The sequence below is a fragment of the Jaculus jaculus genome, chromosome 1 (genome assembly GCF_020740685.1).
Source record: "Jaculus jaculus isolate mJacJac1 chromosome 1, mJacJac1.mat.Y.cur, whole genome shotgun sequence".
NCBI classification, from domain to species: Eukaryota; Metazoa; Chordata; class Mammalia; order Rodentia; family Dipodidae; genus Jaculus; species Jaculus jaculus.
In genome coordinates, this window is record NC_059102.1 from 173,226,831 (window position 1) to 173,339,762 (window position 112,932).

Here is a 112,932-nt window from a genome sequence, read left to right on the forward strand (position 1 = left end):
GGGAAATATCATTGGATTGAAATGTATTTCTTAAGACTTTCAATTTGTGGATAACAAAATAAGACCTGGGTGGTGGCACATGACTTTAATCCAAGCACCCAGGAGGCAGAGGTAGGAAGATCACTGTGAGTTGTAGGCCACCCTGAGACTATATAGTGAATTCCAGGTCAGCCTGGGCTAGAGTGAAACTCTACCTCATAAAACAATAAATAAATAAATACATAAGGACCCTTTCACACACTGGGAGTGGGTCTTGACTGTTTATAGTTTGCTGGTGCTACCCTGCTTATTCCTGCTGCCTTCTCCCTGATGATATGTGACGATGTGAGCCAGCTTTGTGCTCTTGCTACTTTTTCCCTGCCATAAAAAAGCTTCCCTTTTGAGGAATTATGGGGTGGCGCTCTCCTTAGGATCTGTATCTATCTGAAAAAGAGAAGCAGATTCTCCAACGGAGGAGAGTAAGTTAGCATCAGGACAAATGAGATAGCCCTTACTTTTTTTATAGAGAGTTTAATAGGTGTAGGCCCTCTTGTAGTCCATGATTGATGGTAGCTTGATATTGGAGAGTAGGCTAATGTTTGGATATGGTTCTGACCTGTTTCCCAGCTCCAGCTATGGGTCCTGTACCACTGAGGGGATCAGTTAGCCAAATCAAGAGCAGTTGGTTCCCCACCATGGCTGTGTGCCACTATTGCACATGTGTGGGCATCACAACAGGTTATTTGTTGCTAAGTAGGTTAGAACATGAGTTGCTTGGACAGATATTGGTTATTTCCCCCAGTCACCCATGGAGCACATTCTGGCACTAGGCACACTGACTGTCTGGGGACTGACTCTCTCCTGGCTTCCAGCCATGCTGTTCCATTTTACACGTCAGCTGCAAATGGTGTCTTCAGCAATAGGGTCTTAACACTAACCTTTCGTGGGTCATCAAGTAGTCTGATAGAAATCTGTCATTCTTTTAGGAAACCTTGTAGGTTTCTCTCATCAAAAGCTCAATGTGGATGATAGCCCCCAGCTGGTACTGGGAGTTACAGGTCAGTGCCCACTAAGAAAATGAGAAAAAAGTAACTAATATACAAGAGTTAGAGAGATGAGAGAAAGAGGGAGAAGGAGAGGAAGGGAGGGAACATGTAGAAGATTTTGGTTAGACTTGATCCTACCCTCTCCAGTGTCTTGTGCTTCAGGTGTTTCCTGTAAGGGCCTAGTGAAGGTTTTGCCATTTGGTCTACCTTTTAGGAAGTAGAATTATATGGTACCCTTGCTGTTTTGGTCTAGATTAGTGTTTCCCACCCCTTCGATGGCTTCCCCTCCCTTTCATCCATCCTAGTGTCTAGTCCATTAGATGCTTGCTGGGTATATAATGTATCTTGGGTAGATTCATGTTAGGTGCTGTAGATGACTGAGACTATAATGATTTTTTTTTTTTTTTGTGATTGGGTAAGTTCACTGAGAAGGATCTGTTCTAGGTTCAACCATTTTTCCTCAAATTTCTTTGTGTCATTTTTTCTTACTGCTGTATAGAATTCCATTGTGTAGATATACCACTTCTTAGTTATCCATTCTTCTAGTGATGGACATCTGGGTTGATTCCAGCTCTTAGCTATTACGAATTGAGCTGCAACAAACATGGTTGAGCAAATCTCTCTGGCCTGTGGTTTGAAGGTTTTAGGGTAGATGCCCATTAATGGAATAACTGGCTTTGTTGGTATCTCTGTAATCAGCTTTTTCAGGATTCTCCATATTGTTTTCCAAAGTGGTTGTACCATCCTACATTCCCACCAACAGTGAATGAATGTGCCTACTTTTCCACAGCCTCATCATCATTTATTTACATTTGATTTTTTGATTTTTGTATTCTTATTGTGGTAAAGTGGAATCTCATAGTTGTTTTAATTTGCATTTCTCTAATGATTAGGGATGATGAACAATTTTTTAAGTTGGGTTTCCCATTTTTATTTCTTCCTCTGTGAATTGCCTGTTCAGCTCTTTGCCCCATTTTATGACTGGGGTGTTTGACTTCTTACTGTTTAGATTTTTGAGTTCTTTGTAGATTCTAGAGATTAAGCCTCTATCAGTTGGATACCCTGCAAATATTTTCTGTGGGTATCTATTGGGTTCACTTATTGTATGCTTGTCTATAAAGAAACTCTTCAGCTTCATATGATCCCATTGGTTGAGTGACTGTTTAAGATCGTGAGCTACTGGGGTTTTGTTCAGGAAGTCTTTTTCCATTTTTATATCATGGAAAGTGCTTCCCAACTTTTCTCCCAGGAGTATTCAAGTTTCTGGTGTTATATTGAGGTCTTTGATACATTTGGATTTGAGTGTAGTGCATGGTGGAATGTGTGGATCAAGTTTCAGTTTCCTGCATGTGGTTATCCAGTTTGTCCAGCACTATTTGTTGAAAATGCTGTCTTTTTTCCAGCTTATTTTGTTTGGGCCTTTGTCAAATATCAAGTAGCTATAGTTGCTTGACCCAAAGTCCTGGTCCTCAAGCCTATTCCATTGGTGTACACTCCTGTTTTTATTCCAGTACCATGCTGTTTTTATTACTAAGGTTTTGTAATATAGCTTTAGATCAGGTATTGTAATGCCTCCAGAGGTATTTCTTCTGCTGAGGATATGTTTGGATATGCAAAGCCTTCTGCCTTTCCATATGAAATTTGAGATCATATTTTCTATCTCTGTGAAGAACACTGTAGGGATTTTAATTGGAATTGCATTAAATCTGTATATTGCATTTGGTAGGATTGTCATCTTCACAATGTTAATTCTGCCTATCCAGTAGCATGGGAGGTTTTTACATTTTCTCAACTCCTCCTCAATTTCTTTTTTGAGTGTTTTTATGTTTCCATTGTATAGATCTTTCACTTCCTTGGTTAACGTTATTCCAAGGCATCTTTTTTTTTTTGTTGTTGTTGCTATTGAAAATGGGACAATGTCCCTTATTTCTTTCTCTGTATCTTTTTCATTTTCATATAGAAATGCTACTGATTTTTGTGCATTGATTTTGTATCCTTCTACTTTGCTATAGGAGTTAATCACCTTCAGGAGTTTTGGGATTGTGTCTCTTGGGTCTCTTACATATATAATCATGTCATCAGTGAATAGAGCTAACTTCTTCCTTTCCAAGTTGTATACCTTTTATTTCCTTCTACTGTGTTATTGCTTGAGCTAGGACTTCCAGTACTGTATTGAAAAGTAGAGGTGAAAGAGGACAACCCTGTTTTGTTCCTTATCTTAATGGGAATTCCTCCAGTCTATATCCATTAAATATTATTTGGGCCTTTGGAACTTTGACAAGACAATCCAGAAAACCCTTAATGTCTTGCCTGTCTTTCCATGGGATTTGCAGTGCAGCTAGGCGGTCATCATCTTGGCTGGAAGTCCTATTTTAAATATAAGTAACAAAAAATATGAAAATTCTTAGGAAAACTTACTAACACAGACTATCCTGGAGACATCTGAAACATGTATGTGGTTACATTACCAATCACTACACTCAGTAGTGACATAAAATAGCCCAAATCATGGTATTAATTACATTTGCTTCCTCTCAATTGGCTTATCAAATCAGTGCAGTCAAATAAATAATTGAATGAAAGATAATGCACTATCTGTGAACCAATTATGAGGAAAGTCATCCTTAAACAAAAAGCAATAGGTATATTTTATCAGATTATGAAGTCTTATAAAATTGTATTCAGCCTAAAAGCAAAAAATTGTAATTCCATAAAACATCATATATATATATATATATATATATATATATATATATATATGAATTAAGGCTTATTGTAGTTAATGGAAAATATCACGGAAAACTTTTTAAGTCCTCTTTTATACATGCTATAGTTTCTCATTCCTATACAGCATTCAGCTCTGCAGGTCTGCAGACCTTTAATCTGCTCATATTTTGCATTAGGCTTATTTCCTTATTGTGTTGACTACATACATGGTCTCCTTCAAGGAAATTCCTCTTGGCTAATGCAGTTGTGATTTGGCAGTTTGATTGGTTCCTAGAGCTAAGATAATGGAACATGTTGAATAGCTTTATGTTTGCTACATATTCTGGATGAAAATAAATTGGTTTACATTCAAAGCTGGTTTAAAGGATTTTATTACATATATAATTTTAAGAAAATATATTACATATTTTTTGCCATATCCTTGGTAGGGCATCTTTTACATCTTTATTTCTCAGGCTATAGATCAATGGGTTTATCATGGGAATAATGAGAGTATAAAATACAGAAGATATTTTATCAGTGTCAATGGAGTGACTGGACTCAGGCTGCACATACATGAATATCAAAGTCCCATAGAAGACTGTAACCACTGTCAAGTGGGACCCACAGGTGGAGAAAGCCTTGCGCCTTCCCTCAGCAGAGTTCATCCTGAGAATGGCTATAAGAATGAGCAGGTAGGAGACAAGAACTATTAGAAGAGAGGAAATTAAATCAAAAGCTGCAAACATCATAATTATCAATTCAATGTCATGTGTATTTGAACAGAGCAAAGATATCAGGGGAATACAGTCACAGAAGAAATGGTTGATAATGTTGTTGCCACAGAAGGATAAAGAAAAAATATTTATGGTCACTACAAAGGACATAAAGGTGCAGTAGAGATAAGTAATTGTTACAAGTGCCCAACATACTCTATGTGACACGATGACAGTGTAGAGTAGTGGGTTGCAAATGGCTACATAGCGGTCATATGACATTGCAGACAAAATGAAAAGTTCACTGCCGATGAACAGAAGAAAAAAAGCCAGCTGTGTAGCACAAAGATAGTAAGAGATTGTGTTTTGATCCACAATAAAGTTTGCTAACATTTTTGGTCCCACAGTGGTTGAATAAACAAAATCAGTGAAAGCCAAGTGTCTGAGGAAGAAGTACATAGGTGTTTGTAGCCTGACATCCATGTTGGTAAGGATGATGATACCCAAGTTGCCCATGACAGAGATCACATAGATGACAAGGAACAACCCAAACAAGGGGGCCTGCAGCTCAGGACGGTTTGTGATGCCCATCAGGACGAATTCAGTCACCACTGTGAGGTTGTGTTGCTTCATGCTGCTGTATCAGAATCCTGGTCTAGATGGGGAGAACAGCACAACTGAGGAAGTAAGTTACATGTAGCTATTGAAAATAAGATGCATCCAAATCTTCCAATTTAGTGTGCCTGGAAAGAAGCGCATGTTTATTAACATGATCATACTGAAACAGAATACCCTGTGGTTTTCATTTATGGTGATTTTATTTACAAAAATCTATTCAACATTAAGAGATGTTTTGGTTGATCCAACTTCAATATGGATTTTTACTGTTATCTAATAGTTTGAGACTGGTTACTCTGGTAAACATTCGACTTGATCTAATGCCCAATCCCAAGCAACATACACATCAGAAGCCATATTATAATGTTACAAAATTAGGGTGGATATGTAATTAAATAGAAATAATAGACAGATGATAAAGGTAGATAGATGTATGCATTTACATATCGATACATGAAACAAAAACAAAATTTTGAAGTGTTAAGTTTTTTGTTTTAAAATGGATAATTGATGATTACTTACTATTATTTAAGATTTCTATTTGTTAATAATGAGAACCAGTGGAAATTAAAATCATTAATATCAATAATGTATACTCTAACTATGTAATAATATTTAATGACATTACAAATATGCACATAAATCCTTACTTGAAATTATAGTCATAAAGTCCTTATAACTCCAGGTGGTATGGTGAAAATTATTAATGAACTTAATACATATTGGGCAGATGTATGAATGAAAATCTTATAATAACTTACATGAGATATTGTCCTTGTATGATTAAACAAACTAACAAAATATTGATATGGCACACATACTTAATATACATATTTTCATCATATTTGGAAATCTTTATTAAATGTAATGAACATCTTAAACAATTTTTTGTAGTACTGGGAAGTAAACTCAGAGCTTTGCCCATGATAGCCAAGCATCTTAACTCTGAGTTGCAACACCATCCCTTGTATTTGGAGGCAGGGTCATGTACAGTAGCACAGGCAGGATGGGAATTTGTGATCTTCCTGCCTCATTTCTGTACTGTGTGTATTTTCACTTTTTAATTAGGTATAGTACCTATCTGAATGATCTAATCATATGTGTGTGTGTGTGTGTGTATTTACATTAAAAACTTTCCCAAGGCTGGGGAAATGGCTTAGCAGTTAAGGCATTTGCCTGTGAAGCCTAGGGATCCCGGTTCAATTCCCCCAGATCTGCGTAAACCAGATGCTTGAGGGGAGCATGCATCTGGAGTTGTTTTCAGTTGCTAGAGGCCCTTCTGTGCCCACCCTTTCTCTCTATCTGCCTTTCTATCTCTCTCTCTCTCTCACTTTAATAAACAAATGAAATATTTAAAAAAATTCCCAATCTCTCTCTACCTTCATTGCATGACTAACATTAGTCAATTACTATAAGCAGTATGCTTGTTTTTTGCATTGCTTCTCTTCTGATATTTATAGTTTCAATATATTTAGGTATTTGTTTTCATAGAGAGAATAGAGAATAAAGAGGGAATGGGAGTGCCAGGACCTCTTTCTATTGCCCATGAATTTCAGATGCATTCACTATTTTGTGCATATAATTTTACATGGGTATTGGGGAATTGATCTCAATTTAGGATTAGCCGGCTTTGCCAGCAAATGTCTTTAAATGCTGACCAATCTCCCCAGCACAATTTTATATTTTAATGCAATTTATTTTTATAAGAATTATCCAAAATATCCTTAAGATGCACTTGAACTGAAATATACTTACTTGTGTGGAATTTGTTGTGAAAGGACCTTGAAGACTAATGAAAAATCAGAGCAAATTAGGAATTAAAATAGCCATTAGAATTTGTTTTACAAAATGAAGACTCAAAGTTCCACTTGAAAAAATTTTGAATATTGTGAAGAAAAAAAATTGAAGTCAAGTTGGGTGCACACACATTTATGTTCCTAGAACTGAGAAAATGAGAACAGGAGGATCATGACTTCAAGGTCCTTCTTGGCTACATAGCAAAGCCATGGTCAGCTTTTTCTTCTGTCTCAAGAAGACAAAAATGAGAAGGAAAGACTAAAGGAAAGAATGAAAGGATTAAGAAAAAAAGGAAGGAGAGAGGGAAAAGAGAAAAAGAAAGAAAAAAATTAATGACTTTATCAAGTTATACATTACATGAAAATTTATTTTCCTATACAACACCACAAAGCCAAAAGAAGAAACAGTGAATATAATATGTTCATGGATTTTTGGATACATAATAGAATTGTATGTGCAATATTGATGGTACAAGAAATTCTTCTAAGTATGATATAGCACATTATGCTAATGAATAATATAAAAACAAAGTATATGATTATCTCTAATAGCCTATGTATCAAAATGGCATACTATTTTAAGTGGTAATTATTATTTATGCAATATATTTTAACAACAATTTTCCTGAAATAAATTTAAAAACAGTAGTAGGAGACTGCACAGTAGGTATCATGATGACAGCTATCTGTGCAAGTGCTACAGGGATCCAAATAAAGCCATACCAAATTATATGTGAAATTTATTACATGTAATTTTCACTTCATAAAAGGTTTCTTATATAATATTCTACACCATCTCATACAAAAAGTTTTGATTTATAAACATAGCCAAAATTTACTATTACAAAATTAGAGAGATGTCCACAATAAATGCCGTGTGAACTGGTTTGTCTTATTTATTATTGTTTTGCATTCTTTGGGCTCCTAATGATAAAACTATAATATAAAGGGCAGGTGAGAAATAAGTACCCTGCAAGGTAAATGAACACAAAGCTGTTTTGTCTTTCTAGGGTTTGAAGTTAGTGGACCTTATTATATTACTTTTTTATATTTTACCAAATACTAAAATTTAATTTTCATACTTATGCTTCTAAAAAAATATTGACAGATCCCACTATAAAATAAACAATATTTTACCATTGCCATAAACTTGGATACTGAAAAGTCTCCTGAATTGGAGAATTGCTTTCTTGTTTCAATGTGAATTAGAAACTCACTTTTTCCATAGATAAGGTATGAATCTAATTTGCATATTTACTTACCTGTCTTAAGTTTCAAAATACTTTTGATAAAATCAAAAATGTAGACTCACTAGGTGCTGAAATATCTGGAAATACTTTAATATGACATATGAAATTCCCACTGACAATTCCTGCCTTAAACATTCTCCATTCACCTAATCTTTGTCTCTTCTCATATATGTGGTGCGAAAGTACATGTACAATAGATGAAATACTATCTGACGCACACCAAATATTTGTGTTTAGAAATGTTTAATCATCTCAGTTAACAGAAATATTGAAACTTGAGCCAGACGTAGTAAGGAGAGTGTCCTGCTGCTGTTTAGTTTTCATGACACTGGAGAAAATACCAAAACTAAATCAAAAGTGAACACTTACATTTGATGGCCAAGCCAGAGCAAAATGTAACCATTACTTTAGATAGGGATAGCCTACAACCTCTTGTTCTCTGATTACCTGTAACCAAGCCTCCTTAATCATCCATGTGCTTCTTAAATTGGGCTGTTGGATGATGACTTATGGATTGTTCTTTAAACAGTAGAGACTCTCCCTGAGGAGATGCTAGACAGTTCATTAGTTCACAGCATCGGAATGGCTAATGAAATGTCTGGAGATTGTCCATTAATTGTCTAGGAAAATTTCTGTTTCACTTGTAATTTATTTATTTATTATATGAACCAATAAACCTGTTTATGGGTTTTATCCCAAAATGTTGGTATTTAAATCTCAAAGAGATAATTGTAGTGTTGTGCTTATTGCATGAGAATTCTAAACAGACAAGAAGTGGACACAAATATCCACTGGTTTGTAAGTTAATTAATAAAGTATGCTCTATGTAAGCATTGTAATAAATGTCAAAATTAAATATATCTTGCATTATATAATAACATGAATGAACCTGAACCAGAGGTTAAATTAAATAAACCAGTCATAGATGAAAATGCTATAAAGTATCACTTCCACCAGGAATACAAAAACAAATTTATTTTATGCTACACTTTAAAGAGGAGGTTGCAAAAGTCACAGATTAGTAGAAACCAGAAAACAGAATGAGCGGACACAAACCTCAAATATACAGAGTAGGAAAGCCCCTGAGGTCAGCTTTGGACAATCGTGTCTGTGCATAACAACATTCTACGTTACATGTGCTGTATTGGAGTTGAAGTTAGAACAGGCACCATAGCACGAGTTGTTAAACACTTGGGATGGGGAGGAAGGTAGGTCAGGAATTCATCTTGAACTATGTGAGACCCTGTATCAAAAAATAAATCAACGGCAATGGTACCATAAAATTCTACTTCCTAAAAGGCAGACCAAATGGCTGAACCTTCACTAGACCCTTACAGGCAACACCTGAACCACAAGACACTGGAGAGGGTAGGATCAAGACTAACCTAAATCTTCTACATCTTCCCTCGCTCCCTCTCTCCCTCTCCCCTCTATCTCTCTCCTCTCTAACTCTTGTATATTAGTTATGTTTTTCCTCAATTTCTTAGTGGACACTGACCTGTAACCCCCACTTCCAGCTTGGGCCTACCATCCACAATGAGCTTTTGATCAGAGAAACCTACAAGGTTTCCCAAAACAATGACAGACTTCTGTCAGAGTACTTGATGACCCACCAAAGGCCAGTGGTAAGACCCTTTTGCTGAAAACTCCATACGCAGCTGACACGTAAAATGGAATGACATGGCTGGAAGCCAGGAGAGAGTCAGTTCCCAGACAGTCAGAGTGTCTAGTGCCAGAAGGCGCTACATGGGCGACTGGGGGAAATGACCAAGATCTATCCAAGCAACTCATTGTCTAACCTAATTAGCAACAAATAACCTGATGTGATGCCCACACAAATGCAGTAGTGGCACACAGCCATGGTGAGGAACCAACTGCTCTTGATTTGGCTAACTGATCCACTCAGTGGTCCTAGACCGATAGCTGGAGCTGGGAAACAAGTCAGAACCATACCCAAACACAAGCCCACTCTACAATATCAAGCTACCATCAATCATGGGGTATAAGAGGGCCTACACCTATCAAACTGTCTATCAAAAAAGTAAGTGTTATCTCAGTTTTCTGGGTGCTAACTTACTCTCCGTTGGAGAATCTGCTTCACTTTTTCAGATAGATGCAGATCCTAAGGAGATAGCTGCCCCAACATACCTCAAAAGGGGCCCAACTGAAACTAAGGACAATTGGCAAAACAAGCAAGGGTTATGTTTTCCAGTGAACTGGATACCAGCCCAAAGGGGAAGGAGACGAATGCAGAGAAAAATCAACTCCTACCAAATCAGAGAGCCAGAGCCTCAGAGGCCCCCAACACCTCAGCACTGAAGCAGACCAAAAATGAAACCAACATGGCTCAGGGAAATTTTGCGGAAGAGGGGTCGGAAAGAATGTCAGAATCACATGTTGGGTCATGATTTGCAGAGACATTTATCATACCAATAACTGGGGGCTAACTCCACAATGCACGACCCATTTACATCAACAAGGAGGGTCCAATGGGAGTGGGTAGATCACAGATGAGCCTAAACAATGGTACCAAACTGCCTGTATTTGATGAAAAGAAAACTAATAAATTAAATTAAAAAAAATAAATCACAGCATATGTTTTCAGTATAAATTTATTATTTATTATGTCAAATATTAAAACATGGAACCAAATCCAATTATATGCTGTATCAAGCAGGAATCTTAAAAACAGTAAGTCAAAAGAGCTATGGCACCATTATTGACAGCCCTTTATATCCAGAATATATAGAAAGAAAATATAAAATCAGATGAAAGTTAGGGAGAGATTATTAAATGGTACTTCATGGTGAAAGAATAGTTTCAGAAAATTTTACTTTTATACGTTTTTTAAAAAATTAATTTATTTTTCAATATTCAAGTGTATGAGATATGTGCATATATGCATGTATTTAAGTGAGCACAGGTATGTAAGTCCCACAGCACACATGTGGAAGTCAGAGGACAGCTTTGGTGTTGCTCCTCACCTTCCATCCCAGGCAAGGTCTCTTCCAGTAATTGAAAACCTGTGTCACATTCTGAGCCCATTCATGACCAGCTCAGCACTGTGGTAGAATCAAGGGATATACTGCTATGGGCTGCATGTTCCTTGATTATGGACCAAGATGATGCCAATTATTCTCAGGTGATGCTTGGCTGGACATACAACCTATTTAATCTGTGTCTCTTCAGGATATATTCCACAAACTCCACAATTTTCTAGGTATAGGAATAGAGCCTGTTAAGATCTCAGTTTTGAGAATAATCAAACCAACTGAGTTTCAGTACAAAGTCCTCCACCAAATATGTTGTTATGCCATCAGAAAATGAAGTCTTGTTTCATACTATGTTACCAAGAGTGGTGAAGTGTTGTGTTCACAGCACTTTGGCCACCAAGGCTGAGCCAGCTGAGCCATGCCTAAGTCTGGAAAGACCACAGTCATAGAAGGACATTGGATCCCCTGTCTCAGTTTCAGTGATGTAAGACCAAACATGAATTCTTTCATTCAGGCATCAATCACTTCCTTGTGCCAGAATACATGTATGGGTCTGCTATAAACAATATTCCAGGAACAGTTATGTTGCTCAAGACTGGATGGCAGGAAGTATGGAGACAATGAATGGACACAAAATCTGAAATTGTGATGCAAAGTTATGTGACAATTTATCTTCACAATGGATTCATACATGCAGAATGATCACTCCAGGTCAACTCTACATCTGCCTGTTATCTGAAACAAATATGACTGCCTTATATCCACCTAGTCTAGAGGTAGCAGGAGGCATTCTGTTTTGGATATTGGCCCTTTTAATGTTGCATTTATTTATTTATTTATTTATGAATGAATGACAGAAAGAAAGAGAGAAAGAGAGCATGAAGGCCTCCAGTCCCTGTAAACAAACTCCAGATGCATATGCCACCTTGGGTATCTGGCTTATATGGGCACTGGAGAATCAAACCTCAGTCTTTAGTCTTCTAAAGCAATCACCTCAACTGTTAAGCCATCTATCCAGTCAAATATTGTCCCTTTTGTAGTAGTGTTCCTTATGGTGAATTTCCCTGCAGTGGGCCTGGTCCTAAACAGGCAGACAATATGTTGCAGCTTTCCTACCTTGCTCATCAAATAGATAGTCTTCCTATCATAAGATTGGTGCCAGGAAGTGGAGGCAGCTCCTTGGCAAAGTGGAGATGATAAAATTCCAGTAGCTCAGTGTGCAATCACCAGCCTTCTGGTGGGGACTCCAGGGTTTTTCCCTGGCCCTGTGATTCACTTAATACTAGGTATCAAGTGTAAGGCTTGATTTCATTTTCCATTTCCTCTCCCAAGCAAGTGGCTTCTCTGTCCATGACATTTAGGCTTAGATTGAGGGGAGTGTCATGCAGGCTACTTTTACTGTGCTGTCTTCTCTTAATATCCACTTTTTAATATAAAATCCCTGTGGTTTTTGCTGCATGTCCTATCTCAAGTGAAAGTATTTGGTGCTTGAATAGTTGTTCTACTTGGAGCCTATGAGAAGAGGATGACAGGATCATCCTCTTGCCTTTATGCTACATCTTCCGAAGTTTTAAAATACAACTCAATAAGTAAAGCAGATTCCACTAACTGTGTCTGCTCCTGGCAATTTCTCACTATGCAACTGCACATTCCCTATAATAATTCATACTGGATGTCTATGATGGGTATTACATTAAATTAAAATGTATTCCATGTGTTCACATTAGCCTTTGATTTGTATTTATCATAAAATTATATTTTATAAAATTGAAGCACTATACTCACCTTGTAAATTTTTCACCTCAGCAAATCCCACTGGTAATATTTATGTGATCACTAACAAAATATAGGAATTTAAAAAAATATTTTAAAATTAATATCAAAAGCTCAATGCCTTCATATAAAAAACATTTTCATTCATATGTTTGTTATTTAACTTATACATGGGGAGGCATGCACTAATATATATTTATCCCATATACAGGATCTCCCAAAGATCAAAGTCATGAGTCTAGCATGGGAATAACTAACCACTAATGTTATTGGGCTACCTATAAGATCAGGGGTGGCTTAAAGGTAATAGAACCATTTAAAGACCTATCCCAGTGTAGGTGAAGACTCAAAAGAGTTGTATCCCAGGAGCTCCCTGCCCAACTTGCAGACAATTCTACCACAGCTATCTCTTCCCCAGTTGTTGATTGTTTTTGAGATATTGGGGAAGGAATTTTTGACTCTTGCAAACTTCATGAGATTCCTGAGCCTTATAAACTTCATTTTTCATTTTTTCATTTTTTTCAATTTTTGAGTCTCGTGATCCTTCCCTCTTTCTTCTGAGGGAATGTTTCAATAAGGAGAAAATATAAGTCCATACAACATGATCATATATAAGCAGCCTCTTGATGTTATAATACAAACTAACTCATTATATACTTCCAAATTGTTTGACAATGTAGACACAACTTTTATTGTCCAAGGGAAATAGAACAGAACTGTCTCCTAGATTCCATTTTCTCAGCATGAAAGAGTGGCCTTATACTTTTAAATTTTTGATAATTTTATGAGTTGATAGGAGGATTATGATTTTATATTCACATTAACAAATTTCATATAATAATTTACTTTATGTATAGGACACCAGATCTTTCTAATGTATTATTTTGTATGCTATACTTTGCTCATTTTTTCCATGTAGATGTCATCACTACTACTTCCTTTAAAAAATTCACATTGCCAGGCATGGTGGCACATGCCTTTAATCCCAGCACTCGAGAGGCATAGGTAGGAAGATCACCGTAAGTTTGAGGACACCCTAAGACTACATAGTGAATTCCAGGTCAGCCTGAGCTAGAGTGAAACCCTACCACAAAAAACCACACATAAATAAATAAATAAACTCCCTTTGTATTGTATCTTTATCAACCATTTGTGGCTTGTTCCTTCAATTGTATTCGTCACTGTGCAGAAGTCAACATTTTTTATTGAGAATTTTAATATATTAACATACTACAAATGGGTCATACTCCCACCACAGAACTCCAAATCTTTAAAGCACAGATTTATGGACATATTACAGATACATTCCAGCCTTCAGTTGTGCACAAGGATCTTTCCTATAGTGAATCATATGCATTTGTATACCAAATAAACTCACACATGCAATCACAGGAGAAGTCATTGTTTTTGAGTCTAGGGAAAATTGGCATAATGTGGTTTAATGTCATGACACTGTTGACCTGTGAAGTAGCAACCATGTGAGTAGAAGTGAAGTGAGTTTTCTTATTTTAAAAGAAAGAATGTTATGCATGGTGAGAAAAGTGGGTCTTATTTCATTTTCTTTTTTTACAGGTAATTGCCCAACTTGTCTATCTCCATTTTTTGAAGGTGCTGTCTTTTCTCCAGTGAATGTTGTTGGCTTCTTTGTCAAAGATCTAGTAGCCAGTTACTTGAAGTAAGGGCTGGAACTTCAATTCTGTTTCACCAGTTTATGTGTCTGTTCTTAGGCCAGTGTCATACTGTTTTTGTTCTTGGGGCTGTGTTGTATAGCTTTAAATTAGGTATGGTGATAACTCCATAGATGTTTCTTTTGCTAAGGATAGTTTTGTATATCCAAGTCCTTTTGCCATTACATATAACTTTTGAGATTATTTTCACATATCTATGAAGAATTATTCTGGGATTTTTATTGCTTTTGTGTTGGTACAATTACCATTTTCACAACATTAATTCTACATATCCAGGAGCATGGGAGGGCTTTCTATCTTCTCAGAGCCTCCTCAAGTTTTTTTTCACAAGTGTTTTTATGTTTTAATTTTATGGGTTTTCACATCCTTGGTTAGTGTTATGACAACATATTTTATTTTTGTGGCTAGTTGAAATAGGAAAGCCTTACTGAATTCTTTAAATATTTGCCTTTGGTTTATAGGAAGGATATGGGTTTTGTGTGTTGACTTTATATCCTGTCACTTTGATGAAGGAATTTATCACATTTAGAAGTTTTATGATACAGTATTTCAGGTCACATATGTATAGGATCATCTCATCTGCAAGTAGCACTACCTGGACTTCTTTCTTCCCAATCCATATCCATTTTATATCTTTCTCCAGTCAAACTTCTTGGGCTATGACTTTTAGCACTATGTTGAAGAGTAGTGGTGAGAGTGGGCAACCCTGTCTTGTTCTTGATCTTAATGGGGACTCCTTGAGTCTTTCCCCATTAAGTATGATTTGGGATTTAGGTGCATTATATATAGCTTGATTCTGCTGAGGTATAAACCCTCCATGCTTAGTCTCCCCAGCCTTTTTATCATGAAGTAATGTTATATTTCATCAAAAGACTTCTGTGTATCTATGGTTTTAATGACTGTGTGGTTCTTGTGTTTAGGTTTGGTGAGGAAGGGAGGAAAGAGGAACTCTCAAGCACTGCTGGTGGGAGTACAAACTCGTATAACAACTATGGAAATCAGTGTGAAAAAGATGAAAATAAAGCTGCCAACTGACCCACTTATACCTCTCCTGGGCATCTACCCTAAAGGCTCCACTCTTCATTACAGAGATATTTTCTCATCCATCTTTATAGCTGCTTTATTCACAATATGTAAGAGTTGGAATCAACTCAGGTGCCCATCATTGGATGAATGAATAATGAAGATGTGGTACATGTACACAATGGAATTCTACTCAGCAGTAAGGAAAACTGATATAATGATATTTTTAGGAAAATGAAAGGACTTTGAACAGATCATACTAAGTGATCTCACATAAGCACAGAAAGACAAACACTGCATGTCCTCCCTCATCTGTGGTTCCTAAGCTGGAGTAGTTTGAATTGCAGGCCTACTCAGAAAGCAACTCAAGGTACAGATAAGAGGGATGGAAGAGTTTGAAGGGAGGGAAACTAGAAGGTAGGAGGAGATATACACAAAACCAAATCCAAAATGAACTGGTGCCTTAGAAAGCTTACTGTGTAGCAGATTAAAAGATATAACCTTTAAAAGAAGCATGGAGGGGTAGATTGGTAAGAAGGCCCCTGGAGGGCTGGAGAGATGACGTAGTGGTTAAATCATTTGCCTTCAAAGTGTAAGGACCCTGGTTTGATCATCTAATACCCCCATAAGCCAGATGCACAAGAGGGTATATGCATCTTTAATTCATTTGCAGTGGCTAGAGGCCCTGGTGTGGCCATTCTATCAGCCTCTCTCTTTCTTTCTCAAAATAATTAAATAAATAAGTAAATAAATAAATAAATATATAAATAAATAAAACCTCTAGAAAAAGAAGGACCCTGGAAAGGATGGGATGAAGTATAATCCTCAAATATTCAACCCTGGCTTGTAAGTCCCGGTACCATACATTGGTTACAACTCATTTTGAGCTATTGTTCAGAGAGATCTATGAGGCCCACAAAACAAGACAGGCTTCTCTCATAGCACTTGATTACCCACCTGAGGTGAAAGAAGTTCTTATTGATGAAGACATGACATTGTGCCAACACAAAACATTAAGAGATCTTGCTGGAATCTACATGGAAGTGTGTTTCCAGATGGTACATCTGTATAGTGATGGGAAGTGCTACATTTGTAGCTGGTGGTGGGAGAGGAGGGGAGGGGTGGGTTGTGGTGGTGGCCAACAATGTTGTCAGTAAGCAGGGGTCACTGCTTTATAAAAGCAACCAGACTGACGAGATGCACACATCTGTGCAATAGTGGCACCAAGCGTAGATGGGTAACCAATGGCTTTTGATTGGCTAAGAGAGTTCTCAGTAGAAAGTAATCCATAGCTGGAACTGAGAACCAAGTCAGGATCATGGACTCCAACTAGAAATTTCCACTTGTCTTTTGCCTACAGAGAGGATATACCAATCAAAATTTCTCTAAATTAACGATGTTTATCACTTTTAACCTATGCTGATCTCACTCTCCATAGGAGAATCTGTTTGTCTTTTACAGAAGACAGGGAGAACCTAGGAAAATAAAAATCTATCAACAATATAAGAAAAGGTAGCTGACTCCCTATCAAAAGAGCCACCCCATGCATATCAGCTAGGGCCCATGTGATACCACAGAGGAAATGAAGAGATGTGCAACAGTGCTGCTTCCAGGGCAAGCTTGACAAGCTGTCAGGGTGATGGTGATAGACACTGAAGATACACAAAACTCACTAAAGCAGAAATCCAGAAGTTGCTGACAGCTCAACAGTAAAGTAGACTTAAAGCTTACCACCATGGATCATAGAATTTTGCAGAAGAGGAAGTAGATTGATTGTAAGAGTCACAAGGTGGAAAGGAGCATCCAGAGGCAGCATCCATCCCCCCATTGACTGACTTCTGTTTTCACAATTCATTTCCCACAACCCCTTGTTGAACACCAGCAATCCCACTGAGGAGAGTCCTCAGTTTAATGGAAGCAGAGAGATGAATGACTACACCAACATGTGTTGTGTACATACAAAGTTTCAACCTAATAAGAGAGGGGGGAAAGAGAGATTGCAGTAGAATAAATATTAGGAAAAGATCTTCTAGATGTAGATACCTTTAAATAATTGTTTAAAATTAATACTATCAACTTAGGAAATTTCTTTTCCTTAAACCTATTTATAGGTAATGAGTTAAAGAGCATACAGTGATGAAAATACAGCATGCTGTCTCTGGACAAAATATGACATGTCAGTTTGAAGAAAGAAGAGCAACAGGTCCTGTTCATTACAGAAAGGTTACTTACATCAGTGTCAACAAATACACTGTGGCATTGAACAAAAATCTTTCTTGGCATTGCCTGGCAAGGAAGAGGTCCCATTTGACAAAACCAGCAGTAAGGAACCACACTCAACTCGAGGGTATTAAGGGGAGAGGGGGCAAAATCATGGAAGTTTCTAAGGTGCAATTTGATATAATTATCTCAATTGTTGAATTCATTAATATATGCATAAAGAATAATAAAATACATGCTGAAAGGCCAGATATTCTGAGTTAAGGGTTTCATTTATGAAAAGAATGGCACTGATGAGAAAAAAGAAAATTAAAATTGTTATGAAAAATAGAGATACTATGACACATTCACCCTAGTGATTCTTCAAACCATCTTACAGAAATTAGATTCCTGATACCACAACTAATTTTAACAGGACTCAATGAACCCAAAAACAGAAAGTCTACATTTTCATAAAAAAAGAAACACACAAAACATACACACACATTTATGGTTCATTTGATATACTACTATTTATCTCTTTATTATTTCCATGTAAAATACAGCTCTACAATATATGTGTCTGGTCCATCAACCCTAACTCCAGTGTACCGTGTAATAGACTGTACTCAAATGACATGATCACAATTCTTTTCTTTCCTGGAAGGAGAGCAGATTTTGGTCTTCACTAATATATTTGTAGCAAACGTAATTACATTAATACTATTAATACTAAGTTTTCAACTAATTAAATATATAGAAAGCCTATTTGTGTTTGCTATATATAATATGTTTCAGGAAATCAAAGTAGGTTCATATTCAAACAGATTTGTATGATTCATATTTAATTTCACTTTTGGGAGGGCTGCAAAGTAGGGTCTCATTCTATCCCAGAATGACCTGGAATTCACTCTGTCATCCCAGGCTGGCCTTGAACTCACAGCAATCATCCTAACCTCTGCTTCCAGATTGCTGGGATTAAAGGAGTGCACCACTATGCCCAACAATATTTAACGTAACTTTTAAGAAAAGATGTTGTATATCTTTTTCCAAGTCCGCTGAAGGGCATCTTTTACATCTTTGTTTCTTAGACTATAGATCAAAGGATTTAGCATGGGTATAATAAGGGTGTAAAATATGGAAGACACTTTGTCAGTATCAAAAGACTTACTGGACTTGGGCTGCACATACATGAATATCAAAGTCCCATAAAAGATGATGACCACTGTCAGGTGGGAACCACAGGTGGAAAAGGCCTTGTGCCTGCCCTCAGCAGAGTTCATCTTGAAAATGGCTCTGAGGATGAGCAAGTAAGACACCAGGACCACCAAAAGAGAGGAAATCAAATCAAATGTTGCAAAAAATCTAATTATCAATTCAACTTCATGAGTATTTGAACAAAGCAAGGACATCAAGGGGATACAGTCACAGAAGAAATGGTTGATAATGTTGTAGCCACAAAATGATAAAGTAAAAATCTTTATAGTGACTACAAGAGAGACGAATATGCTGTATACATAGGGGACTGCCACTAGTACCCAGCATGCCCTTTGGGACATAATGACAGTGTAGAGCAGAGGCTTACAGATGGCCACATAGCGGTCATAGGACATGGCAGAAAGAACAAAAAGTTCACAAGTAATGAATAGAAGAAAGAAAGTCAGCTGTGCAGCACAAAGATAAAAGGGTATTGTGTTTAGTTCCACAACAAAGTTTACTAGCATTTTGGGTCCCACAGATGTAGAATAACCAAGATCAGTGACAGCCAAATGTCTCAGAAAAAAGTACATGGGGATTTGTAGCTTGGAGTCCACATGGGTGAGGATGATGATGCCCAAGTTGCCCACTGCTGAGCTGATGTAAATGATGAGGAGCATCCCAAACAAAGGGCCCTGCAGCTCAGGACTTTCTGTGACACCTTTCAGAATGAACATACTCATCATGGTGAAGTTCTGTTTCTCCATTGAGATGTGTTATGAAGTCAGTTCTGGAGAGGGACAATTGCATGTCAATAGATTCACAATATTGTCACCTGATAGACATTTACTCAGCAATGTTTTATAAATAAGATATGCTGAAACTTTCTAACATTAGATACCTCAAATTGTATTCAGTTACAAGCATAAAAACCACAGACAGTTATGGAGCCAGAAGGCTGTATGACTGCCATGTGGCCATCTGTAAGACACTACTCTACACTTTTCTCATATAAGGTGATTTTACTCAAAAATGAATATTATTCAATTTTAAGAGAAATTACATTTTTTTCAAACTTGGAGGTGAAATGCAATTAGAGAGAAATGATTAAAAGCCAATTTTAAGTTTGTATACAGCCTAATATATACAATGCTAAATGGCAAACGATATCCATGCCACTAACTTTTGCCTTAAGTAAGAAAAACAGAAAGTGCAAGTAAAAAATAAAGACAGGAAGAAAAGAAATACAGAAAAGAAGGATGGAAGAAAGAGAGAGAAGATTAGTATATAAATTGAAAGGTGTGATAGGTAGATTAGATGCAGGTGATAGAGGATAATTGTACTAAATATATATATATATGTATATACTGAATATATATGCATATATATACACATATATGTAAACAAAGATCATTGCTAGAATTAGTTTAAACTAAGAGGTATTGAATAATGATTGTAATAATTATTAAGTTTATTTGTCTTAAATCATCATGATCCAGTACTGACAATTATATTCAATATCACTTAATACATACTACTTTCCTCAAATGCCTACCAAACCATTTCTACAAAATATAGTTCTATGAAGACCTTATACTTATAGATCATTCAGCTGAAAGTGTTATCCCACTTGGTATATTTTGTGTAGGTTTTTGAATAAAAATTAGTACAGATCACAAAGTATGTTATGTTTACATGAATAAACAATCAAGTAAATATATTTCAAAATATATTGGCTCTTTATTCATGTGTTTGGTATACATATTTAATGTATGCAAAGGATACTTTGAACAAATAATGTTTAAATCTCAAAGCACTGAAGGGCTTACAGTGTTGACTGATATCATGAAGGATGAGTAAATTTTCCATGGTATTTAGAAATACTCCTTAGAGGTTATTCATTCATATTCTCTTTCTCTCTCCATCTCTCTATTTCTCTCTCTCATGTGTGTGTTGTTGGAATTTGTACTCATGACCTTGCATGCAAAAGTTTTTCTACTGCACTACATTCTCAACAACATTGGCCCATGAGTTTTTGAGTATTGCTATGTAGCCACAGCTCACTTGGGTCTGCTGCCTCTGGACTACTGAAATATTTACTGTTTAATTATAAGTGCACTTAGATCCAAAAGAACTTTTCATTGCATGTGTGTATACATATTTTTGCACCAGAAATTAGTTTATTTTTCAGTGATGAAATGACAAATAAATGAAGAATACATCAAATAGGATATAACACATGTAGATTTTCCTATTCTTGACTTCATTCTAGTTCCATTTCATCACTGAAAGTAGGCAAGTAATGTGCTATTGTTTTATATTGTTTCTATTATTTATCTTTTAATCCCATTTCAATGCATTACATTCACATAAAGGTATTTAAAACATATTTGTATTATGTACATTTTCATTAAAAGTGAAATATACTTACTTTGATATGTCAAATTAGATTCACTTAGGAAAACTCTGGAAGCACGTGAGAACATTTAGAAAATAGTGAGAAACATGAGTTATTGACATTGTTTTTATACAATGAAGTTTCATTCAATTCCCCTTTGTAAATTGATGCTATATTTTAGAAGAAAACATTTGATATATTTCAAAGCACATGTGATATAATAACATCATGTAAAACTTGTACAACACCATTCTCTGGGGACAAAGCAAAATATACAAAGATATAATATAGATGCATTATTTGTTATAGTATGGAATCCTATATACAGCATGTCACAATACATTCTCCTAAATATTATTTATTACATCATGCAGATAAACATTTGTAAAATCAAATGAAAATATTCACATATTTAGAAATAGTCCAGAGAATTGCAAAGCATAGCATAGCATCAGGTGAGTGAAACCTTAGGGTAAAATAACTAATTTGAGAAACTATGGTCAACAATTGTCTAAGGTTTTAAAAAGAAGTATAAAATGCTTTATAACGAGAATTCTAGCAACAGGAATCTGTGTGTGAGCTACAAGAAAATAAATAAAATTGTATAATGTTATAGAGTTATATATACAGTTTATTACAGTCATGTTACATTTTCTCCACACCAGCTTTTTAAAATATGTAATGGCAGTTTCCTGAAACTTGACCTGGGCCCCATTAAACATTTTAAATATCAGGAAAAATAAAATATCAGCTTTTTTGTTTGTTTGTTTGTTTGTCAAGGTAGGGTTTTACTTTAGATCAGACTGACCTATGATACACTATGTAGTCTCAAGGCCACCTAGAACTTGTGGCGATCCTCCTACCTCTGCCTCCTGAGTGCTGGGATTAAAGGCGTACACCACATGTCCAGAACTATCTTTAATAAATGCAATTAAGCAATTAAAATCTTATGGATTATTCTTTTATTTTGCAATCTAGAAATACTACAAAATAAAGTGTACATGATTAGTTAGCACAAATATTCTTCTAGGATAAGTATAGGTATTTTTATTTCCTCTCACCAGTTTTGTAGTTCCATGTTTAGAAACACCCTGTTTTTTCATACTTTACTAACGCTCATACTTGTTTATGGTTTTAATCATATGTTGGAAAAATTCCAACAGAATCTACTGCAAATGAGTGTTTTATCATTATGATAAAACTGACTGTTTTAAGCCTTCTGAGACACAAAAGACTTAGTAAGAATTCTAAATTTTCTTTGCCTTATTAGAAGATGAAGAATAAATACTGCTCACATACTTATTAACATAAATATCACCAATAACTCAGATTCTGTAAATACGTAAACATATGGGAGAATGTCAAGACAAGAGAGTGCATTCTTCCCATTGAAGCTTCTGCTTCTAAAACACATCATCTTCCTATTTATATATTATCTGTAATCAAACGTGAACCCTATTAGATAAATTTTATGTATAAAAACATTTTCTAAGCACAAAACAATGTATGTTATATATATGCATATATATAAAATTTCAAAATTGAGAAAAATATTCAAAAGTAAAAATTAAACAGGTGAGGTCCTTTTTATTCACAGGATTCCTAGTACAATACAAATCACAGGAAGTGGATAAGAAATGGTCTCTTACATTACATGGCAAAGCCAGAGCAGTGTGACCGTTCCTGAAGGTAATGGTACAATGGGGTATCTTCGATAACCTTCTCTCTTACTACCTATAAGGAAAAAAAAAAATCTGTTTATTCTCCAATGTGTTGCTTAATATTGCATTTTCTAGCACACAACTTCCAGACTTAGCCTTAACTTCAGATACTCTCTCTGGGGAATTATAAGTGATCTTTTGAGTATCCCTAAGGCATTTGAATGCCTAATGACTTGTCAGGAGGTTGTCCATTAATTATAAGGGATATTTTGTATTTAACTTATTTATTTAACCAGAATACTCAGTTGAGGTTTTAATTTCAACTGTTGGTACTAATGATTCTATTAACTTTGAGTTGTGTTATTTATTAACATGTTTCTCCGTATTTTCTTTTTAAAAATATTTTATTTATTTATTTGCAACCAGATAGGGATAGAGAGAAGATACTGACAGAAAAAATGGGCACGCCAGGGCCTCCTGCCACTCACTGTAAATGAACTCCAGATGAATGTGCCACTTTGTGCATTTAGCTTTACGTGGGTACTGGGGAATTAAACTTGGGTTGTTAAATATTGCAGGCCAGGGCCTTAAATGCTTAGCCAGCTCTCCAGCTCTGTATTTTCTTAAATTAAAACATAGCTATTGTTCTCATGAAATCCCTATTTATTTTTACCATTCAATTGATTTATTTCCTTTTTAATTTTTATTAATTAGTTTTGTACTCAGTAAATACAGTCAAGTTGGTACCTTTGTTAGCCTCCTCCCTGTCTTTCCCCCTCCTCCTGACCCCTCTTTGTTGAGGTACATGGGTTATGCATTGTGGGGTCAGCCCTCAGTTGTGGGTAGGAAGAAATGTCCCATCTGATTTGGTAAAAGTTGATTGTTCTCTGGTGTCAATCTGGTGTTAGGACCCTTTTGCTGGTACCAGATTCACCAAGAAAACAGCATTCTTGCTTGTTTTGCCAATTATTCTTAGTTTCAGCTGGGGCCATTTTAGGTATGGTGGGGTGGTTCTTTCCTTATGATCTGCGTCTATCTGAAAAAGAGAAGCAGATTCTCCAATAGAGAGTAAAGTTAGCACCAGACAAATGAGATAAACCTTATTTTTTTTTATAGAGAATTTAATAGGTATAGGCTGTCTGATTTCATTGTGTCGTATTTTTTTACTGCTGTATAGAATTCCATTGTGTAGATATACTAATAATGGACATCTGGGTTGATTCCAGCTCTTAGCTACTATGAATTGAGCTGCTATAAACATAGTTTAGCAAATCTCTCTGGATTGAGGCTTGAAGGTTTTAGGGTATGTGCCCAGTAAAGGAATAACTGGGTCTATTGGTAACTCTATAGTTAGGTTTTTTAGGAGTTTCCATAATGCTTTCCAAAGAGGTTGACCATTGTACATTCCCACCAACAGAGGATGAGGGTTCCTATTTCTCCACATTTATTTTCATTTGATTTTTTGATATTTTCTATCATTACTGGGGTAAGGTGGAATCTCATAGTTGTTTTAATTTGCATTTCCCTGATAATTAGGAATGATGAACATTTTCTTAAGTGTGTGTTTTCCATTTGTATTTCTTCTTCTGTGAACTGTCTGTCCTGCTCTTTGCCCCATTTTGTGAGTGGGTTGTCTTTTTATTGTTTAGGTTTTTGAGTTCAGCAAATATTTTCTCCCACTCTGAGAGAGGGGGGGGGGGACACTGAGTTATTTACTGGAGCAAGTGGGACAATTTATCAGTGACTACACAAGAGAAGAATCTAGCTACCTCTGCACCAGCAACCATTAATTCCATTAGCTCCTCTGGCAGAGGTGGTCTCATGAGTCCCTCCCCATTTATAATGGGATGCTGATGGACTCAATACTATGCAAGAAACCATAGCTGCTGTAAATTTATGTGTATAATGGCCATGACCATGGGGAGTCCAAAATATAGCATTTCAATGCACTCTTTCCCATCCTCTGTCTTTTAAGATTCTCTTTCCCCCCTTGGAAGGGGTGAGTAACAGCATAAGTGTCTCATCTTGTGTTAAGCATACAGTAGTGCCTTAGTCTTAGCTCTGCACTAGATATGTATTCCTGCATTATCCTTTGCTTTCTGCACAAAAAAGGAAATTACTTCACTAAATGCAATAAGATGAGAATAATACTGTTTTGTTGTTGTTTTAGTTTCATATAATTAGTAATAATAAGTTAAAAGTAAAAACGAATATGAAAATTATCAACATCCTTATAAAGTAAGAATAGATTATTATCTCACTGGGTGTCACAGAAACCTGTCTCCTGGGGTAATGTGAACATATATCTTATCCCCAGATAGGTCACAAACAGATCAAAGGATGAGTACACCAAAATCCACTTTAGTAAAACAATAAGTTTATTGGGGTTACATAGAAGTCTAACAGAGAAGGATGAAGGGTTGCTTACAGGGGTAATAGATGACTCAAATTGAGCCACACTATAAGAAATCTCATCTCACCCTGCATTACAACCTCCCCAAAAGCAATTGCATCACTAGAAAGCTCTCCTCAGCATAGGTGAGGACGAACAGAAGCTCCACCTCTGGAGCACACTACAACAGTGGCAGGAAGCTCAACCAGGGAGTCTCCGGTAGCTCATTTGGACAGTCTACTTCAAGCAGTTGTTTCCCCTTTATATAGCCTTAGGACAGGGGTCTTGCAACACTTTTCCAGACTTGTTGACTTTCCCAGTCTCTGGAACTTTCTTGAACTTCCAGGAAAGAATTTTTCAGTTTATAATTAATAACTTTTGGGAGTGATTGAGTGACCTTCCAGACTTGACTTCCCAAGTCAGAGCCTCTTTCCTCTCTTCAGTTTTGAGGAATCTGCTACACAACACCAGGTTTGGAGTTCAATATTATGAAATAAATTGCTGTATCATAAATTACTATCTGTACTGAGAACTTGAGGAAAAAAATTACTCACATTCCATTATAAAATGAATATTTTCCATTACTATGGAACTAGGTATTTAAAAATGTCCTTACCTTCAAATACTGTTATTTTCTTCTCAACTCAATACAAACTAGAAACACATTTTAAAATATTTTTAAAATATTTTTTTATTTATTTGCAAGCAGAGAGAGATAGAAGAGAGACAAACAGAATGGGTGTGCTAGGGACTCCAGCCACTGCAAATGAAGTCCAGATAAGTGCATCACTTTGTGCATCTAGATTTACATGGTTACTGGGGACTCAAGCTTGGGTTGTTAGGTGTTACAGACAAGTGCCTTAACAACTAAGCCTTGTCTCCAGCCCTTAATATTTATTTATTTACTTATTTAATTTATTTATTACAGAGAGAGAGAGAGAGAGAGAGAGAGAGAGAGAGAGAGAGAGAGAGAGAGAGAGAGATAGCATGCCATGTCACGTCCGCCTCGACCAGCAAGGAAGACACAACCACCAGTTCTTCTTACAGCAGTTTATTCAGGCAACTTCAAGCTTCATCTCCCCTGAGCCTCGGGCGGGGCTTCCTTATGAGCGCACTCACTCCGCCCAATCACCCCAGGCTACGCAACCTCTCCAGGCAAGCATCAGAAGCAAATGAGCAGCGGTGAGGGTGAGCTCCTCCAAATATGGACTTGTTTGTTCCAAGCATAGAACTTCCGTCAGGCGCCATCTTTAGGGCTTGGCCCGAGGGGCTCTCCACAATGCCAGGGCCCCTAGCCACTGAAAACAAACTGCAGATGTATGTGCCCCCTTGTGTATTTGGCTTATGTAGGTTCTGGGAAATTCAACATGGTTCCTTGGGCTTTGCAGGCAAACACCTTAACTGCTGAGCAATCTCTCCAGTCAAGAAACAAATTTTTGTATTTAAATGATTTGTTGTTTGTGTGCAAGCAGAGACAGAAAGAAAAAGAGAGAAGGGGATGAAGGGAGAAAGGGAGAAAGGGAGGGAGGAAGGGAGGGAGAGAGAGAGACAGAGAGAGAAAGAGAGAGACAGAGAGGCAAGCCAAAAGAAGGGCAAGAGAAGTCCTGCAAGCCAGGACTTCCTGCACTGCAACCACACTCCAGATGCATGTGCTATTCTGTGCATCTGGTTTCATCTGGGTATTGGGGAATAAAACCTAGGTTGTCAGACCTTGCAAGCAGTGTCCTTAAATGTTGAGCCATCTCTCCAGCCTGAATAAACATGTTTTTTTGGATGAAAAGCTATGAAATGAGTCACATTAGATACTTACATTACAGGATCACTTAATTTTAACTTGTATGTGAAAATGTGAAAAGCTCTCAGATTTCAGAGTCACTCAACTGAGTATTGGAAACATATCAATATAAGACAGCATCACTGATAATCCATATTGGGTCTTTCAAAAAAATTCTGTATCCCTTCGTTTCATCATTTAGCTTTTGTTTTCACTGGATGTAATTCATAGATAATTATACTGCACACAAGCCTTCTTATTTATTTATTTATTTTTATTTATTTATTTATTTATTTATTTATTTATTTATTTATTTATTTTTGTGGCCTCCAACTCACATTGTTCCTTCTGTCTCTGGCTCCCAAATGCTGGGATTAAAGGCGTGCACCACCACGCCAAGCTTAGTTGTTATTTTGTTTCTTTTTTTTCTTTTTTCTTTTCTGTACTCAGTGAATATAGTCAAGTTGGTACCAATGTTAGCCTCCTCCCTGTCCTCTCCCCTCCATAGGGACCCTCATTGTTGGGGTATATGGGTCATGCATTGTGGGATTAGTCTTTAGTTTTGGGTAGGAAGAAATGTCTCTGGGTGTCATGACACAATTTGTGGCTCTGAGATTCTTTTTCCCCCTCTTCCACAAATTTCTCTGAGCCATTTTGGCTTCATTTTAGGTCTGCTTCAGTGTTGAGATCTTGGGAGCCTCTATGTTTCTGGATACATGGTTTTGTAGGGGGTGATTGTTCTCTGTGTTGATCTCCTTCACCGTTCTGCTGGTTCCCGGTTCGCCAAGAAAACAGCATTCTTGCATGTTTCCCCAATTATTCTTAGTTTCAGCTGGGGCCCTTTTGAAATATGATGGGGTGATGGGGTGGTTATCTCCTTAGAATATGCCCCTATCTGAAAAAGAGAAGCAGATTCTCTGATAAAGAGTAAAATTAGCACAAAATTAATGTGATAGCTACTATTTCTTTCTGAGAGAGAGTTTAATAGATGTCTACTTATAGCCCACAATTGGTAGGAGCTTGATAATGGAGAGCAGGTTCATTTTTGGACATGGTTTTGATTTGTTTCCCAGCTCCAGCTACGGGTTCCATTCCACTAAGAAGATCAGTTAGCCAAATGGAGAACAGTTGGTTTCCCACCATGGCTCTGCACCACTACTGAACTTGTGAGCATCACATCAAATTGTTTGCTGCTAAGTAGGTTAGACCATATGTTGCTTGGACAGATATTGGTCATTTTCCCCCACTCATATAGCATCTTTTGGTACAAGACACACTGTCTGGGGACTGACTTTCGTCCAGCTTCCAGCCATTTTACTCCATGTTACATGCCAACAGTGTATGGTGTTTCAGCAGTAAGGTCTTACCATTAACCTATGGTGGGTCATCAAGCACTCGGACAAAAATCGATCTTCTTCTGCGAGACCTTGTAGGTATCTCTGATCAAAAGTTCATTGTGGATTATATCCACCTGCTGATATCTGAAGTTACAGGTCAGCACCCAAGAAGAGAAGGAAAGAAAAGATAAGTGATATAAAAGAGATAGAGAGATGAGAGAGAAGCAGGAGAGAGAGAAAAAGAAACAGAAACAGGAGAAGATAAAGGTCAGTTTTCGTCTTGCCCTTTCCAGGTCCTTGTGAATTAGGTGTTCCCTCTAAGGGCCTGGTGAAGGAAGGTTCAACCATTTGGTCTGTCTTTTAGGGTGTAGCATTTTATGGCACCATTGCAGTTTGGGTCCAGTTTTGTGTCCCCCACTCCCTCCTTTACCATAAACAAGGTTAAAAACAAAAAATACATGATCATTTTGACAGATGCAGAAAATGCCTTTGACAAAATACAGCCATACTTCATGATCAAAACATTGGAGATAGCCAGGTGTGGTGGTGCATGCCTTATTCCCAGCACTCGGGAGGCAGAAGTAGGGGGATTACAGTGAGTTTGAGGCCAACTTGAGACTACATAGTGAATTCTAGGTCAGCCTGAGATGGACTGAAACCCTACCTTGAAAAACAAAACAAACAAAAAAAAAAATGGAGATAATTGTCATGGACAGTTTATATCGTTTTTTAAAAAATTTTTATTAACATTTTCCATGATTATAAAATATATCCCATGGTAATTCCCTCCCTCCCCAACCCCGCACTTTCCCATTTGAAATTCCATTCTCCATCATATTACCTCCCCATTACAATCATTGTAATTACATATATACAATATCAAACTATTAAGTATCCTCCTCCCTTTCTTTCTCTACTCTTTATATCTCCTTTTTAACTTACTGGCCTCTGCTACTAAGTATTTTCATTCTGACGCAGAAAACCAATTATCTGTAGCTAGGATCCACATATGAGAGAGAACATGTGGCGCTTGGCTTTCTGGGCCTGGGTTACCTCACTTAGTATAATCTTTCCAGGTCCACCCATTTTTCTGCAAATTTCATAACTTCATTTTTCTTTACCGCTGAGTAGAACTCCATTGTATAAATGTGCCACATCTTCATTATCCACTCATCTGTTGAGGGACATCTAGGCTGGTTCCATTTCCAGCTATTATAAATTGAGCAGCAATAAACATGGTTGAGCACGCACTTCTAAGGCAATGAGATGAGTCATTTGGATATATGCCTAGGAGTGCTATAGCTGGGTCATATGGTAGATCAATCTGTAGCTGTTTTAGGAACCTCCACACTGTTCTCCACAATGGCTGGACCAGATTGCATTCCCACCAGCAGTTTAGAAGGGTTCCTCTTTTTGCACATCCCCGCCAACATTTATGATCATTTGTTTTCATGATGGTGGCCAATCTGACAGGAGTGAGATGGTATCTCAATGTAGTTTTAATCTGCATTGCACTGATGACTAGTGACATAGAACATTTTTTTAGATGCTTATATGCCATTCGTATTTCTTCCTTTGAGAACTCTCTATTTAGCTCCATAGCCCATTTTTGATTGGCTTATTTGATTCTTTATTATTTAACTTTTTGAGTTCTTTGTATATCCTAGATATTAAACCTCTATCAGATATATAGCTGGCGAAGATTTTTTACCATTCTGTAAGTTGCCTCTGTTTTTTTCACTGTGTCCTTTGCAGTGCAAAATCTTTGTAATTTCATGAGGTCCCAGGGATTAATCTGTGGTTTTATTGCCTGAGCAATTGGGGTTGTATTCAGAAAGTCTTTGCCAAGACCAAGATGTTGAAGGGTTTCCCCTACTTTTTCCTCTAGCAGTTTTAGAGTTTCAGGTCTGATTTTAAGGTCTTTAATCCATTTGGACTTAATTCTTGTGCATGGCGAGAGAGAAGAGTCTATTTTCATCCTTCTGCAGATATATATCCAGTTTTCAAAACACCATTTGCTGAAGAGGCTGTCTCTTCTCCAATGAGTATTTTTGGCATTTTTATCGAATATCAGGTGGCTATGGCTACTTGGGCTTACATCAGGGTCCTCTATTCTATTCCACTGATCTGCACGTCTGATTTTGTGCCAGTACCATGCTGTTTTTGTTACTATGGCTCTGTAGTATAGGTTAAAATCAGGTATGGAGATACCACCAGCCTCATTTTTGTTGCTCAGTATTATTTTAGATAATTGAGGTTTTTTGTGATTCCAAATGAATGTTTGGATTGTTTCTTTCTATTTCCATGAAAAAAGCCTTTGGAATTTTGATAGGGATTGCATTAAATGTGTAGATTGCTTTAGATAAGATTGCCATTTTCACAATATTGATTCTTCCAATCCAGGAACAAGGGATGTTTCTCCACTTTCTAGTGTCTTCTTCAATTTCTCACTTGAGTGTTTTAAAGTTCACATTGTAGAGATTCTTTACTGCCTTGGTTAGGTTTATTCCAAGGTACGTTATTTATTTATTTATTTTTGTTTGATGCAACTGTGAATAGGAGTGATTCTCTTATTTCATCCTCTGTGTGTTTGTTGTTAGCATATATGAAGGCTACTGATTTCTGTGTATTTATTTTGTATCCTGCTACATGGCTGTAGGTTTTGATCAGCTCTAACAGTTTGCTAGTAGAGTCTTTAGGGTCCTTTATGTACAGAATCATGTCATCTGCAAATAATGATAACTTGATCTCTTCCTTTCCAATTTGTATCCCTTTTATGTGTGTCTCTTGCCTTATTGCTATGGCTAAGACTTCCAAAACTATATTAAATAAAAGTGGGGACAGTGGACACCCTTGTCTTGTTCCTGATTTTAGTGGAAAAGCTTCCAGTTTTTCCCCATTTAGTAATATGTTGGCTGTAGGCTTGTCATAAATAGCCTTTATTATATTGAGATATGTTCCTTCTATTCCCAGTCTCTGTAGGACTTTAATCATGAAGGGATGTTGGATTTTGTCAAATGCTTTCTCTGTGTCTAATGAGATGCTCATGTGATTTTTGTCCTTCAACCCATTTATGTAAGGTATTACATTTATAGATTTGCGTATGTTGAACCATCCCTGCATCTCTGGGATAAAGCCTACTTGGTCAGGGTGAATGATCTTTTTGATATTCTCTTGTATTCTGTTTGCCAATATTTTGTTGAGAATTTTTGCATCTATGTTCATGAGGGAGATTGGTCAGTAATTTTCTTTTTTTGTTCTATCTGTGCCTGGTTTTGGTATCAGGGTGATGCTCGCCTCATAGAAGGAGTTTGGTAGAATTCCTTCTTTTTCTATTTCCTGGAAAAGCTTAAGAAGCAATGGAGTTAGCTCTTCCTTAAAAGTCTGGTAAAATTCAGCAGTGAATCCATCCGGGCCTGGGATTTTTTTAGTTTGGAGATTATTGATAACTGTTCGGATCTCCATGTTTGTTATAGGTCTATTTAAGTGATTAATCTCATTTTGATTTAATTTAGGTAGGTCATATAGATGAAGGATATCATCCATTTCTTTCAGATTTTCATACTTTGTGGAGTATATGCTTTTATAGTATGTCCCTATGATTTTTTGAATTTCTCTGGAATCTGTTGTGATGTTGCCGTGTTCATCTCTGATTTTATTAATTTGTGTCTCTTCTCTGTTTCTTTTGGTCAGATTTGCTAAGGGTTTATCAATCTTGTTTATCCTTTCAAAGAACCAACTCTTTGTTTCATTAATTCTTTGGATTGTTCTTTTTGTTTCTATTTCGTTAATTTCTGCCCTAATCTTTATAATTTCTCCCCATCTACTGATTTTTGCTTTGCCTTGTTCTTCTTTTGGCAAAGCATTAGGTCGTTTACTTGCAAGCTTTCTAATTTCTTAATATAGGCACTAAGGCTATAAATTTACCTCTTAGAACTGCCTTCATTGTGTCCCAGAGATTTTGATATGTTGCGTTCTCATTATCGTGTGACTCTATACAGTTTTTAATTTCCTTCTTGATTTCTTCATTGACCCATTCATCATTTAGTAGCATATTGTTTAGTTTCCATGATTTTGTGTATGCTCTATAGCCTTTCTTGCTACTGATTTGTAGTTTAATTCCATTATGGTCAGAGAGAATGCAAGGAATTATTTCAATTTTTCCTGAATTTGTTAAGATTTGCTTTGTATCCATATATATGGTCTATTTTAGAGAATGTTCCATGTGCTGTTGAAAAGAATGTATATTCTGCAGCCTTTGGATGAAATGTCCTGTATATATCTATTAAGTCCATTCCTTCTATGACCTCATTTAGTCCAGATGCCTCTCTGTTTATTTTTCCCAGGATGACCTGTCAATTGATGAGAGTGGGGTGTTAAAGTCACCCACCACTACTGTGTTTGGTGTTATCTGTGACCTTAGTTCTAATAGTGTTTGTTTGATGAATTTGGGAGCCCCCATGTTAGGTGCATATATGTTTAGGGTTGTAACGTCCTCCTGTGGGAGTGTGCCCTTAATCAATATAAAGTGACCTTCCTTATCTTTCGTGACTAATGTTGGACAAAAGTCTACCCTGTCCGATGTTAGGATAGCAACCCCTGCTTGTTTTCTAGGCCCATTTGCTTGAAACACCGTCTTCCAACCTTTCACCCTAAGATAATATCTATCCTTTGTAGAAAGGTGAGTTTCTTGGAGACAACACATTGTAGGAACCTGCTTTTTAACCCAGTCTGCAAATCTATGTCTTTTCGTTGGGGCATTGAGGCCGTTGATATTAAGAGATATTATTGAAAGGTGTGTATTTATGTTTGCCTTTTTGTGTGTGTGTGTGTGTGTGGGGGGTTCTGGTTCTACCTGTGCTCTCTTCTGTTAACTAGTATTTGAGTATTGCTTGATTTTTCTAGGTTCCTTATATGTGTGCTTTTCCTTTTCTTCAGCATGGAGGATTCTATCAAGTATTTTCTGTAGAGCTGGTTTTGTCTTCAAATACTCCTTTATCCTGCTTTTGTCATGGAATTTCCTTATTTCTCCGTCTATTTGAATGGATAACTTTGCAGGATAAAGTAACCTTGGTTGACAGTTGTTATCTTTCAGAACTTGGAATATATCACTCCTAGCCCTTTTGGCTTTAAAAGTTTGTGTTGAATAGTCTGCTGTAATCCTGATGGGCTTGCTTTTGTAGGTAACTTGATTTTTCTCTCTAACTGCTTTTAATATTTTTTCTTTGGGGTGTGTGTTTGGAATTTTGATTATAATATGGTGAGGAGAGGTTCTTTCCAGGTTTTGTCTGGCTGGGATTGTAAACGCTACCTGTATCTGCACTGGCACTTCTTTCCCAATTTTGGGAAATTTTCTTCTATGATTTTACTGAAGATGCCTACTATGCCTTTGGAGTGGAATTCTTCTCCTTCTACTATGCCCTGAATTCTTATATTGGATCTTTTCATAGTGTCCTGAATATCTTGAAATTCCCACTCATACTTTTCTATAAATTTGTCTTTCTCTTTGTTGGACTGTATTAGGTCTGCCACCTGGTCTTCTAGCTTAGATATTCTGTCCTCTCCCTCATCTATCCTACTGGTGAGATTTTCTACAGAGTTTTTCATTTCACTAACTGTGTTCTTCATTGCTAGTAATTCTGACTGGTTGTTCTTTATTATTTCCATTTCCTTATTTATGTCTTGTATTGCCTTCTTTATTTCATTAAATTGGTGTCCTGCGTCTTCTTTGATTCCTTTGATTTCCTCTTTGATTTCCTCTTTGATTCTTTTGATGTGTTCTTTGACCTCTTTGATCATATTTATAATCATTCTTTTGAACTCTTTCTCAGGCATTTCTTCTAACTCTTTCTCACTGGAGGACATTTCTGATGCATTAATATGTTTAGGTGGATTTATATCGTCTTGCTTTTTAGTGTTTCTTGTGTCATAATGTATATTTTTGCATCTTGGATTAAGTTAATGCTTGGATTTTCTAGCTAGCTGGGTATTCTTAGCTGTATCAATTGATTTGATGTAATATATTTTCAGGGTAGGAGCTTAAGGTGTTAGGTGTGGCTCTTAAGACTCTCAGAGTATCTACAAAGATGTTCTTAATGTTGAGTTTCCCTGCTATAGGAGTATTCAAGCAGGCTGAGTGGAATAAAATACAGGTAGATTCTAAAATTTAACTAAACACTGTACACATTCAATGAAAAACAGCCCCGAGTATGTATGCAAGAGTAGTTATTATAACGACCAGATCCTTTATCAACAAAGAAGTTAAGATTTCTGGTCTGTTGAGGGATCCAAGTCAGCTTGCGACCAAGTGAGACCCTTCCCTGGTGCAATTCCAGTTACCTTGGATGATTTTGGTCTTAGTCAAGTTGCTGCCTGGGTCGTCAGGCTGCTGTTCTGATTTCTGGAGCTGGGCACTTGCTTTTCCTGTGGGGAAAACCGAGCCTGGCAAGTGTGGCCCTGCAGATCAGCACCCCTGCTGCTGGAACTGCTGCTGCTGAAGCTGCCACTGTTCAGTCTGTAGCCGCTGCTGCTGAAGGTGGTGCTGCTGGACCCACCACTGCTGCTGCCTCTGCTGCTGCTGCAGCTTCCACTGCTAGAGCCACCACTGCTCCTGATGCTGCTGCTGCTGGGTCCACTGTCGCTGCTCTTACTGAAGCTGCTGCTGCTGAGTCTGCCGCTGCTGCCGCTCCTGGGTCTGCTGCTGCTGTGTCTGCCGCTGCTGCCATGACTTGAGCTGCTACTGCTGGGTCCACTGTTACCGGTGCCAGAGCCACTGATGTTGCTGCTGAACTCTGCTCCTGCTTGGGTCCCGCTGTTGGCCCAAGTTGGCATGGCCGGGTCCCAGGACCGCTGCTCTGTTCGCCAGAGCTGGGCTCAGGCAGTGGGGGAGGGGAGGGAGCTGCAGCTGCTCTGCTCTACGTGTTCTTCTACCTCGCGGTCTGCTCCTCCATTGATCACTGCCGCTCTCCCCTCATGTTTCCCGAGTTGTGGAGAGCATGGTGTGAGGGGAAGCTCCCGCACCTGGCTTGTCCTGCAGCTGGAGCCAATCCTGGCGGCTTTCTGGTGCGCTGCCACCGCGGTGGTTTGCCGAGCTGCCGGAGCCGCTTTTGCCAGCCTGTGTACGCTCTGGATGCTCTGGATCTCTTCTACTTCACTGCTGCTGCTTCAATTTCCTATACACCTCATTTTTTAGTAAAAGTTTGTATTTTGCTGAGTTTTTTTTTTTTTTTTGGTGTTTTTCCCCCCTAGGCTGCTTTGGCGTGGTACCTACGCTGTCATCTTAACCAGAAGTCATTGTTGACAGTTTATATCTTAACACAATACAAGCTATATACAAAGCTCCTGAAGCCCAAATAATACTTAATGGAGAGAGACTAAAGGAATTCCCATTGAGATCAGAAACAAGACAGGGGTGTCCACCTCTACCTCTGCTCTTCAATATAGCTCTTGTTTTTTGAGAAAGCATTTCTCACTACATAGCCCAAGCTTCACTTGAATTAAAATTCTTTTGCATCAGCCTCTTGGGTGTTGTTATTACAGGTCTACACACTCATGCACAATTACATAATACAAACTGTTCATTATCCCACTTACCTGGGATATCAAAAATGCCTACAGTTACAGAATCAAAAAGTACATTGAAAAGGGGAGGAATTTAGAGCAAAAAATGTTGAAAGCAGGCAGGCATGATGGTGCATGCCTTTAATCCTAGCACTTAGGAGGCAGAGATAGAAGGCACATTGTGAGTTCAAGTCATTATAAGAACTACATAGTTAATTCCAGGTCAGCCTGGAATTTATCCTCAGCTAAAGCAAGACCATATCTCAAAAAACCAAAGGGGTTGGGGGAGAGAAAAAGAAATATTGAAAGCAACAGGTGAGCTTACAGCAATAATATCAGTAAATGATAATGGTATATATATGTGTTTCGGATGACAAAAATTCAGCTGATATTTTACTTTGAGAAAAAATTTAAAGAATTATTTGGAGGGCTGGAGAGATGGCTTAGCATTTCAGATCTTTGCCTACATAGCCTAAGGACCCCAGTTTGACTCCCCAGGACCCATGTAAACCGGATGCCCAAGGGGGCTTAAACATCTGGAGTTCATTTGTAGTGGCTGGAGGCTCTGGCATGCCCATATTCTCTCTCTCTCTCTCTCTCTCTCTCTCTCTCTCTCTCTCTCTCTCTGTCTCTCTCCCTCCCTCCCATAAATTAAGAACTAAAAATTTTAAAAATATATATTAAATAATTATTTAGGGTCAAAATTCATTGTTCCTCACTCACATATTGCTGATTCTTTGTTCAAGTATTGCTGCTTTGGGTGTTCAGTTGAAAACATGAGATGGGTGCCAACCTCTGAAGCAGAGAGAAGCAGCCTGAAGCCAAAGAAGAGGTCAGAAGCTCACCTCTGGGTAACTGACTCCAGGGAGTAGTGGCTTCTCTTTCATGGCACCACCACAATTGGTGGTGTTATTCAAAGTGCATGGGTTCAGGAGACCTCCTAAAAACAAACTATGCCTATAAGTGAACAGTACTATGCTGAAGAGATGAAACTGTTAAGAGAACAAATCTCATATTCTGCATAGTCAAATATTTAAAAAAAATATATAAAAGGAATCAGTATCAACATATAATGGGGTGTTCATGATCCAGGACTATCCATTGACCCAAAATCCTAAGTTTGTGTCTAATTTTAATCAAAATATTGAATAAAAAAGACTGGCAAGAGAATTTATTAAATAATTATGTTTATTGATAGAATCCAAAGGATAGTCCAAAGGAAAGGCACCCACTTGACTAAAGATCTCACATGGAAGGCCTGTAAAAGCCATGATAAGAAGAGAGAGAAGAAAGTTCAAGGAGCTCCTGTCATGTGGGGCGCTGGAGCACATGAAAGAGCTCATATGAAGGGTAAGGGCCAGGGGCTCTACCTTCAGGTCAACCTGGCAATATTTGTAACCTTATAGAGGTGGACTGTCTTCTGGCTCAGGTGAACCAAAGGGCCATCTGGTTGGTTAGGGCTAGGGGTTATCTCAGGAAAAAGTTAGCCCTTGTACCAAGTTGTGGGGGCTGAACTTGACAAACTATAATGCTTAAATCCTAGTAAAGACCTCCTTCCCAGGTGGAGTCCTAGATGTTTGTAGATATACAGGTCTAGGGAAGTGGGCAAGAGATAAGAAATCAGGTCATCTTTGATTTTTAGCAAATGCAAGATTTCCTGTCATTTTCTTACTTCCAGGGTTTCAGTCACTCTAACTGTACTCTTCTCAAACACATGGTACAATAACTGTGAATCCAGAAAATGTTATATAAATTTGAATAATCTAAGGAACAAAGACCAGCTTGGCTATGAACAATTTATGAAATATTCAGAAAATTACAATATGTAAAATGAAAATTAGAGGGGTGAGGGATGCAAGAAGTGGGAGAAATTATTTAAAGGCTATTTTATCCAGAGATACTTGTTCAACCATGTTTATAGTGGCTCAATTCATAATAGCCAAAAGCTGGAATCAACCCAGATGTCCGTCATTAGATGAATGGATAACTAAGATGTGGTATATCTACACTATGGAATTCTACATAGCGGAGTGGAAAAATGAAATTTGAATAAAAATGCTTGAACCTGGAACAGCTTATTCTCAGTGCACTCACCCAATCACAGAAAGATAAATCCACATAGTATCACTCATCTACAGCTCCTAACCTGAATCTACACAAGTTGTTGACATATCTACCAAGCATCTCAAGTACTGGGCAATAGGGAGGGTGGGGAGGGAGAGGAAAGTAAAAGAGGGAGGTGGTACACAAGACTGGACCCAAATGGCAATGGCACCACAAAAGTCTACATCCTAAAAGACAGAACAAATTGTTGAAACACCACCAGACCCTTAGAGGGTACACCAGATTCATGATGCCTTGGAAAGGGTATGATGAAAACTGTCCATCATCATCTCCTCCTATTACTGCTTCTCTCCCTCTCTCTCTCTCTCTCTCTCTCTCTCTCTTTCTCTCTGTCTCTCCCTCTTCTCTCTCATCCTTCTATCTCTTTTATATCACTTATCACGTTCTTCCTTCTCTTCTTGGGTGCTGACCTGTAACTCCTGGTACCAGTGGGTGGCTATTTATCATCCACAATGAGCTTTTGATCAGAGTCACCCACAAGGTCTCCCAAAAGAAGACAAATTTATATCAGAGTGCTTGTGGACCCACATAGGTTAGTGAAAAGACCCTACTGCTGAAGACACTATACACTGTTGGTATGTATCATGAAGCAATATGGCTGAAATCTGGAAGAGAGTTAGTCCCCAGACAGTGTGTTTAGTACTGGAAGGTGCTACTTGAGCAACTGTGGGATAAAGATCAATATCTTCCCAAGCAATGCATGGTCTAACCTACTTAGCAACAAACAACCTGACATGATGCTTCTATAAGTCTAATAGTGGCACATAGCCATGGTGGGAAACCAACTGATCTCAAGTTGGCTAACTGATCTGCTCAGTGGAATGGAACCCATAGATGGGGCTGGGAAACAAGTCAGAATCATATCCAAAAAAACGAACCAGCTCTCCATTAAACTCTCTCTAAAAAACAATGATTATCACATTTACATGGTGCTAACTTTACTTTCAGTTGGAGAATCTGCTTCTCTTTTTCAGATAGAGGCAGATCCTAAGGAAGGAACCACCCCATCATACCATAAAAGGGCCCCAGCTGAAAATAAGAATAATTGGGAAAACAAGCAAGAATGCTGTTTTCTTGGTGAATGGGGAACCAGCACAACAGTGAAGTCACAGAGAGCAATCAAGCCCTACCAAACAAGATATTCAGAGACACAGAGGCCCCAAGATCTCAACATGGAAGCAGACCTATTATGAACCCAACATGGCTCAGGGAAATTTGTGGAAGAGGGGGTGGAAAGAATGTCAGAGCCACAGGTTGGTTCATGACAAGCAGAGACAATTCCTCCTGCGCAACACTAAAGGCTAACCCCACAATTCACGGCCCATATGCCCCAAAAAGTAGGGTACCTGTGGAGGGGGGAGGACAGGGAGGAGGCTAACAATGCTACCAACTTGACTGTATTCATTGACTGAAAAAAATGTTTACTAAAATATTTTGCTTATTTTGAGGGCTGGAGAGATTGTTTAATGGTTAAGACACTTGCCTGTGAAACCTAAGGACCCATGTTAATTCCCCAGTACCCGTGTAAGCCAGATGCACAAGGTGGTGCATGTGTTTGGATTTTGTTTACAGTGGCTAGAGGCCCATGATCTCTTTCTCTCTTTTGCTCTTTCTCTCCCTCATTCCATCTACCTCTTTCACACTCTTTTAATTAAATAACTAAATAACATTTAAAATGTTTTGCCTATTTTTTAATGTGATTTTTGTTATTCACATATAGGAATTATTTATGTGGTCTACATATTGACTGCTGATCAGATATATCATTTTCAAGAAATTCTCCCATCCAACATATTTTTTTTTTTACTCTGTTGCTTATAACCTTTGCTATAAGGAAGTTTTCAATTTTTTGTGGTCTAGTTTTATATTTTCAATTTTGTTTCCTGTTTTAGGTATCTTAACCAAAAGATAATAATCTTATCCAATGCTGCAAAGATTCTCCTTTATTTTCTCTTCTATCAAATGTATATTTGTTTTATAGATTTATAGTTACATTTTAAATTAATTTTTCATGTGCTATATATGATTCAAGCTTTTGTATGCAGGTATCCAGGTTTTCCAAAACTATTGGCACTGTCCTTTTCCCATTGAAGGATTGGAATGGCTTGACAATGCACGTGAAAGGTTGTTTCTGCACTTCAGTTCTTTTCTGTTTATAGATATGCCAGTCTTTTGGCCATGCCACACTGTTTTGATTATTAAAGTTTTATAAGAAGTTTTAAAGATCAGAACATGTTTGATCTCCAACTCTGAGATACCTGAGAGTTCATAACAAAATTAGGATAGATACTTTTATGCTGTAAACATGACTATATAGTGATTTTGATAAGGAATGCAATAAATATGTAGATCATTTTATGTATTACTGACATTTTATTGGTATGTTTACATCATTTATATTAAAAGATTCCATAAGAATATTGCCACATGTGTATATGGTAGATTATGAACATGTTTCCTCAAAACTCCACCCTCCATGTTTTTCCTCCTCCTTCCCATTAGTCTTCTTCATTCTCCTAGTTTCACCTCTAATTTCATTACATGTGTAAGCAAATTACTGACTTTATGTGTATATGTATAATATATTTAAAATATAGCATCTATATGTGATATTTGTCTTTTGAGTCTGACCCAATTTACTTAGCATGATGATCCTCAGTTTCATTCACTTCAATATAAACAAAGTAATTTTATTTTTTCTTCATAGCTGGATAAAATTTCATTGTGTATATGTGCCACATCTTTCTTATCCATTCTTTTTGTTTGCTTATAGATACCTAGGCTAGCTCCACAATATAGATATTAAGGTATAATAAATATTGATGTGAAAAAGAAACACAAAAAAGACTGAAGGAGTTTATAGAAAATTTAGACAAAATCTAAGTAACAGTCAGTTTGTAGAGATTCCAGTAATAGTGAATGCAGGGTCAATTTCAAAGTAGCCAAATCAACAAAACTACCAACCAGATATGTATTATCTCTGAGTGTTTTGTTGTTATTCTTGAACTTCAATATAATCAAGAAAATGTGAGTATCCAGTTACTATATATTTTTTAAAATATTTTTTAAATTTTTATTTATTTATTTGAGAGTGACAGGCAGAGAGGGAAAGAGGCAGATAGAGAGAGGGAGAGAGAATAGGCATGCCAGGGCCTCCAGCCACTGCAGATGAACTCCAGATGCGTGAGCCCCATTGTGCATCTGGCTAATGTGGGTCCTGGAGAATCAAGCCTCGAACCAGGGTCCTTAGGCTTCAGAGGCAAGCGCTTAACCACTAAGCTATCTCTCCAGCCCTAGTTACTATATTTTAAGAGCAATTAAATAATGGATTTTATGACTGTGCCATGCATATCATAATGACTGAAGAAATTCACCATCATGAATAAAGCCTAGTGATAAAACACAGAAACATGCATACCTTCATTGTGGTGCCTGAATAACAGACTGTGAATAGATTATTTCATAGACCTACAAAAGTAACAAAGTGCTATTAGTCAGCACAGTTTACAATGACTTGAAGGAAAAGGAAATGGCCTGCAATATTGGGAGACATGCTTATTTTTTTTCTCTAGTGGACCATATATTATTTTATTAAGTTGTTGAGATATAAATATAGAATCGTTCATAAGTGAAAATATGGCAGCTTTGTTATTTAAATGTAAATTAAACAATACAAAACATGTTTAATATAAGTGCACTCCTATATCTGTACAATTGGTGTATTTGAGATAGTATTAGGATATATGTACAAACATATATATATATACACATACAAATTTATACTTATATTTTTGTGAACATTATAGAAAAGAAATGGATGTTACTGCTCTTCCTGCATTTAAACCACAAAAGGAATAAGAAGACCATTGTGTGTATGGTAGCCTGCATGATTGCACCATGGGTAGGAAAAGTCTACACATGGCCTTTAATTTAATATAGCCACAAAAATGTGTTATATTAATAAATTTAAGGAAAAATTATCATTCTGATCCATATTTACATGTGGAATGTAACTAGAATCATAATATTTATTATATTTTTTCATGAAAATAGATTATGTATAAGCTAATATTTTCCCTAACACTTTTTGTATTGCCATGTGTACATCTCTGTTCCTCAAGCTATAGATGACAGGATTCAGCATGGGGATGACAATTGTGTAAAATATTGACACTACCATGTCATGCTCCAAGGCATAGCTGGAAGTTGGTCTCACATACATGAAAAGAACAGTGCCATGAAAAATGGATACTCCAGTTAAGTGAGAACCACATGTAGAAAAGACTTTCCTTTTCCCTTCAGAAGAGCTTATCCTCAGAATAACAGACAGAATGAAACCATAGGAGACCAGGACAATCAGGATAGTCATGATTTCAACAGATCCAGCACAGAAGAAGAGCAGAAGCTGGTTTGTGTGCGTGCTAGAACAAGAAATTGCCAGTAGTGGAGGGATGTCACAGAAAATGTGACTGATCTCGTTGGATCCACAGAACGACAGGCTGAAAGTGGCCGCTGTGTGTATGGTAGCATGCATGATTCCACCAGCATAGGAAGCAATGATGAGTGGCACATACACTGTTGGAGACATGCTCACTGAGTACAGAAGTGGTTTGTAGATGGCGACATAGCGATCATAAGCCATTGCAGCCAACAGAAAGCATTCTGTAGTTCCAAATGTAACAGCAAGAAACATCTGCATTGCACATCCAATAAATGAAATGACTTTCTTCTTTGACATAAATGTTACTAGCATCTGTGGGGTAATTACAGAGGAGTAGCAGGCATCCACTGAAGACAGCATACTCAAAAAATAGTACATGGGGTTGTGAAGCCGGGAATCCCCAATGACTAGGATAATCAGGCCTAAGTTTCCCATGAGAGTGAAAAAATAAAACACTAGAAATAGGACGAAGAAGAAGATCTGCAGCTCATTGATGTCTGTGAAGCCCTTCAACACAAACTCATTGACTTCTGTGACATTCTTCATGTTGAAATCTCATAGAAGAAAGTTGGAAGTAATCATGAAATGGTAGTTATATTAGTTTGGAAGAATATACCACATCTGAAATGTATATATATCTATCTGAAATGTATATATATATCTGAAATATATATATCTGAAATTATATATATATGCACAGATACACACATAGGTATGAAGACACAAAGAGGGAGAGAGAAAGAATACTGAATAATGTCTGTGCAGCAGACCAGTAAAGACCCAGTCAGCATATGCTCCTCACTGAAGAATTAAGTGGAGGATGTAAGCTTTGCCAGTTGTCTGATGGAATTTCTTAAACCATATCTCCACTCCTTAATGTACAACAAAATTCCATTACTTTTCTTGATTTTATGCCATATTAAAATACAAAAGATAGGCTGGGCATGGTGGTTCATGACTTTAATCCCAACACTTGGGAAGCAGAAGTAGGAGGATTGCCATGAGTTTGAGGCCACCCTGAGACTACATTGTTAATTCCAGGTCAGACTGGGCTAGAGCAAGACCCTACCTTGAACCACCCCAAAATAATATATAGATATAGATACAGATGTGCAAAAGATAAAAAGACATAGCTACAATACCCCTTATGACACAGATAGTGTCATAATATTATGACTAGAGAAGAACATTAAAATAGAGTCAGAATTCTAAATCTATCATCATTTATGGTGACGCATGTCCTAAAATCTACACTGTAACATTAATGTGAATATTTATTAATATTATAGTATGCATTGAGGGAAAAATTATGATAAAGTTAAATCTTTAAGAAATTATACAATGTGCTCAAATTAGTTGTTCATTCAATACGAAATTCTATCCAAAGTATCCATAAGATTGCATACACTTTCCAAGTTTACTCTGAAAATGCTATGGCATGTTGCTTATTGCTTCCTTCTAAGACTAGCTATTCCATATCCTGCCTCATAGAAGTCAATCCTCATAAAACCTGTTTTGATAGGTTTGGTTACTTTTCAACAATTAAAACTAGAAAGATTAATGAAATAAATAAATAATAAAGAAATATGAAGGGCTACTGGATTTTGTAGCTAGGATATAAATTTTAAATAATTTTTTGTTTCTTTATCCTATCAAGTAGTTGAATATGCCAGTTGTTTTCCACTGATAGAGTCATGATTATCTTTCTTCTGGGCTATATTCATACAATAGGAGGAGAATGTAAGCAAATCCTCTATATAGAACACTTTTTTTTTTAACTGTACAAGAATACATTCAATACTTCCTAGTTTTTCTAATTTTCTAGAATATTTTAATTCCCTGGCAGATCTTTTAATAGATCATATTTTGACAAAAATCATGAAATGGGTAAACTCTATGTTGTCTAGTTTTTCATGTGTAGTAGTCATTTTTTTTTGTACAAAATAACAATTGTATTTGAAATGACAGTTTCTAGCTCCCAACAATCCCTCAAATTACCTGAAAGTTTCTCTAACTCAACGAGCAGCAAATGAAGGTTTGAATTCACTGTGAATATGGCTAATTTAAACTGTTTATATCTATATCTATCAGTGAAATTGTGATGAAACCCACAGGAGATGTCCCAAGGGTAATATGTTACAATTACCTCTTAGCTTAAAATTACTACATAATGATCAACTTCATAATAAAGAGTAAATGGTTCTTTAATAATAAGTAGCCTCCTGATGTAATTGTTCCCATTTTCTTACTGTATACTTATTTTACAAAAAATAAATAAGCAAACGAATAAATAAGTAAATTTGTATATCATGTACTTTGGTTATTTTGTCTTTCACTATGTCTCTTCTCCCCACTCTCCTCCTTATCCTCTTCTTCTCAAACAGCCCCCTGGTATTTTCATGTCATATGTGTGTGTATTCCCACTTAATATTTTCATAATATTGAGCTATTGTGCTTAGCATGATGATTTCCTATTTCATTCATTTTCCTGCAAATAACATACTTTCATTTTTATAGATAAATAATTATCCTTTGTATACATATGTCACATTTTCTTTATCCAAACATCCACTGAAAGACTTACAGAGTGATATAGTATAATTATTATTATGAATAGTACAGCAATAAGCCTGTATGCAACACTCTTTGAGGTGCAGTTGTTGAAAGAAACTTGGATATATACCCAGGAGCAGTATAGTTAGATCGTCTAGTCATTCTAGTATTTATTGCTTTTTTGTTTGTTTGTTTGTTTGTTTGTTTTTGAGGTAGGGTCTCAGTCTAGCCCAAGCTGACCTTGAACTCACTCTGTAGACAAAGGCTGGGATCAAACTCAAAGCAATGCTCCTACCTCTACCTCCTGAGCACTGGAATTAAAGGCTTAATAATTCTATTTTTTTCTTTAATGAGCCCCAACATTGATTTTCCCAGTGGCTACACTAATTATATTCCTAACAGCAGCAGCTAAAGTAAGCCCCTTCATTTTCATGAAGATTTGTTATGTGTTTTCTTACTGAAATTTGTTCTGACTGGGATAAGATAGAATCCCAAGGTGTTTATGATGTATGTCTCCCTAATGACTAAAGCTGCTGAATATTTTTTCATCTACTGGCCATTTGCTTTCCTTTTATTATAAGTACTACTGTCTTTACACTTGCCAATTTTAATGTATTTTTTCTATTTTTTTTTTTTTTTTTTTTTTTTAGTTCTTGATACACTCTCATGTTAATCCTATGTCAGATGTATCTGCTGCTGTTGAGTTAATGGGCTTTGTAGACCTCTGCTAGGAAGATAATAGAGCTGCATTCCACTGATCAGTAGTGAGTTTGAGCATCTTTTCCAACAGTTGTTGATTTATTTACTTTGTTTTTGCAAAAATATTTTCAAGTTCCTTTCCTAGGTATATATTGAAAAATTAGCTACTAACTTTTCTCATACTATCTTGATAGTTTTTCATTGTCTATTCTGTATTAGATAGTTGTTTCACAAAATTCTTCTATTTTCTAGTCTCCTAAACTCTACTGATTATTTAATTTGCAGATAGCTTTTAATTTCATGCCTTTGTACTCATCTAATTTCATTTTTGTTTAGTTTTGGAGTCTTGTCCAACAATTTATTTCCAAGCTAAGATTTTGAGGATTTCTTTTTTGATGTTTCCTGGATGTTTTGATTTTCAGTCTTATACAAAAATGTTTAGCCCATTTTGAGGTAGTTCTTCTAGATGGCACAAGAGGCATGCCTCATTTCATTGTGTTTCTTATGTACATAGGTCCCCACTCACATTCTGTGAACATCTTCATTCCTTAGGTACTTTCACTGAGTAGAAGTATCCACGCTTGGTGTAATCTCATGGGGATATTTGTATTAGTATGTTTTATGTCTTTTCCAAAAAATATCCTCGCCCATTTTAATGTTCTAAAGAAATTTCTTGTTGTTGTTTTTCCAAGAAGTTTAATTGTTTCTGATTTTCCCCTTGGGCCTTTTGCTGACTTGTGACTTTTGCTGTTGATGAATCATAGATATCTAATGTCATTATCAGGGTTCTTGTATTAAAATTTACTGGGTTTTTTAGTAAGCATTACATTTGGGTTGCATATCTATGTTCATGTTACTCAGTTTCTGATTTATTTTATCATAAAATTATCTATTAGAGTATGAGGAGTTGGTTCAGAATTAAAGGTGCTTCCTTGAAGCTTGCTGGCTAGAGTTTGACTTCCCACCATCCAACTAAAGCTGGATGCAAAGTGCTGCATGTTACCATGAACCCACTACACCTACATTGATAGAGGCACAGAGAAAAGAATTCAAAAGCCAGGGGCTGATTTCCAATGCAGCTTACTTCCAATGCTGGATGAAGAGCCATCTTTGAGCCACACATTCAGCTGTGTGCGATCCCACTTTGTTGTCTTCCATGTTTCAGTAGACGCCAATTTCCGGGGAGAGGTTTGGATATATGCTGGTCTGGATACAAGTGAAAGCTGAGCTTCTTCCTCTACCCAACCTGGTGTTGACCCCTTAGATGACACTTAGTAGTCTTGAATAAATTCTTGAAGGTACTATTTTCGCTGTAAAACCATCAGTTCATTTTTGGTTCCTAGCAAGGTCTCTCTGGATATTGATATTCATTCTAACAACTGGATAGGAGTTTGGACTATTAGGTATTGGTCCTCCAGGTTAGGACTAAATGTCCTCAGCGTTTCATACAAGGTCCATGCTAGCTTTTCAAAAGTGACTATTTCTTCTCCGAATATGAAAATCATTGGCAATAGAAGGCCATTGGTCTCTGAGTTCTATGTATTGCTTTAGAAAAGATGCTCCAATTGCCATAATCAGCCATATACACAATGTCTATGTATATCATGTCTAAGCGTTAAGTGGTATATAGTTGGTTAAACTCAGATATATATTTTCAGGGTGTCTTTAAAGTCTGTTGCTGTTCTGGACATCATATGAAGTCTGACGCTGTCTGAGTAACCATGTAAAGTAGTTTTAGGATTAATTGGAAATATAGTATATGTAGTTGCCAAGATATAAGTAATCCTATCAAGTGTTGCATCTGGGATTTGTTTTCTGGTGACCATGGATTTTCTATCTTGTCCACCATGCTGGATGATACACTAGGACCTTCACTAATCCAAATTATGCCTATAAATTTTACACTATGGTCTGCTGGGTGTTCCTTTTCCTGATTTATGGCCCAATCATTAATCAATCAGGGTGTCCAATCCAATGTTCTTAGTGCAAGATCCTTTGTTTTGCCACAAATAATATTATCATCTACGTATGACAATACTAACACTCCTGGTTTGGGGTGAATTTTGTCCAGACTCCATTATAAGCTTAAGTATGCTATGATCATACGTACATAGGTCCCCTGTTTTTGTATCTTTGAGGTACCCTTGTAAATTGGTATTGTCTGCTCTACTATGTAAATGTATTATATTCTTGCCTGTTTTGTGGAGTGACAGGTAGAAGAACATATCACTCAAATCAACTGATGCAAAGAAGCTGGAATTAAATTTTAGAATCCTGTTAAATACCTCTTCCACTTCTGGTAGATTTTCTGGCATTGTGGACATTTTGGCACTGATGTTCCAATAATCTACTGTAAAGCATTGGCTTACAAACAAGCCATACTGCCTGTTGAATGGAAATGATTGAGTTCACTCAATAATACTGTCTTTTAACCACTTTTCTATATTTTGATAAATTTCCTTATGTCTTCCCTTCAACAGATATTATTTAGTAAATTATGGAGACATGATAGGCAGTTATATGGATGGCAGTTTGATGGTACTTAACATGGTCTGAATCAGTGCCTTTACCTTTTACAGAATATCCAATCAAGAAAATTTTTGGAATCATATCCATCCTTAATCTAGCAATAGTGGCAGCCATAAAGATAGCTTAAAAGTTTTATCTTTATTGAATATTCTAAAATTGATTTCTTTAAAGGGAACCTTGGAAGTAGATTGGTGGACTCCCTCTACTATTGTATCCCTATCTGTTGGTCTGGCAGGCACACTAGAAATTATGGCATTCTGACCTCCAGTGTCTACCAGGAATGAAAGATAATAATTCCAGTTCCTTATTTCACAGCATAGCTGGATATGTGGCCTCAGGTCCTTCTTGGATAGCCCAGTCATCAGTCTGAGTTGTTCCTAGCCCCCCACCTGGTGGGCCGTCCATCTCCCATGACCAGATGGCTCTCTTCCTTGTTCCACCTGACATTCCTGAAAGGTCTGTTGTTTTGAAATCCCCACCTAGGAGTATGAGGACCCCCTTTTCTAAAGGTAGGACATTTATACCTCATCTGGCAGCAACAACTGCACAACCACCTGGGAGCTCCTGTCCAGGCAGGCTGGCACTCAGTTGTGGGTTTAATGCGTTGCACTGGGAATGATACTACCCACAAGACTTTAATTCCTGCTGTCAAGGTCACCACCTTATTGATTTCTAACTTCTTATTCTGGTTAAAGGATTCAATTGATGCAGTAATGGTAGGGAAACTGGCTAGAGTGGTTGTAAGGGTCATGTGCGTATGCTGTGGAGCATCCTTAGTAATGATCTTTTACTTTTACATTCCAGGCATCAGGGGCTTTGCTTGGGACATATTTATGCCCATATTATAAGTTAAAATATTTTTATTTATTTGTTTATTTGAGATAAAGAAAGAGAGAGAGAGAGAGAGAGAGAGAGAGAGAGAGAGAGAATGGGCATGCCAGGGCCTTCAGCCACTGCAAACAAACTTCAGATCCATGTGCCAGCTTGTGCATATGGGACTTGAACCTGAATCATTTAGCAAGCACTTTAACAGCTAATACCCAGCCTTCTCTCTAGCCTTCATATTATAAATTTTATATGATATCCTTATCTTCCAATTGATCTGGATGTCTTCCTGTATGGTCCTCCATTTCCCCTCTGCCTCAAATGCAGCCAGATCCAAGGTAGGAAAGGCATGTACCCATGAGAATGCAATCCAAGCAAATAACAAAAGCAGATCCCCAGTGTGTCTCTCCAGGATTGTGCTAAGACTTTCATATACAAGTGGGTTTTTCACCATGTTAGCTTGAGTATGTATTCCATCAGCTGACAACATTAACTTATCACTGCCTTTCTCCAAGATCCTAGCCATATAAGTGATGTCCTTCTTGAATCTTTATGCAAAACCTTGTCTATAATTCTGAAATTCAGCACCAGTCAGTGACCTCATTTCCATTACATGTTCTATATTATCAAGGCCCATGGGCATTTTATACAGAGTTCTCACAGGTTTATGCATTGAGACAGTCAGATAGGATCTAGTCATGTTAACCTGGCTTTCTAATTCCCTAATGGTATCTTCCAAAAATGGGCTTGTTTTGCATGTCTCAACTCCCTGTGTAGCTAATCTCTTACCCTTCATTCTATCCTCTTCTATATCATTAATTATTTTGTACAAAATGACAGATATTACCTTCTTCTCTGTTCAAGCCATAATTGGTTCAGTAATTTATATTACATTTTATGTAATGGGATTTCTTAGTTCTCTTATAGTAAATAGGTAGTTTTTTTTTTTTTCTTATACTATTCAATCAGTTCCTCTCCATCTTGACTGGGGTTTGAGCTCCTTCCTTTCTTTCCTCACCTTCTGCCATTCTCTGAGCTTATACATCTCATTGCAACTGTGAAGAGGGTCTTTATACACCTCTTCCTTACATACCACTCAGTTGAGTTTGTTTTGGCTATATCTTCATACAGGAAGTCTATTTTCTATTCTGCCAATCATAATACCCAGTTGAACAGCTAAGATTCCATGTGGTACAAACAGCTTTCACTACTTGCTCTTAGGACCACAATGGTCCTACCTTTGTGTAGGTTATTTCTACTGTGCTTCAGGGACTTGGACCCAGGCCACTTCTGCTACCCAGTCTAAGGGGTGATTTCCATGTGTTTTTGTGGAAGTTGTTTATGCTATGGGCACTGTAGGCTGTGTGATCATGGGCCAGGAGTGACCCAGGTTTCCACTGTGGTTGGCTGTCCTTGACCTTTATTACCAGAATTAGAATTTGGCTGGCCAAATCACTTATTTTACACCATGGATCCTGATTTAATTTAGATAAACCCCAATATTTTTCAAAATTAGGATAATCATCTATCCTATTGACTATGCCAGCTGTCCAGAACAATCAGGATTGTGTCTGTAATAATGCAAAAATCATTTATTCATACTCCTAACACTTAACACTTACATAACCAATCATTCCATTACCTATTCTCCTCCTACTCCTGTTGTAACCTCAAGGCATCTCACCTCCAATAATACTTGGTCCATGAGCAGAGTTCCATAATAAATGGTGATGACTTCCAGGGGTCCTCTTGGGCTGCTCGGGATTCATGTGGCAGATATCAATCCTGTGGCTGTAAAGACATTCACCTTGTCTAGCGACAGTTAGCATGAGTAACTCTTGGCTTTCATGTGGTCATGGCCTAATCACATATGTGCCACTGATAGCCACCTTAGGGTTGGCTGCTTTGCATATCATTGCTACCTTGGGGTTGGCTGCCTGGCTTTTCTTTTACTATCCACACTATAACCCTAATGTGTTCAACTCAGTTTGTGCTCTGGTGGTTTGGGCTTGCTTGTGGTTTTGTGGAGTTAGCTGCTGGTGATGTCTCTCTGCTTCAATCTATGGGAGGCAGCCAGCTTCTTCCACTATTGACCATGTTTCCTTGGATTTGTAAGCCTGAAATAAACCCTTTCTTCCCATAAACTGTGTCTGGTTGGATGTTTGTCCCAGCAAAGAGGAGCTGACTACAAGAGTAAACTTAGGATGGAGAGTGGGATTATTGCTGTGCTGAAACTGAGCAGGTGAATTTTGGTCTTTTGGTACTTGTGGGCTGGTGAAATATGAATGGATTTAGTACTTGGGACTGCAAAGGCCTTATAGAGTGGCAAGCCAAATTTAATGGGCTATTCTTTCTTTTTAGTATGTTTTAAAAATATTTATTCATTTTCAAGAGAGAAAGAGAGAGAGAGAGAAAAGGGAAGCAGACAGAGTGAATGGGTATGCCAGGGACTCCAGCCACTGAAAATAAACTCTAGATACATGTGCCACTGTTTGCATCTGACTTTCATGTAGGTATTGGGGAATTAAACCCTGCCGTTAGGCTTTGTAGGCAAGCACCTTTAACTATTGAGCCATTTCTCCAGCCTGGGGATACTCTGGTAAGAGTTTGAAAATGGAAAGATGTTTGTGTTTGGAATCTTAGCTAATAAACTTTCAGAGGGGAAGGAGAGATATCAGTGGGCTTTGTTGGGACTGAGATACTTTTATAAGACCTGGCTGCATTATTTTACCTAAGCCCAAAAAATTAGAACAAGGTTGAATTTAAAAGTAATGGACACTTGTGCTTGGTGGGAGGAAGAGAACATAAAGATGTATGATTTAAAGTTGGAAAAATATTCAAACAATTTTAATATTAAAGGCACAGAGAATGATTTTAGATCACCAAATCTACTACTGCTAAAGAGATTACTATCAATAGCCATGGGCCAACTGCTTTACATTGAAACAATGTAAAAGATGCCTGAGTGTCAAATCCATCCAGGAAAGGATCATTTAATAGGAATTCAAACTCAGATGATTTAAAATGAAGAATTCTATTTTGGTCTTTAAGGTCAAGATTTATTGTCTCCCTGGATTAACCCATTGTTTGCATATCTATTAATGGCTTAAGAAGCATGAAAATATTCATGGAAGTTAACAAGTTTTCAAGAGCTTCTGTGGAGATGTAGCATGTGAAGCAAGGTGATGTCCCTGTGTAAAGTCTGAAGCACCAGGTGTCACGGATGAGATGCAGACTGGGAAACATGGTTGAAATTAAGCTTGTGCTGAAGGTCAAAAAAGCTGTTGTATAGAATTGTAAGGTTGGACTGTGTTTTACATTAGAGACCTGAAGATGTTTTAGATGTACTAGAATGGTTCAAAGGCTACCATGGAGAGCTGATGCCTTGGGATAAAATTTTTCCCTAGGCTACTCAATACAACTAAAGAAGTAGAATTAGAAAATCCAGAGACTGTAATCACTGGTTATGAATATCAAAGTGGAACTACAGGTGTTTGTTGGTTCTCTGATAGCTACTGATATTTGCATTGGTATAGTCTGTCCTTGTTATGCTTTTTGCAATGGAAGAATATATTCTATGCCATTATGTGTTGGAAGGATGTAACTTGGATTTTACAGGACTCACAGTTAAGAGAAAATCTTGATTCTCAGATGAGACATGGAAATTTTGATCACTTTTAAATTTGGTAAAGGTTATAGGGATCTTTGAAGTTGGTCTAAATGCAATTTACATTGTGAGATGATCATTAATCTGTGGGGGGCAGGGACAGATTATGGAAATTTGAATTTGATAGCTAGTGTATGCCCTCACAAACTCAGTCATTCTTTTTATTAAACTTCCCATTTGAGACCCTAGCATGTAGTTCCCTACTAAAAGGGGATGTGTCCTTGGGGTGGATCTTGAAGTCTACTTCTAAGGTGTATTTGGTGGCAGTGGATCTTCAGTCCAGACCTATTTGTTGTGTCCAGAGTATTTTGGGCTCTGGAAGTTCAAGCTTACTTGTTTTCTGGTGTTGACTGTTGGTACTGCCTCTCTGACTGGATCTATGAAAAGGAACCAGCATCTTCCACCATTGATCATGTCACTCTGGATTTTGTAAGTGTGAAATAAATCCTACTTCTCATAAGTTCTGTCTGGTTGGATGTTTGTTGCAGCAACAAGAATCTGACTACAACACTCCTCTAGGAATGTTCCCCTTCCAAATATTCCACCAGCTGGGACATATTACTCAAAACACATGAGTTTATGAGAGAAATATGATTCAATTCATCACAGACACAAATGTAAATTACATTAAATATTTTTTTTTCTTTATTTATTTGTAAGAGAGAAAAAGAGGAGAAAGAGAGAAGGAGACTGAGACAGGCATCTCAGGAATTCTTGCCACTGCCAATTAACTTCAGATGAATGTAACACTTTGTGAATCTGTCTTTATGTGAGTACTGGGGAATCAAACCCAGGCCACACTACTATGTAAGAAAGCACCTATTAACTGCTTAGCCATCTGTCTAGCCTATATTTTTATTTTATAAAGTTTAAAGTTAGTGTTTTTTCCCCTCTTTTTAAAATCCTGGTCCTGATCCTGACAAGTTCTCTGTTCTACCAGAATTAGACTGTATCTACAGTTAGTAACGATTTCCTACTTATATGAAAGTTATAATAAGCTATAATAATATTATGCATTTGTTAAAATAGTATGCTGTGAGATTGCAGGTCTGGCAGAGATATCACCACAATGATTCTGGAAAACCCTTGGCTTGTGACCCCAGCTCTCTGCTCCTTGTCCAGTTTACAAGTGAATTTTCAAAAGTTACTCCAGGGGCTGGAGAGATGGCTTAGCAGTTAAGTGCTTGCCTGTGAAGCCTAAGGACCCGGGTTTGAGTTCCCAAGACTCACGTTAGCAAAATGCGCAAGGGAGTGCATGCGTCTGGAGTTCGTTTGCAGTGGCTAGAAGCCCTGGCACACCCATTCTCTCTCTCTCTCTCTCTCTCTCTCTCTCTCTCTCTCTCTCTCTCTCTCTCTGTCTCTTTCTCTCTATGTCACTCTCAAATAAATAAATAAAAATAAACAAAAAAGTTTAAAAAACGTTACTCCAGACAGGTGTAAGTAACTAGACATAAGGATAGACTGCCAGGCACCTAGACATCTTTTATGGAACTGGAGTGACTAGCTCATCACCCCATCCACTAAAGACTCATTCACTTAAGAAATCGTGATCAGGACTCCTCTCAACTTAAGAGCTTTCTGATGTAGTTTTCTTAGTAGTATTACATTTTTGGAGACCCCTCCTAATATGTAGGAGTTCTGTATTTTTTTCCATAGCTTAAACTCTATGATAAAATCTCTCTCTTGGGCTGGAGAGATGGCTTAGCGGTTAACCACTCTCCTGTGAAGCCTGAGGACCCCCGTTTGAGGCTGGATTCCCCAGAACCCACATTACCCAGATGCACAAGGGGGCGCACCTGTCTGGAGTTCATTTGCAGTGGCTGGAGGCCCTGGCATGCCCATTCTCTCTCTCTCTTTATTTTCCTCTCTCTCTCTCTATCACTCTCAAATAAATAAATAAAATGAACAAAAAAAATTTAAAAAAAATCTCTCTCAACTCATCCCATTTGATTCATGAATTTCATGAATGCCACTGAGTACTTTCAAGCTGTTTCCCAAATTGTTGTAATTTTTACACTTACAAGTACTTTTCCTTCAGTCCAGGCCATCACTACTTATTGCTATTCTTGCACTTTTAACATGTTCACAGTTTCATGAGTTTGTAAGAGAAGTATATATGCTTATATGTTTTATTATTGTTGCCTAAACATTTTCAACTGGGAGATGTGAATACAAGCCTGGATGAGGTGTGCACAATGGAATAAGGAATAGATAGCTGTGCCGACATCCAAGTTTGGTGAATGAACAAATGAGATTTTTGGAGTTATTTACAGAACTACTTACAGAAGTGCGGATGAGTTAAAGGCAGCTGTATCTATGTCAACTCACCAACGCTGCATACCTGGAGCTCACTGTATGCCATGGGGAGAATCTGTCCTCCACTGTTGCTTCTGGCTTTTATACTCTGGGAAGACATTTTATAACTGTGTAATTTTCAGCTTCATCAGACATTTTAAACCTCCTAATCTCCTATACCCTCCTTTCTTTCTTCCCTCTAAGAGGGAATGTTTCAATTCAGAGAAGATTGTTAAACAACATTGAGCAGAATCTCCACCTCATCCCTCCCATACCTAGAAATTGTTTTCTGATTCTATCAATGTGAGGAGGAGCCATATGACATTAAAAGTTTTCACAGACTTTTAATTTATCTTCATAATTTTTTGAGTTTTCCTCCTCACTTCAGAAGGGAATGCTTTAGCTTGAAAGAAATTACTTCACAATTTTTTTTCAAGTCACTATGGAAATAAATGGATATATGTTTATAAATTTATCATTTTGGTACATACTTTAAACATAAAAATGTAAGTCAATAAATATTTTATTCCATATATAGACATTGCATCTGTTTTTCCAGTCTATATCTTTTTATTGTATTTGAAATTTACATTTGTCAAAATTTTAAATTTTCAATGCAAATATTCATCAGCATTTTTGACTTGATATTCAGTTGTGTTTAATAATCTTTTTCACACTAAATCTTGCAAACTGTACACACAGAGGTACACATGAATACAGATACACACTCACAAGTCAGACATTCTGTGACACTAGAATTTGCATTGATAATGTGTATCAGTGACCTTGGTTACTAAAGAAGGAACCTTGTGAATATTACAGAAAAGTAGAGCATGGAATGTAAAGGGACATAACACATCTGGTTAAAAATCCTCCTGTGAAGCCCTAGCCTTTAGGCACACATAATAGAGGACGCCACCCAAGTTGAGCTTCCTGACAGATAAAGAAGTACCAGGAATCATTACCACAGGTCTTATTGCAGATGTTTTCTGTTATCTAAGGAATAGGATGACTCCTCTTTGCAATGCACCTTGACCTTCCTGTACCTCTGTTTCTAAACACCTTTGTGTTTACATAGCATGGAGTGTTTCTTGCCTCAGTTCTGCCTATGAGACATACATAATGAATACCTTGTGACTTCTTTTGAAATGACCCCTCTTGTTTAAAAATAACTTAATGTAACTTTGTAGTTTAACTTCCATCCTGCTTTTGTAATAATCATCTTGGGATTTTCTCCAATAAAAGCTGACATTCCAAGCAGTTTTGGGCTGCATCCTGAGAGACCAACCTCTGCCTGGGACCCAGAACCCTCTCCCGCCCACTCCTGAGGAGGAAGGTGAAGAAGGCCTGTCACCTGCTGGTCTTCACTGGATGGTGTAGGACAACGGGGATAGTGGCCAGTGATGAAAATCCAGGGCTGCTCCATGTTGACTTCCAATGAAGGCTTAAGTATTGTGGGCATATTTGCATTATAATGTCTGGGGTGGGGGGTTAGATGCATGCCTGATGAGCACATTGGAGAGATAAGATAATGAAGGCTGCTCCCTTTCCATAGGGTCATTGAGTATTCCATTATAGAGTCACCAGCACATGAGACATCTTGCCAACATTAGTGGACAGGTGTCAAATTTCAACACTGCATAACTGGAATCTTCCACAAAATCATCGATTTCATTTCTTCCACAGTTTAAATAGTGGAAAAAAAAAAAGTGGTAGCTTGCTCAGGACCTCACAAATATGGATGGGGTGTTGTATATGCTTTTTTAATACATGCTTTGTTTCTTAGTTTTTTAATAAATGAGCATGAAATTCGAACCATAAACATACATTTTGTCTTTAATCCAACAAGTATAATATTGTTTGTAAATATTTCTAAACAATATGCTTTCATTTTCTTTCTATTTAAAGTTAGTTTTTATTTTTATTTATTTATTAGAGATAGAGAAAGGGAGGGAAGGAGAGAGAGAGAGATAATGGGAATGGGCATGTCAGAGTCTCTAGCTACTGAAAACAGACTCCAGACACATGTGCCACCTTGTGTATCTGGCTTAGGTAGGACCTGGGGAATCAAACCTGGGTCGTTGGGCTTTGCAGGCCAGGGCTTTGGCCTATAGAACCACCTACCCAGCCCTATGCTTTCATTTTCTTTAGAAATTTGACATACATGCTGCCTTTCTGTTTCTATGATATCTGGGATGTGTTTCTTGATAAGCTGGAATATATCAATTTATTTAGATTTCTAGATAAAAGATACTCTGTTTCCATTAAATATTCACTAAAATTTACCAATCTAACCAATTTTACGTGGGTCTGGGAGAGATAGAAAGTTATGTTTTAATAATAAATTCTATGTTGACTTCCTTCTTATTCAAGATTTTTCACTGTTAATGTTTTATTGCCTAGTAAATTGCATTACCCCACTGCTTACTTACATTACTCATGAAAACCACAGATGTTATTTTTCCAGACATTTGTATTGTCCCTAAAGTACATGCATTTCATATATTCAATATCATATTAAAGCTTTTAAATCATTATTGTATTCAATATAAACTTTTGCTGACTAAAACACTTATTTGTTTGGCTACAAAAAATCTCTCTATAGTAGTTTTAGAAGTGGGTTATTGAAAGGTATGCACCTATGCTGAAAATAACAAATAAACTATGCAATTTCAAAAAGATTATGTATTTGAACTTTTAAGAAAGGGTGACCATCCATTAGGTAAAACATTAGTTAATAAAACCAGAGATGCATATACAAACACAAATACAGAGACAGGAAAGAGTGTCATATATAATGCTTGTGAGCATTTAAATGTTTAATTCCTCTTATATAAGTACTATTCTTCCTCATTGATATACAATATGTATCTCTGATACCTTCTTTTATGGTATTTACACCCCAATTCATTCTTTGGATTAGTGTATTAGGTATTTTATTACAAATATTGCTTCTTCTCAAGGATGGCAAAGTCCTTTACTGTTTTTTTTTTTAATAACAAGGTATTTATGGCACTTAGAAGTTTGATTAGTACCAACAAGCCCATTTTTACATATTGGTTGCACTGTGGGTATGTGCTGTGCATACTTACTAGAACTAGTTATCAGATAACCCTGATTTATAGGACTCATATGGCATATGACCATTAAGAAAAAATATTTCTTATGTTATCCCATGCCTTCTGTAGGGCATACTTTACATCTTTGTTCCTCAAGCTGTAGATTAGAGGATTTAGCATGGGGATTATGAGGGTGTAGAAAGTGGAAGACACTTTATCAGTGTCAGTAGAATGACTGGACTGAGGCTGCACATACATAAATATCAAAGTACCATAGAACACAATGACCACTGTCAGATGGGACCCACAGGTGGAGAAGGCCTTGTACCTGCCATCAACAGAGTTCATCCTGATAATGGCTGTGAGGATGAGCAGGTAGGATATAAGAACAATTAGCAAAGAGACAATCAAATCAAAAGCTGCAAAGATCATAATAATAAATTCAATTTTCTGGGTATCTGAACAGAGCAGTGATAACAAAGGTACACAGTCACAGTAGAAATGATTGATAATATTATAGCCACAGAAGGGTGAAGTGAAAATATCTATGGTGATGAGAAGAGATATAAACATGCAGTAGAGATATGGTATTGCCACTAGAGTCCAGCATATTCTCGGTGCCATGATGACAGTATAGAGGAGTGGCTTGCAGATGGCCACATACCGGTCATAGGACATTGCAGACAGAATGAACAGTTCACTCCCCATGAATACTAGGAAAAAAGCTAGTTGTGTAGCACAAAGACTATACGAGATTGTATTTTGGTCCACAACAAAATTTACCAACATTTTGGGACCTACAGCTGTAGAATAACCAAGATCTGTAATAGCCAGATGTCTGAGAAAAAAATACATGGGTGTTTGCAGCTGAGAGTTCACTGTGCTGAGGATGATGATGCCCAGGTTGCCAACCAGAGAGATCAGGTAGATGACCAGGAACAGCCCAAATAAAGGAGCCTGCAGCTCAGGGCGGTCTGTGATGCCCATTAGTATGAATTCAGTCACCACCGAGAGATTGTGTTTCTCCATCCAGGCATATTAGAAAAACTGTACTTCATACAGACATCATCACAGAATAGATCTCAGAGACTTTACTCTGTGAAAAGTTAAAGAATTCTTTTAATTATTTTTTACTTAAAAAAGAGGAAAAAAAGGCAGAGAGAGAGAGAGAATGGGGGTGCACCAGGGTCTTTAGTCACTGCAAATGAACTCCAAATGCATGCATCACCTTGTATATCTGTCTTATGTGGGTCCTGGGGAGTTGAACCATCTTCCTTTGGCTTTTCAGGCAATTATCTGAACCACTAAGCCATCTCTCCAGCCCCTGAAAAATATTTTTATGCAATATAGTTTAATTACAATACGTTAAAACTCCTACTGATAATTTTGACATAAATATACCTTTACTAAAATTACATCTATAAATAGAGATGGGTATAAATATATCCATGATTGTCAATGAGGTAATTTTACTCACAAAATAGCATTATTCAATGTAAATTTATATTTTGTTTGGTTCCTAGGTACAAGGCCACAACTGACATGCAGAAGCTTGCTGGTTAAGATGTTAACTATCCTACTACCTCCAATGCCCAACCACAAACAATATTTGATAATTAATATCAATGCTATGTCAGGCATGGTGGGGCATGCCTTTAATCCCAGCACTCAGGAGGCAGAGGTAGGGGGATCGCCGTGAGTTCAAGGCCACCCTGAGATTACATAGTGAGTTCCAGGTTAGCCTGAGTTAGAATGAGACCCTACTTTGAAAGACCAAAAAAAAAAAAAAAAAAAACCAAACAAACAAACAAAAAAAAAAAACTATCAATGCTACTGTGGTTAAGAAACTACATTATTACAAATATGCGGAGCTGGGCTGGAGATGGCTCATCATCTAAGACATTTTACTTCAAAGCCAAAGGACCTCAGTTCAATTTCCCAGGACTCACATATGCCAGATGCACAGACAGTGCATGCATCTGGAGTTTGTTTGCAGTGGCTGGAGGCCCTGGTACACCCATTATCTCTCTTTCTCTCTGTCTCTCTCTGTCTGTCTGTCTCTCTCTCTCTCTCTGCCTCTTTTCCTCTCTTGATTTCTCAAACAAACAAAATTAAATAAAAACAAATATAGAGAGCTAAGCAAATATACCTATATAATGTAAAGACATAAAACAAAAAAAGAAAAAAATTAACAATAAAATATTGGTGCTATATTATTGGTTAATATATGATTTTTCCTTACATTTAGTTGTTATCTTTATATAAATATAATCAGAAAGTGAATTATTAATTCATTCAATAATATGATATAGACATATTTAAAAAATTTAAATAGTGAGACATTTTTTTTTAATTATCTCTTTTTTTAAATTTATTTATTTATTTATTTGAGAGCAATAGACACAGAGAGAAAGACAGATAGAGGGAGAGAGAGAGAATGGGCGCGCCAGGGCTTCCAGCCTCTGCAAACGAACTCCAGACGCGTGCGCCCCCTTGTGCATCTGGCTAACGTGGGACCTGGGGAACCAAGCCTCACACCGGGGTCCTTAGGCTTCACAGGCAAGCGCTTAACCGCTAAGCCATCTCTCCAGCCCTAGTGAGACATTTTTAATGATAAATCTCTAAGGTGCATAGAGTAATATAAATTAAAATATGGTCTTCATTTTGGAAAAGACAGGGCATTGTCAGGTAGTGTAGGATGGACAAAAGAAGATAATTAAGGGATGAGTGTGAGCAATGTTATATACAAGCATAAAAATGTTATAGTGAAGCTCATGTTTTACATGATTAATATACAGTAATACATTCTTACAAAGCTAAATAACTGGGCTGAGTGATGTATGCCTACAACCTCAGTGGTTACAGTACGGTCAGGAATTTAAGACCACTCCTCATATTTAGAGTTTGAGGGTAGTTGGGCTACATGAGACCCTATCTCAAAATAAGTGTGAAACAGGCTGGAGAGATTGCTTATTGGTTAAGACACTTTCCCCAAAAACCAAAGGACCCATGTTTGATTCCCCAGGACCCACATAAGCCAGATGCACAAAGTGCCACATCTATGTGGAGTTTGTTTGCAGAAGCTAGAGGCCCTGGCCCTCCCATTCTCTCTCTTTATCTACTTCTCTCTCTCTGTCTCTCTTGCTGCTTCTTTCTCTTTCTCTTTCTCTCTCTCTCTCAAATAAACAAATAAAAATTAAAAAAAAAATTAAAAATAACAACTGGGTGTGGTGGTGCATACCTTTAATTCCAGCACTCAGGAGGCAGAGGTAGGAGGATTACCATGAGTTTGAGTTTGAGGCCACCTCGAGATTACCTAGTTAATTCCAGCTCAGCCTGGGCTAGAGCGAAACCCTACCTTGAATAAACAAATGATAAATAAACAAATACAAAGCAAAGAAAAAAGTCTTATGTAGTCTTCATGCCTGAAATACAAATTGTTACAGATCTTTGACAAATATTTGACTGATGTACTAATTTTTTAAAATGCATGACTGTGGGGACTGGAGAGATGGCTTAGAAGTTAAGTTCTTGCCTGTGAAGCCTAAGGACCCCAGTTCAAGGCTCGATTCTGCAGGACCCACATAAGCCAGATGCACAAGGTGGCGCACGCATCTGGAGTTCATTTGCATTAGCTTGAGGTGCTGGAGCGCCCATTCTCTTTGCATCCATCTGCCTCTTTCGACCTCTTTCTCTGTCTATCTGTCACTCTCTTATAAGTAAGTGAAAATAAACCAAAAATTAAAAATAAGTATGACCCTGGAAATTGTAAAGAAATAATCTCCTGGCATATGATATAGAAGTTTAGGATGTGCAAAAGTTATGCAGGTAGGTTACTTACCTTAAATTCTACCTTTAGACTCATGTTTAATGTGTCACTGAGTCTTATTGGGAGGAGTAAATAATCATGAAATAACTCAATGCTCTTATGTTACTTTTTTGTTTTTAAAGTGATGTAAGCATTTTCATAACATTTTATTATTAATTACCTTGTTAATGAATATTACTCATTATAAATTTGCAGTTTCATTTTAATTAATATATGTTGTATATTATATGCAGAAATTGGATGCATTTTATTATGCAGGATCCTACACAAGTATGAGGAATTCTTAGCTAATAAGAAAAAAGAGACCACATTGACATTGGTTCTATAATGAACATTCTTGAATTCCTTTATAAAAGGGCATGATATATTTGAAGGAATGAAAATAACAAACTTTATAATTCTACATCGCACATATTTACATTGGTGTACATTTTTGTAAGGACAAAACACTAAAAGTGGTATATACATGGGTCCTTAGATGCATTTTGGAATCCACCCTGAAATACAAGACATTTTTTCCAAATAGTATATAGCATGTCATACGAAAATCATATCTGAATATCTCTCATAGAACTATGGAAAACAAGCATAGTCTAATGGGTGGTCAAGGGCATCTTGAGTAAAATAGCTATTATATAATATATATGACTCCAATTACATGTAAATTTAAATCATATGCAATGCTGTTTATATGGTCGTTGCTACCTAATTATTTTGCCCCATTGTCATTTCAGCATCTTTTGTATCTTAATTCGATATAAGAAAACTATAACATTAATAATATCTTCATTAGATGCAATCAGAGTTTGACTTGATTTTATTGTTTGCTTTTAATCTTGAAACACTAGAATATAAGGTACAGTTAATATCTATCAACAGTCTTGTAAGGTGACAGTTTTTTCTCTCCTCAGCTTCGAAGTTCAGTGGAAAGCCCTAACTTGCTCTTTCACACTGACATTATCCTGAATATCCATATTTATCTTTTATATCTGCTCAAGAATGACTTAGCTATTTCTTTCTATAAAATGTTGATCATTTTACTATTACCATAGTGCAGAGTGCCTAAAACTGCCAAGATGTACATACACACACACACACACACAAATATAGCTTTTAACATCTCAAGGAGATCAAAAGAGTAACACTCACTGATTCATATGAAAAATGAGACAGTTTTTTAAAAAGCCTATATCCTCTAAAAACTAAGTATTTGGAAAGATATTGAGAATTGAGAATGACTTTCTTCCACTGCAATTTTTACCTCTAAGAAATAAAACATGTGTCCTTTATCTGTACTCCATCTCCCTCATCTTTCACATTTATTGAGTATAAAATTAAATTCATATGAAATTAAGCATTTTTAATAAGAAAGAAAAGGATAATGTTTCCACAATGCTTATTGGTGTTCAATCCTAGGCTAAATGTAAAATATTTTTTAAAAAAGAGTGAAAGAGAGATGCCCTTGCTTTCCTACCTCCTAACGGTGAGAGTCTCATATGCAGGACCAGCCATGGTCACTTACAGTAGATGCCATGGCAATAGCAACTGTGACCATTTCTGTAGATGCTGGTGACATAGGGAACCTCATAAAACTTTCAGTCTTTGTTACTTACAATGCAACTGCTGACTTAATTTTTCCTTTTCTTCTTTAACATACCATTTTCAGAACATTTTATACTATTTTTTAACCTTTAAAAATTCTCCCTAAGGAGTTGCTGAGTAATTTGATGATGATCCCTAAAGTGCTTGAATGCTTAACAAAGTTCCTAGAGTTAGCCTACTAATTACCAAGAAAATTTAGCATGCAACTTTGACTTTCTTAATTAATAATTAACTAATATATAAGACCAGAAAAGTTGATAGTGGATATAAGCCAAATACACTGGTGGTAGCATTTCACACCAGCATCACAATTCTCATGTTTATCATCATCATTTGAAATAGTAAAGACTGAAATATATGAATAAATGTGTAAATACAAGAAATAGAATATTACTTTGACTTGAAAATGATGTCTTACTGTGGAGAGTAGCATAGATGAACAGATTGATGTGTGTAATAAATCATTCACAGAAGGACAAACACTTTTGACACCTTACATGAGGGATATAACATAACTCAAACTTCAATAATTAGATAACAGAATTTTAGTTGGAAAGGGCTGTGGATAGGGAAAAATGAGTCTTCACTATTAAACAGACATGAAATCTACATTTGCAAAATAAATGAGTTGTAGAGATCAAAACGTATGCTGTAAGTCAATAGTAATGCATTGCACAACTGAAATATCAAAGTGTAGATCTGATCATTAACCCAATAAAATCTTTTTATAAAGCTAAAAGGACTTTCATCACAGCACATGCTACAATACATCTGTTTGAGTCTGAAAAAAATAGGACATCAGCCTCAACTGCCAGATTCCTAAAAGACCCATTTTGCATCCCCAAAGAACTTGCTGGTAAGAAACAATGCAAGTGGGCCCAGACCACAAAGTCCAGATAAGCTTAATTTCTCCCAAGGATGCTGGGAGTAGGGCTTACTGACAGTTCTTTGGAGGAAACCTGTCCCATGAGTGTTCATTAAGAAGCTACTTCTTAATCCAGGCATGGTGGCACATGCCTTTAATCCCAGTACATGAGAGGCAGAGGTAGAAGAATTGCTGTGAGTTCAAGGCCAGCCTGGAACTACATAGTGAATTCCAGGTCAGCCTGGCCTATAGTGAGACCCTTCCTCAAAGAAAAAAAAAAAAATCTACTTCTTGGGCTGGAGAGATGTGAAGCCTGAGGACCTAGGTTCGATTCTCCAGTATGCAGGTCAGCCAGATGCACAAGGTGGCACATGCATCTGGACTTTGTTTGAAGAGGCTGGGGGCCTGGTGAGCCCCCGCCCTCTTAAATTAATGAAATATATTTTTTAAGAAGCTACTTGGAATGCTGGTCGTGCAAGCCCACCAGCATACTAAAGGTGTCCCTGTTATGCAGCCAACTTTGAAAATCGTGTTGCCTTTAGTCATCATGGTGGGGCAAACTGAGTACTGTTGAAAATACAAGTGTTCTCTGGTGGTTTTCTGTCCTACCTGAGCCACTGGATTTGAGCAGCACAGTACAAAGGGTAAGTGCCATGGAGGAAAAGTGTTCCTATTCCATCCAGCCATCCCTGAAAGTTGAACCTTCTGAACAGCGCAATCAGTCATCTACATGCTCTGCATACTTCTCTCCCCTGAGGGTAAGTCTACTTACTCTGCTATTTGTCTTGCTGGTAAACCTTATTAAACCTCACAGTCTGCCTCTGGGTGTTTCATTTGGTCTGCCAGCAACCTAAATAACTGTCTCAGGACAGGTATGCTATGGAGCTACAGGTGTTAAAAAATATGATACTTTCTGAAAGCCTGCAGGATACCAAAGTCACCTTAACTATCAATCCTTGTAAGAACTACACAGAATAGAAAAATTCAGGGGCTGAGAAATTTCTCAGTGCTTAAGGGACTTGCCTATAAAACCTAATTGCCTCAATTTGGTTCCCTAGTACCCACATAAAGCCAGATTCAAAAAGTAGTGCATGCATCTGGAGTTGTTTATAGCAGCTAGATGTCCTAGTGAGACCGTTCTCTCTCTTCCTCTGCTCTCATTCTCTCTCTCTCTCTCTGTCTCTCTCTATCTGTGTGTGTGTGTCTTTCTCTGTCTGCTTACAAATAAATAAGTAAAATATTTAAAAGAAAAATACATAGTTAACAAAAGGATTACTGGAAGTTGATGGAAGGGAATTATGGAAAGAAATAGCTCAGTGTGCATAGGTGTTCATGGCAAGATTTTGCAGTATAGAATGCATTACAAAATCTTAAATGTTGAACTGCTTTTAGGAGGAAAAAAATACCTACAAATACTAAATAATAAGACTTTAACTTTATATTGATTAAAGACACACTCCAAGAGGAGGACATTAAACTCCTAAACATATATGCACCTAACATGAGGGCTCCCAAATGCATCAAACAAATGCTATTAGAACTAAGGTTACAGATAACACCAAAGACAGTGTTAGTGGGTGACTTCAACACCCCACTCTCATCAATTGACAGGTCATCCTGGGGAAAAAAAATAAATAAACAGACATCTGGATTAAATGAGGTCAAAGAAGAAATGGACCTAACAGATATATGCAGGATATTTCATCCAAATGCTGCAGAATACACATTCTTTCCAGCAGCACATTGAACATTCTCTAAAATAGACCATATATTAGAACACAAAGCAAATATTATGAAATACAGGAAAACTGAAATAATTCCTTGCATTCTATCTGACCACAATGGAATCAAACTACAAATCAATAGCAAGAAAAGCTATAGAGCATACACAAAATCATGGAAACTAAACAATACACTACTAAATGATGAATGGGCCTATGAAGAAATCAAGAAGGAAATCAAAGAAAAAAAATCATAGAGTCAAATGCTAATGAAAACACAACATACCAAAACCTTTGGGACACAATGAAGGCAGTCCTAAGAGGTAAATTTATATATTTAAGTGCCTGTATTAAGAAATTAGAAAGAGCCGGGCATGGTGGCACGAAAGGTCTCAAGTAAATGACGTAATGCCTCACCTCAAAGCCTTGGAAGAAGAAGAACAAGGCAAGCACAAAATCAGTAGATGGGAAGAAATAATAAAGATTAGGGAAGAAATTAATGAAATAGAAACCAAAAAAAAAAAAAAAAAATCCAGAGAATCAATGAAACAAAGAGTTGGTTCTTTGAAAGGATATACAAGATTGACAAACCCTTAGCAAATCTGACCAAAAGAAAGAGAGAAGAGACAAAAATTAGTAACATTAGAGATTAAAAAGGCAGCCTCACAACAGATACTAGAGAAATTCAAAAAATCATAGGACATATTATGAAAACATATACTTCTCTAAATATGAAAATCTAAAAGAAATGGATGATTTCATTGATTTATATAACCTACCTAAATTAAATCAAGGTGATATTAATCACTTAAAGAGACCTATAACAAGTATGGATATCTAAGCAATTATAAAAAATCTCCCAACTAAAAACAGTAAAGGCCAAGATAGATTCACTGATGAATTTTACCAGATCATCAGGGAAGAACTTAAACCATTGCTTCTTAAGCTTTTCTGTAAAATAGATAAAGAAGGAATCCTCCTCCTTCTATGAAGCCAACATTACCCTGACACCAAAACCAGACAAAGATAGAACAACAACAAATAAAATAAAATTACAGACCAATCTCCCTCTTGAACATAGATGCAAAAATTCTCAACAAAATATTGGCAAACAGAATATAAGAATATATGAGAAAGATCATTCATCCTGACCAAGTAGGCTTTAGCCCACAGATGCAGGGTGATTCGACATATACAAATAGGTAAATGTAATATATTATATAAATGGACTGAAGGACAAAAATCACATGATCATCTCATTAGATACAGAGAAACATTTGGCAAAATCCATAATCCCTTCATGTTAAATTCCTACAGAGACTGGGACTAGAAGGAACATATCTCAATATAAGAAAGGCTATTTATGAAAAGCCTACAGCCAACATACTACTAAATAGGGAAAAACTGGAAGCTTTTCCACTAAAATCAGGAACAAACAAGGGTGCCCACTGTCCCTAGTTTTATGTAATATAGTACTAGAAGTCTTAGCCATAGTAATGAGGCAAAAGTCACACATAAAAGAGATACAAATTTGAAAGAAAGAGGTCAAGTTATCATTATTTTCAGATGACATGATTCTATACATAAAGGACCCTAAACATTCTACCAGCAAACTGTTAGAGCTGATAAACACCTATAGCCATGTAGCAGAATACAAAATAAATACACATAAATCAGTAGCCTTCCCATATGGTAACAACATACACCCAGAGAATGAAAGCAGAGAATCACTCCCATTCACAATTTCATCAAAAATAAATAAATAAAGTACATTGGAATAAACTTAACCAAGGAAGTGAATGATCTCTACGATGAAAACTTTAAAACATTCAAGCAGGAAATTGCTGGAGACACTAGGAAATGGATGAACATCCCTTGTACTTGGATCAGAAGAATCAATATTATGAAAATGGCAATCTTTCCAAAAGCAATCTATACACTTAATACAATCCCCATCAAAATTCTAAAGGTATTCTTCACAGAAATAGAAAAAAAACAATCTAAATATTCATTTGGAGTCACAAAAATATTCAAGTATGTAGAACAATACGGAGCAACAAAAATAAGGCTTGTTGTATCACCATACCTGATTTTAACCTATCCTACAGATCCATAGTAACAAAAACAGTGTGGTACTGGCACAAAAGCAGACACATAGATCAATGGAACAGAATAGAGGACCCAGATGTAAGCCCAAGTAGCTATAGCCACCTGATATTCGATAAAAATGCCTAAAATACTCTTTGGAGAAAAGACATCCTGTTTAGCAAATGGTGCTGGAAAAACTGGATATGTATCTGTAGAAGGATGAAAATAGATTGTTCTCTCTCTCCATGTACAAGAATTAAGTACAAATGGATTAAATACCTTAACACTAGACCTGAAACTCTGAAACTGCTAGAAGAAAAAGTAAGGAAAACCCTTCAACATATTGGTCTTGGCTAAGACTATCTGAATATAACTCCAATTGCTCAGGCAATAAAACCACTGATGAACCACTGGGACTTCATGAAATTACAAAGATTTTGTACAGGAAAGGACATGGTGAATAAAGTAAAGAGATAACCTACAGAATGGGAAAAAAAATCTTTGCCAGCTATACATCCAATAGAGGATTAATATCTAGGATATATAAAGAACTCAAAAATAAATAATAAGTAATCAAACAAGCCAATTAAAATATGGGCTATGGAACTAAATAGAGAGTTCTCAAAAGAAGAAATGCAGATGGCATATACACATCTACAAAATGTTCTATATCCCTCTTCATCAGGAAAATGCAGATTAAAACTACATTGAGATTTCATCTCACTCCTGTCAAATTAGCTACTGTCATGAAAAAAAAAAAAGATCATAAATACTGGTGAGGATGAGGAAAAAGAGGAACCCTTCTACACTGTTGGTGAGAATGCAATCTGGTCAATCAGTGTGGAGGTTCCTAACAGAGCTAAAAATAGATCTACCATATGACCCAGCTAAAGCACTCATAGGCCTATATCCTAAGGACTAATCCCATTACCTTAGAGATATTGCTCAACCATTTTTATTGCCACTCAATTCACAATAACAAGGAAATGAAACCAGCCTAGACGTCCCTCAACTGATGAGTGGATAATGAAGATATGTCACATTTCTACAATGGAGTTCTATTCAGCAGTCAAGAAAAATGAAGTTATGAAATTTGCAGGAAAAAATGGATTGATCTGGAAAGGATTATACTCAGTGAGGTAACCCAGGCTCAGAAAGCCAAACATCACATCTCCTTTCTCATATGTGGATCTTAGCTAAAGATCATTGGACTTCGGTGTGAGTAGGAAGAAAAAAAACCTCAGTAGATGTGGTGGATTGAATAGATGGCCCCAATAATTCAGTTTTTTATTTGTTTGTAGTTTGCATCTTCAGCCATCTGGCTGGAGGCAGTGTCACAGGGTGGATCTTAAGGTGTGGTGGTGGGTTTCAGATTTCAATCTAAAGATATACAAAGTGTGCCTAGCTGGAGTTTATGAACTGTGCTGTGTCTTTTGGCTTTTAGGCTTGTGCTTCTCTCTCTCTATTTGGTTCTGTGAAAGCAGGCCAGTTTCTTCTACCATTTATGGAACTTTCCCTGGATCTGTAAGCTTCAATAAATATCCCTTCCTCCATAACAATGGCTAGTCTCAAAGTTCATCTCAACAAACCTGAAGCTGTCTGCTACAATCGCAAAGGCCAATAAGCTAGAAAAGAGATATAAAAGGAAGAGAAAGGAAGGGAGGGGATTACATAATGGGATGGTATTGTATATGTGTAAGTAGAATAGATTATTGGGGGTGAAAAGGCCCAAGTGAGGTCAGGGGAAGAGATTGAGTAAAGGAAAGGTAGAGAGAGTGCTAATCAAAATCTAAGAGGATATAAATAAATCATATGACAACCTACTTTTTTCTGACAATGGAACACTCAGGAGCTGTAGATTGTTGCTAGAAAATTTTCAGTGCCAGTAATGGGATACCTTCCAGTGAGTTTTAGGCCAGGGAGGTCCCTGATGCCCCAAAAACATTATAGGCCATTCCTAAGGCCTTTGGCTTCCCACCAGTAGTAGATGTAAGACCCTATTGCTGAAGACTCCAAATACTTGGGTTGCAAGATCACCGAGAAATCCTGTTGGAACTGAACTGATAACTTCCTCCAAGTAGACCAGCTGAAAGAAAGCTGGAAAAAGCCATTATGCATGCACTTCAAAGGGAGAGAGAGAAATCACCAGTGAAGATACTCAACAGTGGACATTGCAAGCCTTGTATTTGGCCAGCCAGGCCAAATGAGCCAACAGATACAATAATGGCACATCTGTCATGATGGAAACCAACTGCCCTCTAATTGGACTGGACAGATGGGAGGGAATACATCCCTGATACTGAAAACTTAAACAGGGGTAGTCATGAGCCCTTGGAGTGTAACATCTGCTGCTGTCTGGCCAAACATCTATATTATTCTTATCAAACTGCCCAGTATGCACTTCTCTTAATATTCTTACCCTTACATTAATGCTATTCTCACTTTTGGTAGAGAATCTTCTCTTTTCAGATGCCAGTGACCTTGGGATGACTCAGAAGGCATCATGGTGCTGGAAAGAAGTGACAGGCGTGTTCAGCACTGAAATATCTCTATCACATCTTCCAAGGCTCAGGGTCTATTGGGGAGGAGGTGGCAGAAAGAATGTAAGAGGCAAAGGAAGGGTAGGACTCCTTACAACGTGTTCCCCAAGACAAAAAATGGCCTGGATATCCATGACCTCACAGTGCCTGACACTACCTACACAAGACCATCTTAGTAGGAGGAAAAGATCATGACATCAAAATAAAAGAGAGATTGATTGAGATGGGTAGAGGATCTGATGGAGAATGGAGTTTCAAAAGAGAAACTTTGGGGAGGGAGGAAATTACCATGGGATATTGTTTATAATCATGGAAGTTGTTAAATAAAAAAAAATTGAAAAGAAAAATAAAAGTTATTCATTGGGGCTAGAGAGATGGGTCAGTGATCAAGGTGCTTGCCTACAAAAACTAATGATCTGGGCTGGATTCCCCAGTACCCATGTAAAGCAAGATGCACAAAGTAGCATATTCATCTGCCTTTCGTTTTGCAGTGGCTAGAGGCCCTGGTGTGCCCATTTTCTCTGTCTCCCTTCTCTCTCTCTCTCTCTCTCTCCTGGCAAATAAATATTTTTAAAGTTATTCATTGAGGTTAATTGGGGGAAAACAGAAAAATATATGAAATATTTTAAATTTAAATATTCTCAGGCCAACCGTTAAGGCATAAGCCTATATTCACAGGACTTGGTAGATTGAGGCTAAATGACTGCAATTCAAACTTATCTTGACATTCATGGTGAAACTCTATCTCAAAAGTCAAATGGGGAAAACAAAAAAAACTTGTAGCTTATCAGTAGTAAGCATTAGTATTTCATTTTGTCTGTGTCAAACAAATATAGTCCAATAAAGTAAAATATTTTCTTTTATATGTGAAAATTTGTCATATAATTTTGTGACACTAAATAAAAAGAACAACTGCATAGACTTCAGTGATGCTATCACATAAGGCAATATGTACAGCTTTACTACTCATGATTTGTATTTACTCAGATTTGACTCACTATTAAGCTGTTATTTTTATTTTATTTATTTGTTTATTCTTTTTGTTTTGTTTTGTTTCAGGGTAGGGTCTCGCTCTAGCCCAGGCTGACCTGCAATTCACTCTGTATTCTCAGGGTGTATTCAAGGGTGGCCTTGAAATCATAATAATCCTCCTACCTCTGCCTCCGAAGTGCTGCGATGAAAGGTGTTTGCCACCATGCCTGGTAAAGCTATTATTATTAATGATAATGAGATAGCATCATAATGCAAATGAAATATAATACATGTTAAATAGTTAAAATGACAAAATATGGAGGCTATCAGAGAGAGTTATATAGATAATGAAGTTCCAGTGTACATAACAAGCATTGACCTTCTTGCATCTCACACTACACTATTATTAGGAATACCACGTAGTTCAAATCATAACACTAATTCTGTTTGCAACCATAGATACTTATATATGGAGGGCATCAAAAATTAGATCTTAGTACAGACAGTTATTTGGACCAAACCTGAGTAAAGCCAGCCACAAGAAGGAATAGCAACAAACTCTTGTCAAAGAGTAGGCGTTGCATGCAAGAATGTTCAACAAATAAATTGTTATAAACAAGAAAAGTTAGTTTCCCTTAGAAATCTAAGTAAAAGTTGCCACCCACTAGACAAAAAGAATAACTACGGAATTAGAGTAAATAATTAAAAAAATAAAGAGAATCACAAGCAAAATCTTATAGGTTTCTAAGCCCAGGAGCTGGGTTTTAATTGGTGTAGTAACTCAGATGAACATATTCACTGAATTAGATCAATTAAGATACTGACTGAACTGAAGAAATGGGATACCAAAAGCGAAATGTTAGGCTAATAGAATCAGTTAGGCTATATATGAAAGTAAATGTACTGATGAAAGAAAAGACCTTATGATCCTGACATAACATAGGGGCACTTAAGCTAATTCATGTGACTGCTTTTGTTTGTTTTGTTTTGTTTTTAATTTTTTAATCAGTATGTGACAATAAGTCAGTTGAGTGTGATGTTAAAACAATATATAACAGTGTGTAGAGTCTAAGCAGTAGCATGGATCTAATACAAATGAAGAAATTTAGGAACAAAAATAGCCAAGGATGCTGGAGAGCATCTTGTGATCAGGATACTACAGGAGCATATTAATACTCCTAAGCATCTATTACTATTCTTCACCCCCACACAGCATGCACAGTTTTCTTCATGACTGTTGTATGAAGACCCCAAACCTACTGATTTATGTCATTATAGAATTAATACAATTCATCTCTCCTATCAAGACAAGCAAAGTCGTTTATGGTTTTGTTCACTGCAATATTTACAACATTTTGAAGATTGTTAATAAAAACAAGGACATATTTGAAATAAGACTTAAGACAATTTATGAATGATAAATGTTGGATAAAACACAGCAGGTTTGTGACTGGTATAGTGTGAAATCTTCAAAACAAAACAATCCACATCTTTTTCCATGTCCTCTGAAGGGCATATTTTACATCTTTGTTCCTCAAGCTATAGATCAAAGGATTAAGCATGGGAATGACCAATGTATAGAAGATGGAGGCTACTTTGTCAGTGTCAAAAGAGTGGCTGGACTTGGGCTGCACATACATGAATATCAAAGTCCCATAGAAGACAATGACCACAGTCATATGGGACCCACAGGTGGAGAAAGCCTTGTGCCTTCCCTCAGCAGAGTTCATCCTGAGAATGGCTGTGAGGATGAGCAAGTAGGACACCAGGACCACCAGGAGAGAGGCAATCAAATTAAAAGCAGCTAAGACCAGAATGATCATTTCTATTTCATGTGTACTAGAGCAAGACAAAGATAACAAGGGGAGACTGTCACAGTAGAAATGACTGATGACATTGGAGCCACAAAAGGATAAAGTGAAAATCTTTGTGGTGACCAGGAGAGAGACAAACGTGCAGTAGAGATAAGGGATGGCCACCAGGACATGACATACCCTTTGGGACATGATGACAGTGTAGAGCAGTGGCTTACAGATGGCCACATAGCGGTCATAGGACATGGCAGACAGAATAAAAAGTTCACTAATTATAAATACAAGGAAGAAAGCTAGCTGTGTGGCACAAAGTTTATAGGAGATGGTATTTTGATGAACAACAAAATTCACCAACATTTTGGGTCCCACGGCTGTAGAATAACCCAGATCTGTAATGGCCAGGTGTCTGAGGAAGAAGTACATGGGTGTTTGCAGCTGGGAGTCCACCGTGGTGAGGATGATCATGCCCATGTTGCCCAGTAGTGAGATCAGGTAGTTGGCCAGGAACAGTCCAAATAAAGGGGCCTGCAGCTCAGGGCGGTCTGTGATGCCCATCAGGATGAATTCAGTCACCACTGTGAGGTTGTATTTCTCCATCAAGTTTTTTTAGAAAAAACTATTCTGGAAAGAAACATGGTAACATTATCATTATAGTTTATATATTTCACATGACAGACTAATTATGTAGTATAATGTGTGTAAGATACATCCAAACTTTGAAATTTAAAATGGCGAAATGTAAATAATGTGGTATAAACTAGAATATCTACTAATATAGAAAGGCAAGAATACACCAGTTTTCCTAATGCAAATAATGTGGTATTAGTTGTAGAAGGTAATAATTTCAATATATACAGATATTTTGGTTGTCACAGTTAAGTGTGAATGGATGTATCTAATGGTGAGTAGTAATTATACTTTTAAATCTTCTATTATGATGACAATATCCAGAACTACTTTATCCAAAGGTTGAAAATCTCTGCTAAGTATATAATTAGGCAAATAAACAGATAATTGCTAAGTAGATAGGAATATGATCCAAGAAGGTAAATGATAGATAAATAGATATTTAGATATAGAATCATGATAAATATAGACAGGTAAATGACAGATACATGTAGATAGAAAATAGATACATAGACAGTAGCTAATATGTAGATATGAAGACAGATAAAATACAGGTACAAATAAAGCTTAGACATTGCTAAATTTTGGGATTTAGATGAATGTATAATTATTATACTATTAGTTAAACTTTCTATTTCTTATATATTTAAATTTCATCATTTAGTGACTTATCATTTATTGAAATTATTATTTATTGAAATTCATTTATATATAATATATATATATTTATTTAATCATGCACATGATATATATATATATACATATATATATATATCATGTACATGATTAAAATTTTCTAAAATTTTAATAATATATTCAAAATACTTAAAACCTCCTACTTCTATATTTTAGGTGGTGATACAATGTAATATGTTTCATTATGCCTTCTCAATATGTTGTTATTATTTTTGTTCTCATTAATTCTCCTCCCCCTCTGCTCATCTTCCTCTCCAGCTCATTTTTTTCTCATCCCTAATTCTTTTTTTAATATATATTTTAATTAATTTATTTATTTGAGAGCAACAGACACAGAGAGAAAGACAGATAGAGGGAGAGAGAGAATGGGTGCGCCAGGGTTTACAGCCTCTGCAAACAAACTCCAGATGCGTGCACCCCCTTGTGCATCTGGCTAACATGGGACCTGGGGAACCGAGCCTTGAACCGGGGTCCTTAGGCTTCACAGGCAAGCGCTTAACCGCTAAACCATCTCTCCAGCCCCCTAATTCTTTTTTAAAAAGACTTTTTAATTTTTTGATTTTTTTTAGGTAGGGTCTCACTCTAGCCCAGGCTGACCTGGAATTCAATATGTATTCTCAAGGTGGCCACAAACTCACAGTGACCCTGCTATCTCTGCCTACTGAGTACTGGGATTAAAGGCATGTGCTACCACACCCAGCTTTTAAAATAATTTTATTTTTATTTATTTATTTGAGAGAAAGAGAGAGGGGAGAGAGAGAGACAGAGAGAATAGGCAAGCCACTGCAAAGAAACTCCAGATGCAGGCACCCCATATACATCTGGCTTCCCTATGTTCTGGGGAGTTGAGCATGGGTACTTAGCCTTTGCGGGCAAGAGCCTTAACTGCTAAGCACTCTCTCCAGCCCCCTAATTCTTAATATACTCCTAAAAATTCTGGCCCTTACAGATATACAGCTGAAAATTTTAATATACTCGTTACATGTGTTAATACAAAAATATGATCACATTGTAAATTGTCTTTGTATGAGAAACTAAGACAAATATATATGCATATAGAGAGTTTGTTATACTTCAGTTATAAGTGAAAATTCTTAATAACAATATAGATAAATAATTACCTCACTGGAGTGTGAGAAAAATGGAGGAGAATTAAGTGAATCAGTTTTTCCAGGACATCTGAGAGTAATTCTCAGAGATTGTGTACATATTTCTTTTCACAATAACTGAGTATAGTTCTCAGACGTCATGTCATGATGCTTCTATCAATGACACATAACTGTAGTCATCTGAGTTCATGGTCATAGTGTTTCTTGGCTTTGTATTTGTTTTAAAATGCTGGAAACCTACCAGAAAATAGGAATTCTATGTGTGCATACTTATGCAAAGGGAAGTGACATATTTGTCAGGGTTGCAGAGAGGCACAGGTAAGAAACAGGTAAAGTGGGATGTAAGCACCCAGCGTGTTCAAGTTTCTGTATTGCCCCAACCATATCAGGATGACGACTAAAATCAGGCACCATATATATATATATATATATATATATATATATATATATATATATGCACATACACATACATATACACATACATACATACACACACATTATATTTTATATATTTATATATATTATATATATTTTATATGTATATATACACATTATATATATACATACACACATGTACATACACATACATATATACATACATACATATATGTGTGTATGTACATATGTATATGTATATTTAATTATATATATATTTAATTACACACATACATATATATTTATATATATACATTATCTATATATCTCAGATGTAAATTATATGCATGAACCTGGGGAAACAAATAAATTGGAACAAATTAGGAGTAATATGGATATTTAATATTTGATCATGCACAGAAAACTCATAACAGTCCCTTTAAATAAATAAATACTAGATTTGAAAGAGAAAATAATTGATTTATAGCAGATCTTAGAATGTATTATACTGACAGGTATGATGGCCTATGCCTTTAAGTCTAAAACTTTGGACAAAGAGGTAGGAGGATTGTTGTGCGTTTGTGGCCAGCCTGGAACTACAGAGTAAGTTCAAGGTCAGCCTGAGCTAGAGTGAGACCCTACCTTGAAAAAAAAAATCTTATGCTTTATGTAATTTTACTATGATACACCAAATCATAGAAACAAATTACATTGCCATAAAGATGACATATATCTGGATTCATGGATATTGTAATATCCTCTGCATTAAAGTCTATAAAATTCTTCCGAATATGAGATAGCAATACATTCAGAAAAATATATGCATCCTCAAACAAAATATATCTGAATAGCTTATACTCTAGAGATTAAAAAAATTATAATAGAAGAAGAAATGAGGCGTTAAAAACAAAATACTTTGGATTGTAAAAATCATAGGCATTGATGATTCCTAAGTCAAAAAAGGAAAGGACACATATCACCACAACAAAAACTATATTGGCAGTGCTCTGTAAATGAGCTATAAGCAAACAAAGGCAGTCATACATGTTTACAACATTAAAGTGGATCATTTGTGACCTCCAATGTGTTGACATACCATATTGCTTGCATCATTGTGGCTAGCTGATGTGGCTATACCGTCTGTGCACACAGCTTATATACTTAGTATTATGAGAAAGGGGAACAATTATAATATCAGAAAAACTACAAAAGTCTTCAATAATCCTTACACAATCTATTTTGCTTTGGTTTAGTTTTTAACCATGAACACTACCAATTAGTGAATACATTAAGACCAATTTTTCTAGTAAGGTAAGATTTAAAAAGGTTTCCTATTATCTGCTTTGGTATTTAGAAGATAGAAACAATATTTTTCACAGATTGTAATTCTCAATGACTACTTATATTTAATATTTTAAGACTAAAATGGGAAAAAATTATTCACATATCATTGCAAAATAAAAAAATATTTTACCATAAGTATAAAATAAGTACTTAAATTCCTCTTACTATTAAATATTTTTTACATGTCTATGTAAACTTAAAACTTTCTTTTTAATTAAGCCATGAGTAGATTACATTTAATTATGAAAATAATCATCAAAAATCCTAGAATTTTTAATTTTTAAATATTTGGAAGGATATAAAAACAAAAAAGGGAAGGTTGCAGGTTCAAATTTTGCAAATGTAAACTTATGTATAAATATATATCTGTACATTGAATCTATAACTTTTCCTTTCCTCTCACTTTGTCCTTCATGAGACATAAATTTTATACATTAGATGTATATATATATACCCTAAATCAATCATTTTCTTATGAAGTGCACATAGCATGCATTTCCTTAATGCTTACTCTCAATGTATATCAATACTCTTAAAAAAATATGAAGGAAATCCAAGAGATATTCTGTTGCTATTCAGGCATCTTGAAAATTAAAAAGCACAGAAACTGAGTTAGATGTGATCCTGTAAGCTGGAAGACAAAACTACAGCAAATGTAACCACTGTGTTAGATAATCATACATACAGCAATATGAGAAATCTCATGTATGTTACCTGTACTCACGCCTTTCTCTTTGTCTTTCCATGTTCTTGTCATTGTATTTTGAAGACAATTTATGTATTTTTTCCCCTCCTTTTGAGACTCTCCCCCAGGAATTGTCATGCAACTTGAAGATTATCCCTGAAGAATTTGAGATATTAATGAAATTCAGGAAATAAAATAGCAATTGTCAGGACAGTGCATATTCATCTGTGACTTTGTGTATTTCAGCACCACCAACTTTTGGATGTTGTCTAAGAAAAATTGCTAGTATCATAAACAGATACTAATGTGATCATATACTTTTAGCAGAATTTAAAATAGCCAGTGTATGGCAACTGTGTTGATATTCATTTATGGATAAATAGATATCTGAAGTGGAAATACAATTATTAAGCATTAAAATGATATTGTGACATTTATGACATTAATGGTTAACTTGGAGAATATGATGAAATAAACCAGCTATACAAGGACCAATACTATGTGACCCCACTTAATTGAGGGATGGAACCATTGAAACTTGGAGAAACAGATATTGACATTATGATTTCTAAGATTCATGCAGAAGGAAATGAGAATATACTAATAAATAGACATGATGTCTCAATTATGCAACATGAATTTTTGTGCCTGTAATTAACAGTATTTTATTATTTCTTCAAAATTATTAAGAGTTTATTCAAGGCCAATCTGACACTGCATAGTGAATCCCAGGTTAGCCTGGGCTACAGTGTAACCCTGCCTCAAAAATACTTTTAAGAAATTTACCTGGTTGGCCTAGCTCAGGGTTGCCACCTCAGATACTCTGGCATTCTGTGGGGAGAATATCAGCCAAGTATAGTGTCCAAGGCCATTGTGGGCCACTTTGTGAGACCCTGGCTCAAAGTAAGAAGTGCAAAGAGGCTTGAGGCTGTTGCTTATTAGTAGAGCACTTGTCTAGGATGCCTGAAGCCAATATTTCAACTCTCAGCTTAAAAAAAAGTTTAGACTTTATACACGTAGTGAAATAAAGTTTAAAGGGTATTCTAATGTATATTACATGTGTGAATTTTAGAAATATTAGAAACATTGTACTCATTCAAAGAAACCAGAAAATGCTGACCACCTGTACAGAAACTCATTTTAGAAACATTCACATTAGAAAATACATAGAAATTAAAAAAAAAATGGATTTGAGGAAGATGAAGGAATCAGGAGAAATTATATAATGAGTACTTTGTAGTGATGGACATGAGTTAGACCTGGATATAAATGTTGCTACAAACTTCAGGATGTAATTATTTCAACCAGAGCATTTCGTTTTCAGGGAAAATCCAAGTTTTATGTCATATGAGTTTCACTCAATACATTTTAAATGGGATTAGAGTGTAGTTAACACTTGTGTTTATTTATTTGTGCATACATATGGCACACATGTGTAGGTTAGAGGACAACCTCAAGGTGTCTGTCCTCCACCTTCTTTGGGACAGAGTCAATGGATGCTGCAACTACCTGCCAGACCGCAAAGGGATATCAGACTAGTTGGCTGGTGAGCTTTTGATTCTCCTGCTTCTGCCCCCCATTGCCACAGGTACATTGGGATCAGAGTTGCATTCTCCACTTTGCATTCAGTTTTATGTGTGAGCTGGGAAATTGAACAAAAGCTGGCAGGCTTTGCAAGCAGGCATTGTAACCACTGACCAATCTCCTTGGCCTCTTAGTCCTTATTTTTAAGTGGCTACATTAGTTCATAATTTAAACTATGACAATACAAATCACATTTTATAGATGTGGAACTCTTTGTATGCCCTTTCCTCCTCCAGGGCTCCTGAAGGCCATCCTACTAATTCTCTTCTCAATAGCTGGAAGCACCATCTAGCAGGTGCCATTGGCTAATTATAAATTTTAAAAATCCACAATAAATCTGTATTATAAGTTAAAAGATATTTAAGCAAGCTTTCATAGTGTGCCACCAAATGTCTATCTCAGTCAACTTCTTTCTACTCTTGGTTGCTCTTTTAAAAAAATCTGTATTAGCTCATTTAGCTAGAGGTTATTTCTGACTTCTCTGAATACATGCATCTATTCTAATCTGCTAACCACTTCACAAAATGTCTCTTACTTTCATTCTCCCATTTGTCAAGTGAAATTTTTACCCTACCTTCTTGTCATCCTTGCAGTTATCAACTTCTACAACTATATCAATATATGGGTCGTAGACTGATATGACACAGTATTGCAGTCAAGTCATTCTTAAAGTGAACCCAGGTACACTTGTGAATTTTTGTCGCTTGGTATTACCCCATGTCTTGTGGATTAGTAACCTGTTAGTCATTATTCATTCAATAGGTATGTGATTGTTCCTTTGTTTTTGGTTTGGAGTCAGTGGGTTGCAATATACTATATTTATATTTATTTCTATGATACAGATATAAAAATTATAAGGATAAAATTTTAATTTTTTTGTAATTGTGAGCTGTGTTTAGGCACCTTCTTCTTTTTTTCTTTTTCTTTTTCTTTTTTCCTTTATTTGGCTTTTCAGAGTAGGGTCTCCTCAAGCCCCAGCTGATCTGGAATTTACTATGTAGTCTCAGGGTGGCCTCAAACTCACAGTGATCCTCCTCTCTCTACCTCCAGGGTGCTGGGATTAAAGGCATGCATCACCATGCCCAACTCACCTTTTGCTTTTTAAAGTAGAATGAATATACCCACATATGTTTATGTGGATCAGTTCTAATTTTGTTGCTTAGATAAGTACAGCTAATGTATATCCATGGCCTGGATTTTATTTTGACATTTAAGAAAAGAATCATGTCTTATTTCAAGGAAGAATCCCCAATAGCAGGAAGCAAGTCTCACAGCACTTTATAGAAATGTACTGTGGTAGGAAGTGATTAATACTTGTACAGTTACATTTCACAAGAAATTTATGAATCCTAATTTGGGAAAATATTCTTTGGTTATATTCCATATAATAAGGTTAAGGAGATTGGATATCACATATCTTTAACAAATAAAGGGAACCCTTATGGGAGAAAATGAGCTCACACAGTAATATTTTTAAAATGAAAAGAAAAGGTGAAAAAAGGAAAGCATACTATTTAAGTCAATCATGAAAGGTGACAGCTGTGCCATGAGAATGGCGTGTCAGAAGCATGTTAACCTTTAGCATGCCAGAGAAACCCTTCCGCATTTCCTTCATGGAGCTGGATACTGAGGCAAGGTAACATCTGTAAAAGCGGTATGGAGTACAAGGCATTAAAAAAAAAAAAATATACAAAAGCTAGGGTGGTGAAGGCTTTAGGGAATCTCCCAGTAATGGGTAAGGGTAGTGTTTGGGGAAGAGCCAAATTTACCAATCGATTTTACTGGAGTTTAAAACTAAACTTGAGGGCTGGAGAGATGGCTTAGCGGATAAGCGTTTGCCTAAGGACCCTGGTGTGAGGTTCAATTCCCTAGGACCCACGTTAGCCAGATGCACAAGGGGACACAGGCATCTGGAGTTCGTTTGCAGTGGCTGGAAGCCCTGGAGCACCCGTTCTCTCTCTCTCTCTCTCTCTCTCTCTCTCTCTCTCTCTCTCTCTCTCTCTCTCTCTCTCTCCCTCTCTCTCTCTCTTTCACTCTTTCTCTCTCTGTCGCTCTCAAATAAATAAACAACAAAAAATTTTTAAAAAACTAAACTTAAGAACTATTAATGATTCATCTTCATGTTCTGTGAGGAGCCAAAGATAAGGGCTCACGTTTGTACTATGGAAGTTATAATTAAAAAAGAAGGTCCTAACGCTCACTAGTCAACCAGTAATGATGCATGGATTTCTGCATCCTGTGGTCTATGAACAGCAGGGTATGATGAGATCACTGACGAAAGCTCCAGGTGTTACAACCCGCTTAGGATTCAGGTGTTAATGACTCCCTGAAAAATTGGGCTACTGAGTAATGCTTTTTTTTTTCTTTCATTTTAAAATTGGGTTTGGATTACATATTTGTACAATAAACAATTAATTTGAAATAATGTCAAAATTATTCCTACTTGAATCTGTGCAAATTTATAAAATTTACTTAAAGATTATAGAAAATCCAATATGGTGTTTTTCCTATTTGCTCTCTCTGTATGTGTGTGTGTGTGTGTGTGTGTGTGTGTGTGTGTGTGTGTGTGCTTGGTGTAGTAGTGGTAGTGTAGTATCTATGTGTGTGCATAGTACATGCAGGTATGTGTATAGATTCACGTGCTCCATATATATACATTCAGAGGCCGGAGGAAGACATCGTGTGTCCTCCTCTTTCTACATTTGGCCTCACTTCCCTGCAAAAGAGTCCCTCATTGATCTGGGAACTCCCTGTTTTCTGGCTAGACTGGCTAACTAGAGAGTTCCTGTGTATCTTTCCTCAGCAATAGAGTTACACAAATGTGCAGCTATGCTGGGATTTTTATGTTGGATTTGGAGATAGAATTCAGGTCCTCTTTCTTGTGCAACCAATGTTTTTGATCACTGAGTGTCTCCCTGATCCCAGCATTTTAAGGCCATGAAGATGTTTGCTGGCAATTTTGTATATATCAAGTATTATCCACATAAATGTGTATGTACTTAGATGTAACTATATAAATCAACAATATGTAAAGCCAATGGATGAAGCATAATTTTCTTCATTTCACATAGTACAAAATAACAATGCTTGTGATTTTTACTTTAAAAAATAAAACAGAAATACAACTATGTTAATAAAGTAAAGCCAATGTTTTCCTAGTATCTCCTTATACTAACCAAAAACATGGCTTTTATTTTTACAATGTTATTTTAGTATGAAAAATACTCATTATTGATAAACCAATTTTTACAGCTTTTTATTGCCTCTTTTATATCTGTTTTCCTCAAACTGTAGATGATAAGATTCAGTATAAGGATGACAATGATATAAAATATTGACACTGTCATGTCATGGTCCAAGGCATAGCTGGAACTTGGGTTCACATACATGAACACAAGAGTAATGTGAAGTATGGACAGCCCAGTTAGGTGAAAACCACAGATAGAGAAGACTTTCATTCTCCCTTCAGTCATGATAGCAGACAGAATGAAACTATAGGAGACCAGGACAATGAGGATCTCAACAGACCCAGTACAGAGGAAAAAAAGAATCTGGCTTGTGTGGGTTTCAGAAGAAGAGATTCCAAGGAGGGGAATGTCACAAGAGATCTATGTGATTTCATTATACCTACAAAAGGACAGGCTGAATGTGGTCACTGTGTGTATGGTAGCGTACATGATTCCACCAGCACTGGAAGAAATGATGAGAGGCACATACACTTTTGGTGACATGCTCACTGAGTCAGAAGTGGTTTGTAGAGGGCTATGTAGTGGCGGTAAGCCATTGCTGCCAACAGGAAGCACTCTGTGGTCCCAAAAGTAGCAGCAAGAAACATCTGTATGGTACAGCCAATAAATGAAACAACTTTCTTCTTTGACATAGACCCTACTAACATCTGTGGGATTATTATAGAGAATTAGCAGTCGTCCACTGAAGACAGCACACTCAGAAAATAGTATATGGGGTTGCAGAGCCAGGACTCCCCAGTGACTTGTATAATCAGGCCTGTATTTCACATGAGAGGGGAAAGGTAAAATGGTAGAAACAGGAAGAAGGTTATCTGCATGCTAATGTTGTCTGTAAAGCCCTTCAACACCAATTCACTGACCTCAGTAATATTCTTCATCTTGAAATGTCATAGACGTTGAAGATGTTCATTTGCTGAAGATCATATTGTTATGAAAAAGTAACACTATGCTTCCAAAGGACATTAACTATGCTAATACTGTTTCTATTTTTTGACAGTGACACATGAGATTAGCTGAGTGTGACCTGAGAGTTCACACCATGAGATGTTCAGCCATCCTTGCTGAGTTAGGTGGAAGGTGAGCTCCTGCCACTTCTCAAATCATGAGGTCAGCTATTAAATGCCACCCAGAACCATATTGTTTCTTCCATATTACTCAGATCAAAACACAAATATGCATGGCTCATTAATAAGCTTTTGACAACAAATGTATAAGCCGCTATATCACTGGCAACAGATCTTTGGATAAAAATGAGAATTTTATTGTCAGAAATACTGTAGAACAATTTTTTTATAATCTTCTCACCTGTAAAATGGTAATATTAATACTGTTTTGAAAGACTTAGCAAATACTGAAGAACAAATTATAGAAATAGCTTAATTTTTAAAATAGCTTTATTTTATGTAATTTTTTTTTTTTTTTTTTTTTTAGGTAAGGTTTCATTCTGATCCAGATTGACCTGGAATTCACTATGTAGTCTCAGGGTGGCCTCAAACTTTCAGCGATCCTCCTATCTCTGCCTTCCAAATTCTGGGATTAAAGTAATATATCACCATGCCAGATATAGCTTTATTTTTTTTTAATTTTATTTATTTATTTATTTATTTTTGGTTTTTCGAGGTAGGGTCTCACTCTGGTCCAGGCTGACCTGGAATTAACTCTGTAGTCTCAGGGTGGCCTCGAACTCACAGCGATCCTCCTACCTCTGCCTCCCGAGTGCTGGGATTAAAGGTGTGTGCCTCCACGCCAGGCTTAGCTTTATTTTTTAAATGGGATGAATCTTCTGCTAATATCATACCTATATTAAATTCACTGAAACATTTTTTTCTGTCATTATTTTTCTCCTTAAATTAATTATGGTTTTGATTTTTATTTCAAAAAAATTTACATGAAAATTACCTCAGATCTATTTTCCATATTACAATGACTTACGTTTTCTTGAGATTTCCATTTGTATTAGATAAGAAAATGAAATTATACAATATTTGTAAACATTAATTATTACATACTCAAAGGATTTGAAATTATCTCAAGAAAAAAATATCATGATTGTTCACCATTCAGTAGTATGGGACAAAATGTCAAAGTCAGAAAACATGTAATTTAGTAAATCCAATTTGAATAGACAGCACAAAACTCCAAATGTCTTATATTACATTATCAAACACTAAGTGTACAAAATGCAATAGAAATGGAATAATCCACTTACTTAGCAGTTGACACAAGGATAAACTCAGTTTATTAGACTGTTTCTCATCTTATAGAAAATTTCATTCTTAGAAGTTACTCAAAACAAGGCCCTGATGATCTAAGGCTTCCTTCATGGACCATTGAACTCATTTTTCACTCACCTCCATTATTGTATAGCTTCATCATGTAAGTAGATCCCCATCCCAGGAAGTAAAGAAATATGAATTCTGATGTATTTAAATGTTTTATTCCATTGAAGCTACAAATATTATTAAATAAAAAGTAATTACTAGGCTACATAATGAACATGTGTCTCTCAATGTTGTTTTATATTTATTCTATCAGAATATGACAACACACGTGCTGAAAAATGACACATTTTTCCTCACAGTTTGACAGATTCTTTCTTTGAATTAGCTTCTTACATTAATAAAAGTACATGGGCTGGAGGGATGGCTTAGCAGTTAAGGTGTTTGCCTGCAAAGCCAAAGGACCCAGGTTCAATTCCCCAGGATCTATGCTAGCAAGATGCACGGGGGGTGGGGTGCACTTATCTGGAGTTTGTTTACAAAAGCTGGAGGCACTGGTGTGCCCATTCACCCTCTTTCTCTGTCAAATAAATAATAAATAAAAATAAAATATTAAAAAAATACACACTCTAAATTGAAAATGCTTATCTATTTATATAAACAAAATTAAATATTTTGAGGTGAGGGTACAGTCTTCTTTTTAAATTTTTTTTGTTTGTTCATCTATTTATTTGATAGCAATAGACAGAGAGAGAAAGAGGCAGATATAGAGAGAGAATGGGCTTGCCCAGCTGCAGCGAATGAACTCCAGACAAGTCTGACCCCTTGTGCATCTGGCTAACATGGGTCCTGGGGAATCAAGCCTCAAACAGGGGTCCTTAGACTTCATAGGCAAGCACTTAACTGCTAAGCCATCTCTTCAGCCTGAGGGTAGAGTTTTCTTGACAGTGTTTGTCTGACATTCACAAGGTTGATAGTGGAAACCCTAGCAATGAAGAAGGAAGGATCGAAGGAAAAGGGGGGAGGGGAGTGAGAAAAAGAGAGAAAGAAAATAAGGTAAAATAGAAGGAAGGCAGCAAACAGTGAGGGAAAGAAGAAAGAAAGAAAGAAAGAAAGAAAGAAAGAAAGAAAGGAAGGAAGGAAGGAAGGAAGGAAGGAAGGAAGGAAGGAAGGAAGGAAGGAAAAAAGAAAGAAGAAAAGAAAGAGGGTGAGTGAAGAAAGAAAAAAGAAGGAAGGAAAGAAAAGAAGGGAGACTAAACTTTTTTCTGAAAGTTTTAATCCCTATATAGAATTCTTAATTAAACAGATTTTAAATAATATATGTGACTCATTCATGCTATTTGCAAGAGCTAAAGTATGCAGGAGCAAAAATGTCTGAAAGTATTTCAAAATTTCTCTTACTCAGGGAACAGTATATGAAGATTTAGAGATTCTGTAACTATGATAATATAAGTTGTTTATATGTACTTCTCTGCCTGTTTATGAAGCCCACTGGAGATGTACCAAAGGGAATAATATCCAATTATCTCCTCATTGCAAATTTTAACATAATGATTTACTTCATAATGAAACAGGGAAATGGTTCTGGAAGCATGCTTTCCCCACTACTGCTTATTGATTGAGTAATGTTCCTTGTTCTCTGTTGTATGTGTTTTAGATTTGCATTTCGCCGAGTACTAATTCTACTGAACATCACTATATGCATCTCTCTTGGCCATTTTTTTTTTATTATGAGTTAAGAACTTGACTGTGTGAACATATTGCATATTGGTCATATTCCCATTGTGTTATATTCTTATTTTCCCTTTCTCCAAACTGCTTTCCACTGAGTATTTTAGTATTTACTGTCAGGTCATAAATGCATCAGTCAGTCTTCTTGGGCTGGGGGGAAGCAATGTATCAGCAGACACCTTCCCACCTTGTGGCTAATATTCTTACCACTCTCTCTTCTGAAATGTTTCCTGAACCTTGTAGTTTGTGTTATGTATCCCTTAAGGTTAGCTCTCAGCAGCCTCTGATTTTCTGGTTTGATGTGTCTTGAGTATCCTCAGAATCTACAGCCACTTCCTAGAAAGAGTTTCTCAGGCTAGGAGTAAAAGCAGCCCTTATATATAATCTTATACTTCCTCTGTCATGTTTCCTAGGCTCTGCCAGATTTGATAGAGAGAACTTGTGTCATGATAGGCAGCCAGTTTCTTCTTCTTCTTCTTCTTTTTTCTTTGTTTTGATGTCTAGAGTCACCTTGTATTCGCTGCAATCTGTAAAAAGCAGACTCAATGAACAAGAATGAGAAGACTATGGATTAAAAAAAAATGGATAGGCATTTAGAAGACATTTTAATGGTCATAACCTCTGCTTTTAGTGAAAGAAGACTTGGTGCTTCCACTAGGTTCTTTCCAAGCCATGGGTTTTTCAGTGGTTCTAAGTACCAGGGATGAATTTTCTCCCACTTAGCAGTCTTCAGGTCAATCCAAAGGCAGTGAATTATCCCGATAGCCTGCATGTCAATAATTCCCTGCTGTTACCTCTTGCCTGGCTGGTTAATTTTGTAATCTGCAGGATCCACTGCTTGGTTATACTGTTGGTGACCATTTTCTCCCAGCGAATGGCATAGCAATTTCCAGCACTATGTGAACTGTCAGAGAGCTGGCCTCCATCTCAGGTTCAGCATGATCCCTTAATGGCCTGTGCCTGTGGTCTATAGTGTCTTTGACCATGAGCAGTATTGTTTTGTGGGACTCATGGATCTCCCTGACCAACTGCTCACCATGTGGAGTAACCCAGTTTAGATACTGGGACTTACCAGTGTCTACCCTATAGGGTGCTTCTGCCCAAATAATGTCCTTCACCTCCACATCATTGAATTATATTTTTTAATTAACTAAGCAAATGGAAGGATTCTATAGTACTGATTCATGTCATCTTTAATTTTGTAGATCTCCCCTTTTCACATTTCATAACTCCATCCCCACCATGCCAGACCCTTTCACTACCAGTATTGAGTCCATCCACTTGCGCATCAAGTATCCCCTCCTTTCTACCCAGCTACACCTCTCTCTAAACTTAATTCTAGATTCCTTGTTAATACTACTGATGTTTACTATAACGTAACAACACATCAGACTCTTACATGTTAGGATCCACATATGAGAGAGAACATGTAGCATTTATGTTTATGAGCCTACAGAACCTCAGTTAGGGTGATACTTTCCAAGCCCACACATTTTCTGAAAAAAATCATTATTTTCTTACTGCTGAGTAGAATTCCATTGTGTATATGTACTGCATCTTCATTAACCATTCATCCATTGATGGGGATCTGGAAAGATTCCATTTTCTAGCTGTTGTGAATAAAGCAGCAACAAACATAGAAGAGCAAGTATATCTTAAATACAGTAGAGATTTTAGGGTATATGCTCAAGGGTGGTATAGCTGGATCAAGGTTTCCTAGAATCTGGCAATAAATCCAAATGGGCCTAAACTATCCTTTGGTTAGGAGACTTTTTTTTTTTTTATTTTTTTATTTATTTGAGAGCGACAGACACAGAGAGAAAGACAGATAGAGGAAGAGAGAGAATGGGCGCGCCAGGGCCTCCAGCCTCTGCAAACGAACTCCAGATGTGTGCGCCCCCTTGTGCATCTGGCTAACGTGGGACCTGGGGAACCGAGCCTCGAACCGGGGTCCTTAGGCTTCACAGGCAAGCGCTTAACCGCTAAGCCATCTCTCCAGCCCGGTTAGGAGACTTTTAATTACTCCTTCAAACTCTTTAGATGCTGCAGCTCTATTCAGTAAATTATCCCTTCTGGGTTTAGGTTTTGTAACTCATATGAGTAAAGAAATGCATCCATTTCTTCCAGATTTCCAATGCTGGGACATATAGTTTTTTGAAATATATCATAATTGTTCTATAAATTTCCCTGCTATGTATTATAGTATCTTTTCCATCTCTAACCTTGTTGATTAGAACCTTCTCTCTTTTTTTTGGTAAATTTGGGCAGGGTTTTATCAATTTGATTTATTTTTTTTTTGAAGCACTAACTCTTCATGTCATTATTTTTAAATTGTTTTTTTCCATTTCCTATTTATTTATTTCTGAATTGGTAATGTTTTTCTGTGTACTATTTCTTTTGGCTTTGTATTGTTCTTGGTTTTCAATAGCTTTCAGATGGATAGCTAAGTTCTTTACTTGAAATTTCTTCATTTTTGCAGTGTAGCTGTTTAGTAATGTAGGCTTTGTTTGTAGGACTGCCTACCACTGTGTCACATAAGTTTTAGTTTGTTGTGTTTTGCCATTCAATTCTAGGAATTTTATTATTATTATTATTATTATTATTATTATTATTATTATTACTATTAATAATAATTTTAGTTCTATGAATTTTTTAACTTCCTCCTTTATTTTTAGTGATACATTTATTGAATAATAGTGTATCTTCTAATCTCCAAGAGTTGATGGATTTACTGTTGTTTCTCTTGTTATTGATTTCTTTCTTATACTGTGGCCAGATATAATACAAGAAATTATGCCAATTTTCCTTCATATGTAAAGACTTGTTTTTGTCCTAATATGTGGTGTATTTTTAAAAAGGTTCTATGAGATGCTGTGAAGAACATATATTCTATAGAGTTTGGGTATAATGTTCTATAGATGTATGTAAGTCCATTTGAGTTAATGGTGTTGTTCAGCTCCAGTTTTTCTACTTTCAATTTAGATGATGTCTATTGATGGCTTGAGGAATTCAAGACATCTATTATTATTATGCTGTGATTTACATTTGACTCTATCTCTAGTAGATTTTGCTTTATAAATTTGGGTGTATCTGTGTTTGGTGTGTATGTGTGTTGTGCAGGATTAAAATACCCTCTTGCTGAATTGTTCCCTTGAAATGGACAAATTTTCGTTCATAATTTTTTGATCACTTTTGTTTTAAAGTATCTTTAATCATATATAAGTATAAACATATCTTGTTTCCTATTTCCATTTGTGAGGAATATCTTTTTCTAGCCTTTTATTCTAAGGCAGCATTTTTCTTTAGTGGTAACATGAAAACATGAACATAGCAAAGAAATGAAACCAGTTTTCTGACACATCCTGTTAAATTGTGTCTTTTAATTGAGGAGAGGCAGCTATTGTTAATAAGAGTTATAATTGAAAGGTATGAATTAATACCAGCCATGTTTAATATTTTGTTGAGTTTTTTTCTTGATTTTCATTTTCTTTTTCTGATAGTAAGATAGAGAAAGAGAATATGGGTGCACTAGGGCCTGCTGCCGCTGAAAACAAACTCCAGATGCATCACAAGAGTTTGAATCTTGATTTTTGTTGGTACTTCACAAACAAATCCAGGGCATCAGTCATTGCAATTATTCTGTTGTCTCTCCTCCAGCCTCTTGAGTATGTTCATTCTTCTCTTTAGTGTGCACTATTCCACCTGGGATTCTCTGTATGACTAACTTAATTCTCACATATGCACAGCCATTTTTTTAATGAAGTACAGATGGCCAATAAATGTATATAGTATGTCCAGTATTCTTAGCCATTATTAAAATAGAGAAGAAATCTACATTGGGGTTCCATCTTAGTATACTCAGCTATTGATCTTTAAGAAAACAGACAAAAATGAACACTGGCAAGCATATAAGGCAAAGAGAACTCTGGTCCCTGCAGGCAGGAATGTAAACTTGTGAAGCTACTATATAAATCTAAAATTACACCTACCATACTATCCTCCTGGATATACACATAAAGAACAGTATAGGTTAGCGCACCATAGAGATACTTGCTCACCCATGTTTATTGCATGCTATTTACAATAGCCAAGTAAAGGAGTCAACATAAGTTTCTGTAAGCAGGTTAGTTGATAGAGAACATTGGTATATATACACAATGACATTTATTCAGTTATAAGGAAAATAAATGAAGTTGTGTCATCTGCCACAAAATCTTTGCAAGTAGAGATGGTATGATTAAGGAACATAATAATCAAGCTGGGCATACAGGCACACACCTTTAATCTCAGTACTTGGCAGGCTGAAGTAAGAGGATCACCATGAGTTCAAGGCCACCATGAGACTAATTCTAGGTTAGCCTGAGCTAGAGGGAGACCCAACTTCAAAAGGACAAATGGACAACAGGGTGGATGGGGAGGGAGAGGAGAGAAAGGGAGGGGGTGGGGTACACAAAACTAGACCCAAACAGTAATGGTACCATAAAATTGTATATCCTAAAAGACAGACCAAATGTTTGAACCTTCACCAGGCCCTTAGAGGGAACAAATGAATCACAAGTCCCTAGAGAGGGTATGATGAAGGCTGACCTTAATCTTCTCCTGTTTCTTTTTTCTTTCTCCCTTTCTCTCTCTCCCTCTTCTCTCTATCTCTTTCATATTACTTGTTGTTTTTTTTTTTCTTCCTTCTCTTCTTGGGCACTGACCAGTAACTCCCAGTACCAGCATGATGTTTGTAATCCACAATGAGCTTTTGATCAGAGAGACTACAAGGTTTCCCAAAAGAAGACAGATTAATGTCAGAGTACTTGATGACCCACCAAAGGTTAGTGGTAAGACCCTATTGCTGAAGACACCATATGCTGTTGGCATGCAACAAGGAGTGAAAGGGCTGCAAGCTGGAAGAGAGTAAGTCTCCAGACAGTTAGCTTGTCTAGTGGCAGAAGGTGCTACATGAGTGACTGGAGGAAAATGACCAACATCTGTCCAAGCAACTCCTGGTCTAAGCTGCTCAATAGCAAACGACCTGCTGTGAAGCACACACAAGTTCAATAGTTGCACACAGCCATACTAGGTAATCAACTGTTGGTGATTTGGCTAATTGATCTGCTCAGAGGAATGGAACCCATAGCTGGAGCGGGGGAAAAATTCAGAATCATGTCCATAAAGGAGCCTGCTCTTCATTATCAAGCCCTCATCAATCGAGGATACAAGAGGACCTATACCTATTAAATTCCCTCTTAAAAAATGGTTATTTCATTTTTCTGATGCTATCTTTACTCTCTGCCAGAGAATCTGCTTCTCTTTTTCAGATAGGTGCAGATCCTAAGGAGAGAACCACCTCATCATACCTCAAAAGGACCCCAGCTGAAACTAAGGATAAGTGGGGAAACAAGCAAGAATGCTGTTTTTGTGGTGAACCTGGTACCAGCACAAGGGTGAAAGAGATAGACATAGAGAACAATCAACTCCTTCCAAACCAGATATCCAGAGATCAAGAGGCTCCCAAGACCTCGTCACTAAAGCAGACCTTAAATGAACCTAACATGGCTCTGGGAAATTTGCAGAAGCGGGGGCAGAAAGAATGACAGAGCCACTCATTATGTCATGATACACAGAGATATTGCCTCTTACCCATAACTGATGGCTAGCCCCACAATGCATGACCCATATTCCCCAACTAGGAGAGTCCTTGTGGAGGGAGGAGGACAGGGAGGGGCCTAACAATGGTACTAACTTAACTGTATTCACTGAGTACAAAACTAATAAAAAAAAGCCAACCCCAAAAAAACGTTATGCAAAAAAAAAAAACATTTAAATATGAAAGCTCGTCACATGTTACACATGGAAGAAAGTACAAAGTTAATAAAGGAATACAAAGAAAAACTCAGTTCTTTTACTTCTTCCAGAGTCATCCAGAATAATAAAATATGTAATAAAAATGTAGAATGTTTGATACTCCACACCAAAGGATGTGCACAACAGGCATGGAGTTATTGGGACAGATTCCTGTTTCCTGACTCTTCCCAGTTTCCTGGTCTCTGTAGGGTCCCCTGCACCTGGCCTGGTGAGGCCTGTTACCTGTTGGAGGCTGTGGAAATAGACCTTTTACTCTGGTATACTGACTGACCCCATGGTAGCAACATCCCTATTCCCCTGAGTCAGAAGGTACACAGGCCACTGTAGGAGCAGGCCTCTTGTCTCTGGCTCTCCAGCTTCCTGGTGCCTTGTTCCCCAAACTGTGTTTCCCATGTGCTAAAGAGTACATGCAGGTGGAGTGAGTAGGCCACAGTTCTCGGTTCCCCAGGTACCTACAATCCCCACAATCACAGTATCTGTGGTTATAACCCCATTGTACACCAGTATACCAACCCAGTTAACACTTCAAACAGAACACCCTCTGAAGATCCTACAAGAACAAAAACGTGATTCCTCCTCAATAGAATAAACTTCCTCCCCAAGATGGGTAGACCACAATTTTGAAAAGCCAACAAATGTCAGAAAACTGAAAGGTCTCCAACAAGGATGCCTAGTCTCACAATGGAAGCCTCTAATGAAATCATAAAGAAATCAACAGAAATTCAACCCCAAAATAAAAACACAACAACCAATGAGACCCTGATCAAAAAGAATTTCTGACCTGGAAGCAAACAATCAAAAAACTAACAATTCTATCAATGAAATTCAACATATTCATCTCTTAGAGCATTCAGCTTTTGACAGTAGATTTAACTTGATTTAAGAAAATATTAGAACTATCAAATGAGATATGAATGAATTGAAGGTGAGTCAAAAAATGGAATACTTCAGCTAGAGAGATGGTTTAGCAGTTAAGCACTTGCCTGTGAAGCCTAAGAACCCTGGTTTGAGACTCGATTCCCCAGGACCCAGGTTAGCCAGATGTACAAAGGGGTGTATACCTCTGGAGTTCATTTGCAATGGCTGGAAGCCCTGGTGTGTCCATTCTCTTTCTCTTCTTCTTTCTGTCTCTCCCTCTCTCTCTCTCGCTCTCACTCTCAAATAAATAATTAAAGATTAAAAAAATTAAAAAAGAAATGGAATATCTCAATAACGAGTTGATTAAGATAATGAAGACTTCATCAAATGTAGGAATAATTTGAAGGAAGCACCAACAAAGTCAGAACTCCAACTCAAATCATGCATCAAAAAATAGATGGAAGCCAGACATAGTGGTGCATGCCTTTAATCCCAGCACTTGGAGGCAGAGGTAGGAGGACTGCTGTGAGTTTGAGGGCACCCTGAGACTACATAGTACATTCCAGGTCAGCCTGAGCTACAGTGAAACCCTACTTCAAAAAACAAACAAAAGAAAAAAGATGGAAATCCATGCATGGTAGTGCATGTCTTTAATCCCAGCTCTTGGTAGGCAGAGGTAGGAGAGTTGCCAAGACTTTGAGGCCATCCTGAGACTGCACAGTGAATTCTAGATTAGCCTAGACTAGAGTAAGACCCTGCCTTGAAAAAACAACAACAACAAATCAAATAGAGGTTATAAAAAACCTCTCTATGACCCCTCACTAACAGAATTACTCATGTGGAAGACAGAATTTACCTGGAAGACAAGAGAGAAGAAATTAATTGGGAGGCCAACACCTTTGCACCTTTGCTAAATTCAAAAAATAAAGTGAACAGAATATGAGATAACTGTGGGATACCCTAAAATGTACAAACATCTAGATCATGAGTAAAAGGAGAAAAAATCCAGGCCAGAGGCATTAGAGAGCATATTCAACAAAATTTTTGAAGAAAATTTTCCCAGTCTCTCAAAAGAGAGGCCCATCCAGACACAAGAAGCCCACAGAACACCAAACAGACAGGATCAAAGACAAAACTCTCCAATGTACATCATAGTTAAAACTCTTAGCAATGGAAATAAAGAGAGAGTACTAAAAGCAGCAAGAGAGAAACAAGTCACTACATACAAAGGCATTTCCATCAGAATTACCTCAGATTTCTTAATGGAAATCCCTGAAACCCAGGGGGTCCTGGAATGGAACTCTTCAAAGTCTCAAAAACCATACCTTCCAACTCAAGCTACTCTAGCCAGCAAATGGATCCCTCATAATAGATGGTGAAAGGAAAACTTTCCATGAAAAAAGTAAACTCTATTATTATCTATATCATTTCCATAAAAGTTATATTTTGATACTTTTCATTATGTACATGCTTAGAAAATTCTGAGAAAACTTACAAGTTATATTACCTGAAAGAGAAAACTGCATTTTAGAGCATATAATTATCAACTTACTATTAAATAGATAATTAGAATCATATCAAAGAACTTAACCTGTACCATTAGATTTCTCTGTCATTATAATTATTTTAACCAAAGGCCAAAGATCCTTAATGTAGTCATTTATTTTATAAACTACGTTATTATTATATGATAATTAACTTAGTTGCTATAAAAGAAAAAAAAATGTTGGTAATTCTCTGTCCACTAAAGAACAGCCAGCCCTCCCTTGGGCATTGCTCAGGACTTTTTAAAGGGCTTAAGAATGTTATAAAAACAGAATGTGTAGTTGTCCCATGTTCCCTGAAAAACAAGCAGCTCATTTTTATGGGTAAGATGAAGGTGATTTAATTACTTATAAAACATTTTAGAAGCTATACTCTTGATTTTAAAATCAATGGATAAAACTTGATTAAATCTAACAGAAGTGAACCTAATTAGCTCAGTGTTTTATTGTGAATTATGAAATAATCTTTCAGAGAAATAGAAAGGACTTTCTCCTAATTTCTTCAAAAGTGATATTTTGATTTAATTGATAAGCATAACAAAAGAGTAATAGAATAAAAGACTATATTTAAAATTCAGGAAAGTAATTAGAGGGAGATAAAATTATCTCTCAACCAGCAGTTATGTATATTTTGCACTTGGTTTTGATGAAGAATAACAAACATATTGAAATTAATACTATAGGAAAATTAATTTGACTAATTGATGTATAAGAAACAATAGTGTTATTTGAAAAATGTCATGTGTTCTTAAAATAACTGAAATTTTCAACTGTTCCATCCTCTGTTACTTCTGCATGATCATGTTCTTAGAGTCACAACATGTCTCAAGGTGAGTAGAAGTGGGGAAAGTGTTACTCACAGGATCCTGTGTATGAGCACTTGCTGGTATGATTATGGCTCTAGTTCAGCCTCAGATGAAAAATCTAGAAAAGACACAGGGTTATTTAGTTTGAAGGTTGCTATGTACATTGCATGTGGTAAGATGCATTAAATTGTAACACCTTGCAACCAATTAACATTTGGAAGCTCCTATCCTGGCCTCGTTGCTATTAATATTGGTAACACTGTTCTCTAGGATTTCTGGTATTCTGTATTTTCATGCTTAAGTTTTAAGGAACTTATTATTTCTTACTTTTCTAGACTGATAATGTTCTGTTATAAAAAAAGGTCTAGCTGTAGCCCTTCTAAATCATCTTCAGAAAAGAGAACAATTTCTAATTTCCTAAGACTTTGTAGTGTTGATCTCTGCACTTGCTCTTGATCTTTAGTGTCTTAGTATCACCACATATTTACTCACTGACCTCAGTAAATCAAAACTTTCATTCCCTTCAGCTACTTTTCTTCTATAGCATGTTGAGGAATAAACATATTCTCTGTAATAAATATTCTCCAAACTATAGTGGATCAAGCATTTTATTTGGGTTCTTTTTATTGAGATTTTGGGTTATAAACAAATATCTATGAATGTGTTATTGATGTAGTTACTCATGCATGGTCTCATTCATGTTCCACACAATAAAAAATACTGTAATTTGAACTGGAGTAAAACCTCAGAAATGAAATATCACTCTGTATTTTAAAACTATATCATTTTTTTATTTTAATAATAGCTCCTATAAATAATTCAATTGCCTATTATCAAGTTATATCTATTTAATAGTTGTCTTGAAATTCCATAAAAGCTGTAATAGTTACTAATGCCCACACTTTATTAATTTCTGACAAACATGTCTCAAACTAAATCCAAGAACATGGAATATAAAATGAGAAGTTACATTGGTACATTTCACATCATTGTTAAATTAAATTTGAAAGTTGAATAATTTATTGGATCTTGACAGGATAATTGTTATATACTTTAAGAAAAAAAATTAAAAGTCAAAACAATCACTAGTTTTACTTGATAACTAGATGCAAAATATTTCTTTCTGTTTCATTTACCATAAAACGATAGCAGGCAAAGACCAAATTCTTTTCTATGAAATTTTATATCAAATTCAAAATTTAAATCTAACTCATTTCCTACTCATTTGGAGGTCTTTAGAAATTGAATAATTGTGATACCTTGTTTTTCTTCACTTATATTTGTATTCCTGTGATATTTTTGCTAGCTCTCATTTTGAGAACTTTGAAAATAAAGGAAGGAAATTTCATGTGGCTTGTACAAGTTGATAAATCATCCTTGGTTGTATGTTTACAACTATAATATTATTGGATTAATATATGGATTCAAATGTATTCAGGTATTCATTGGCTCTGTAAATTTTGAAATGTAAATAAGTTTAGTAAAAGGAAAGGTGGTGAAGTATCAAATAACTGAATTAGGGAAACATGAAATTGATAGAAAATTGTTTAACATTGTAAATTCAGCAATAGGTTAAATAATTTTTAAAATTTTATTTGTGCAGTAAAATGCATCTATATGGGTCAGACTTCTTTTGCACTGCCATTTGGAGAAATGAATATGAAGATCTAATTTTATGGACACTGTTATTACAGGAATTTACCTTTATAGCCTAGACATGAAAACTCAAATGCAACAAGTATCATTAGACATGAATGGATATGAGATTCAGCTAAAAAACTTGACTCAAGTCACCATGTTCATATTGATGGGCTTCACGGAAGATTTTGACCTGCAAGTCTGCTTATTTTTACTGTTCCTGGCCATCTATCTTTTTACATTGATAGGAAACTTGGGATTAGTTTTGTTGGTCATAGGGGATTCTCAGCTCCACAACCCCATGTACTATTTTCTGAGTGTTTTGTCATTCTTGGATGCTTGTTACTCTACAGTTGTTACCCCAAAGATGTTGGTCAATTTCCTTGCAAAGAATAAATCCATTTCATATCAGTCTTGTGCAGCTCAGATGCTTCTCTTTGTGACTTTTGGGAGTACAGAATCTTTCCTTTTGGCAGCAATGGCTTACGACCGCTATGTCGCCATCTACAACCCACTTCTGTACTCAGTGAGCATGTCTCCCAAGGTCTATGTGCCGCTCATCATTGCTTCCTATGCTGGTGGAATCCTGCATGCTACCATACACACAGTGGCCACTTTCAGCCTGTCCTTCTGTGGATCCAATGAAATCAGACATGTCTTCTGTGACATCCCTCCTCTCCTGGCTATTTCCTGCTCTGACACTCACACAAACCAGCTTCTCCTTTTCTACTTGGTGGGTTCCATTGAGATTGTCACCATCCTGATTGTCCTGGTCTCCTATGGTTTCATCTTATTGGCCATTCTGAGGATGCACTCAGCTGAAGGGAGGAGAAAAGTGTTCTCTACATGTGGAGCTCACCTCACAGGGGTGTCCATTTATCATGGGACAATCCTCTTCATGTATGTGAGACCAAGTTCCAGCTATGCCTTGGAACATGACATGGTAGTGTCAATATTTTACACCATTGTCATCCCCATGCTGAATCCCATCATCTACAGTTTGAGGAACAAAGATGTCAAACAGGCAATGAAAACTCTGTTGGAGAGAAATTGTTTTATAAATAAATAGCATGTGTAGTATTTAGTGAACCTAAATAGTAAGGTTGAGCACATTTTTCTATGTTGAAACTTGAGAGCAAATTTTCTTGCTTTAGCTTAATACTACTATATATCCTATAGTATTTTAAAAACAAACATTAGGTTGATATTGTATATATGTAATTACAATGATTGTAATGGGGAAGTAATATGATGGAGAATGGAATTTCAAATGGGAAAGTGTGGGGGTGGGGAGGGAGGGAATTACCATGGGATATATTTTATAATCATGGATAATGTTAATAAAAATTTAAAAAAAAATAAAATAAAAAAAAATTAAAATTAAAACAAACATTAATCAGCTCTCTAGTATAGCATATTAATGTATATATTGTATTTCATATGCATTAATAGGTCCATGTTAACTATTATTTGTTGTAAATATATTACTATAAAATGTATTTATAAAATATTACTATACAATAGTTTTGACTTTTTATGTAACTAAATTTTTCATGTCAGAGCTTACATGGACTATTATACCCTCATTTCATTTATAGTAAGTCATCAGCATTTATCACATTTTTCTGTTTTATATTAGAATCTTTGTTAAGGATCTCCAAAATATTATTTAATGTTCTTTTCATTTATCATATTAATGTCTATGTAAACAATGAATATGACTTTCATCTACTTTTATTTTACATCATAATTTTTTTATTATTAAAGTCCTTGTTTCTATTGTAACAAAAAGTTATTAATACTATTCATGACCTACCTTAAAGATATTGATAGTAGATTATAATATCAATTCATGGTCTACTGAAAAGTCTAGAAAAATATAATAAACATAACCCTTAAAATAAAATAGCTATTTTGGCCAAAAGGTATGATTGTGTTTCAAAAACTAAAACTAGAACAACCATATCATCCAGAAATATTACTGCTGTGAATACATCTAAAGGAAATAAATACACGAAGCATGGATAGTGGATGATACCATGGAGAAAATATAGCAAATGAACACCGTCAAATATTACTTAGTCCTTGAAAAGGCAAAAATCTATCATTTCATACAAAAGATTTAATCTAGAGGAAATAATGCTGGATATAAAATAATGAATTGGAAAATTATAAATGAACTCACTTATGTGCATGATTTAACAGAAAATGATTTTGTAGTGGAGATTAAAACAACTGTTATCAATGGCCAAGAAGCAAGGCTGAAGTATTGATGTTATAAGTCAGAGCATGTAAAGTCAGACAGAAATGAGGATTATAAAAATGGTCACCTACTCCATAACAAGATAACTCTAATCAACAGTATATATATGACTGTAAGTGTGAAAGTAACTTTTCTAAGCAATAAAGCCCCAAATGCCAAATACAGTTGTAGACATGTTAATTCTTTTGATCTAATCATTCTATAGATTATACATGTATAAAGCCTCATGTTGTATTACATAAATGTAATTATGATTTGTTAAAACAAACATACCTTAAGTCACACATGAAACAAAAGGAAAATATGGTACATGTGCATAAAATATGTGTGTATGCTTTTTAGATTTGTGAAGCTGCCCAATTTGGGCATTCCTGTGATGCTGGTCTTTACTCAGCTTCTAGCCTGTTTTTACTTGGCATATGTGAGAGATGACTTTGCAGTTGCGTCATCTCACAAATACATCCGCTGATGAAGAACCACACTTATTTCACCACAGTTCACACCTGCCCCTGCTTTACTCATAGCCACTCCACATTGTGCATACTCACTGAAACATGCATTCAGGCCCGCAGGAATATTTGTCTTGTTCATCCACCAACACATCTTACTAAAACATTGAAGCAATATCCCTTTCAAGAGTTTAATCTTGAAAGCTTCAGATTTAAGTTAGAAATTTTCAAACTTCAGTTTCGGGCCTGTCACAACTTAAGCCTGCATAGCACTAGAGCTCCCACATTAAGAGCACTTTCTAGGCAAGCATGAGGGCCTGAGTTCTAAGATACCCCTCAAACTTCATCCCCAGGACCTACAGAAACAGCTGGAAGTTGCCACACATATCTGTAACACCAATCCTGAGGGAAACAGAGACCTGAGAATTGCCAGGCTTGTGAAAAAAAAAAAAAAAACACAAAAAGCACACACAAAAAAATCTAGTTGGAGAATCATTCTGAGACTCCAGCAGAATAAGAACAGGCTGAGGGCAATGGAGGGGACATCTGACATTCTCCTGCAGACTCTAGTATAGGCACATGCACAGGCCTATACCACCTATGTAATATGATTCCATCACACCACACACACAAAAGCAAACCACTTAAAATTCATCAGTTAAATTTCCTTTCTATCTGTGGTATTTTGAAAAGATCTTTTATTTTTTAACAAATAGGATTAATTTGTTAATAGTAACATTCCATGCCTTGACCATGAAGCCATATCTCCAGTCCTGAGTACCTGTTCATGTTTCTATCAGAGATAAGAGGCCCCAATTCTCCACGTCATATGAATTCCATATGACAAGGCTCTCAAAGTAGAAGTGTGTCATATTAACTGTATGACTTTTGACAAATGGCAGGAGAAAGATGTGGCAAATAAGGATAAAGACAAGTAGGATAATATTAGCTAAGTTAAAAAATGTTAAATGAAGTGAACACCACAGGAAAAGCAAGGAGAGGGTTCATATGGACTCCTGAAGTATTGTCTGCCAACCTGTACTAAGTGCTTATCAGGATGACTAGCCAAGTAAGATGTTCACATAGAACTTTTTCTGCAAATTTTTTAAAGAACTGGATTTAAACTTCTCATTTGGAGGGCTGGAGAGATGGCTTAGCAGTGAGGGCTCTTTGAGGCCTGTGAAGTCTAATGACTCAGGTTCAGTTTCCCAAGTGAGTACCCAAGTGAGCCAGATGTACATGGTGGTGCAGGCATCTGGAGTTCATTTTCAGTGGCTGGAGGTCCTGGCACACCCATTCTCTCTTCCTTTTAATCTGCCTATTTCTTTTTCTCACTCTTTCTCTCTCTCCCTCTCTCAAATAAATAAAAAAATTAAAAATTTGTATTTTTGTATGTCTCTTAATTCTTAAAACACTACATATATATGAACTAAAATAGTTAAAAATACAAAATGTATGACTAAGCAGCCTAATAAGACATGAACATTTTAATAGTTAGGCAATTTCCTTTACACATTATTTGAGGTTTCTAAGTCTAATTTGCTCATAATAGTGAATGTTTTTATAACTTATTTTTCTAAAACAATAATTAGGTAAAAAATTATCACAAACATACTTCAACAACTAAATTCTTGAAACTTTATGTGACCACAGGATTGAACCATAGATTTCATTTTCTGGTTACAGTTAAAATATTTATTTTGTGCTAGTTAAAATATAATTGAACATAATTCCATCAGGATTAAATCCAATATATATTGTGAATGCAGATTTTAATTTAATCCTTCTTTCTGAGAGTGTCTTAGAGAATAAAGTTTATGCCTTGAGATAATTATTGGTAATTGTTGACATGTTCCACCCAAATCTTTACAGAGGTCACAACAGTCCCTCTTGTCACTTGCAAATAAAATAGTGATAAACTGTAATGTTAACCAACTTCAGTGAAATTTCTTCCTAAGACATTATGTATGTATGAAAATTGTCAATAAAAATAAGAAAATATTGTTTATGTAGACATGGAAAAACATCATAAATAGATAAAGCAATCTTACCATCAGAAGACAATGCACCAATAAAAGTTATACAAAGAAAATTCTTAATGTTATGCTCATGTAAAATCAGCATTTATAACTAAGGTACAGCCACTAATATAAAAACAAATAAAAAAAGAAAGCAGAAAAATAAGCCCGTTGTCTATTATCAAGCTCCCACCAATCGTGGGCTACAAGAGGGCCTATGCTTACTATATTCTCTCTAAAAAACAATGGTTATCCCATTTATCTGGTGCAAACTTTACTTTCTGTTGGAGAATTTGCTTCTCTTTTTCAGATAGACACAGATCCTAAAGAGTGAACCAGCACTTCATAACTCAAAAGGGCAACAACTGAAACTAAGAGTAATTGGGGAAATAAGGACACAAAAAGGAAGAAAATAGGAACAGGGATATAGCTAAACAATTAAAGGTACTTTTTATTAATTACGCACACAGGGTATACAGGCATGTCAGTACTTTCGTTGGCCTCCTCCCTGTCATCCTCTCTCCATAGGGACCCTCCTTATTGGGGCATATGGGTCATGCATTGTGGGGTTAGCCATCAGTTATGGGTAAGAGGCAATATCTCTGTGCATAATGACCAAACTTGTGGCTCTGACATTCTTTCCTCCCCCTCTTCCACAAATTTCCCTGAGCCATGTTGGGTTCATTTTAGGTCTGCTTCAGTGATGAGGTGTTGGGAGCCTCTGTGACTCTGGATATCTGGTTTGGTAAGAGTTGACTGTTCTCTGTTTCTATCTCCTTCATCTTTGTTCTGGTGCCGGGTTCACCAAGAAAGCAGCACTCTTGCCCATTTCCCCAAATATTTTTAGTTTCAACTGGGCCATTTTGAGGTGTGAAGGCCTAGTTCTCTCCTTTGAATCTGCATCCATCTGAAAAAGAGAAGAAAAATCTCCAATGGAGCGTTAAGTTAGTGCCAGATAAATGGGAAACATTTGATTTTTTTTAAGAGATAATTTATAAGGTATAGGCTTTCTTGTAGCCCACGATTGGCAGGAGCTTGAAAATGGATAGCAGGTCACTTTTGGATATGGTTCTGACTTGATTCCCTGCTCCAGCTATGGGTTTCGTTCCACTGAGCAGATCAGTTAGGCAAATCAAGAGTAGTTGGTTTCCCACAATGGCTGTGCACCACAATTGCACTTATGTAAGCATCACATCAGGTTGTTTGCTGCTGAGTAGCTTAGACTAGGAGTTACTTGGACAGACGTTGGTCATTTTCCCCAGTCGCTCATGTACTCATGTAGCACCATCTGGCACTAGACAAGTTAACTGTCTGGGGACTGACTCTCTTTCAAATTCCAGCCAGGTCATTTCATGTCCTTTACCAACAGCATATGGTGTCCTCAACAGTAGAATCTTACCACTAATCTTTGGTAGGTCATCAAGCGCTCTGATAGAAATGTGTCTTCTTTTGGGAAACCTTGTCAGTATCTCTGATCAACAACTCATTGTGGATGTTAGCCACATGCCAGTACTGGGAGGTATAGGTCAGAGCCCAAGAAGTGAAGGAAAGAGATAGAGAAAAGAGAAAGGGGGGGGGGGAGGAGGGAGAAACAGCAGAAGATTAAGGTCAGTCTTCATCATAGAGAGAGAGAGAAAAAGAGAAGAACATTAAGGCCAGCCTTCATCGTCCTCCCTCCAGGGCCTTGTGATTCAGGTGTTCCCTCTAAAGGCCTGATGAAGGTTCAACAATTTAGTCTGTCTTTTAGGATGTAGAATTTTATGTTACCACTTCCATTTGGGTTTTTGTAAAATTTAATGTCTTATTTGGGGAGCACAATGTTGAATTTAGAGAAGACTAACCTCTAGAAATTTCCTTTCCAGAATTGGGCAAACTGTTTATAGGAGAGGACCCTAAGAGGTGAGAAAGCTAACTCCTCATACCCACATCTCATGAGTGGATTAGCTGCTGTAGCATCAGCCTGAACAAAATGAAAACTGAAGAGAAGTTTAGTTCAAGCCATCAGTAAACCTGTTGCATCTGCTGTCACTTCTGCTCTGATGTTACTATGGCTGTGGTTTTCTCTCTTACATACATGCATCCATTGGCATTTTTGTTGAACAGACAAAAGCCAGTACTGTGTGTACAAGTGGTACCTTGCATGTGCAAATGGTAAGGAATTACTTTGAATAATTCTTAAATGAACAATTGCTAAAGGAAGGCATTTACAGGTATGACCTGCTGGACTCTGATGATCCAGAATTTTTTTAAACTCAGAATATATAAATAAATAATTTTTAAATGAAAAATAAGTTTTCAAAAACCTTTCATTAATGATGGAAAGGAAGGGCTGGGAGATGGCCTAGTGGTGAAGGCAATTCCCTGCTGAAACCTAAGGATTCATGTTCAATTCTCCAGGTCCCACATAAGCCAGATGTACAGTTACATAAGCATGCAGGAGTGAGATTGCAGTGGCTGGAGGCCCTGGTACACCAATTTTCTCTTCTACTTTTTCCCTCTTTCTCTCTTTTGTTCTCTCACATAAAGAAATAAAGTCCAGTCTGTTGGACTTGCCTCAAAAAATAAAAATAAGAAAAGAAGATGGAAAGGAATTATAAAGCTTAATACAACCCAAATGTGTCAGTCTTATCAGAACCAACAGCTTTGTTACAGATACAGAAATTGTTAGGAAGAGGGGACAGAAACCAGGATACATAAACGTGTGCTGCTGCCAGGAGCAGACAGGCCCCTGACAGGAACCTCAGCAACAGCAAGCTGGAAGGATCACACCAACTTGCAAGTAAGTGACAACCAGCCCCCTCAGCAGACCCCTCTCCGTGTCCTCGGGGAGAGTGTGAGACACTGGGACACAAACACACACTGAAAGACACAGGGCACACTCTTTGCAGCAGGGAGACCCATTAATCTAAGAAGAAACATGCTGAGAAATATGTGGGAATATGTTTCAATGGGGAAAAATAGTTTGGGGAGATGTATGCTGAGAGACACTTAGAGAGTAAAGGACCACATAGAAAGACTCTGGGCTCTTGAAAGCCTCAAGTGTAAACATAGTTCACTCTCAGGTCTGAGTGACAGAGATGTACCACTGCAATTGAATGCCAGCACAACTTGGAGTGATTCCATCTGCATGATGCTGGATAAGGAACTACAGTACCTCTGACAAGCCTTCTCACTAACAATATATACCATATCAGCTTCAAACATGGACATAGACAGGTAATAGCAATGGAAGTCCATATGATGATATTTAAAGTGTGGGAAGACAGAACTTAGCCAGATGGTATTTAAAAGTTACCAATATTAAAGCTGGAAGTGTGACTCACTGGAAGAGCACGTTATGAGTGCAATGAGTGCATGTGAAGCTCTGGATCTGATCCTTAACATCGCAAACAGATAAAAATAACTAACATTAGGCATTTAAAAGTCAAGCAGAGGTGGGCATGGTGGTGCATTCCTTTAATCCTAGTACTTGGGAGGTAGAGATAGGAGGGTCACCATGAGTTTGAGGCCACGCTGAGAATATAGAGTGAATTCAAAGTCAGCCTGGGCTTCAGTGAGATTCTACCTTGCAAAACCAAAAAAAAAGAGAAAAAAATAAAAGGAAAGAAAAATAGTCAAGTAGAACAAATATTTATTAAAAGCTTAGAATAAGGAATGAAGGCAAAGACCCTATAAAACAGGAGTGATCTGCCTTGTGGCTCTCATAAGTTATTTATTTATTTATTTTAGTTGGAAAAGGAACTCAGGGAGGAAGAGATCTTGGAAGGGAGTTATGTTTCAGAAATAAAGACGTCTAGGGTGGGACCTCCTTTTGGGAAAGAGTTTAGGGAACATCAGCTTCCCCCTCACAGGCTCAAGGACAGTCCTCACCTTCAGTTACTTTTAGTTAAGATTTGATGCCCTGTTAACCTTGAACTCCCTCAAAATGAAGGAAGAGTAGAAATACATTTTTCAAAGAAAAAATAAATCTGAAGTAAAGAAAGATGAATGTGAAGGTCATAAAAATCACTGAACTATAATTTTCAAAATACTAAAAATTTTCTTCTACACATATAATGCAAACATATGCCATGTTTATGGACAGTCTCATTAAGCATGATTAGTAAGTGATTCGGGAGCATTTAAACAGCAAGATAAAGAGAAAGATCAGAAAATGTACAGGAGTTGGGCCCCATGGCTCACTGCTATCATTCCAGCTGAGACAGGAGGATCACCACAGTGAAAGACCAGCCTGGACTCCAAAGAGAAAGAAGGCTTTGACCCCTGCATAGAATTCAGTTGTGTCATTAACATGCTGATGCCCACACCTGGGTCAAGCCTCAGTGTCAAAACATTGGTCAATTTGATCATGCAAAAAAAAATAGAGAGAGAGAGAAAGATGCTTCAAATTAATAAAATTAGGAATGAAAAAGGAGAGCTCACGCAGACATAAGTGAAACTGGAAGAAACATCAGGACTTATTTCAAAAACATCCACATCAAAAAACTGGTTAATGTGGAGGAAATGGATGAATTCCTAGACATATACCACCTACCAAAGCTAAACTGAACAGATTAATCTCCTAAACATGCCAAGATTGAAATGGTAATAAAATACCTCCCCAAAAAGTAGATTTCAGGACAAGATGGCTTCTCAGCTGAATTCTATCAAACCTTCATGGAAGAACTGAAACCAATTTTTCTCAAAATATGCCACACAATTGCAGAAGAGGGAAAGGTCTCCAACTCCTTCTATGAATCACCCTAATAATAAAACCAGGCAGAGATGCCACAAAAAAGAAAACTATAGGCCTGCCTATTTACTTGATGAACATAGACACGAAAATCCTGAACCCAACAACACATCAAAAGCCTGATGCATCTTGATCAAATAGGTTTCAACCAAGGAACACAAGGGTGGTTCAAAATACAGAAATTTTGTCAATGTAATACACCACATAAATAAGCTTAAACACAATACTCACATGATCGTTTTGATAGATGCAAAATACAACATCACCTCATGAATATATCTCAACATAATAAAGGCTATATATAAAATTTCTAAAGCCCAAATAATACATAATGGAGAGAGTCTGAAGGAATTCCCCCTGAGATCAAGAACAGGACAAGGGTGTGTACTCTCACCTCTGCTCTTCAATATAGTAATGGAAGTCCTAGCTCATGCAATAAGACAGGAAAGAAAAATAAAGAGAATACAAACTGGAAAGGAAGATGTTAAATTAGCTCTATTCACAGATGACAAGATTCTGAACATAAGAGATCCAAGAGCCTACATCTAAAAACTTTTAAAAGTGATTAACTCTTTCAGCAAAGTAGCAGGATAAAAAAATCAATGCACTAAAATCAGTAGCCTTTCTATATGCAAAAGAAAAAGATAGAGAGAAAGAAATAAGTGACATCATCCTATTCTCAAAAACAACAACAACAAAGATACCTTGAAATAACACTAACCAAGGATGTGAAAGACCTGTACAATTAAAACATAAAAACACTCAAGAAAGACACTGAGAAGGACTTGAGAAAATGGAAAGGCCTCCCATGCTCCTGGATAGGCAGAATTAATTACTTAATCAGAAGGCCTCAGATATCCAACCATATCCTCAGCAAAAGAAGCACCCTGGAAGCATCACCATACCTGATCTAAAGCTATATTACAAAGCCATAGTAATAAAAGTGGCATGGTACTAGCCAAAAAATAGGAGTATAGACCAATGGAACAGAATCAAGGACCCAGATTTTGGGTCAATTAACTACAGCTACTTGGTATTTCACAAAGTCCCTAAGAATATAGGCTGGGAAAACACAGCATCTTCAAGAAATGGTGCTGGACAAACTGGATATCCATATGCAGGAAACTGAAACTTGATCCACACAACTCACCATGCACAACAATAAGTCCAACTTGATCAAAAATCTCAAAGTAAGAATAGAAACTTAGTTACTACAGGAAGGAACAAATAGGAGGAACTTTCCATGATATAAGAATGGGAAAAGACTTCCTGAACAAAACAATAACTCAACCATTGGGAGCTCATGAAGCTGAAAAGTTTCTTCAAAGACAAACATACAATAAGCAGTGCCAATGGATTATCCAGAGAATGGGAGAAAATATTTGCTGGCTATACAAGTGACAGAGTCCTAATTTATTGAATCACTCAAATACCTAAACAATAAAATGTCAAACAACCCACTCAAAAAATGGGGCAAAGTACTGGACAGGCAGTTCTCAGAGTAAGAAATACAAATGGCAAATACACACTTAAGAAAATGTTAATCATCCCTGATCATCAGGGAAATGCAAATTAAAACAACTGTGAGACTCCACCTTACCCCAGTAAGGATAGCAAACACTAACAAATCAAATGAAAATAAGTGTTAGATAAGATGTGGAAAAATAGGAACCCTCATCCTCTGATGGTGGGGATGTAAGATGGTACAACCACTTTTGGAAGGAAGCAATATGGAGACTTTGAAAAAGGTTGACTATAGAGTTACCAACAGACTCACTTATTCCCTTACTGGGCATTTATCCTAAAAGATTCACATCTCAATTCAGAGAGATTTGTTCAACCATGTTAAGCTGCTCAATTCATAATAGCCAAGAGCTGGTATCAACCTAGTTGTCCATCATTAGATGGGTGGATGACCAAGATGTTATCTACATGATGGAATTCTACACAGCAGTAAGGGAAAGTGACAATTATTTTTGAACAAAAATGGTTGAAACTGAAACAGATCATTCTCAGCAAACTCACTAAATCACGGAAACATAATCCTTGTGTAGTCTCACTCATTTATAGCTCCTAACCTGAATCTGCCCAACATGCTGACATATCTAATAATCATCTTGAGTACTGGAAAATGGGGTGGGAAGGTTTGGGGGGATGGGATGGTATGGGTGGGGCGTGAGACACAAATCTGGACCCAAACAGCAATGATACAATAAAATTCTACATCCTTCCAGGCGTGGTGGCGCACGCCTTTAATCCCAGCACTCGGGAGGCAGAGGTAGGAGGATTGCCATGAGTTCAAGGCCACCCTGAGACTACAGAGTTAATTCCAGGTCAGCCTGGACCAGAGTGAGACCCTACCTCGAAAAACCAAAAAGAAAAAAAAAAACAATTCTACATCCTAAAAGGCGGACCAAATGGTTGAACCTTTAACAGGCCATTTGAACGAACACCTGAATCACAAGGCCCTAGAGAGAGTATCATGTAGACTAACCTTAATCTTTTTCTGTCTCTCTCCCTCTCCCTCTTCTCTCTATCTCTTTTATATTACTTATTTTTCTTCCTTCTTTTGATGAGTGCTGACTTGTAACTCCAGCTACCACCATGTGGCTATCATCCACAGTGAGCTGTTGATCAGACAGACCTAAAATATTTCCCAAAAGAAAACAGATTTCTGTTAGAGTACTTGATGACCAACCAAAGGTTAGTGGTAAGACCCTTCTGCTGAAGACACAATATACTGAATATACTGTTGGTATATAACATGGAATGACCTGGCTGAAATCTGGAAGAGTCAGTTCCCAGACAATTAGCTCATCAAGCGCAGGAAGATACTACATGAGCTGCTGGTGGGAAAATGACCAACATCTTTCTAAACAACTTGTGGTCTAAACTACTCAGCAGCAAACAACCTCAGGTGATGCTCACACAAGTGCAATAGTGGCACACAGGCATGGTGGGAAACCAAATGCTTTTGATTTGGCTAAATTATTTGCTCAGTGGAATGGAACCCATAGCTGGAGCTGGAAATCAAATCAGAAACACATCTAAATATGAGCTTACTCTCAATTATCAGACTCCCATGAATTTTGGGCTATAAAAATGGCCTACACCTATTAAATTCTTTGTGAAAAAATGATAGCTACCCCATTTATCTGGTGCTAACTTCACACTCACTTGGAAAATTTGCTTCTCTTTTTCATATGGACATAGATTCTAAGGAGAGAAACAGCCCATCACAGTTTAAAAGGGACCCAGCTGAAACTAAGAGTATTTGGGGAAATGAGTGTGTGCTGGTTACTTGGTGAGCCTGGTACCAGCACAAGGGTGAAGGAGATGGACACAGAGAACACTCAACTCCTACCTAACCAGATATCCAGAGTCACAGAGGTTCCCAAAACCTCATCACTGAAGCAGACCTAAAGTAAACCCAACATGGCTCAGGGAAATTTACATAAAAGTGGGCAACAAGAATGTTAGAGCCACATGTTGGGTCATTATGCAGAGAGAGAATGCCTCTTACACATAACTGATGGCTAACCCCACAATGCATGACCAACATTCCGCAATGAGCAGGGAGGAAAAGGAGGAGGCTAATGATGGTTCCAACATGATTGTATACATTTGTGTACATAACTAATAAGAAAAGCTCTCATAACCAGGGCTGGAGAGATGGCTTAGTAGTTAAGGTGTTTGCCTACAAAGCCAAACGACTGAGTTTTGATTCCCCAGGACCCATGTAAGCAGTCTACACATGGTGTCACATGTGTCTGGAGTTAGTTTGTAGTGGCTAAAGGCCCAGGCATGCCCATTCTCTCTCTCTCTCTCTCAAATAAATAAATAAATAAATAAATAAATAAATACATACATACATACATACATACAATATAGAATAAAATTAAAAAAAAAACTAAACATTCATTTTTTTAGAAAGCTCTTATAACCAGGAAATAAAATTTATTATGTCTTCTGAAGTAGCAAGAATGTTTTGCCTTGTTCACCATTTTGGTTCTTATTATAGTAATCCATACTGAGAATCAGACCTTATATATGTCCATTCACATAGCCAAGTTGTCAGAAGAAGGAAGTATATGGAAGTTTAAAGTAAAGAATATAATGGGAAGGGATTATGATCAAAATAACTTAACATTTATGGAAAATCTCACTTTAAAAAAAAAAAGATTTAGGATACCAAAGTTACCAGTGATCTATGACTGTGCCATCACATGAATGCTAAGAAACATTCTCCCAGGGAGAAGCGGCATGCTGACATCTCCCATACTCATCCCCAGGACCTCAGATGACAGACAGGACTTCTGTCACTTGCCTGGAAGCTTGAAGATCCATGACTCTTAGAGTCTATGGCCTCAGATATTGTCTCGCACTACTTTTTGACTTCTATAACCTTGGGTTTTGCATTTTTGATGCTCAAATAAACTAACTGTGAACAGAAAAAAATAAGATAAATAATTTAAAGAAAACACTGTCTGAACATTATAGGTAATAAAATATGTAATGATTATGCAGCCTTTATATATGTATATATTCATATTTGTTTGCATATTTAAAGGTATTCCAAATATCTGTATATCATGCATATACACACATAAATACACACACACACACACACACACACACACACACACATATATATATATATATACACATAAATACACACACACACACACATATATATATATATATATATATATATATATATATATATGTACATATACACACACATAACAAAATTGCTTTTCATTTCTGTGCTCCCAGGGAAAAGGCAAGTCCTTTGCTAAATTGTCCTTGCACTTTGTTCTTAAAAAGCATGCCACGTAATCTTACTTGGAAATTGGCCCCTGAGGATGACCACACGCTGTATGGTGCTCACTGCCCTTCCTAGAGTCTTCCGGGAAACATTGGCACAGTCAAAGCATGCACTGACGTGCTTAAACTCATATATAAGCATCCACTTATCTCTCTGGGTTCTTTATACTTACCTGCATAGAAAAAAATCCATTTAGCCATGAACAGATTATAGCTTCCAAGGTATTTAATTTACTTTAGAATAAAAATTAACATGCATGAATGGTTTAAATATCAGCCTCAAAGAAAACACTATTGAATTTTCAGATTCTTAAATATATTTCATATATGACTTTGGAATTAATAAAGCTTAAGGTACATAGGTACATGATTTTCAAGGTTTTTTTTTTTTTCTTTCTCTCCATTTTTTGTGGCCTATCACATTTGGATTACTGTAAGTATTCAAATAATGGAAGGTTTGATCAGATACTGAAAGAAGACAGTAAATGAGTGTGGAAACCACATGGCCATTGACATAAGCATTGTCATAAGTTTTAGAAACAGACATGTAAAGTTGATGAAATGAGATTCTAAAAATAATGATTGTGTTTGCAA

The 112,932-nt window shown here is 36.7% G+C and overlaps 6 protein-coding genes and 1 pseudogene across 6 annotated transcripts; 1 reads left to right on the forward strand and 6 right to left on the reverse strand.

Moving 5' to 3' along the window:
• Nucleotides 1–4,138: 4,138 nt before the first annotated feature.
• LOC101607587 (olfactory receptor 8K3-like) lies at nucleotides 4,139–5,080 on the reverse strand. Its single transcript, XM_004667750.1, has one exon. The coding sequence runs from the start codon at nucleotides 5,078–5,080 to the stop codon at nucleotides 4,139–4,141; it is 942 nt and encodes a 313-aa protein (XP_004667807.1).
• A 13,729-nt stretch (nucleotides 5,081–18,809) lies between these two features.
• Nucleotides 18,810–19,751, reverse strand: LOC101607863 (olfactory receptor 8K3-like). Its single transcript, XM_004667751.2, has one exon. It carries the CDS (start codon nucleotides 19,749–19,751, stop codon nucleotides 18,810–18,812), a length of 942 nt encoding a protein of 313 aa, XP_004667808.1.
• Nucleotides 19,752–23,032: 3,281 nt separating this feature from the next.
• Nucleotides 23,033–43,232, reverse strand: LOC101611916 (olfactory receptor 1086-like). Its single transcript, XM_004667626.3, has 3 exons — nucleotides 42,313–43,232; nucleotides 39,105–39,123; nucleotides 23,033–23,116 (listed from the first exon to the last, which is right to left on the reverse strand). Exons 1-3 carry the CDS (start codon nucleotides 43,215–43,217, stop codon nucleotides 23,033–23,035), a joined length of 1,008 nt encoding a protein of 335 aa, XP_004667683.2. The 5' UTR covers nucleotides 43,218–43,232.
• Nucleotides 43,233–55,004: 11,772 nt separating this feature from the next.
• Nucleotides 55,005–59,327, reverse strand: LOC101612218 (olfactory receptor 8K3-like). Its single transcript, XM_012950964.2, has 2 exons — nucleotides 58,409–59,327; nucleotides 55,005–55,045 (listed from the first exon to the last, which is right to left on the reverse strand). Exons 1-2 carry the CDS (start codon nucleotides 59,325–59,327, stop codon nucleotides 55,005–55,007), a joined length of 960 nt encoding a protein of 319 aa, XP_012806418.2.
• A 14,057-nt stretch (nucleotides 59,328–73,384) lies between these two features.
• LOC101612508 (olfactory receptor 8K3-like) lies at nucleotides 73,385–74,326 on the reverse strand. The gene has a single exon (XM_004667628.2). The coding sequence runs from the start codon at nucleotides 74,324–74,326 to the stop codon at nucleotides 73,385–73,387; it is 942 nt and encodes a 313-aa protein (XP_004667685.2).
• A 9,032-nt stretch (nucleotides 74,327–83,358) lies between these two features.
• On the reverse strand, nucleotides 83,359–84,275 carry LOC101612799 (annotated as a pseudogene).
• A 13,811-nt stretch (nucleotides 84,276–98,086) lies between these two features.
• On the forward strand, nucleotides 98,087–99,118 carry LOC101608155 (olfactory receptor 5T1-like). The gene has a single exon (XM_004667752.2). It carries the CDS (start codon nucleotides 98,087–98,089, stop codon nucleotides 99,116–99,118), a length of 1,032 nt encoding a protein of 343 aa, XP_004667809.1.
• Nucleotides 99,119–112,932: the final 13,814 nt, after the last annotated feature.

Excerpts from the sequence above, each read along its gene's own strand:
- LOC101607587 (XM_004667750.1), bottom strand. The coding sequence starts at position 5,080 with ATGAAGCAACACAACCTCACAGTGGTGACTGAATTCGTCCTGATGGGC.
- LOC101607863 (XM_004667751.2), bottom strand. The coding sequence starts at position 19,751 with ATGGAGAAACAGAACTTCACCATGATGAGTATGTTCATTCTGAAAGGT.
- LOC101611916 (XM_004667626.3), bottom strand. The coding sequence starts at position 43,217 with ATGAAGAATGTCACAGAAGTCAATGAGTTTGTGTTGAAGGGCTTCACA.
- LOC101612218 (XM_012950964.2), bottom strand. The coding sequence starts at position 59,327 with ATGGAGAAACACAATCTCTCGGTGGTGACTGAATTCATACTAATGGGC. Across the intron at positions 55,046-58,408 it reads CCTACAGAAGGCATGGGATA|AAACTCATGAAACTGTGAAC; the intron begins ACATAAGAAATA and ends TACTTCTCTTAC.
- LOC101612508 (XM_004667628.2), bottom strand. The coding sequence starts at position 74,326 with ATGGAGAAATACAACCTCACAGTGGTGACTGAATTCATCCTGATGGGC.
- LOC101608155 (XM_004667752.2), top strand. The coding sequence starts at position 98,087 with ATGGACACTGTTATTACAGGAATTTACCTTTATAGCCTAGACATGAAA.